Source organism: Zootoca vivipara, chromosome 7, assembly GCF_963506605.1.
Source record: "Zootoca vivipara chromosome 7, rZooViv1.1, whole genome shotgun sequence".
Lineage (NCBI taxonomy): Eukaryota > Metazoa > Chordata > Lepidosauria > Squamata > Lacertidae > Zootoca > Zootoca vivipara.
In genome coordinates, this window is record NC_083282.1 from 82,190,712 (window position 1) to 82,333,109 (window position 142,398).

At 45.5% G+C, this 142,398-nt stretch overlaps 1 protein-coding gene across 2 annotated transcripts; it reads right to left on the reverse strand.

Moving 5' to 3' along the window:
- Positions 1–42,228: 42,228 nt before the first annotated feature.
- BMP7 (bone morphogenetic protein 7) lies at positions 42,229–118,298 on the reverse strand. 2 transcript variants are annotated; one of them, XM_035122480.2, is made up of 7 exons: positions 117,499–118,298; positions 61,553–61,745; positions 54,433–54,581; positions 49,698–49,898; positions 48,326–48,402; positions 46,378–46,488; positions 42,229–43,563 (listed from the first exon to the last, which is right to left on the reverse strand). In XM_035122480.2, the coding sequence occupies exons 1-7, from the start codon at positions 117,947–117,949 to the stop codon at positions 43,414–43,416; spliced, it is 1,332 nt and encodes a 443-aa protein (XP_034978371.2). In that variant the 5' UTR covers positions 117,950–118,298; the 3' UTR covers positions 42,229–43,413. The 2 variants fall into 2 exon arrangements, with proteins under 2 accessions (XP_034978371.2, XP_060133302.1); XM_060277319.1 differs by having other exon boundaries at positions 49,683–49,898.
- Positions 118,299–142,398: the final 24,100 nt, after the last annotated feature.

The following is a 142,398-nucleotide window of genomic DNA, read 5'->3' on the forward strand; positions in this document are numbered from 1 at the left end:
GAATGTGTGTGTGTGTGTGTGTGTTTTCCCCCATACATAAGTTTTGTTTTGTTTTTATAATATTGAAACTTATCAGCATGCAATGCAATAAAAAGCAAACTAATATAAATGAAAAAATACAAAAGGAAACAGAAGAAGGAGAAAAGGAGAAGAAGAAATACAAAGCACTCTATCAGAGGTAGAACTTAACCCCTGTTGTCTCCCATGAAAGGCGATGGACCCTCCCTGCTCTCACCTGGGAGACTTCCCTGCCTCTCACACAGAGTCTTCCACCAGCCAGCCATCACCTTTCTGTGTGTACCCTCATCAACCCAGAATAGAGGACATCAAAAAACAAAACAAAACATAAGCAAGAGGAAAGTGAATAGAAAAAGAGGAAACACAGGAAATAAAGATCATACAAAGACCCCTCGCTCCAAAGGAGGATTGCCTGTAGTCGTTTTTAACTTCTTCTTCTTCTTCTTCTTCTTCTTCTTCTTCTTCTTCTTCTTCTTCTTCTTCTTCTTCTTCTTCTTCTTCTTCTTCTCTGATAATGTTATCTTTTTGTGTACCACTTTGAGGCTTTATTGCAACCAAGCTGTATATAAATCTTGTGGGACAAATAATGTCATGTGTATTCCACTTCACACACCAGCAGTGGGAGCCTGTTGGATCCGGAGTAAATTGTAATGTGTGTGCATCGTTGAGGTAGCCAACCCAACACGGCCTTCCTTGCTTTTGTCGAAACCCTCTGCAAAGAGAGGCCTCAGAGACTCATTACTGTTCATCGTTTATCACTTTCTATGATCCTCAGATAAGAGATGATTGCTGAGTTGTTTGCACAGGCTTGTAACAAGGCACAGAGGAACCCATAATTTTAAATGCAAATAAGCAACTGCATAGAGCTCTTCAATATCCGTCCGTGCTCCAGTATGGTGTGAAGCAAAAAACTGGCCAAAGCTAGGAGCAACTTGCTCTTCCATCTCCATTTTGTAGAATAAATCCTCTTGAGAAGTCTGTAGGGGAAACCACCCCCCTTTTCCATCCCAATCATTGTGCTCCCCGCTGCCGTGAGCAAGCCCTGCAGGTGGAGAAGCAGAAAGATTCGGCACTGATTTGAACCGACATGTTAGCCTTGGAACATGTGCTGGCAGGCTGAGCCCGGGATAACAATCAGAGGCAAGGCTCAATAGCTGGCTCTGCTTAGGACCCCAAGAAGGCATGTGGAAGAGTCACAGAGATTGCAGTCAATTGCTTGGGAGCAGCAAGATTTGGAGGGGTGTTGTAGGTGACCCTAGAGACGTGCACAAGGTCTAAGAAGGCTGTGTCAAGGATGGGCAAATCAGCATATTTCTGGTTCATGTAGCTTTGCATGTGTTCACCCATAATAAGTCCTATCTCTACAATCTTTGATTGTTTATTTTTAAGTCTGCATAAAGATTTGCATTTAAAACATGCTACTCCAAATTATACTTTTTTGACCTGAGAGCTGTGCTGAAACATGTGGGAAATCCAAAAGCTGGCATATAATCAGATCCTACTCATATTAGGGACACAACGAATAAGGTGATAACAAGGCTTTCGAGTTTTACCACTGCGTATGACAGAGTATGTCATATTCTGCATATGACAGGGATGCGGGTGGCACTGTGGGTTAAACCACAGAGCCTAGGGCTTGCTGATCAGAAGGTCAGCTGTTCGAATCCCCGCAACGGGGTGAGCTCTCGTTGCTCAGTCCCAGTTCCTGCCCACCTAGCAGTTCGAAAGCACGTCAAAGTGAAAGTAGATAAATAGGTACCGCTCCGGCAGGAAGGTAAACGGCATTTCCATGCACTGCTCTGGTTCGCCAGAAATGGCTTAGTCATGCTGGCCACATGTACGCCGGCTCCCTCGGCCAGGAAAGCGAGATGAGTGCCACAACCCCAGAGTCGTCCACGACTGGACCTAATGGTCAGGGGTCCCTTTACTGGCATATTAAATCCAGGGGGTGTGGATCAGATCAATTTGTATTGTGAATTCATGAGGACTGCATTCATCAAAGATTAAAGTTATGTTCCCAACATCCCCTGTGAGTGATTTAAGCTGCACTGTTCTGATCATCTGCTGTAACCGCTTGTGGAAGCAGAAGCTCTGGGGTCAGCCCTCCACAGCTGAGTGAGGTGGTTCTTGGGACCTGCCTGCAGCTGCTGCCCACCGGGGGACCTCCATCTCCCCACACCTGCCGGACCTGTGGCCTCTACTGGACCTCCAGACCAGGACTTGCCTGCAGCTGTGCAAATAGGGCAGGGACCAGGACCCTGGGCAGGCAAGTAGCATTGGAAATACCTGCTGCCCCATCTATGCATGCACCAGTTGCTGGGGCAGCTCTATAAAGTCTCCCTGCCCTGGGGTTGAGGCTGCCCCCAAATGGGAAACCCCAAAGCGGATCATCCTTTTCGGGGTGGCACTTCTCCTCCCTTGTGCTAAATTTTTAGTTTTAATGGAGATAGAGTTTTAACTTGTGGGGGTGTTGTTTTACATTGTAATTTGTATTTTGTATTAGTTTTTTTTTTTGCTTTATACGGCTGATTAATATTCTACAGACTATTAAATGTGTTTGTGGGAGGGATGTGTTACTGTATGGTTGTTTTATTTACTGGTATTTTTACCATGTATTTTTATCCTCTGGATTTGTATATAAATATCATCATTATCATCATCTCTATATGATGAATAAATTTTAAAAACAATACCAAGGCAAAATCATAGAATCGTAGAGTTGGAAGGGACCCCAAGGGTCATCAAGTCCAACCCCCTGCAATGCAGGAAGCTCATATAAAGCATCCGTGACAGATGGCCATCCAACCTCTGCTTAAAAATCTCCACAACCTCCCAAAGGAGACTGTTCCACTGTTGGAACAGCTCTTACTGTCAAAGTTTTTTCTGATGTTTAGTGTCACGGTCCAGTCGGCGGGCGGTTGAAGCCCTGGCTGAGGACGTCAGGACCAGAGGCAAGATGGTGATGTAGAAGCAGGAACAGGTGCAGGGCTGAGGGTCCAGCAGCAGGCAGTCGCAGGGTCAAGGAGCAAGGCAGAGGCGAAGGTCTGGGAGTCAAGGAGCAAGGCGTCGGCAAGGCAAAGGTCCAAGGGTTGAGGATCAAGGCATCGGCAAAGGCAAGGGTCCAAGGAGCAAGATGTCGGCAAGGCAAGGGTCCAAGGAGCAAGAGGCCAGATGCAACCAGGCAGGGATAGTGTTGCTGTGGCAAAGAGCTGAAGGGAAATGCTGAGCTTTTATCCCTCCCAGCTCCTGCCACCAGGTGCAGTGAGGTATCAAGTGGCCTCACCTGAGTGACCACTCCTTGCCTCTCCAGCACAAGCTGAGGTCTTCACCTGAGTGGCCACTCCTTGCTTCTCCAGCACAAGCTGAGGCAGGCCCCAGTTCTTCAAAGCACTACAGGCCCCAGAGCCTGACTCCTGCCCATACTCCTGACATTTAGTCGGAATTTCCTTTATTGTAACTTGAAGCCATTGGTTTTGGGTCCTACCCATCCTATTCATCCAGCTGCAAATGCTTGTCAGAACAAAAAAGTCAGACATTAAATCGTTATAACAAAAGAAAAACGCTATGGAAAATTGCTTAAAATTTTTTTGCTCTCCAGCGCCATCTGGTGTTGCATGTTTATAACACATTCAAAATGCTGGTTTTTTATTAATGTAGCTGAGTCCCCAGTTGACTCTAGTGATTCCAGGATTGGCCGAACACTGAAATACTTGCAAAAGGAAACATATAGCTGATGATCAAAAAACCATGTGCCATGGTGACATTGTGATGTGTAATTTCCTACACCTGCCAATAAATGACATGGAACCAAGCAGTAGAAGCAAATAATGTCATGATGTCATAATGCGGGGTGTTCCTACACCCATTCTGTGATTCATAAGAAGGGCAGGATATAAGTTTAAATAAATCATGGAAGAGGAAGGGGAAACTCAATGCTGCAATGCTGTTTTTGTGTCGGTGGCTTCCATGAGACAGAGGTTAATTGGGAGAGGGGAAGGGAGGAGGGCAGACAGACAGACAGACAGACAGACACACACACACACACACACACACACACCAGTGTCTGTGGTATAATTTGCAGCCAGCTGCTTCTGGGCTGAAGCTTGCAAGCTGCATGCCAAGTCTTTTTCTTTGTTGTTGTTAAAGGGACTCTTCCCCACCTGGAGACTCAAGCTCTCCACTAGCCACCTGGAAAAGGTCAGGCAAACCACTAGGTAAGACCTACAGGTCTGGCAATCCTATCTTCCACACACACACCCCACATACACACCCCCTTGGACCATGTCAGATCCCCTGCCTGGAATGGCTGGTGGGAGAATTGGAAACAACTCATGGGATTATCTGGGTCCTATTCCTGGCCTTCTGAGATGGGCATGCTGGGAAGGGATGATGCTATTCCCTTCTTTCTTGCCCACCTAAAATTATATTTTGCCCCTTCTGTGCACCCCCATAGGTTGTGTCTCCTCCCTCCCCCCCCCCCGTGCCACTGCTGTTTCAAAGGCAGCTTGTATCCTGAATTTAGAATTACACAGTTTCGCTCCGACTTTGGAAATTTATGGTGGTAAACATGTACTTGCTTAGTTGTGAATAGGGTTGCCAGACTCAATAGAGGACAGGACTTCTGTGCCTTTAATTGCCCTGCTCTCTTTTGAGTCTGGAAACCTTAAAGAGAAACCAGCAGACCCGTTGCTTGGAAATTAAACAAAGGGTCTGCTGGTTTCTCTTTAAGGTTTCCAGACTCAAAAGAGAGCAGGGCAATTAAAGGCACAGAAGTCCTGTCCTCTATTGAGTCTGGCAACCCTAGTTGTGAATGTATGCATAGCGTGAGGTTAATATTGCATGTTATCTTTAGCAGGGCACGCCATTGGTGTCCAGAGAAACGGCTCTCTCTGTGACTCCCTCATGGATGAACCTGCGTAGTTTCTGTTGTCGCCCCCAGGGACACAAAAGTGGCTACTTCCCTGCAATGTGATGCCATGCCTTGTGGGAGGCCTCATTATGGATGGGGGGGAGGGCTGTACGGAGTCAAAAAACAAGGAATTGATTCCAGATCTCCAGCTATATTTACTAAACCAACAAACAAGCAAACAAAGGCTTTCCCCTTCGTGATACATTTCTTAAATTATAGGTTTACTGCTTCCTGGCAGGCTAATAAAGTCTAGATGAATGATGAGAGAGTCTGCTGTGAGAATGAGTAAACATCTCCTACTGTCTGGGGAATGTAAGATGACTACTGTCTTATCCTTTGTTACAGGTTGTTAAGATAAAATTGCCCTATATATCACCGCTGCTGTCAATGAAATTAGAAAGAGCAAGCTACCTCCCAGCTCCCAGTGCTCTCCCTCTCTTTCTCTCTTTCTCTCTTTCTCTCTTTCTCTCTTTCTCTCTCTCTCTCTCTCTCTCTCCAGTACAAAGGAAAAACAAGGTATGCACTTAGACACAAAACATCAACATGATTGTCTTAGGCCTTGTTCTCCCAAGCCGCCAACAATGTAGTAAAATGCACTGGCCATGAATCTGACCTTACAGAGGACAGTTGTCTATCTGGTGGTGCTCAGTTTGAAGGGCTGCCTGGTCCAAGTCCATTTAAAGAGGAAGAATTTAAAGAGGACAGGACTGCAGAGGCATTTAAGTTGCTCATCAGTATCAATCAGGACAACAGACTGACTCAGCAGGCACACATAATTTTACCCACCACTTATTTCTAACTTCTGCAGATAAGAATTAGCACAAGAATATAGTATGTAAATATATTACCTTCTTTGGGGTGGGGCATTTCCTCCTTTTTGCCAATGCACAAGTAGCTATATCCTATAGTAAACTCATTTCTCACCCATCTCGCTTTAAAATGCACTTGGGGACTCCTGTATTGGAATGCTTCCACATGCAAAATAAAAATCTTTTCACAATCTTGTTAGGAAGAGCCAAGATCTAAACTCCATCTGCATGTATACTCAATGCCCAAACAAACATAGAGGCAGAATCAATTGTAAGTCATATTATAGCAATGATTTGCTTACTTTTGGTTGGATGTACAACAGCAGGGATTATTTGGTTAGTAACCTAAGGGTTAATAATTCTGTTGACAGACAGCCAATGAAGGGGTGAAGTGTTTTCTAGCAACCTGTCAGAATTGCATGAGCCTTGCTGAGGTAACATGTGCTCTGGTTGTCTGCGTTGTCTGAAGGAGTTTTCCTCTGCATGTGTCTTCTTGCCATGTACGAGGCCTGACTACTAAGAAAGTGAAAGCTTCTCTTGTTTATTTCTCCTCTTATTATATCATCAGGATTTCTTTCCTTTTTGCACTCCATCTGTTATTTAAGTGACTTTGCTAACAACTTTCACTGCATTTTTCAGTGGATGATACATGATTGTTCAAGTGCAGCTACAAAGTACATTTGGGAATCCTTCCTGGCAAAAAGAATCAGAGCTTGAGAGACAAACTAGGTAAGACGTTGGAGTTTCGTGATTTGTTGTCCAAAAGTGAGCCAAAGGCAAGCATGATTACGGTCAAACTATTTACCCGCACATCAGTTCCTTCTCACACACTTACACTGAACTTGCTATTAGCTGGGGGGAGCAGGAGGGCAGGGGAGAGTAGTCCCCATATTGGGCCTGTTTGCTGTCTCCTCCACAGCTAATAGCAATTTTCAGGGGGTGATTTTCATTGGAGAATCATTTGTGAGGGACAGGTCTGATGTCAGCATACAGGAAACTTAGGCTCCCCCTGGGCTCCCCCTGTAAACAATGCCTGAGTCCAGGAGCTGCCATTTTAATTTTCTGCAATGTTCCCAACATTGCACTACCCCAGGGCATTGTGGGAAATGTTTAAATGCCAGCTCCCTGACCAAGCTAACTTGCCAATGTTATCCACTGAATGCCACCACCATTAAACAACCAGAAGGGGCCCACTGGCATAGGAAGGAGCCCACAAGAGGACACTTTGCCAAGGACTTCACTTTATCCTAGAGCCTGTCCTGGCAAAGCAAAAGAGCTAAGCTCCATTCACATCCTATAGCTCCAAACCAAATAGTGCCTCCAGCATTCCATGACATGTTTCAGTCATGGAGAGGGGCGTAGGAAGATAGGGGCAGTGGGGGCTGATTGCGCCAAGCAGCGCGATCCCAGGGGCACCATCGCCGCTTGGGGCGGCACCCCTGCAGGTGGCGCACCCCGCCCCAAAAGGCGCACCACGTCACTGCGCACGGCGTGCCACACCCCAAAACGTGTGCCACGTCACTGCGCACGGCGCGCCCTGCCCCCAAAACGCGCATCACGCCCCGGCCCCAGAATGTGCGCCACGTCACTGGGGGCAGCGCACCTGCTCTCCGCCCCCCGTGGCGGAGCATGGAGCTCCGCCGCTGGTCATGGAACTCTTACGTCACATTCAAGATTTGCTTGTTTCCATCTTCCTGATTCATTTTTATTATTATTTTTTTATAATCTATTTTTATTAATTTTCCAATTAAAAACAATTATATCTCATTCATTACAGTGGAACCTCGGTTTATGAACACCTCGGTTTATGAATTTTCGGTTTATGAACGCCACGGACCCATCTGGAACGGATTAATTCATTTTCCATTACTTTCAATGGGAAAGTTTGCTTCAGTTTATGAACGCTTCAGTTTATGAACAGACTTCCGGAACCAATTAGACCCATGCTTCAGTTTATGAACACTTCAGTTTAAGTACTCCGCGGACCCGTCTGGAACGGATTAATCCACTTTCCATTACTTTCAATGGGAAAGTTTGCTTCAGTTTATGAACGCTTACTCCGCGGACCGTCTGGAACGGATTAATTCACTTTCCATTACTTTCAATGGGAAAGTTCGCTTCAGTTTATGAACGCTTCAGTTTATGAACAGACTTCCGGAACCAATTGTGTTCATAAACCGAGGTACCACTGTATTTCAAATTATACAAATACATATCAATCAAACCGAATGTTATGCCAAATCATCTAAGAATTTTTCGGGGTTCCCATGCTTCAAGAAATTGGGGATTCCTCGCAGCTGCTCACTGCCGTCTTTTTCTAAAGTCCAAATCATCACTCAAAGTCTATTATAGTCCCGATCTTTCCCTTACAGTCACAAAGATGTTTTCCTCTCATCTGATTTTTCCCCAGCTGCTGAGATAAGTATCAAACGAGATTTCACATATGTTCTTTCTCCTGTGTGAGTTAATCAGTCCAGCCTCCCCATAAATCTTCTTGGTCTGGAGCGTCCCTGTTGCGTCGGACTCTCAACACGAAGCAGCGCCATCTTAGAAAACTCAGATCACTTTCGTTTTCTTCCCATAACTATGTAGATTAACGATCTTTATAAAATTTACAGCTTTTCCAGGCAGAAGATCCAGCTGTCACATTATGCATAGACTCTTGATAAATTAGTGGCTCTCCTTGCCCTATAGCTGAACTTAGCTTCAGGTCGCTGTTCAAATTCAAAGTGCGTCACACCCCATAAATCCTCCGAACGCTTTCCAGGCACTCCTTATCCAGTTAGAGGGGGGCTTCTCTCATCAGCAATTTTACATCTTCAAAAAATATACTCAGTATCAACAGTTTATAAAGTTCAACTCACACAGATGTCTTTTATTTCTCGTTCGTTCCAAACAAACCAGAACATCACGTCCGGGAAGGTATGAAGGTAACTCATAGAGTATATGCAAAAAATAAAAAAGACTCGCTTCCCTTGTCGTTCCGTCCCCATCAATCCTTCTTCAAGATAAAATACAGCCTTTGACTCCTCACCCTCAGCAGCGCAAATTCCTCGGCAGTAAACAGAGCTTCTGCCCCTCCTTCTGAAGCATGTCCATGAATTTAAAACCTAATTATCTTCTTTAATCATGGAGATCCCCGCTGTGCAGTTTGGCGTCTGGGAGTTCCGACATTCCTCATGAGTGCTTTCAGCCCAAGCCTCCCCCCACTCCTTAAACAATCGGAGTGGGTTTGGTGGCATCGCGGGCCAGTGGCCCCTCTCCGTAGCCCCCGGAGAGGTAGGGGGGTTGCCATTTACTCCCCTAGCAACCGCCAAATTCCTCATGAAGGTCGGAGGGATGGAAAACAGGTCAGCCATTCCTGCAGGCGGAAACCGGAACCTCCATCTTCCTGATTCATATTGTGTCAGATTATATGCCATTGTTTTAAATTGTCACTACCTTGTTAAAAAGATAAGGTAAAAGGTAAAAGGACCCCTGGACGGTTAAGTCCAGTCAAAGGCGATTATGGGGTTGTGGCGCTCATCTCACTTTCTGGCCAAGGGAGCTGGCGTTTGTTCACAGACAGCTTTCCAGGTCATGTGGCCAACATAACTAAACCACTTCTGGCACAACGGGACACTGTGATGAAAACCAGAGCACACAGAAATACCATTTACCTTCCCGCCTCGGCAGTATCTATTTATCTACTTGCACTGGTGTGCTTTCAAACTGCTAGGTTGACAGAAGCTGGGACAGAGCAACGGGAGCTCACTCCATCATGCTGATTCGAACCGTCAACCTTCTGATCGGCAAGCCCAAGAGGCTCAGTGGTTTATACCTTGGTAAAAAGGTAAGGTAAAGGACCCCTGAGCAGTTAAGTCCAATGGAATTCGACTATGGGATGTGGCACTCATCTCCACTATCAGGCCAAGGGAGCCGGCGTTTGTCTGCAGACATCTTTCTGGTGGCCAGCATGACTAAACCATTTCTGGCGCATGAGATACCATGACAAGTGCCAGAACGCACGGAAATGCCGTTTACCTTCCCGCCGCAGTGGTACTTATTTATTTACTCACGGTACCTATTTATCTACTATTTATCCACTCAACACCTTGACTGCCCTAGCAAAAATGCAACATATAAATGTACCAAAATAAAGAGTAACCCTGTATCAAGAAGGCTCCCAGGCACTTCTTCCATATGCTCGGCCTCAATGTGGCTGGAAAAAAACAACATTTCAGAATATATATTGTTTTAAAGCAGAACATTTCTTTTAAGCCCAAGAAGTATTCCGAATATTTCCACAATACCTCGAGTCAGAGTAAACACATGGCATTTGTTTTTGAAAAGTGAGGTTAGCAACATTCCCGAGCACTTTTAATTACACTCCCGAGCCAAAAGGTCTCCGCTCACAGTGACCCAAGAGGTGTTTGTGCTTCTCTCAGAACTTTTCAGTTGATCAGCCAAGAATATAACGCCAACAAAGTTAATGTGTTACTGTTTCTATAGACGAGCTATTCACTGGCAGGGACGGGACAACAGCGTGAAAATAAGGAGAAGGAACTGATCTAAGAGGCTTATTTGGCAGACAGCTGTAAATTAAAAAAAATCAAAGATGTTTCCATCTCTGCAGAACTCACTTAATTTTTCAAAATCTGAAGGCATGACTTACAACCTCATAAACTAATTTAGATCCAAATTTGGTAAATGAATGCCAGTCTAGTAGTCACAGAGAACATCAGTTTACATGCATACTGACTTAGGCCCCAAATATCTGAGAGACTGGCTCCTTCTCTAGGGACTCTCTATCAGTAGAGAGGGCCCTCTTGGTAGATCCACAGCCCTCAAACTTTGAGGAGGGTGGCCTGGAAGAGGCCATTCTCCATAGCAGCCCCTAAATTGTGGAGTTCCTTCCCAACAAAAGCTGAAGACCTGCCACTTTAACCTCCCCTTTGACACCTGAAATATGTGTTTTCAGGACCCAGCCTATTTCTGTGATTGCAATTTGCTTTAATTGTTTTTAATACTGAATTTTAAACTGTTATAACTCAGCCTGCAACCTGCTGATGAAGGGCAGGTAATAAATTTAACAGCAACAACAAACCAGGGGCTCAGCAAACCATGGTGGTGGAAGAGTGATATGAGCATTTATTTTTTCCCACATCCGAAGATTATGGGCCTCTCTCCATACTAAGTTCTTTTTTGTTCATTCTACTAGCAGTGCACTAAGAGCACAATTCATCTGCACTTCTTCACTTCCCCAAATCAGTGTAATGTACCAAACCACCCACTGACATTGGGAGAATCTGGTTGTGAGCCAAGGGGCTTGTTTGCCAACCTCGAAGGGGGTGATGAAATAAGAAAGGCATAAAAAAATTAGAGAACACTTCACACATGCATAAAGAATAACACCATCACAATCATTATCCAACAAAATCTGCTCCTGAAAGAGACCTGCCCAAGCTTGACTTGCGAATGCTTCAATATACGTATGTTTTAAAAGATTTAGTGGTTTGATATTGTATTTTATGTGACATTTATATTTTAAATGCACTTCATTAGGAGTTGTGATGGAACTGTACTAGTGCTAGGTTCATTACTTTGGGAATTCTAGGAAGGAAGGAAGGAAGGAAGGAAGGAAGGAAGGAAGGAAGGAAGGAAGGAAGGAAGGAAGGAAGGAAGGAAGGAAGGAAGGAAGGATTATGAAAACTTGATTTCTACAAACTCCAACTTCTTCCAAAAGTTCAGGCTAGAGGATGTGAGGGCGATCTGGCTGTGACATCTGTCACCCCATTGATCGCCAGGGTTGATTCGGCTGATCTGGCTGGCTAGGCGGGTGTCCCCTTCCTCCCTCACCGCTCCATGTGCGTCCCTCCCGAAGCTGTGCGCTTGGTGGAAGAGGACGACCATCCCAGATAGAAGGAGTGTACCGTTCTTCGCTCAAGGGTATACGATAGCTGCGCTCCCCTGCTAGAACCTCCAAACAAAAGTTCAGGCTAGAGAGTCTGTCTGCCTGCCTCTCCATCTTACACAGAAACTCTCTCACACACTGCAAGTCAAATCTGGTCAAGAAACAAATGGAAAAGTGCGACCTGACCACAAAAAGTTTTTTCTCATAAGCAAGACCCTTTCATAGAATGTAATTGGATACACATTTTTATTCAGTTTGTGGAATGTTAAAAACTAGCAGATCCAAATTGACTGACCAGCTTTCTGTTGCTTGGGGGCTATTCAGTGCAGCTGTATCTGTGCATGTGTGTGTGTGTGTGTGTGTGTGTGTGTGTGTCCCTCCCTCCACCCTGAATTTGATTTTATGTACAGTATGTTTAATAGTTCCATGTCACTCACATGCACAATCCATCAAGAAGAAGAAGAAGAAGAAAATTTATGGTTTCTCCTACTTCAGAATCAGCCTGTCCTGAGGAACAAGCACAGGCTCAGAAGTGCAAAACGACTTGAACCAGTTTGCAACTACTCTTGTGGCCAACTTGGTGGGACTCTTCAGGACTGGGCAAAGTCATTTTGCTGCCAAGAAGCAAAGGGCAAGATGGAACATCCTACCATTCTCACTCTACTCCCAATAACATCTGCTGCCTGAGGCAGCTGCCTCACTGTGCCTAACAATAGGGCTGGCCCTGGCAACTTAGCTTGTTGCTCCCCAAGCCATGCTGAGGAGTTTGCCTGAATATGCAATTTTTAGAAGTTGGGGCAGGGGCAGGGGCAAGATATACAACCACACCTCCATCCCAATGTCCCTGTTCTCATCCATCCCTGAGCACACTGGCCCTTGCTTTCCATGGTGAATGGGAAAGGTCTGCAGGGGACTTTCATGCACATTCACTTGAATAATAATGTCTATAATGACTGGTAGAAAAAGAAGAGATTGGATTTGATATCCTGCTTTATCACTACCCGAAGGAGTCTCAAAGCGGCTAACATTCTCCTTTCCCTTCCTCCCCCACAACAGACACCCTGTGAGGTGGGTGGGGCTGAGAGACTTCAGAGAAGTGTGACTAGCCCAAGGTCACCCAGCAGCTGCATGTGGAGGAGCGGAGATGCGAACCCAGTTCCCCAGATTACGAGTCCACCGCTCTTAACCACTACACCACACTGACTCCCACACTGGTGGAAGCTCTCCAGAGCTTCTGACATGATTTCCTCCTCACCCTACCCAGAGATGCAGGGAATTGAACCTGAGACCTTCTTTCTGCATTCAAAGCAGATGCTCCACCACTGAGCTGTGACCTTTCGCTAGAATCAGGGACCTGCTAGCTGCTATTTGCACTGGGAGAGTCTGACTCACCTCCTTCCCAAGAGGATTGCCTAGTAAAAGCATGGGACCTTGCACGGTCGGAACTCCTGACACACGGAGAGTCCTTAACGGTTCATCAAAAACAGACCACTTTTATTCGACTTGGTATCAGATCCTAGAACAATAGGCAGGTAGGATCCTAGAAGGCAGCAACTTGATTGGTCTGCAGGAACCGCCCAATCCGGCTCCTGGAGGAAGTGAATCAGCAACCTGATTGGCCTGCAGGAGCAATCAGGCTCCAGGAGGGGAGTTGAATCAGCCAATCACGCGGGACCCATTGTGTAAATAATGTAGCCAGATAAATAAAATAGCCAGAGGTTTTGGGGGAAAACTCACTCACTGTTGACCATGAGCTGAAATAAAGAGCATGGAATCAACACTCAACTCTGAGTATATTTCATACGCACAGCCCACTAAACCCCCTGCTCCACACATAAATATATGGAAAGACTTTACTGAGAACTAAATTGTCTCACTCTTTTCTTCTTACTGTATATGTGATAATTGTATGGGGGATTGCACTCTCAGTTGTCTCCTAGCTTCCCTCTCCCCTTCCATTTTTATTTGTTACACTCATCATTCTTTCTGCATTTTATGTGTGCTCGTGTCAATAACCATTCTGTGTGAAAAATGGCAATTAAAACATAAAGCCTTTAAGATAGAAATACTGTACAGTGGTACCTTGGTTGTTGAACGGCTTGGCTCCCGAACAAATCAGCTCCCGAATGTCACAAACCCGGAAGTGAGTGTTCCAGTTTGCGAACATTTTTCGGAAGCCGAAGGTCCTCTGTGGCTTCCGACTGAGTGCAGGAAGCTCCTGCAGCCAATTGGAAGCCGCGCCTTGGTTTTCGAATGCTACTGGGAGTCAGGCGGACTCCCGGAATGGATTAAGCTCAACAACCAAGGTACCACTGTAGAAGTATTTGGGGTCTCTGCTTGTGGTGGGGAACTCGTGGCTCCCCAAATTACTGGCAGGCTTCAATTTCCTACAAACTGCAAGTAGCATAGCCAATGGACGGGGAAGGGAGGGATGAAGGGTTGCAGGGACCCAACATTGGCCTGAACTGTTCAAGGCTTTGTGTGTAACAAGCAGCTTCTTGGATCATACCCAGAAGGGAACAGGCAGCCAGTGCTGAAACTGGCTCCCCACCCCCACCCCCACTGTGTGTTCCTTTTAGGCAAACACTCAACAGCTTGGTAATACATAATTCCTCTACGAAGGGCTGCAACTCAGTGCTCAGGAAAGAAATAATAATTTTATTTGTTGAATAGCGTCCATTCTTGTGATGATGCATGGCCTGCAAACAGACTCCTATCAAATGGGGTAGGTCATTTTTCATTACCCCGCAGAGGACGTGGCTCAAAGCAGTAGATTATAGGAACTCATTTCCTTTGTTTAGGGGAGGGGGGAGAATATAACTTAATGTTCAATAAACCCAAGAGCTATGACGCAGTGTGACCCTCCAAATGTTCCAAGCGTAGCTGTTAATAGTTTCCTCTCCCAGGACGCAGCTTTACCCCCCCATTCGCCTATCGACTTTGATACATTAGCGAACGAAAACCTCGGACCCTCATAATTCTCGAAAATGATACAATACATCATTGGGAAAGCAACCCCGGATCAACACATTGTTAGCCGTTTGATCTCTCAAGTCAAAACTCATGAAAGGTGTTTTGTGTGCCCATGCACAAGTGCACGCACGCACATGCACAACACATGCACGTGCGAGCACACACTCGCACACACGCACAAATGTTAAAAGCCTGAGTTAACTAAAGACATCCATACAACATCAGGGTTGAATTGCGGGTGATTTCCTGCAATGCAGCTGTTATAAGTTTATCAAGCTGCGGGTGGCTGTAAGCCGTAATCATAACCAGATTGCAGAAGAGATGTAGAGGGTGGGGGGAGCAGGGGGAGAACAGATCTTTAAATAGAAGGGGGGGAAATAACTGACTAGCTGAAAGCAAGAAAAGCAGGTCACATGTTAAGAGTTTGCAGCAGGATCGGCTATTACTCAGTAAGGGTGGAAGATGCCAGATTTTGGCATGTGTTTACAGGCATGGGATGGATCTGTAGATTTGACTGCTGATCCGTGGTGGAACTTGATTTCCCAGAGCAGTTCTGCTTCACAGCAGTTGTGTTTTCAAAAGAGCTCGTCTCCCATCAAGGTGAAAAAAGATAAGGCACAAGGCCTACTTGGGAAGCATCCAGATTCCCCCTACTGTGGCCAGATTTTTCAAGGGCAGGAGGTGAGGCTGCTTGGGTTTGGGTTGTTGTTGTTGTTGTTGTTTTCCAGGCCCTTCCATCCTTTGAATTCTACTGTTGTGGGACGTGCAACAAAATGTTGTATTGTGGAGTGCTGCTGTTCCGGGTTCCAGTCCCTCCGTCCCTCCTCCCACTGCCTGTTTTCCTTCCTTCCCCCCCACAGCATTTCACACTCAGAGAGCATGAAAAGCTATCCAAGTGGATGGCCATCACTACCTCTTGTGAGAACAAATTCCAGAGTTTAACTACCGGTATGCACTGGGTGAAGAAGTAAAGATTCACCTGTTGACATTCCTGCCATCCTGCCCTTGTGGCTCGATGGAAGTAGAAACTGCTTCACATGTACTACTACGTTGTCGTTTTCATGAGGATATACGTTTGACTTTTATTACACCTGTTTTGCAAAAGTCCATGAAAGAATCCGAACACCATAGTTTAAAACTACTGCTAGAGGACAAGAATCCCAAGACTACATTAAATGTAGCCAAATTCTGTGTGTCTGCAATCAGTCGCAGGAAGCAAGTGGTATCCCATAAAGATCAAACCCCTAAATGTTAACTACAGGGGGTACACTAATAATTAATTTTAATTTTTATATTTAAATCCTTGTTATATTCATACTGTCCTTTGTATTTTTGATATGTTTTATGATCTGTGATATTGTGCGTGTTGATGCTGGTCTGCGACCGTATTAATAAATTCATTCATTCATTCCTGCCATCAAACATCTTATTCCTTTTGTGTGAGACTCCTGATCCAGACCCTCCAGGTGTCCCTATTTTTCAGGGACAGTCCCAGATTTACAGAAGCTGTCCCGGTTTCTGATTTGATCTTGGAGCAGCTCACTTTTCCTCGGGACGTCCCTATTTTCATCGGAGAAATGCTGGAGCGTATGCTGGTTTACTTTTGGACCCTAGTATACAGTGCCTTGTAACATGGACAATTGCTCCCATCACCCCTTGCTGGCAGGGGCTGATGGGAGTTAGTGTCCAACGGCTTCTCAAGGGGCACAGCTTCTGTACCCACCTGACCTAAAGAGTCCATTCAGTCCTCCTCTGAAGGATAGGGTAGAAATTCAATTCAGTTTGCACTTAAAGGCAAACCTACCTGATCCACGCTTTCCAAAACAATAATGGAACCGAAACACAACCATCCTTTGAAATTTGCTCTCCAACAAATTTTGTGATGTGGTTGTCCTGTCAATTAAATGTGTACAAAAATGCATATACAGTCATACCTCTGGTTACGTTCGCTGCGGGTTGCGTACATCACGGGATACGAACGCACCGAACCCAGAAGTACCAGAATGGGTTACTTCCGGGTTCGGCCATTCGCGCATGCGCAGAAGCGCTAAATGATGTCATGCGCATGCACAGAAGCAACAAATCGCAGGGTGAGCATGCGCAGATTCAGCAATTCAGGTTGCGCACTGCTCAGGTTGCAAAGAGGGCTCCGGAACGGATCCCATTCGCATCCAGAGGTACCACTGTACTGAGATAAAGTGTGGATTAAATGCACATACCCGTATAAGTGAAAATAACTCACAAAAATGCATTATATGGTGGGAAATGGCATTACCTGCATAACCTCCAACATTTATTTGATGAAAATAGGGACGTCCCATTCCATAATGATAATTTTACTATTTATACCCCCACACCTCTGGGCAATTTCCAACATATATAAAAACATAATAAAACATTTTAAAAAAACCTTCCCTCTATAGGATTGCCTTCAGATGGCTCGGGGGTTGATAACTCCATACCATCCAACATTTCTCTGATGAAAATAGGGACATCCTAAGGAAAAGCTGGACATTCTGGGATCAAATCAGAAACTGAGACGGCTTCTCTAAATCAGGGATGTCCATGGAAAATAGGGACACTTGAAGGCTCTGTACCTGCCCTACACCTAACATCACAGGTGCAAGGCAGGTGGGCATGGCTTGAGGGAAACAACCTCACCTGACCAATTTAGCCTGGCCTTAATTTAGCCTGGAGGCCAGAGGTTCCCCACCACTGAATTAGAACTAAAAGAACTAATCTACAGAGGTGCATTAGCATATGCAAATACATGTCCTCTTTTGGGTGGTGTGGAAGTGGCCACCGGAAGTGCCAAGACATAGAGACATAGGAAGATGGGTCAAACCATTGGTTCCTTTAGCTTGGTACTGCCTGCACTTACTGGCAGCAGCTCTCCAGGATTCAAAGAGGGTTGTCTCCCAGTCCTACCTGGAGATTGTCAGGGATTGAACCTGAGACCTTCTGGATGGAAAACAGATGTTCTACCACTGTGCTAGGGTCCTTTTCAGTCATGCCTCTTCAGTCATGGGGTAGAATCGTATCTTTAGGGAGGAGAAGTGATTGAAATAGCCATCAACAAATTGCTCCAAACATCTAAACAGAAAGACTTCAGAGCAGCCCAACTGCCCCCTTCACAGTCAGTCCACTAGATTTTAAGACAAGCTGAATTGCTTCCGTCCACAGTTAATCCAACCACTGGAAACATTTATTTGCTTTGCTATAACCTCTAATTTCCGCTCTCCCCCCACCCCACCCTGAACTCTGTGTGGGCAGCAACAGCAAGCACTAATAAACTTCCCCATCCCCAAAATGGAATTAGAGAAAACAAGTTGAGTTTTCTAGGCATTATTTTGCTTTCAGGGCCAGGCGGTGTCTGATGTTAAACTATACTGTGTAGGATGAGAGAATGAGTTGCAATAATGCACTAGGGGTGGCAGTGGCATGGAGGTTGGGAAGCCCTCAGAGGTGATCCCAGGCTGGCACGCTTAGCCCCACCACCTGAGTTCCAGAGATGCCAGGGATTGACTATGGGGCAATAACTAAGAACACCTTTTTAGAGAGAGTCTCTCTGGCTAACTGCTCCTGAGAAAATGTTTTCAGGATCAGTGCATGGGAGTTATATTTGCTGCAACTGCAAATATCTGGAAACAACACTACAGTAGTTTGGCCACACAGGTGCAACAGCTGAACATGCTGTATAGAAAAATATGGTGCTTGAGAGTCAAGCTACATGTTATACTCACCACATGAAAATTTGGCTGGCTTTGGCTGTTCAAAATCCCATAGGAAAGGGAAGGAGATGCCATGAATTTTCCATATGTCTTATTTCTCTAGTTATCTTGCTCAACTAACCCCTGCTGCTCTACTCTTTCCGGGGGGATATTCACTGTGGAAGATAGCTGAAGGAGAAAGCCCTGCCGGCTTACAATAGATTCTTCTTTTGCAATATAGGACTTCCCTGAGAGTTAAAAGGGAGACTTCGGGATTCTAAATGGCCAGTTCGCATTTGGGTGATGTGAAACATCTATCTGTGGTGGCCTCATTCACCCATGCAAGTCCTCACTTGATAGTCTAGTCAATGAATGATACACACGACAGTATGAGTAGGCCCTGAGTCTTTTTTTTGTACTTTCGAACAAAAAGTGCAAATAGAATCCTTGATCTCTGAACTGAAGCCCATTTTTCAGCAAAAGGATGCCTAGCGATATAGGCTGTGAGGAAAGCACCACTCCTACGCAACTCCTTCCTGCTATGTCACATGCACTAATTCCACCCTAACAATGCTGTTGCACACCACCCCAATCTCTGAGCGGTGCAAGATTCCTGGAGTTCCAGGCACCTACCCAGGGTTCGTGGGTAGGCACAACGGAGACTGTGGTGTCTTTGTGATATAGGGTTTATTTACACATATATTTACACATATATACAACCTTAGCCTATAAAGGCCAACAGCATAATCACCCCAAGTGGGACTTGTTTCTCCCATAGCCACAGCCTTCGATTCAAACAGAAATCAAGCATTGCTCTCAAACATTGCTTTGACTTTCTCTCCAGCTTGCTGCTTTACTTCTAAGTCACATCACTGAAAATCTCCGCTCCAAACTCTGGCTCTGTCTGTTGAGGGAGGGCCCCCCCACCCATTTGTCCTCTCGCACCAAGCACCTTATTCCCTCACCCCCTCACCAGGAAGCTAATTTAACTCAATTAAAAAAATTCCTTCAGTAGCACCTTAAAGACCAACTAAGTTTTTATTTTGGTATGAGCTTTCGTGTGCATGCACACTTCTTCAGATACACTTGAAACAGAAGTCAGACCCTTATCTATATACAGAGGATGGGGGGGTGGGAATGGGTGATGGGCTGATGGGAGTGGTACACCTGTAGATGGATTTTTTTTTATTTTGCTTCGACTCAGACCAACACGGCTACCTACCTTTAACTCAATTAGTTTTTAACACTTGCTGGATCCAGGGATTAGAAGGGTCTGGCATACAGCTTCACACCCAAAACTCATAACAATGGATTATTATTTGCACATTGTTACTGAAATTTCTGACCCATACCCAACCTCTGGAAACTATGGGTCTCCAGATACTTGTTGAACTCCAACTCCCATCAGCCCAACCAGCATTGTGAGTAGGATGGTGGGAGTTGTAGTCTAGAGAGTCACAGGTTCCCCACTCATCTAAATCTTCCTTCCACTTGGGGCAAAGTCCACTGGGCGTTTCTCCAGCACAAGTGCCATTGGAATGACAGGAGCTGAGCAATTGGATTGCTCTGTGCCCTTTGCAGGGCTCCCACACACTTGCACTGGAGAGGTTCACGAGAGATTGCGCTCTTGGATACCATGCTCCGCAACCCACAACTGGAAACGATGCTAATTATTATTACTATTGCAGTTTCGACATCTGGAAAATATTGTAGCCATCAGCAAACCAAAGAGAAATCCATTCTGCAACAAGATACGGACGCAGCAGGATATCTAGTGAACAACTCATTAAGCAGCTCGGCACCAGGATACCACTAGCATCAGGCTGCTCCACCAGATCATCATCAAGTGCAGAACTCCAAAATGTGGAACCCAGATGCAAAAATAACAAGGACCACATCAAAGTTCCCCTAAGGGTACAAGCTGCAGATTTAGGAAAGCAGGAGGAAGCGTGTGGTAAAGAAATAGGTGAAAGCTAAAGTTGCCATCTTTTTTTGCGGAAAGAATTGAAAGAAAGAGCTTGAGGGATAACTGCTGTAGGCAAGTGTCCAAGTATGCTTAATTTAATGTATACGTCATCCTCTCTACCCAAGTGAAGCTGAAATGAACTTACAAGTGTTAGGGAACAGGGATGTAAGGAGGCATCATTTTTTGTTCTGCCCTGTGTTTGTCCCACACAGCGCTGTTCCTGTTTCACTGCAATTTGCTTTCTGCAAAAAAAAAAAAAGCTATTTGTCTTGCTGTCCGCTGTGGTGAAATTATGTGTCTTACATCATTAATTATGAAATTACACCATCGCTACATTATTCCACCCTATTCATTTCAAGGCAGAGGAAACACAATACAAATTGGGGCAGGGGCATGTAGTGCCATGTGTAGCCAGTGTGGTGTAATGGTTAGAGTGTTGGACTATGACCTCGGAGAGCAGGGTTCAAATCCTCACTGGGTCACAACCTCCCTGGGTGACCCTCGGCCACTCACTGTCTCTCAGCCTAACCAACCTCACACAGTGGTTGTGAGGATACACTACTTTGCGCTAGTTGGAGGAAAAGGTGGTATATACAGCTAATACATACATTGTAGAACTATTGTTTCTTTCTAGCATGTATTTAACCAAACATCACCTTTTAGATGTTTAAATCAGTGGAAGGCAGACAGAGTCAACATCCAAAATGCTGCTGCTAACATCCAAAATGAGGACCGATGAAGGGATGGTGCAAAAGAGGTTATGTGAATCTGACCAAAAGCACTGGGGGGCTGGAGTGCTGTGATCTCCTGGCTAAACCAGGCATCTGTAGCAGTTTCAGCAGGCAACTGACACGCTCGGCTGGACTTGCATCTGGTGCCAGGAGGGGCAAACGGTGAAAATGTAAAGCACTGGGGAGCTCAGCAATTGCTCAGCACTTCTCTAGAGCAGCTCTTCTGAGAGCTGAAGTAGATGGGAGATAAGCTCCCTTGCCTGAGGCCACCATTGTAACACACAATAGGAAGAGTTTACAACGAATAATACATTGCCAGGACAGCTGTTCTGCCGACATTTTTATACAGGGAAAAGCAAAGAATCTTGGGTGATTATCTGAGCCTTCTGACCTTAGAAAGACGGGTTCTTGCTCGCCATAGAATGACCTAGGTCAGGACTTCTCAAGCAGAGCAATGCTGTGGGGTCTTTACAGTTTATGTGCCCCCCCCCACAAGGTGCTGTAATTACATAGCTGTGCATCCAAGGAGACCCTGGCTGAGAAGAAAACTAACCTAGGGGTCCCCTAAGTCCACCTTGAACATGCCAGGTGTTCGCCTGGTTAGTGATGCTAATAGTTTCCCACACAAAATCTTGGAAAATAGTGTCCTCGGTCTGAAACTCTGAAGACCTGCTGCTCTTCAATGTAGGCAATACTGAGCTTAATGGACTAAAGTATAAGGCAGCTTCCTGTGTTTTAAAACAGTGTTTCCCAAACTTGGGTCTCCACCATCCCTGACCACTGGTCCTGCTAGGTAGGGGTGATGGTAGTTGTGGTCCAAAAACACCTGAAGACCCAAGTTTGGGAAACACATGAAACATTTTAGAAAAGGCCTTTCGAGAAATAAAATAATGTCAGAGCCAGGCAAGCTTCCATGGGGAGAACGTTCCACAAGCAGGGAGCTGCCATCGACAAGGCCTGTTCTCTCTCTGATACCCTCTGGACTTCTGCTGGACGGGGAGTGCAAAGAAGGGCCTCAGGCAGTGAGCTCCATGGTTTGGGTGGGGGTCATATGGGGGGAAAGGCACTTATGAGACACTTAACAGGATGGAGAAGCTTGTTTATGTCCCTCTTGTGCCTTCCACCCATTAGATATCCTTTAATCCAGTTCCTTTTGCCCTGTCTTTAGATGTTGTCTTGGTGTTTACTTTGTTGGCTTGCTCCTTACTCATTACTCACCAGGAGGCAGTGATTTTATTTTTTTGGATTTTATTTTATTTTTAATCCTAGTGACTTCCAACTGCTCTGTTGTGGGCACTATAAAATTTACTGGAAGACTCTTCCTCCCGTCCTTTCATCTCATAGGAAGAAACCCGCAGCAGCTGCAAATGTCATGTCTGTGAGAGATAAGGCAGTGTGCTCGGAGGCCATCGGTCGTTGGAACATTGTGCAAGGGGGTGTATTGTGAATGCATTACAAAAACGAAGCAGTGTAGAAACGCAGGGTTGGATTAAGGGGAGAGAGAGCCTTATACTTATCCTCTGGCCATGCACATTTCTGACCCATGAGAAATATGCCTCTGTTAATAAACACACTGCAAAAGACACAGAGAGAAGCAACAAAGTTATGGGTTTTTTGGGGGGGGTAGTTATGACACTGCTCTCAGCCTTGCATTCTCCTCCTCAGCTGTGCTTCATAGTTGTTGTGAAGGTTTTATCTCCACCACCACTGGTGAAAGACAGGGGTAGAAGGATGCCTGACTGAGGAGAGACAACTGCAGTGGTTTGGTGGCTCAGGAATGGGGAGGAGAAGGGAAATTCACCACCAGGACTCTTCTTTCCAAAGCAGCAGTAACGATGTAATTTGCCAGAGCACCGAGGTAATGGATTGGCCCTCCTTGTTCTGCCAAACGAATAAGGTGATAACAAGGCTTTCGAGTTTTACCACTGCGTATGACAGAATATGTCATATTCTGCGTATGACAGGGATGCGGGTGGTGCTGTGGGTTAAACCACAGAGCCTAGGGCTTGCCGATCAGAAGGTTGGCAGTTTGAATCCCCGCGACGGGGTGAGCTCCCGTTGCTCGGTCCCAGCTCCTGCCAACCTAGCGGTTCGAAAGCACCTCAAAGTGCAAGTAGATAAATAGGTACTGCTACAGCGGGAAGGTAAACGGCATTTCCGTGTGCTGCTCTGGTTCGCCAGAAGCGGCTTTGTCATGCTGGCCACATGACCTGGAAGCTGTACGCCGCCTCCCTCGGCCAATAATGCAAGATGAGCGCCGCAACCCCAGAGTCGGTCACGACTGGACCTAATGGTCAGGGGTCCCTTTACCTTTACCTTTTATGACAGAATAGCCTAGAAAGAGTCAGAGAATGGGGGAAATGATCCAGCAGGGGCTGGGTATTTTGACAGGGTTACGATTTTATGCTAGCGGTTTAAGTGGTAACACTTCTTTGCAAGATCCTCTGCCATTCTAATTTACAGCTAAGGGCTGCTTTTCAGCTGACTGGAGACCTTTGGGAAAAGCTTGGTGCGTTTAACAACAATCAGAAGTTACTCCACTCACTTTAGTGGAGCTTACTCCCAGGTAGCTGTGCACAGGTTTGCACAACTACACGACTCAGTGGATCAGGGGTGTGAACTCAGGTCTCTCTAGCAGAGGAGAGCATTAAGGCCAGAGAGTTGCCCTTTCAAGGCTCTGAAACTTTCTCAATCAGGTGGTGCTTGGAGGTGGAAGTCTGGAGACAGAGGCACAAAGGCCTCAGTCTGGTACCAATCTTTGTTGGAGCAAGAGGCTCACCTGTATCTGTCCATGGTCCAGGAGTCTTGCCATTTCCCCCGTGGGTTCTGGCATCAGCTCAGAACACAAGAGGGCTTCTCCAAGGCTGTCCTCATCGGCTGTCCTCTGTGCCTTTTCCAAAAAAAATTTGTGAGGTTGGAATGTGTCCTTGAAATATGGCAATGCCTCTTGCTTGCCTGGATGGAGGTCCATGTAAACCACGAAGGTCTACCAGGCTTGCATGTTGAGCACACTGCTTCATGGGAGTGAGTCATGGGCAACTTACACCTGCTACAAGTAACATCTCAATGTCTCCCACATGTGCTGCACCAGGAAGATTCTGGGCATCACATGGCAGGACAGAGATGTGCTCTCCCAAACCCACATTCCCGGCATGTGCACATTCCTGTCTCAGCAACATCTTCTCTGGCTTGGTCATGTCCACAGAAGGAAAGACGGGGAGCTGGCTTCAGGCACCAGGCCCATTGGCAGACCAACTCTGTGCTACAAAGTTGTCTGGAAATGAGACATGAAGGCTGGCAACATCAACCCTGCCGTATGAGAAGCCTTTGCAGGCAACCACAGTGCCTGGAGACAGACAGCCAGGTTGTGCATCCACAGCAGTGACCAGAGCAAAGAAATATCATGGTACATTTGCAGCAACACAACTGGACTGGGCCTTCATCTGCCCCAGCTGCAACAAAACATGTCTCTCCCATAACGCTTTCTACAGCCACAGCAGGCGCTGTAACTCCCCAACACTGTGACTTCAACCCTGAAGGTGCACTCCTCCATTGTCTCCTGAGACAGATAGATGCCAACAATCTATCCTATTGTACAAAGGTAAGAGCCACATCTCTTGCCTTGCCCAGTATCAGCTCAGTCCCCACCCATGCAACCCCTGGACCATATCAGACTGCCATAAGTCTCCAGATTCAGTGACTGACACTCCATTTCCAGAGCTGATCCTTACCAGCACCATTTAAAATGTTTTTGCGTGATTACAGTGGATTTGTCAGTCCCACTGCTAGAGCACACCATAGAGTGTCTTGGATGTTTCTTCTGCAGCTAGCAATTTTGGAAATGACAGTAATTCATACCATCTACCGGTATCTCAGTGGCATTGTGGTTGACAGAAGTAAAGTAGTTCATTTGGTTGTTCAGCAATGCCTATATATAGCTCTGCGGCTCTTGAAATTACACTCTCATCACCATATTCTGATGCCATTCCCCCCCCCCTTTTAACATGAAGATGCTCAAGTAACTGGATTAAGAAGATTGAAAGATAAGTTTCAGAGGAAATTGCAGGAATGTAACCTGGTATTTATTCATGGAGGGAGAGAAGCCCTGCCATTTCAGAGGCTAACAAGACAAGACATTGGGAAATGGCTCTCTGAACTCTTTTAATCTCTTTTAAAGGCAGCCACAAGTATGTTTGCTTTAACAGAGTAAACAGCAGTAGGAGGGAGCAATTTGGATCAGGAAAATGGCAGATGGATGGATTTAACCTCTTCCTCCAGCCCTGGGGTTCTGGTCCAGTTCAGGGCTTCCCTACTGTTATGAAAAATGTACCCCAAAATGCGTTGCCTTTTAAGAAGGACAGACGCGGGTCGGAAGCTCCAAAATTTGCACTAAGTTCAGCTCCGCCGGGAAAATGACAGAGACCACAGGATGCTGTCAGGAAAAACAAACTGATCCCTTTATTGCAGAATGCAAAGCTACAGCTGTAGGGTCCCTGCCTCTGGAAAGAAGGAAGGAACCCCGGGAAATGGTGAAGCCCCTTTTTATGCCCTCCTGTCCCTGCGTGAAAATCCCTGGACTGGGAGGGAGGGGAAGGACAAGGAGGATGGGTGGTGATTGGATTAGCTGGGTGGGGAGATGACTTTTTCTTTCAGATGGCGGGGTGTCAATTGCTCTTCTCCTGTCGCTGATGGTGCTCCCTGTTGTTTGGCAGGAGGGGCAATCAGTCGAGATGGGTGCAGAGGTGGGGCAGTTCCTGGCGATTTCCGTGGGGTGGAAGTCCGCCCGGCAGGTGTTTTCCTCCAGGCCATGGAAGGGTGGGCTACGTAGAGGATGGCAATTTATTTGAATAAAGTTGTTCCAGCTAATCCCTCTATTGCCCGTGTGTCCTTGAATGGGTATCGGGTGGTAGTAGGGCAAGGTTCAGGTGGGTTGGGATCATACAGGGTTCATACAGAAAATATACCTGGAAAACATACCTAATACAGGGATTTCTAATTAAAAGGTAGCAGTCCTGACACATACAGTTCTAAGATATAAAACAGCAATTCTAATACAGAGGCAGCGGATAGAGATTTCATGGTATAATAGGCTGTATTATTAACTTGAGTAGAAAAGTGTCACTTTGGATTTGGGTGGCTTCCCCCCCCTTCTTCTGGAAACATTGTTTTGTTCTGGGCGGAGGGGAGGTGGAGAGGGGAAATGTGTGAGTTTATGCTAACTGTTGTGCATATGCAGATCCTTAAGCCTTCCTTCAGGCAGGGTCGCGTCCTAGCGGGAGGGGTGAGGAGACAGGGAAGATGGCATTGAACAGGATGTCAAATTCTGTCACCCCTCTCTGTTCATTAATAATGGTGTCCTGCAAACCCCCCCATATGATTTTATAACAGTACCATTGCTTTCCAAATAAATGAAAAAGAGATGGGAGATCTGATCAGAGTTGAAAGGTTTGCAGATTCTTATACTTAGTGTGCATGTGGGGGGGGGTTATGTCAGCATCATTTGGGTAGGTTCTCTTTCTGTTTGTTTATTATATTTCCTTGGTAGTGAGAGAGGTTGGTTGGTGGGCCCAGGGTATGGTTGGTTGTATTTAGTTGGCTGCAGCGAGATTTGTTTGTTTGGGGAGTGGGAATTGTTGGGTCAAGTAAACCATATTTATTTGTATGCTGTCGGTGGGTTCTTGTTGTTGTCTTGTTGGGCTGTGTATGTGATAAAGGGGAACCATACCGGGGTGAAGGTGTCCTCTTCTCTTTGTCCCCGTGTCTGTTTCAGTCTGTTGGTTAGCTTTTCTAGTAAGGCTGTTTCCTATACTATTTGATACCATTGGTCCATGCTTACTCCTGACAGGTCTCTCCAGTGTCTGGATATGAGGCTTCTGGCTGCTGAGAGTAGGTGGGTTATAAGCTCTTTATAATGTGAGTGGGCATTATGATCTTGGAAAATGTTCAATAGGGCCAGTTCTGGGGTGAGTTCTAATACCTGTTGTTATGTACTGAGCTGAATCCTAGAACAATAGGATTCAGAATCAGCAGTCTGATTGGTCCGCAGGAGCTACCCAATCCAACTCCAGGTGGAAGTGAATCTGCAACCTGATTGGCCTGCAGGAGCAGCCAATCAGGCGGCTGGCAGAAGTGAATGTGCAACCTGATTTGCCAGTAGGAGCAGCCGATCAGGCTGCAGGCAGAAGTCAATCCACAACCTGATTGGCCCACAGGTGTAGCCCTGAAGTAGCCAATCACGCAAGGCCCATTGTGTAAATAATGTATATAAGCAGATGGTTTTGGTAAAAGAGCCATTCTTCTCCTCTTCTCCTTGATGACTATGAGCTGAATAAAGAGCATGAAATTCACTCTCGACTCCGAGTATATTTCACCTGTTTAGTTATTTTGCGTATCTCTTGTAGGACTGCTGTCCAGAAGGGTTGGATTTTGGAGCATTCCAACCACATGTGGAGGTATGTGCCTGTGGAGGTATTGCCTTTCCAACGTTTACCACTTCCCTCCCTCCCTCCCTCCCTCCCTCCCTCCCTCCCCTCTTTTTTCTTCTCCCCCAACCTTATTCTGTATATACAACACTAATGTCTCACATCAGATGTAACTGATATATGGGAAAGACTTTACAACCTGAGAAAAGAGACAATGTACTTACTTTTGTAAACAAAGAGAATCTTTAATAAAAAATATTATTTAAAAAATGGTTTGCGGATTTTATCACAGTGTTTATGGTAGATCAATTACAAGAGTCTAACACGTTGCCTTAGAGCAGTGGTTCTCAGGCTTCACACAAACACTTAAATATTGCTGAGGGTCTTGGCAGACAATTTAATGATTTTGTCTGCCAGTTGTAGCAATTGCAATGTGCTGTGTTAGATGCTATATGATTTTATTTGTATTTTTGCACACATGACATGGACCACCTGTCCTAAATGAAGCTTGCAGATCACTGAAGGTCTATAGACAATGAGCTGGCTGGAGTCAACCAGGTCCTGCTAGTGGAAGCCTGTGCAAGAACTTCTAGCACAATGGGTTTTTCCTTCCCCCCCCTCCCCTATGCCTACCCCCCAAAATTGGCTCAGGGGGTCAGGAGAGCCACCAGAACAGCATGCAGCAGGCGGAAAGAAGAGATTGTTCCACCAGGCAAAGAGAAATGTCTGCACTGATGGAGTGATCTGCTTAGTACTGCTTTGAATTCCTCCCTACAGTTTTGTAACCCCTGGCTAGGATAACCTCAGATGCCAGATCTTGTCTTGGATTAGGAAGACCCCTGGGAACTGGCTAAAGGAGCTTATCTCCACCAGTGAAATAAGACTTCTGCAAGATTCTACAGTCCATTAGAGGCCAGCTAGTAGGCTATAGGACTACAGCCATAATTTGCTAAGGGCTTTACCATTCCCCCCCCTCACAGCTTTGCTTCTAGGTTCAATACAATTTCCCCTGCTTCCCAGGAATTGTGATTGAGAGGGCAGGAGAGCATGAGTCACTGGAAAGATGTGGAGCTTCATCCAAGGTGACAGACCTTCTCCAGGACAAATTGGCTTCCCACAGGAAGGGAGTCTAACTTGGTGGGATCTTCCACAAGTTGGAGAGCCAGTGTGGTGGAGTGGATCACAAAGAACCGAATTCAAGGCAGAGTATGAATGTGGTCACTGAAAGATCCAAATAATTACTCACCAAATCTTCATTCTTAAGTGGCATAGTCCACTGTTCCACATCCCCTCATCCGAAATTCGGCTTATCTCCTCTTTTCTGAAGTTTTGTGTCAGAAATGTTCTGTGCAAACATGTACAAACATGAGACATGTTTCTGCCCCGTTTTCTTGACACACTCTACCAGACAGTGTTTTCCAAAATTGGAAGATACATGTGTGTGAGTGCACAAATGTGTTTACCTAGAAAGTTGGTAGGGCTTGAAGTTTCCTAACCAGCACTTATTCAGATTTGTATCCCTGTTCCTTCAGATTTTCATCCAACCTGTGCTTTGAGTCCTAATTGCATTTATGTGTAGTTCCATGCTTTTGCACATGTACCTTTGAAAGTTGCAACTCCATGTGTTACAGTCCCCCAGCTAAATTTGACATGCTTTGAATTTGTGGTCTAGTGGTGTTAACAGGAAATTCCATACATTTTGGCAGACTCCATTCACTCTGACTCCTAGCTTCCCAGGAGGCTACTATTGGTGGTTTAGTGGGTTTTCCCCCCCAAAGAAAGCTGAAGGTTTCATTTTCCGACTTTTTGGCTAAGTGGTCAAACCACTACATTTTCAGAAAACAGCATGGCATACTATAACCACACCAGCGCTTCAGGGTTGCCGCAGTGTCCGAAGAGGTGGATTATTATTTATTTAATTGTGGTGGGAGAAGATGTACTAAAGCAATGAATAAGTTGATATGAACAGACTATGACTGGAAGTTGACTTTAATTTGGAAATGCACCATAAAAGCTGGGTTCATGCACAAATTGCACAAATTCTCTGTGATGTTCCATGTTATTTCTTCTGATGGGTCAATGTCAGGGGTAACAAATGTAGTTGTTGGCGCACCCGAGAGACAATGAAGTGCACCTTCAGGGGTGAAGTCAAATTGTGTTGTTTTTGCTGAGTTAGCAGCACCAAAGTGATGTCTCCGGGATGCAAGTCTGGGCAGTAAGTCCTGGGCTACCCAGACAACAAGATCCCTCTCAGCCTCGCTGATGTGGTCCAAAGGAAAGCAGAGCAATACATTTGGCACCAGCTTGACTACAGAAGGAGGTGAACAAGCTCTTGGGGACTCCAATCCAAATTTGTGTAGGGTTTACTCATTAGCTGTTTCCTCTCCCAAATGTGTCCCACAAGCAGGGCTTTTCTTCAGCCGGAACTCACCAGAAAGCAGTTCCAGCATCTCTCAGATGGGCCCCATTGCCATTATAAGAGAACAAGGGAGGAGTTCATGGTGAGTTCCAGCACCTCTTTTTCTAGGAAAACAGCACTGCCCACAAGGCAGCAGGGGTCTGTGATCAGAGTTTTCCTTCTCCTAGAGGCGCTACCTTCTCAGGTTGACAAGCCCCATCTTCCCCTCACTTCCCTGAAAACACTGAAGAGATGCGTTTTCAGCATTCGCGAAGAAGCCAGACACACTTCCAAGGGGAGGGTGTTCCGCAACTTAGAAGCTGCCACAGCGAATGCCCTCTCCTGGGACACCATCCCTGAACTTCTGAGGCAGGTGGGACTGTTGTTGTTGTTTAGTCGTTTAGTCGTGTCCGACTCTTCGTGACCCCATGGACCATAGTACGCCAGGCACTCCTGTCTTCCACTGCCTTCCGCAGTTTGGTCAAACTCATGTTCGTAGCTTCAAGAACACTGTCCAACCATCTCGTCCTCTGTCGTCGCTTTCTCCTTCTGCCCTCAATCTTTCCCAACATCAGGGTCTTCCCAGGGAGTCTTCTCTTCTCATGAGGTGGCCAAAGTATTGGAGCCTCAGCTTCATGATCTGTCCTTCCAGTGAGCACTCAGGGCTGATTTCCTTCAGAATGGATAGGTTTGATGTTCTTGCAGTCCATGGGACTCTCAAGAGTTTCCTCCAGCACCAGAATTCAAAAGCATCAATTCTTCGGCGATCAGCCTTCTTTATGGTCTTTATGGTTCTTTATGGTCCTTTATGGTCATAAAGAAGGCAGGTGGGACTACCAAGAGCAAATGTTCTGTGCGCACCACATTACAAACCAGCAGTGGGAGTGTACTGGGAGATGAATAGGCGGCCTGTGTGAGGGAGCGGTGGGCACCATTCGTTGTTCTACCCCAGGAAGCAGATCCATTTGAGCTAGCCCTCATGGCTCCCTTAAGAACCAACACCTGCTTCCTCAAGCCTGCAGCTCTGACATTATGCATGTCTTCCTTAACCATATTTCTGGAGTGTTCTTCAGATTCTTGGCAGTGCTACGGTACCTCTAACAAATTCTGTTATTTTGTGACTTCTTGGCCAGGGATGCTCATTCTTTCATTCCTGCTGTTTGGATTCATGCTATTGGTTCGAGGCAACCCTTGGCCGAGTCCAAGATGTGCAGGGCAAGATGGCTGCCACCGTATGCCTACCCTTGGCTTGTATTTGTGAGCCTTTTAAAGAAGAAAAGAAAATTCCTCCGTTGCCCTACAGTTGTCGTGTTCTGAACAAGAACCATTATCTGCAGGGGTCCTTGGTTTCCTGCTAAGCACAAAATATGTCAATTATTCTTAAAATAAAAATAAAAAATGGAGGTAAACAGTGCTACAGTTACATGATCCACTGAAATTCATAACAGACAAATTGAATCCATCCCGCCCAGCATGCAACACAAACTACAAAAATAAACGCTTGATAGCTAAAACTCAAGCGTTGAGGTCCAAGGGAATCCAATCTCTCTTCCACCACCCTCTTCTCCCCTCCCTTCACAAAATAAAGATATAAATCTCAGAAAATAAGAGTTTCCAATGGCAGTGCTGACAGAAAGTTAACTACAGCTTCTTAAACCCAGATGCCCTAACAGTATTTATCGTTGCACATTCTGCCTATGCTACGTGCGTGTTTTTACCTTGCCCTTGTTACAGCCGACTTCTCAGTAGTAATGTGAAACCAAAATAATGGATGGGTTAACCAAAAAAAGGAGGGGAAACTTGGAACATTCTGTCATCTGCAATGTTACATTTTGTTTTCACTTTTCTTTGTCATGAAAAACTTACTTTGCAAAAACTAACCGAGAGGGGTGGGGGAAAGTGACTCATATAAATATTGAGTCCCAAATCTTTCGGGAGTGCAAGGAATGAGTGTTATTTGTTTATTTAAAAATACCTTGGGCCAGTCAGCATCTCTCAACCTAACCTGCCTCACAGGGATGTTGTGAGGATGAAATGCAAAGGGGGAGGAACCCCAGGTACAACACCTTGAGGGAATGTGAGATGGAAACATAATATATAAATGGGGGAGGGAACCACACAATTTTCCCCGGAGCAATGTAGTTCAAGTCGGTGGGGCAACTTCAGAGAAAGGAGGTATGGAGAACTACGGAGTCAGCCACTCATATAAAAGATTTCTGTTAAGCTGTGTGTGTGTTGTACTGGTTTTATTGTTGGTGTTAATACTGTACACATCTAATAACTGGAGCTGCCTCAACATAATTGCAATAAATTTACTCGCGATTCAATTCCCCCTCCAATGAAGGCATTTATTATTTACTTGGAACAAGCACACGCCATTGACAGCAATGGAACCTGCCCCCACCCCCACCCCAAGCGAATGTGTTTAGGATTAGGGGTAACAGTTAAATAAGATTCCCAAATAGCGGAGGGGGGAAAGTGGTTTCGCTTGCAAGAGAACTGGGAGACAACATAGCTAAACTTTGACCCTTTGTAACTCATTCCAGACTCGGCATCTTTCCACTTTCACATAGTTTATGTGAAGTCATCCAAGGAACTTGACACATCAGTAGCACATTGCATAGGGATAAATCCACCAACTTTGAATAGTTTCCCTCCATTAGCCGGGCCAAAGTTCATATCAGAGCCAGATACATTAACGGCTGGGTTAAGGATGTTGCAGTAAAGAAATCTGACCAAAATATCCCTTTGCCGTCAGCACTGGGCTGAGAATATAGTTGCTCCCTACCCTGTGCTGGGGTCCTTTCAAATACTTTGCTCACGCTTCATCGCTCATCCAGTTACTCCCCCTTAACAGGACTCCTCGTCTGTGAGATCTTTATGGCAGGTAGAAGTTCAATAGGAGCAGCTTTCCCTACCCTTGGTGGGTGAAACTACACCTGTTGAATTTCTTCCTCTCTCCTCGTGCACCTATTCTGTCCCCAAAGTGACCTCTGCTGTGCAAAAGTGCTTGGGGAGAGGGACTAAGGAGAAGTAAATGTTTGGCACGATTATGAAGGTTCATCACCACTTAATCTATCCAATCGCTTTCTTCTCAAAATTGAATCCACGCAATTGGTGTGGGGGGGGGGTCCCATATTTTAACTCACAGAACTGTCTCAGCCTCTAATTCCAACCTCCCTGGCAGCATGAATACTGAAAGAGACTGAGAAATGAGATGGTCAGGAGCTTCAAGAAAAGCCACCAAGGGCAACTGTTTTTCTCCCACCTGATCATCTGAAATGTGCAGTGTGAATGCATCCACAGGCAGCAGGGGTATCCCTGTTGAGACCACAGCATTAGAGACACAAGCAGGATCTGCAACAAAGTGTTGCGGCATGAAGTGCTGCTGCTCAGGATCCCAGTCACTCTGTTCCATGGCTCCTCCGCTCAATCAATTCTCCATTCCCTCTCCTTCGTCACTCAGTCAGAGCTGTATGACCACTCAACGTGCTCAGATTTCACTGGGCTGTTTTGAAGGTTTCCATTCCTTTTGGATGTCAAATATTATAAGTGAGTGAGAGAGATAAGAGAGAACCTTGCAGTTCCCCTGAGTCTGCTGGTATATTGTCTCTTGGGGGTGGGGTGTAGTGCTGCTTTGGCTACAGAAGAAATGGCACTCACATCCTGAACATTGGAAATAGAAGGAAATGTACCTTTTTGGAGTTTGTGGGGTACCTCAGTATGTTCTGTGCAAGGTTCCAGTTCAGTTTCTGGAATAACGGGCAAACATTTGTCTAACAATACAGAGGCATGTCCCCAGTGAATATTCCTGCTGCAAACAAGTGTTTACAAACTTTATGGCTTGTAGTGCTGCGTAACCGTATCATCAGTGCAAGAAGTTCCACTTGCACAACAGGCTTTGCTTCCTCTCCTCCTCCCTGCTCTTCCCAGATCTGCTCCAGAAGGTTGGAGGAACCCCCAAAGCAGATTTAGATGGTATACAGTGGGGAGTCCCACTGTGCAAGCAAAAATCCTTGCGCTGAGACTGTACAAGCCTATTTTTTTATTTTTACTTATTGTTCCATTTCTATCCCGCCCTTCCTCCAAGGATCTCAGGGTGGTGCACGTAGAATAATAGAATTGCAGATCTAGTCTACCCCCCTGCAATGCAGGGATCTCAACACACAGTCTCCCATCCAATTTGAAACCATACTAGACCCTGCTTAGCTTTGCAAATGTGCTAGCTGTTTTATTGCTGTACCACGTGGAGTACATGGTTCTCATTTTGTCCTCCCCACACCCCTGTGAGGTAGGTTAGGCTAAGAGGTGGTTACTGGTCCAAGGTGAGGCTTACGACTGCAGGAAGTTTTGAACCCCGGTTTCCCAGGACCTGGCCTGACACTCTAACCACCACTCTATATGTTGCCTCCGGAGCAAGAACATACTCTCCATGAAGTGGTGTCAGGCTGCCAGGAGAGAATCTTAATGCCGGCGGCATCTTCGGAAATATATCCACTTAAATTGGGCAGTGGGGGAGGGGGAAAGGAGAGAGATTCAACTTCTTGGCTGATGTTTCCTTAGCATTTCTCTCCCCCTGCCTTTCTTGTGCCTCTGCAATTTTACTGGAATGACTAAATCTCTGAACTATGTCAGCAGTAAACAGAATTAATTCACCTCTTGATTCTTTGAAACAGCTGCCGACAGCTGTGCTAGAATCAACTGGGCATCTTTGCAGGGCTGCCAGCAATGGATTTACGTTTTTTTTCCTTGGGGCTCTTATCCCCCACCCCACCCCTACATTTCTGCATTAAGATCTATGTGGTTGCTGTGACTGTTGACAAGTAACCATGGCACAGAATCTAAGCAGTTGGGAATAAAAGCAAATAGGAGGTGGGAATGAATCAAAGCAAGGGGGGCAGGCAGTGATCGAGTTCCCCACTATTAGGTGATCTTGAGTAGCGTGTTCAGACCCAGGAACTTCCTCCCTAAAAAAATTCACACGACTCAAATTTTGGTTTGGTTTTTGGCAGAATTTAGGCCACAACTTTATTGATTACAGCAAGTGAGTGGTTGCATAGGCTCTGGTTCGACTAGCCCCCTGCACCCTTGCAGGTAGCGCTGACACAGGGCACCAGCATAGGTCAGCCTAAGGTGAACACCTGGAGAGGCGGAATGCCAGAAACAGGCTATGTCCACCATCAAGATGTCCCCCTGGACTCTGGCACAGGCACAACCCCCTCACAGGGTTGACCAAACCATTGAGTCCCTGGATTCCTTTAATGGAATACTCTTCACATAGGGATGGGGAGAGTGTCCCCCCATGTCTATCACCTGAACCAGAGCCTATCCGCAACCTTACAAGTTGTGACGATTTGCTATGCGGCAGGTGAAACCCAAATGGCAGCAGCCAATCAGCCAAGTGGGGAAAATTCCTGCCATGCCCCTGTCCCAACGACAGACGACACACAACGGCATAGCAAGGTCAAGCACAACAAGCCCTAAAAGTGGGGAGAGGTGGGCAGGTGTTCCAAATGCACACACCAAAAGAGGAATCTCTGGGTCACGTGCATGTGAATATATAAGTCCCTCAAACTGTTTGGACTGTGCCCATTGGCCAGATTGAACCCCAACATCGAGGGACCTACCAATCAGGTGTTGTGGCTGACCAATCTTACCCACCCACAACACAGGTGGTCGGTCTCCAGGTCTCACCGCAACATGTGCCCTCTTTGAGGGAGGACCAGATATCTAGAAGACTGGCAGGCCTTGTGACTAAGGGGGAAAGAAGGAATGTAACTGCATAGGATGCCGGGATATTATTTTTTACCGAATCAGACCATTGGTCCATTTAGCTCAGGATTGTCTACCATGACTTGCATTGCAGAGGCTCTGTAAGGTGTCAGGCGAGGGAATATTACCAGTCCTAACTGGAGACATTGGGGATTGAACCTGGGACCTTCTCAATATTATATTTTGAGTTGACGATTGACATGCCCACCAACTAGGGTGAAGTGGAGGCACTGGAGGCTCATAGTGATGGAGTTTGGGGAACTTTATATATTTAAAGCACATTATCCCCCACACACAGAGAGAGAATCCTGGGTACTGCAGTTTAGCCTTCACATACTGTAGCTAGAATTCCCAGCACCCATTACAGTTCCCAGGATTCTTTGGGGGAATGTATGGTGTGTAACCAGGGACAGTAAGCGGAGACCATGGGTTGAATCTAACGCAAGCCTGAATAAAGGTTTACTTCTAGCACTATTAGCAAGGATGCCTTGACATATTTCATCATTTCTGTACTGCTAACATGACCAACAAAATTACCATGGCAGACACATTAAATCAGGCATCCTCAAACTTCGGCCCTCCAGATGTTTTGGACTACAATTCCCATCTTCCCTGACCACTGGTCCTGTTAGCTAGGGATCATGGGAGTTGTAGGCCAAAACACCTGGAGGGCCGCAGTTTGGGGATGCCTGTGTTAAATCAATTGCCTATCTCTCGAAAGGATAGATTTTGTCACTCATCTTCGTGTGCGCAGGATGGACGATAAGTACACAGCTGAAATCCTGAGTGTACCTGTTTGGGAGTAAGGCCACTGAGCTTAGTGGGACTTTACTCAAGTTCCGAATAAATGTGCACAGGTCTGCGGTGCAAGCACAGGTGTGGCGAAGATCAGAGGGAAAAAGAGGAATGATCACATCAACACACAAAACTAGGCATTCTTTTTTAAAACATGTAAAACAGCAATGATTTATTTGATTAAATTGTACAAACAACCTTCTAAAAACAACCGCTCTAAAGGGGGGGGGGAGAAGGACCCAAAATGTATGATTTTCTTTTTGCACCAACAGTTGTTAATAAATATCTTTAAATAAGGAAACAAAATGTGCTCAAAGGAGAGATGAATATATATATATATTTCCTGAACGTGATTGGAGGGAGGGGAGAGAGAAATCCAGAAGCTGAAATAAATAATCTTTGTTCTTGCTTTCGTGAAAACTATTTACACAAACATGTACAAACAATGCGGAGTTTACACAGAGATGGGCAGAAAGCCTGCCATTTATTACCCCAGGAAAAACAATATCCCCATAAAACATATCTTAAAAAGAAGAGACTGGAGGGTATACAGTGAAACGGTTTGTGCCACATATAGAACAGCAACCAACAGGGCAACAAGGCACTCATATAATATACGCATACACACTCAGAAGGTGTTTCTTATGTATCATTCGCCTTAAAAGAAGCATCTGAGTTCCCTGAACAAGGCTTATCAAACCCCTAGAAGTAGATAGGTAGGTGGTTGAACTTCTCTATAACAACGCACCGGAGGTCTAGGCACTTCCCCATCCTGGCTTCGCTGGCATGGGCTGCCTGGGCAGGGACTCTTGCAAAGCCAAGTGGGGGAGAAGATAACAAGGCAGGAACAGTTCCAGGTCTTGCGGAGGCCCCTGATGGTCCACAACAGGTAAGCCAGACTTCGCTGCAAGGCCTTGTTTGAAATATTTGTTGCCCCCGACCAATTTTGTGTGGTTATATACCAGCATCTGATTATTTACCTTCTGATCAGAGACAAAACACGGCGAGAAAAAGTTTTAATATACTTTGATCCCAGTGCTGTCCATCAAGATAAAGGAGCTATATATGTATATTCGAGGGTTGCCTAATTCGGAAAGTTTATCGCTAGTTTGGGGTTTCCAAAATCTAATACAGTGGTGCCTCGCTTAACGAATGCCCTGCTTAACGAAATTTCCGCTTAACGAGGATTTTTCGAGCGGAGGTTGCCTCGCTAGACGAATGCGTTTTATGAAAAATTTGTCTAGCGAATCGCGGTTTCCCATAGGAATGCATTGAAATTCAATTAATGCGTTCCCATGGGCAAAAAAAAATTCAAAAAATTTCAATGCATTCCTATGGGATTCGCTAGACGAATTTTTCGCTATAAGAAAAGACCTGTGGAACGAATTAATTTCGTCTAGCGAGGCACCACTGTATTTGGCAATAAATAAGCTTGGGGATATAGTTCTGGATTTGGAATACCAAATCCTCCTCATTTCACTTGTAATTGCATTTTTAATAATGGCAGTCTTGGAGTCGAAGAACCCCATGGGCATTTTCTTAATAAAGAAATTTGTTTTTTGAAAATATTTTGGGGGGGGATAGGAACTGGATTCCTGATCAGAGAGTGAAAGGAAAGACATGCCGAGATGATCGTATAACCACCGCGTAGGACGGTATGGTCATTTAAAGGTTTTCTGGGTGTGGGTGGGCGCACCTCATGCAATACACACACCCTATCTGGGGTCCACTCCTCCTCCCCATGAAGACCAACCCCCCCCACTCCCACGCTGCCAGAGGGAGAAGTGGGTAGGCAAGCAGAGATGTCAACTCCTACTCTTCCTCATGTGGCTTCGCTCCAGAAACAAGTACTGTATGCTACCTTTCCTCTGACTCTGTGAAGGAGGACGAGGAAGTGTCCTCTCTCAGAGGACGTCCTGACCAACCAAGGCCCACATCAGGACCAGCTGGCCCTGCGACGAGCTGAGGTTTCAGATGCTGCCAGAAAGCACCTGTTGCTAGCCCAAGTAGTAGGCTCTGTTTGGAGAATATGCGGCTTTCACCTGGGCCCCAAATTTGCCAGCTTGCTAGAAGCAGCCATAAGAAAAAGGCCATCTCAGCACAGCACGAACCTCACTGCGATAGCAGCACCCTTCTCCCCTCATTGGAGGTTTGCGAAACCCCAAGCGCTGAATGACAACAACGGCTGTGCTGTGGATCTCAAACCTTCTCAGTCGTTCTCTCACGTGAATGCGGCACTTTGGGGTGTTTTAAAGTCATTTTCTCCCCCCTTTTCCACCCAGGTCTCGTTGAAATGTACAATGAGACAGAGGGCTGCTGGTTATTTATGACGCCTGATATTTCTTGCACCAAATCATGTCTGAATTTTGAGGATGTGACTGATGGATGTAAGGAACTTTTTAGAGAAGCCGCTCTTGCTACTTCTGGCAGCAAATACCGTGGTCTGGAAGAGCACAGTTCAGATCCTGGCTTGGACATGAACCCCTCTGGCTATTTATTGGGCAAGTCACTGTGTTCTTAGGCCTAGGTTTGAAGGTTAGCACCCCTGTCTCAGGCCAGCCTCCCCCCAACTTGGTGCCCTCCAGATGTTTTGGGCTATGACTCCTATTAGCCCATCCAACGTGATGGAGGCTAATAGGAGTCATAGCCCAAAACATTTGGTGGGCAAGACAGGGGTTTTATCTATGAATTGTACAGGTCTGTAAAACTTCTTTTGTTCTGCATAATTTAGTCTACATTCTAAAAGTATTAAGCATCGTAAGGGACAATAAGCTATGCAGGGTAATAGAACTCCATGCCCAATTAGTATAAAAGGTATCCAGTCACATCTTCGACAGTGTGGAGTTTTCGGGAGTCCTTGGTAACACCTTAAGGTCCCACCAGCAACAGCCAGAATTTGCTGTGGACACTTTTTTCAGTCCCACAAATTTCCAAGCATGACTTCACCAGCAACACAGGCTTTTGGCCAACCAAGATGCACAAATCCCATCTGCTCCCCACAAAATCAACCAGTCTGATTTGTTCCTAAGATCTCCGTGCTCATTCATTATATTTTTAGAAGGGACTTTGGATGTGCATGTATGGAAAATTGGGATTTAGCTGTAGCACTTAATAGTCCTTGATAGAGCTATCCTCTGTGCTCCAAATGCTTTTTGAAAAGCCATCTTCATCTTGCGGAAAAGAATCCTGCAAGTTAATTGATCCCTTCCCAATGTTCAGAGGCCTGCTTCCTTTAGTCTTCCTTCCTACCGTGTTTCCCCTTTTTTAAGACACCGTCTTATAACTTTTTTTCATAAAAAAAACACAGGGTGGCTTATTTTCAGTGGGATGTCTTATTTTTTTTTATTACTGTTTTTATTACCTTATGGTCTCCTCAGCCAGGCCACGCCGCTGACTCGGGGCGCTGCTGGGCTCTCTGAGCGCTCGGCGCTGCCTGCCTTGCCTGTCTCCCTGTCTGCCCTCCAAAGCTTTCAAAGGATTTCTGTTTAGGGCTTGAGGAGGGTGTCAGTTTTTTTCCACCAGCCCCATCTCTTCCAGATGCTGCGGGAGATGTGCCCGCAGCCGGGCTCTGTGGGCAAGCCAGTTTTGCACGTGTGTGGGTATTTTAATGTGAAACGCAAACACGGTATGTCAGTAATTGCAGAGTCCTTTTATTGAAGGGGGGGGATGCAGGACTGCTGCTGCTGTTCCCCAAAAGCTGGGGGTGGGTGGATGGAGACTCAGATTATAGCTTTGGGTTGCTTTTGAACTGGAGAGCCTTTTCTGGTGCAAAGCATTTGCCCTGCTGCGGGCAGTGCCTGGGTCTATTTCTTGCGTGCTGGGGGCGGGGCAGGGGTAGGCATAGGATTTGGGGGGAGCTGGGAGGGGGTAGGTTATGGGCACCAAGAAATAACAACAGCAACGGCCATCTTTTTGCGCCCGGGGCTTGCACCTGCCTTCCCCCATCCCCTCCAGGCCAAAGGATTTCTAGATGAAAGAATCAGGCTTATTTTAGAAAAAAAAATCTTTAATATATATATATTTTAAAAAGATTTCATTTTTTAAAAAAATGGACATGGGCAAGAAACGTGCCCATTTCGTCTTTCGCTTGTATCCTCCCAAAAAGGTTGTTTCTTCACAAGACCTCAAGCCTAGTTAGGAGCTCTAGTGCAGGTTAAGGCAGCTGGCCTGGGAGCGCTTTGCGCGAGGCGTCTCCTGCCTCCGTGCGATCCTTCCGCGTGATCCTCAAGCCAAGCCTTCCGTTCTAGCTGATCTTCTGGGCGGTCGCAGATCCACTATTTACACCCGGTCGACCCTTTCGTCTCCTGCTCAAGAGCCTTATACCGGTAAATTAAGTCCCGGGGTTGGGGGCAGAGAGCAGCCCGTCAGGTTTTCGCGCAGCCTCCTGGAGAGAGGCGCTGGCGGCAGCCCCCGTCTCCGCGCGCTCCAGCAGCCGGCACTGCGGGGTGCTCCTGAGCGCTCGGTGCTGCGGAGCGCTCCGCGTGCTCCAGCAGCCGGTTTCGGGCGGCGGGGAGGCAGGCCTCCTCGGCTGGGCCAGGCGGATGCCGCTGGCTCAGGGGGTCTGCTCGGCCCGGCAGGGTGCTCCCAAGCGCTCGGCGCTGCAGAGCGTTCTGCACGCTCCACGCTGCAGCTGCCAGTTCTGGGCGGCGGGGAGGCAGGCCTCCTTGGCCGGGCCAGGTGGAAGCCGCTGGCTCAGCTGCTTCGCTCGGCCCGTCAGGGCGCTCCAAGCGCTCGGCGCTGCGGAGCGCTCAGCATACTCCATGCTGCAGCCGCCGGTTCCGGGCGGCGGGGAGGCAGGCCTCCTCGGCTGGGCCAGGTGGAGGCCCGCTGGCTCAGGTGCTCTGCTCGGCCCGGCAGGGCGCTCCCAAGCGCTCGACACTGTGGAGCGCTCAGCACACTCCATGCTGCAGCCGCCGGTCTGGGCGGCGGGGCGGCAGGCCTCCTTGGCCGGGCTGGGCAGAGGCAAGGCCGCTGGCTCGTGCGCTCTGCGCGCTCGCCGCTGCAGCAGCACCCAGCTCCAGGCACCGAGCTGGCAGGCCTCCTGCTGCCGCAGCCGGCGTTCTGGGTCCCACTAGCTGGCTGGGGCGCTCAGTGGTCTCGTTCCACACGGCATGGAGGTATGTCTTATTTTCGGGGTATGTCTTATATTCGCAAATCTTTAAAAATCCTGCCCTGGCTTACTTTATGACTACGTCTTAAAAAAGGGGAAACACGGTATTTACTAATCTTGGTATCTTTCCCCTCAAAACTTTCCCCAGTGTCCCAAGCCTTTTTTTGAAAGTAGTACAAGTAACGAAACACAGTGCTTCAGATACAGACATCTTAAGCTCAGGAGCACAAAAACGAGTTTTGGTTCAGTTCTACCTGTCGGTGCAACCTAAAATGATATTTTCTTAACATCATACTGTTGAGTTGTGTACAAGTTGGTCATCAACTGTAGTGCCTAAATCTTTCTTAAAATCCCTGACGCCTATCCAGTTTCTCAGCAAATGGGTTCTTCTGAATTCAATTCTGTCCCCCAAGTCATACGTATGACCTGTCCTTTACAGCGTTGCAGACCTTCCCAATTTGATAAGGATCCTGCCCATTTCCTCAACCATATCGGTAAGATACAGAACTCTGCCCAGTGTTTATTTATTTACTTAACACAATTCATATGCCACTGGGTGGTAATAAAACCTCCAAGCGGTTTACAAGAAATATTAAAAAATGATCAATAATATTTTTCTGTGGAATGCTATACATGCTATAGTAGCCCCCTGCCATGCCAGAGTTGGGGAGGATTCAAACCAGCACTACAGAACCTTAGAATCAGGGAGAGGATGGTGCTCAGGAAAATAAAATCCGTGTGACAAGCACATCACAAAAGAGGTCCACTGTTTTGGAGGCCTAAGTATTCCTATTGCCTATGGAGTTGGAAGTAAATAAAATGAAAGAAAGTTTAAGGATGCGTAGAATGACAATGATTTTCTGTTCCTAGAGTAAAAACTGCTCATTTGTTGTTGTGGCTAAATGTTATGAAAAGGAACCAGTTTTGCAATTTTTATTGTTGGTTTACAGCAAATTTTTAAAATATAAAAATAGGAGTTCTGTAGTGGCTTAATTGTGCAAGGTGTCACACAATTAAGTCAACTGTTTTGGAGATACATGACAGTGAATCAGATACGTGTGCAGTTTATATGGCTGTCGGTGTGTTAGGATGGGAACATGATGTACAAATAAGCCACAACTATCCTAGATTTCTATTGCTGGCTGTGCTTTTGATTGGGGAACATGTGAATATCTCTCTCTCTCTCTCTCTCTCTCTCTCTCTCTCTCTCTCTCTCTCTCTCTCTCTGACACACACACACACACACACACACACACACACACACACACACCAACAATTGAGATCTGCTTTGCAAGAATTGCAGGACCGCTTTGGTGGTGAAATGTTCCAAACATGTAAAATGTTATGGGAAGATAGAAAAATCCATGAAAATAAAAAGTCAGGATTTACACATCCACAGTCATTTTAACACAAACACTGTTTCATTCAGGCAGCTTAATTCACTCTCATTTCAGTTCAAACAATTCATTCCTCTAAAAGTAACTCTTACAAATCTGTGCCCTCCCCACACACAACAGACACACAATCACACACACAAGCATGTTTCTCACTACAGATGGCTTTTAGTTGTTGTTAAAAAGGTTCATTTCCCCCTTGACAAAGCACTTTTGGACAAGTTTTGCTTGCCTTACAGAAGTACGGACCTGTTTACAAAACCGATCCTCGGTCCTTGTTCTCCTTGTGCATCAATTTGCAGAATGATGCTTATTTGAAAGCCAAAAATTGTTCAAGATGCCGCTTGTGTCTGCGTCTCTTTTCTTTGGCCACTTCAGAAACGGTATTCCTAAGAACTGCGGCATGTTTTCAAAGAAGGGTTTCTTTTCTTTCTAACGACACGTGTTATAAAACAAGGGCACACACAACCTGCACATTCTGCAAGCTGCATGCGGCTTTCCCGATTTGAATGTTTAATGGCAGCCACAGGCTCGTACCACCATGTTCCGGTATTTCTTCAGAATGACGTTGGAGCTGTCGTCAAAATAGAGGACGGAGATGGCGTTGAGCTGCGTCGGGGCACAGCAAGGCTTCGGCACTGTATCTGGGTTTATAAAGTGAACCTGTTGGGACAAAAAAGTTGCAAGACATCAAGGTAGTCACGTCCTTTCTTCTACGGCCGCCATCACAAAATGTTTTGATAGGTGTTAACACAAAGCATTTCCCATAGACTCTTTCCTATTGACCCAAACTTGAGAACCTGGGTGTTTTAACGCAGAGATGGGGAAGGTGTATCTCACCAGATATTGAAACAAAATAAAGAAATTCCTTCCAGCAGCACCTTAGAGACCAACTAAGTTTGTCATTGGTATGAGCTTTCGTGTGCATGTTCGACTACGTCAGACCAACATGGCTACCTACCTGTCACCAGATATTGTTGAACTTTAATGCCCATCAGCCCCTCACAACAAGGCCAACGGCCGAGATGATGGGAAATGCAGTCCAACAATATCTGTTTCCCATTCCTGTTGTAACAAACAGTATCACTGCCATTTTCTTCCATTTTCATATCTTTCACAAGGAGAAAGACAGAAAAAGTCTGCACCACAGCCGTTCCCATTCAAGTGCCAAGTGAGAGACACTGCATCATCACCTAACAAGATATTTGAATTTTGCGTTAGGGTTGCCTCCTGAACACCAGCGAGGAGCAGCTGGGAGGGGAAATGGCCTTTGATGTTGTGCAAAGCATGCAATTATAGTTCCTTCTTCTGCAAGAAGATCTGCTGCAAGAAGATCAAAGCATGGGTAGAAAAGGCTCAGCAGAGAGCTAGATGTGGTCCTTGCAAATATGCAAAAGTGCTCATGCATTTTGCAATTACATGCATGCAATCTGAAGGAAGCAACTGCATTTTGAGCTTGAGGTTTTGAACAGTTATAGGTACGGCTTTGCAGTTCAGCTGTGCATTCTTCCACTGGGATTACGGAGTTCTTTTTGCCTTTTCTCACAATCAGAACATGGTGTTGGAGAGCTCTTATTAAAACAAGCAAACGAACAAAAAACTTCTTTGCGGGGGGGAAAAGGAAAGTGAAACTTGGGGGGAGTTAAATATATGTCTGCGTGTCCATGAGAAACAACTATTTATTTTAATAGTTATTTTAATAAGCTGTTTCTTCTATGCGACCGCTGTACTGTATATGATTAATCTTTTAATGAGATTACACACACACACAAATACTATTATGTTCTCTCTGGCTGATTTTTATAGAGGCTTTTAAGTACTCCATATCCTTTGAAAGTTTTCTTGTGATGAGCAGCTAATAAATCTAGTAGCACCTGCTACTACTAATTCTTCTTGTGCAACGGGTGCACAATGGGTGCAATCAACTGAAAATTAAAAATGGGCTCAGCCACTTGCTGAGTAAAAGGTAAAGACAAAGTTAAAGGACCCCTGGATGGTTAAATCCAGTCAAAGGCAACTATGGGGTTGAGGCGCTCATCTGGCTTTTCAGGCCAAGGGAGCCGGCGTTTGTCCACAGACAGCTTTTTTGGGTCATGTGGCCAGCATGAACACCGTGACAGAAGCCAGAGCACACGGAAACGTCGTTTACCTTCCCGTCGCAGCAGTACCTATTTATCTACCTGCACTGGCGTGCTTTCGAACTGCTAGGTTGGCAGGAACTGGGACAGAGCAATGGGAGCTCACTCCATCGCAGGGATTTGAACCGCCGACCTTCTGATCAGCAAGCCCAAGAGGCTCGGTGAAGTACCACCACTGGGAATGGCCAGTCCAGGCTTCTCCACTTGCAACATCAAGGAACCCAGCGCACTGCTCAACTAGGTCCAGGGCCTTTTCAGTATTAGCCCCAACTTGGTGGAACGCTCTCTCACAGGAGACTAGGGCCCTGCGTGATTTGACATCTTTCCGCAGGGCCTGCAAGACGGAGCTGTTCCGCCTGGCCTTTGGCCTGGACTCAGTCTGACCCCTGTGTTTTCCTCCCTTACGGTTTTTGACTCGGGCCTTTTTAAAAATGAGGTTGCATTTAAAATTTTAAATGTAAATTGTATTTGTTTAAATGTAAATTGTAATTGTTTTTCTTTTTTTCTTTTTCTTTTCTTTCTTTATGTCTTATTGTAATTTTACTGATGTCAGCCGCCCTGAGCCCGGTTTCGACTGGGGAGGGTGGGGTATAAATAAAAATATTATTATTATTATTATTATTATTATTAAGGCTCTGCCCAATCTGTAACCCTGCAGAAGTAACAGAAACAGCCTGACTTGTATATGAAGCTCTATCTCCTGACAGTTATTGGCCCTTGCCCAGGAGAAGGAAGGCAGTGGTACAGTGGTACCTCAGTTTATGAACACAATTGGTTCTGGAAGTCTGTTCATAAACTGAAGCGTTCATAAACTGAAGCGAACTTTCCCATTGAAAGTAATGGAAAGTGGATTAATCCGTTCCAGATGGGTCCGCGGCGTTTGTAAACCGAAAATTCGTAAACCGAGGTGTTTGTAAACCGAGGTTCCACTGTAATGGGAACACTCTGCTGCTGCAGCTGCCGACAACGTTAAATGTTTGAACAGGGAAAGTGAGGTGAGATGAAGCCCTCCTTCTGCCTTTGTAAGCCCACTCCCCTCCCTTTCTCAAAACAGCAAAAAGTTATTTGCACCACCTTCTTCTCCCCGTTGCAGGTTTTCCTCAAAGTGCCCCTACCTAAAGTGAGCGAATCTCAAAACGGGTGCAAATAATACCCAGCGTAATATCTAGAAGTTATTTTACCCTGTTAAAATCCACAATGACTAACACCTCGCGTGATTAAGAAAGAAAGAAAGAAAGAAAGAAAGAAAGAAAGAAAGAAAGAAAGAAAGAAAGAAAGAAAGACAGGTGCTGATCGGATTAAGTCAAGCTGTTCGAAAAGGGCATTAGGGTGAGCTTACCAGTGTTTGTACAATAGCATGGTTTGTTGCATTCATGTAAGAGTTCAATGGAAAGGCACACTCTCCCTCACAGTAATAAGCAGCATAACCTTCTGGAGCAATGATCCAGTCCTGGGTTACATCAGAGAAAGAGAAGATTTCGTAAAACCTCAGTACGTTGGACATTTGCTCAAGAGTAGACGTTCACAGCAGTGGCTTCAGCTGATCCATCCCAACCTGTGGCTACACCATGGAGGCATTTGCACATAATGATAAGCCGTACTTTCCGGTTAATCACGGTTTATCAGGAACAAGCAGTGTGCTAGCCATGGTTTATCAGGAAAGAGCAATGCATCCTGCCTGATCGCTCCTGCCTTCCAACAATCTAAACCCATGGTTTGTGGTTGACAGGATGATTGTGTCTTGTCAGCAAGTAGGAAAACACAATCTTTGATTTGGACGTAACACAAAATCAAGTCTTCTTGATCCTGTTCACAACAGGGGAGAAGCAGAGGAGGAGGAACTGAGTGGCATGCGCCGACGAGGCAGTTTGTACTTTACTATAATTGCCTATAAGAAAGTCTGGTCGGCTGCTACATGCAAGTGCAGCTATTGAAGGATTTTGTGACTATTCTGCTGCACATCAGGGGTGCGGAGCCTCAGACCCAGAGGTCAAATTCAGCCCTACAAGCCTTTGCATCTGATCCTTGGGACTTCCCCCTGCACCATACCCTTGCCCCAGGCCACACTCCTCATTCGGCCCTGCTTCACATCGTATTGCCTGGCTGGTTTTTGCCTTGCTGGAAAGTGTCCTTATAATGGTTCTGACCTGTCTGGATGGAAGATAAGAGAGGAGGGTGCAAAAGCTACCGTGCTGTACAAAGGCAAAATTTACATGGATTGCTCCACCCACTTTCTGCCTTTGGCCCTGCCCCTAAGTGGCATTTGAGCAGCCTGTGGCCCTCCAGCTTATCAAGAACCATTTTTTACTGTATCTCTCACTTTGCAGCTGGGCATTTTTGGTGATACAAGGGAATCAAGTTCCAGCTACTTGGTGAAGGAACCAAATGGCCACATTCTGGAAGCATGGTTCTGCCAATGGCTGTTGAAGCCAAAAACCAGGTGAAGCTTCCATCTTTAGGACTAGTGAATGCCACTTGCTGGTGGCCAACAGGAGAGGCAGACTTAGCTTTTGGGCTCCCTGGCAGGCTTCTGGTGACTGCTGTTTCAATGCTACATCTGCCATCACTCTCAGTAAATCGCTAGCAATGCCCTGAAGTCTTTGAGGACAGCCATGAAGGGGGGGGGTTTGGGGCACCCCACTAAGAGCCCGAATTTGTTAGCCTGCTTCTGAACACACAGGTAATGCCCCACTGGCATTTAGCAACCTCTTCACATTTTGCAAGATTCAGTACGCAGAGCTGATCAAATTATGGCTGATTTTGTGAGGGCATTTGCTCATCATTAAACCAGCAGACTTTTAGATGGGGGCAGCCAAATTAGAGTTCAACAAACTAAGTTGTGAGTATGTTCCTGAGGAGTTGCAAATCTGCAGGACTGATGACCAATCAATAATATCCCCCTCCCCCACCCCTCCGGTTGTTATGACTTTGCAGACATACAGTGGTACCTTGTTTTGCGACCAGGATCCATTCCGGAGCCCCGGTCGCTAGCCGAAAAGGACGCAGGGCAAACCGCAAGCAGCAAACCTGGAAGTAACCCGTTTTGGTACTTCCGGGTTTGCCGCTGATGTTTGCTGGAATGGACGCTAGACAAGGCAGACATTCACGGAGGTATTACCGTACATTAGAAGTTTGTGGCAATTGCCAGGATGGGCTTAGCCACTGCTCTTCTCTAAGGGTCAGAACTTGGAAAACTAGGTCATGGGGTTCACATTACCAGTACGATAGCAACAGAGGACTAAAAATGCACCACAAATCTCTGATTCCAAGCACAGAAATCACATTACCTGCCAGCCAAGATCCCTGAAGCTGACATAGAGCTCATGTTTCTTGCAAGCTTGTCTCTGGTCAGTGCTGCTGTTTTCTGAGTTTGAAAAGTGTTGAGTAGGAAAAGGAGAAGAAAAAATTACCATGTTAGCTAAGATTGACCAGCAGCACACTACACTGCAATTTTAGTGAATGCACAGTCCAGTTAATGGGACTTTCTATCACCCTCACCAGTGACTTACGTGAACATTTTAACATCAGACTTTTATTTGAGTGGGCATATATCAAAATTTGAGTTGGGGGCAGAATCAAAATTCTGCCTCAAACTCTGTGCGAGGAAAAGCTGTTGGTAGTATTGTGAGAGGTGAAACAAGATGACATTCCACTTGATTACTTGTTGTATTATAAACTTCCACAATAGGAAACTTTGTTAATCAACATTTTAAGCAGCCTATTGTTTCCCGTGAAAAATCAAGGAAGTCCCCAGAAATAAATTATTGTTACCTCTGATCCACATATGTATTTGCAAACTCAGCTTTGCCATCTCACTCAAACCAGGGCAAAACCTCAGAAAAGTAAACGATGCTTCTGTGTTTACACAACCCTAAAGGTAAAGGTACCCCTGACTGGTTAGGTCCAGTCGCAGACAACTCTGGGGTTGCACACTCATCTTGCTCTATAGACCGAGGGAGCCAGTGTTTGTCCGCAGACAGCTTCCAGGTCATGTGGCCAGCATGACAAAGCCGCTTCTGGCAAACCAGAGCAGCACACGGAAAATCCATTTCCCTTCCCGCCAGAGCAGTACCTATTTATCTACTTGCACTGCGTGCTTTCGAACTGCTAGGTGGGCAGGAGCTGGGACCGGACAACGGGAGCTCACCGCGTTGCGGGGATTCAAACTGTCGACCTTCTGATCGGCAAGCCCTAGACTCTGTGGTTTAGACCACAGCGCCACCCGCTTGTATTTATTCAAGTGCTTTTGCCTACGGCTACTTGTTCATTAGCCTAACTGGGCAAAGGCAAAACACACTCACACTTTAGCCTCAGTCAGGCTTCTCCTCTCTGGCAGGCGGTTGTAAAACCATACACAACATGCGGTGCCTATTTCTCCATATAGTATGATGCCTGGCTCAGAGTTGGGAACCACGATTATGTTATGGCTTGATGGTTCTGCGGCACACAATACAGCAAACTTGTGGATGGGCAGAAGTGCCATCGGTGGGGTCCCACCCAACCAGTGGAACTCCTGCTCCACTCATCTTCCACCCTGGCTGCTGGCCTGTAATGCCCCAGCCAGCATTCACTCCCTGAAACAGAAATTGTTCCAGCTTTTAAACAGCATTCCCCACCAGCGTTAGCTTTATGGAAAGCACACACCTAATGGCTGCATACCTCCGAGGTTTGACACCCGAAAGGCTTCTTGGTTCTTTGGCGTCTTCGACCGGTTCTGGTTCCGCTGTTTGCCTCCTCCTGCGGAACGGATACTGCGGAGGTGCACCTCGGTGGCTTTGAAGAAAGCCACGGTGAATGGCTGCTTGTTTTGCGGGCCGTGTCTTCCAATAAGACCAGCTAACTTGGGATTGATGCTTTGCCCTAAGGAGATGGGGGGCGGACAGACCATTAGCTCTGAAGCGGAGTGTTACCTGCTTCCCATTTGCACCAGGAGTAGTAGGAAGACAAATAGTCGGGCCTGCAAACCCACACACTCAACTCCCATGGCTTTCCAGGCGCACGTTGAGGCTAACTTAAAAACTTGCCGTTGGCATCCATTTGCCTCAAGAGACGACGGAGTGAGCCTCCAGGGGTGAAGTCAAGCTGCTGGAGAATCCCAGCGCCTGCTGTGGCTGCAGGTAACTCCTAACTGCTGCCCCCTGCACTCTTTTTGCTGCATCTGCAGCACCAAATAACCACCCCAGGGTGCAAGCCTGTGTGTATGGAAGTCCTGGGCTGCCCAGATGACAGGACCACTCTCTCAGCCTCACTAATGTGGTCCCAAGGAAAGCAGAGCAATATGTTTGGCACCATCCTGGCTACAGAGTTGTGAGAAGGTGGAATGCAAGGCACCATCCAACCATCTTAGGGGCTCTACGCTGGATTTGTGTAGGGTTTACTCCTTTGCCCTTTCTTCTCTGAAAGATGTCCCCCACAAGTCAGTGGTTACAGGGTTTTTTCTTAGGGATTTGCTCCCAAAGCCTTTCTCACTAGGTTTAGGATCAAAAACTGGGCCTTGAAATTAATGCAGCTTTTCTCGCAAGCAATGCTTCAGCACAACAAATGTTGTGTTACATGCCACGGTACCCAAACTGAAGCAAATGTTATGTTATGCTAGGTCAACTTCAATATTAGACTTCCCTGGGTTTTTATTATTATTATTTATTTACAGTATTTATTTTGGTTTTTGCTTTTAAGAGAGGTTTCTTTGAGTTCAGCAGCTTAAAAAGGAACCATAAAAACTAGGCTCCGCGGAACACTAAATTCTCACTGGAAGGTTATTGGCTTAAAATAAAAATGTCTCATCTTAAATGAAGTCCAATGCCATTCCGGATAGATTGAGCTTGAGGGCAAGAAATGGCTTTAGTCTTTCCAAGATATTTTGTTTACTGACGCCAACTTTTGTACTTCAGTGTGCAAGCTGGACTATGCCTGGCTATTCAGATCTGTGTACAGTATTCCCACAAGCCAGGGTTGATTGCTCTCGATGCTGCAGCCTAAAGGCAGTGTGGTATAGTGGTTAGTGTGTTGAACCAGGACATGCAAGACCAGGGCATATCACCACTCTGCCATGAAGCTCACTGGGGTGACCGTGAGCCAGTCATTCACCCTCTCAGGGTAGCCTACCTCAAAGAGTTGTTGTGATGATGAAATAGGGAGGGAGAGAACTATGTGTGTCACTTGGAGCTCATTGACGAAAGGTGGGACAGAAGTCTAAACAAATATACGGTGGTAGTCCACTAAGTTTTACTCAAAGCAGATCCATTGAAATTAATGGCCCTAACTTAGCCATGTTCATTCATTTCAATAGGTCGACTTTTAAGTAAGATGCCAGAAGAAAGGGGATCACTGCTCTTTTGACCTGCTCTCGCCTAGGCAAATTCAAAGTATTTACAGCAGGCTGGGTCAATTTAGAATCTTCTTATTGGCTGCCAGTTATGGGAGAACAGGAACCCGAACTAAATATGCTTTGGGGATGATCCTGCATGGCTATTTATAAGCTCAAATGGTTGCGTTATTTAAACAACGACAACCAAACTCCGGTTCTTTAGGACTTAAAAACCGACACTGATGTCCCACAATTAAATGTAAAGAGACAACCCTACAGTGGTGCCTCGCTAGACGAATTTAATTCATTCCACGGGTCTTTTCTTATAACGAAAAATTCGTCTAGCGAATCCCATAGGAATGCATTGAATTATTTTTTTTGAATTATTTTTTGCCCATAGGAACGCATTAATTGAATTTCAATGCATTCCTATGGGAAACCGCAATTCGCTAGATGAATTTTTCATAAAACGAATTCGTCTAGCGAGGCAACCTCCACTAGAAAAACCTTTCGTTAAGCAGAAGTTTCGTTAAGCAGGGCATTTGTTAAGCGAGGCACCACTGTATTCTCAAATCCTTAGGCTTCAGCACCTTGAAGGCTATAATTCGATGCACAGTTCCTTGGGAGCGAGTCCCATTAAACTCAACGAGACTTAGTGCCAAGCAAATGCACAGAGGTTCAGGCTGAAGGACAGCTCTGCTTTCCTTTCCTTTGCAATGAGACAAACAGGATGTAATAGGTAAGAAACCCAAGCAAGCTCCAAGAAGCCAGCTGCCGCTCCAACATATTGTCAGGGAGGAAAGAATTAAGAGTGCTTAGAAGATGACAGAATGCCCCAGGCTAAAAAATTACTTCAGCCTCTCTCGCATTGCTTCACTTTATCCAAACTTTCTAAGAGTAAACAAAGAGCCTTTAAAATCCCCTTTCCTTTCCTATCATTGCTGGATCTCGCTGGCGCTGATACAAAGGAATCGGGATTGCTATTAAATATGAACTAATGTCTTTCATTATCGTTTCAAACAACACTTCAAAACAACTCTGCCTGGGCTGACCAAGGTCTCCATGGGACAACTGGGATAGACACCAAGGGCCGTGTCAATGCCATGCATTCCATCTGTTCCTTGGTTAAGCTACTACCCATATAATGGGTCTCCTTGTTCCTCCTGGTTTCCATCCATGCTTGGTTTGGAAAAAGGGAAGTCTGTTTCTGGTGATTGCATTATGCTCTCTAGAGGGCAGAGACAGGGTGTTCTGAATGTTGCCCCCCAAAAAAACCCCAGAAATGGGTCCAGGGTTTGGGGCCAAGATGTCACCATCACATTGTTCTGTTTCACATTTAAATCAGTAAATGCTAGAGAGGCAATAGGAGCTATGAACCTGTGTCTGGGGGACCACTTTGGAGCTGGTTAGGGTGAATAAACAGAAGTCATCCCTGATAAAATGGTTAAGTTTGTTGGTTGGGAGTTCTGTTGCACCTGGAAGAAACATTCAGCCTGGGGGTGCATTCCCTCTGAGGATTCAAGGATGTTACCACCTGAATCTGGTGCTGGCTTTGAATATACTGTGCTGGGATTGTATAATACCTAAGTGGCTCAGGGGTGAAACCAGGCTTTATTTCACCTGGGCCAAAGACCTAGGTTGGTACCCCCCACATACATTTGCGTACACACACAAAAAACCCTGGGTAGCACCCCTGTAGATACAGCTCTGAATTGGCTTATCTTTTAAAGACATAAAATATTATGGAAATGCCAATTGGTCCAGATCATTGCCCCCAGCTTGTCCATGGGAGGCTCAGTCCAAGGTTAAAGGTAAAGGTAAAGGACCCCTGACAGTTAAGTCCAGTTGCGAACGACTCTGGGGTTGCAGCGCTCATCTCGCTCTACTGGCTGAGGGAGCCAACGTTTGTCTGCAGACAGTTTTTCTGGGTCATGTGGCCAGCATGACTAAGCTGCTTCTAGCGCAACGGAACACCGAAACCAGAGCAGCACACAAAAATGCCGTTTACCTTGCCGCTGGAGTGGTACCTATTTATCTACTTGCACTTTGATGTGCTTTCGAACTGCTAGGTTGGCAGGAGCTGGGACTGAGCAACGGGAGTTCACCCCATTGCAGGGATTCGAACCACCAACCTTCCGATCGGCAAGCCCTAGGCTCAGCGGTTTAGACCACAGCGCCATCCGTGTCCCGAGGGTACCTGTCACTAAACCAACATTCCCATAGAGCTCCCCAGTCTTAAACCCCACCAGGATATGGCACTGCTCAACCTGGTCTCGCTTGACCCTGCTTTGTGCCCACTGAATCTGCTTGCTGCTGGTCCCTTGCAATCAGAACCCTTGTTCTGCTGGGATTATTACCTCCTCCGGGACAGTGGGTAGGAGTCGCCTAACCATCTCCATCAGTAGACACCCTGTGCCAGGGCAATGCTTGAGCAATTGGGTTTCCTCCCCTCTCTTCCACCTGGGCCCGCCTCCCCTGCAAAAAATGGCTCTGGGTGGGTCAGGAGAACCCTAGAACAGTGCGCAGGGAGAAGGTATTGTTCCGTCTGACTAGCCGGAATGTTTGCACAGACGATTGGCAGAGCGTGATGCTGAATTTCACCCAGTGCCTTTGGAAGTATTCCAAGAAGCTGCTGAAGGAAGCATCAAAAGGGAAGGACCATAATGCTGGATGGAAGGGGAAACATATATAAGGATGGTAGGTGTCAAGTGGACACTAGAAGGACAAGAAGTAATAGTCATAGGAAAGCAGCAGAGGCCTATATAAAGCATGGAAAACTACTTCTAAGACTTCAGTAGGCTGGGTCCATCCAAACTCTTATCAGCAATCACGAGGGACAGCATCGTCCTTTTTTCAAAAGCATATGAACACCAAAGTGACAGTCTTTGAAACTATCTGGTTCCTGTGGAGCTGCTCCAGTATTAATCTGGCCCATGTACGGGAGGCAGGAAAGATGAACAAATCAGTGGGCTGCAAGAATGGAGGGTTGGGATATGAAAATGTCACCGTTTCTAAAAAGAACTAGCCATAAGCTGCAGGATGAAGCCGAAATGGAGATTTGTCAGCGATGACCTTTCTGAAACATACCATCTATGCTTTCCACTGATAGCTGCAAGCCGAGGTTGTGTTGTGGGTTGACCACCCAGTGATTGCTAGTTGCTGTAATATCAAACACTAGCCAGCCTTCTTCCGCGGCCCAAATTGTCCGAGTGTCGAGCAAGAACAAATCTGAATCCCTAGAGAGCGATAAAGAAAAAGGAGAGAAAGTCATTAGGGTTTTCGAGGATATTTAAAGACATATTACTACATGTAAGCTTATTACATTTGAACAATACCAAAGTCAATCATGGATAAACCATATAAAGCAGGAATAGCCAACAGGGTGCCCTCTACGACTGTAAGTCCCTGACCACTTGCCATGCTTACTGGGGTTAAGGGGAAGTGGAATCCAACAACATTTGGTAATCTCTAACCTGCAGGGAAGCACCAAAGAGATGGAATGGGCAAATGAAATAAAAAACCAAAAAGCATTTATAACATTTAGCCCTCCAAAAAATCGCAAAGTTTATAATTTATGGGAAGAAACCACACACTTTGGTGTTGACTCCGCTGCTTACAGCCAAGTCTGTCTTTATACTGAGGTAGACTCTGGACCACAACACCTCAGGCAGCAGCAGCCAAACAATACCACACATTGCAATCAGCCAAAAAACCCAGGCAGGCAGCAATCACACCAACTCTCTATCCGGTGCAGACAAAACACACACATACACAGGCTGGCCGAGAGATAATGCATAACATGTACATTTTAAAAGAATACTAAGGCTGCAATTCTTTCTTGGGGTAAAAGGTAAAGGTAAAGGACCCCTGGAAGGTTACGTTCAGTCAAAGGTGACTATGGGGTTGCGGCGCTCATCTTGCTTTACAGGCCAAGGGAGCCGGTGTTTGTCCAGAGACAGTTTTTCCAGGTCATGTGGCCAGCTTGACTAAGCCACTTCTAGCGCAACGGAAAACCAAAACCAGAGCAGCACACGAAAATGCCGTTTACCTTCCCGCCAGAGCGGTACCTATTTATCTACTTGCACTTTTGGCATGCTTTCGAACTGCTAGGTTGGCAGGAGCTGGGACAAAGCAACGGGAGCTCACCCCTTGCACGGATTTGAACCACCAACCTTCCAATCAGCAAGCCCAAGAGGCTCAGTGGTTTAGACCACAGCCCCACCCACATCAGTGGCAAAGCATCTGTTTCTCATGTGCACAAGGTGCCAGGTTCAATCCCTACCCATCTGAAACTTGGAGTGCAGCTGCCTGTCAGTGAAAACAACGTGGAGCTAGGTGGGCCAATTGAGTCGATATAAGCTGCCTTTATCTGTTCTTGGGGTAAGTCCCAGTGAACACAAGAGGGCTTACTTCTGAACAGATATATACAGTGGTGGTACCTCAGGTTACAGATGCTTCAGGTTACAGACTCTGCTAACCCGGAAGTAGTACCTCGGGTTAAGAACTTTGCTTCAGGATGAGAACAGAAATTGTGCGGCGGCGGCGCAACAGCAGCGGGAGGCCCCATTAGCTAAAGTGGTACCTCAGGTTAAGAACAGTTTCAGGTTAAGAACGGACCTCCAGAACGAATTAAGTTCTTAACCCAAGGTACCACTGTATAGGATAGCACTGTAATTAAACAAATTATATAGAACTAAAGCAAACGCAGAGCTTTACTTAAAAATTATTTTTACTGGGACACTTGTAAATATTTTAAGACACGATAGCCTTAAGCATACAGCTTAGATTTTAAGTGAGCAGGGTGGAGAGAGAAGGTACTGAGAACTTGCAAAGACAAGTAATTGTAGGATGGCATAAGAGGAGTAACGTCACCCCCTGCTAGTAATATGAGCATCTCAGGGGCTGAACAGGAGAGGCAGAGCAGCCATGCAACCTGTGAACACACAACCACATGCACTTACTTTCAGATGTCTGGTCCAACTATAAAAGGTTCCATATAAATATACTGCTCTTAGAGCGAATATATGCCAACCTTGCACAAACAACCAAAACATCTATGTTTATACTACTAGCATAGATATTGTGGCTGTTTATGCAAGCTTGGTAATTGGATATGCAAACACAGCACCTTCAATTTCGGTCTGTTTTTGCTGACTCTCGTGTATCATCTTGCCAAACATCTTGTGCACACTTTGCATAGATATTTGTGTAACTAATTACTTTGCGATCATTCCAACAGAGGCAAGGATGAGACCAGCTGTGTGCTCATGAGACAGCCTTAGGAACCAACCCAGGAAGTTGTTGGACCACTGACTAGCAGCAGCTCCCCAGGTTTTCAGACCCGGGTCTCTCCCAGCCCTACCTGGAAGTGCTGGAGTTTGAGCCTGGGACCTTCTACATGCAAAGCAGATGCTCTGCCAACAGGCCATTGGAGGGTGGCACTCCCTGTCTTTCTGGGATAACATTGTGGCAAGGGGGAGCCCCTCATCCTGTCCCCATGGCTTGCTTCCATGCCCACTGGCAGAAATAACTCTGCTCCAAATACCAGTTGCTAGGGGACACTCTGGCCCCATGCACCAGCCAAAGAAACAAGACCTCACTAATAATAATATTTATCCTGCCCATCTGGCCAGGCCTCCTCAGCCACTCTGGGCGGCTCCCAACAGAATATTAAAAACACGATAAAACATCAAATATTAAAAACTTCCCTAAACATGGCAGCCTTCAGACATTTTCTAAACGTCAGGTAGTCGTTTATTTCCTTGACATCTGATGGGAGGGTGTTCCACAGAGCGGGTGCCACTACTGAGAAGGCCCTCTGCCTGGTTCCCTGCAACCTCACTTCTCGCAGTGAGGGGAACCTCCAGAAGGCCCTTGGAGCTGGACCTCAGTGTCCGGGCTGAATGATGGGGGTGGAAATGCTCCTTCAGGTATACTGGACCGATTTTACCCTTTCCTGAATCATGGGACCAACTGCTACTCAGGCAAGAACAACCCACAAGGGGAGATCAGCCCGACTGAATATACCATAGATGTTTGTAGCTCATCACTTTGTTCCAGCTTCAAAGAGCCGAATTGCCCTCCTCTACCTTTCTCCTGACTTTCCTCTTCCACTGTGGATTTTGCCTGTTTAGTTTGTAAACCTGGTGGCAGGACTCTTTGTCATTATTGATACAGCTTCTTTCGTATGCTGAAGATGCACCTCTTTGCCCTGGCTTTTGTCAAGAGGTGTCTATCATAAGACCCATCTTATTTTTGTGGCTGTTAAGTTGTTTTGAACTGTTTTTGCTATTGTGTTTTAATATTATGTTACCCACCCTGGGACCTTTGGGTGAAGGGCTGGTAAATAGTAGTAATAGTAGTAGTAGCAGTAGTAGTAGTAGTAGTAAATGTGGTGAGCCACTTGGGGAGACAATAATTATCTGAAAAGAGTTATAAATGTATAAGGTAAAGGGACCCCTGACCATTTGGTCCAGTCGTGACCAACTCTGGGGTTGCGGCGCTCATCTCGCGTTATTGGCTGAGGAAGCCGGCGTACAGCTTCCAGGTCATGTGGCCAGCATAACAAAGCTGCTTCTGGCGAACCAGAGCAGCACACGGAAACACCGTTTACCTTCCCGCTGTAGCGGTACCTCTTTACAGCAGCGTTTCTCAACCACTGTTCCGTGGCACACTAGTGTGCCACGAGACGCTGGCTGGTGTGCCGCGACGTGCGGCGACGAGAAGGGCGATTTGCATTGTCACGTGCCTGGCAGCCGCCAATGTACAGCGCTGACCCACTGGAAAGCAATATTTCTCCTCCTTTTTCCCAAAGCTCAGTGCAAACGAGCCTGGCGGCCGCCAATACACAACACTGACCCACCGGACGGCTTGTGAAGCCTTATTACAGGAGATTGCAACCAACACAGCAATTGGCAAGTGTTTCTTACAGTCATAATTATAGTCAATATAGGGCGGCACAGAGTTAATTTTTTTAACTTTTTAAATGGTGGTATGCCTCGTGATTTTTTTCACGGAACAAGTGTGCCGTGGCCCAAAAAAGGTTGAGAAACACTGCTTTACAGTGGTGCCTCGCAAGACAAATTTAATTCGTTCCGCGAGTCAATTTGTTTTGCGAAAAAATTGTCTTGCAAATCACGGTTCCCCATAGGAATGCATTGGGAAAAAAATTTGCCCATAGGAATGCATTAATTAAATTTCAATGCATTCCTATGGGAAAACGTGATTTGCAAGACGAATTTTTCGCAAAATGAATTCGTCTTGCGAGTCACCATCAGCTCGCAAGACGCATTCGTCTTGCACAAAATTCGTCTTGCAGGGCATTCGTTTTGCGAGGTACCACTGTACATATTTTAGGACCAATAGCAAACTGCATGGGGGGTCAGCATTGCTTCAGGAAGGAGCACCAGGAAGGAGAGGGGTAAGGTTAGCATGGTGCACACACTGTTAGGAGCCCTGGATTTACTCCCCTGACCGTGTTTGCACTGTGCCAGTCTCCTTACCCTCCTCGCCTTCACTTTCTCAGTAATCAGCAGGAGCAACATGGCTGTGAGGAGGTCAAGTGAGCATTGCTGACACACCGTTGCCATCCGCTACTGTTGAGGGCGCATTGTGCACTTTTAACTTTTTTAATATTATATTTCGAAACTGTTGCTCACCCCAACACCCTGGAACCTTATGGTAAAGGCCAGGCAGGCAACAAATAAATGAATGAATACAATCGTTAAATAAATAATCACATCAAAGGGGAATGGGATTGTGTTAGCACCACACATATTTGCATGATCCTTTCCATCATTTTCCACAAGTTGCAGGATGATTGCATGGAGCAGGGATATCCCCCTGCACTTGTGGAGGTTCCCTGCACGCTCTAGAATCCTAGAAAAATCACATTGACGTGGCATCAGAACACCTACAGAGGGCTTTAAAAATTAAACTGAAAGAGGTGGAGGTGAAGCAGAATTAGAAATCAGCAAGCTGAAATGCACAAAATGAAATAAATGAGTTTTAGAGCATTTGAGAGAAAGAAACGGAATAACATGAACAAAAAATAATTGGCAGAGTCCCATCAAGTGGCAGAAGATTTTAAAAAAGCATGAAAATGCAAGGGAGAAAGAAAGCGATATGGTGCCGAACCGGCAATGAACAAACCGAAGAATATAAAGGCCCACAGAAGGATACAGAGGAGGAGAGCAGTCCTAGAATCTTAGAATGGTAGAGCTGGAAGGGACCCTAAGGATCATCTAGCCCAACCCCCTGCAATGTGGGAATATGCAACTGTCCCATATGGGGATCAAACCTGCACCCTTGATGTTATCAGTACCGTCATCTAACCAACTGAGCTATGCAGAGCAGAGGAATAGTTAGTTGGTGGTCTCTAATTACAATTCTTATGTGCTTTTGTTATATATATAGATACTGCTGCAAATGGCTTTTGAGTTTTTTTACGATAAAGGTTTATGTATAAATATTTTTATAAATAAAATATAATGGTTGATGGGAAAGACTTGCCAGAGATCCTGGGGCTAATAAGGTTCAAGAGTAGATAGCATTGGGCTAGTTGGAAAAACAGCTTGACTCGCTTCTATAAGGCACCTTTTGAGGTTGCTTGTGACACACTTTGTAAGTCCAGGCCGCAGACTTCCCTTTTCCCCTTATAAAAGGCCAGCCTGGGAAACAGACAATGCTTTTGAGGCCTCCCTCTACTGGTTTGCATCAAGGAGACCACACAACTTGTTAGCCAGGTTTCTGCCACTGAAATGCATCCTGGGGCTTTCAAGTCATAACCAACATCTGACCGAAGGACTCCCACAGGAAGCAGGGATGAGAAAGCATTGCTCTTGGACTCAAACCCCAGCATCTGATGTGGAATTTCCAGAGGTGAAAGGCTTTCATGCTTCCTTTACTGCTTGACTCATCTCCTTCACCCACAAACCACGATTCACGAAAGTTTAAAAGGAGGGGAGGGGGAAACGGGGAGAAAAAGCAACCACTTCTTGAAGCGACTGCTTTTATTATTTAAATTGCACAGGGGGGGGGAATTGCAGCCTTTAAGAAAGAAAAGCTCCCATGCCGACATGAGGCATGTCACCCTACGCCGTGAGTCAGCCTGGGAAATTGTATAATGTGTTTGTTTTCCTGTAGTTAGTTATAGTACTGGGCAAATAGCAGGCCTGGAGGGGGAAAACCCTCAGCAAGAGAGATCAAAGGGAGTCCTCCTTACCATATGCACACACTTTTGGAACTTTCCTACCCTGGTGACCAATAATTTTACTCTACAGCAATAATGGATTAGCGCTCCCTCCCTGCTCTAGCCTCCAAAGAGTGGGACCGAGTGCTGGAAGACGAGCATCCGCGATCACGAAACTCCTTCCAAGCTAAACAACTCACTTCTTCCATCATCGCTTTTAGTCAAGAAAAACACCAACCAAACAAAAGCACCGGCTCAATTTGTTATTCATTCGGTTTCCTAAATGCAGAAGGCACAACGCGAAATAAAATCAAAGGGCATGCCAATCAATCAGTTGCGCCATACGAAAGTCACATTAAGTCACAGGGGAAGGAAGGTTCCACGTCCCGTTTTGCAGCAAGCACTGAGCAGCGCTGGGCAACTGGCAAGATTGGAGTCAGGATCCAGCTCATGCTTTCCGAGCCTCCAACCAAGCCTGGTGCAAATATGTGTATGGAAAGGCTTTGGGTGAACTAGGCCTCTCTTGCATTGCCTGTGGCCCTCAGTTGTTTATTAATGTCCTGGTTGGGTTTTTTTTGTTTGTTTGTTTTTTGCATAGGCTAGCCCAGGAATTCCTCTGCATGTTATATTTCTCTCTTCACGTTTCAAACAATCAAAATCTTTCTATTCTAATCTTTCTGCCTGGTCCACAAACTGGCACAACGAAGATCGAAATATGTCAATCCTCGATTCTTGGACCAAGGCTGAGTTCACCCTGTGTATGCTTCTTAGCTGCTACGTTAAGGGATAGCTTGCATGTGTGAAACAGCCATTGTGGATCAACAACCATCACTGAGCTTTCATATTGCTTCGTATCTTCTCAACCACCGACAGTCTGAAAAGGATGAGTTTGCACATTCACATATGAGCACTATGGGATGAGATGCCACGCAGTTGTTCCGGCCACTCACACAATTATTGGCTCTTGCCTTTTCACACACCCCCAGCTCAGGCTGGGGTCTTTCCTCAGTCACTCACCTTCCTGGGTGTTCCTGGAGAACCTGGTAGACACTGATCTGGAATGTTTCATTATCAAAGCGTTCTCGGATATAGTCCTTGTAAATCCGAAACTCAGCAGCAGTCACCGTTTCACCCTCGGGGATTCTGGAGAGGTCAAACCGGAACTCGCGGCGATGGCTGCGCTGGTGATAGAACTCTTTGTCATGCTCCACTGCAAAAACAAAATGCACACTTAATGGCACTCGTGCTTTTTGGAAGAACCATAAAGCATCCTAGTTCTATATGAGCAGAGTGGTATATGCCTGAACTTGGACAAAGACAATGGGGGAGAGGGGATGGCATAGTAGGGGATGGTTGGGTAGGGATTCTACCAACAGTATAGAGACCTGCTACTCTTGCAGAAAAATATGTAAGAGGGTGCACATCTGGTGTACAGACATGCTGGCTGTACAAGGAGTACAATGGTAGCTCGGTTTAAGGACGCAATTTGTTCTGGGGAGCCATTCGCTCCCCGGGCAGTACTTAAATGGAGTGCCGCTTCTGCGCATGCACACACCATGCAGATCGCTTCTGAGCACCCGCGCGCCGCGGAACCCGGAAGTAAACACTTCTGGGTCCGCAGAGTACTCAAACCGCAGTGGACTAAAACCAAGGTATGACTGTATGCACTCCAGCTCTCCAGCAGTGTTAAGAAACTGTGGAGGCTCCCCACGTTATTTAGAACCCTGGAGGGTGATTAGAGGAAGTTGCCCACTTCAAATTTCTCCACCAACCTAGATGGCTTTCAAAGAGGACTGGGCCAATTCATGGAGGAGAGGGCTATCAAAGGCTACTTGATGGCTCTGCTCTGCCCCCACAGTTGTAGGCAGTAATGCTTCTGAATACCAGTTGCAGGAAACCACAGGAGGGTGGAGGGCTCTTGAGCCTGTGTCCAGCTTGTGGGTTTCCTCCTGCATCTGGTGCTGGGCTGAGTGGGTCATTGGCTTAATCCAGCAGACTCTTTTTATGTTCAACTCACTGAGAACAAAGGGCATAGTGACACAGAGGGCAGAGCTCCCCACCTTTTCACGTAAGCAGACACCCAAACAAAGGAATCCAACTTAAGATGTTGCCAAGGCACAGGTATCAATGCTATGTATGACCAGGTTGCTTTTACCCAGGAGGGGGCAGAGCTGGAGCACCAACCAGAGTTGATAAAAAGCACATCTGGGCACAGATGCCCCAGGGCTGCACCTAAACAGCTCTCCCGGGCTGTGAAATTGAGTGCAACCCCGTCACGAACAGGCCAAGCACAGCCTCCGAAGTCAAATGACTCAAGGACCACCAGCACTTCCAACCTGTCTGGACTGAGTTTGCTTGTTAGCTTCATCCACATGTATATTAATGGCTCCAGGTGCATTTGAGTAAGAATTGCTTACTGACATAGACATCCGTCTGCTGTCCAAACACCTTTACAAAGATCATGGGGTTACTGAAGAGGCAAGGAAGGAAGCGCTAGACAGCAGACTGAGGTAAGGAAGCAAGGGCTAAGAACAAACAGAAATATATGCCTAATGTCTTTTAGCAGGGCTACTACGGCCAGCTGCATGACCTCTGTGACTCATGTACCAGGGTCCGTTGCTCCCAATGGCCCTATAATATTTGAGTCACCCATCAGCGGTGGTAATTACAGATCTTAGTAATACCTTTGAATCATCTGATGTTGGCTCTGTGGCTGTCTAGTTCCCATCCTCTGCAAAGGATACTTGCACTGAATAAAAGCTTATCGTGAGCATCAGACTCTAATGAAGAGCTAGATGGACTCATTTATTCAAGGCTAAATTAACCATTATGTAAACATGCCGTAGGATGGCACCAACATCTCTTCGGTTACAACCCTTACAGTTTGCTTCTTATCGTTTCATGGATCCTGTTGTTTCTGCCTCTTGATTGTGCAGTCTGCTCCTGAGAACCTTCATAGGAACATAGGAAGCTGCCTTATACACAGTCAGCCCATTGGTCCATCTAGCTTAGTATTGCCTACACTGACTGGCAGCAGCTCTCTGGGGTTTCAGGCAGGGGTCTCTCCCAGCCCCAGTTGGAAATGTGAGCAATTGAACCTGGGACCTTCTGCATCCGAAGCTGATGCTCTGCCCCTTCCCTCCATATTGCACCCCTATATACAGTAAATATCACTTTCTCCCTCCCATAATAACTGGTTTGCAATTTCACTGTCCCCCACCCCACAAATCACCACCACCTTTTGTTTGCTCTGCATTTGCAAAAAAAAAACCCCAAACATTTTATTTTCTTTATTACAATATTTCTAATCAGCCTTTCCTCTGCAAAAATGGACTGCCCCCTCACCCGTCCTACCAAGGCAGCTAACAGTTAAATCATAAAACCCAACAAAATATCATGCCATTAAACTGAATTAAAAACAGCAGCAAATGCAGAACAGCCTAAAAGGCCGCAATGGCTCGCATGACAAAAACAAAGGGAAAGAAAATGGCCAACATGTGCTTCCTTCATCCATGGATGTGCAAAATTAGACTTAAAAAGCAAAAGGTCAGAGGTCTGTGGCTGCGCCATTCCATGCAATCTTTTCCTGTTAACTGGGTGTACTTGTTACTTGTTTGCTACGGAGAATGCAACTGTTCTTCCTCCAAGCTGTGCTTGATGAAGTTTACACATTCTAACCACAGTGCTTTGTTGCTGGGCTGATATACCTCTCTTCCCATCCACCCCGACACAAACTCGGCCACAGCTGTGGAGCGGTGTCTGAAATGTGGCTGTGAGTCTCTGGCACCACCACTGGGCATCGTCACCGAGATCTCCCATCTTTTAATTGCACATTTCTAGAAGTAGGGCAGGTTTCCATTTGTGACAGTGACTCTGGAATAAGCAACATGAGGTAACAAGATGTGGTCACTAACTTTGAAACCATCTAAGGGGATTAGACAAATCCGTGGGGGATAATGCAATCCATGGCTACCAGTCGCAAGGCCCACATGCTGCCTCCAAGTTCAAAGGCAGCAAGCAAACCAGTGCTACGGTGCAGTCATGCTCCCGCCTCTGGGCAACCTATAGGTTTCTGGTTGGCTAATCCTGCACCAGATAGGCCTTTGGGTTTGATCCAACAGGGCTCTTCTCAAGGGCAAGGATGCAACCTTATCTATGCGGCATCAGATCATCATTAAACAAGGTAATCAAAATGATGCAACCATTTGCATGAACATGCAGATGGCATGAAGAGGAAAAACACGTTAGGCTTCAGAATAGCTGCCTCCCTTCCCCTGCTCAGCTTCCCTCGCCCCATTCTTTAATTTGACTCGGGACGTATTGCTCAAAGAACTTTCAGGATGCAACTCTCGATTGTACCACTCGCATGTACCCACGGGAAAACTTCTTATCGTACTCTCCTGCCAGCTTTCTCGTCTGCTAAAGCAGCAACGCCAATTTACAGGCAGGGCTGGGAAGATTCATTATTAAAGCCTTTGAAGATTAAATGAGCTATGCACAATGCAAGCACATTTTTATTCAAAGTGAAATGGCCTCACCAGTTTCCTCCCAGCTATTCCCAGAAAGCAAATATCCCACAGCTAAATTGACATAGGAAGCTGCCTTTTAGAAGGTCGTAATATTCGTCTGCCTGGCCTGGTACTGTCAACTCTGTCTGGTAGCAGCTCACACTAGGGCAGCCATGTGTCTTCCTTCACAGAGGACTATCCTCTATTTGAAGGCATCCTCTATCTCAGTGATGACGAACCTATGACACGCATGTCAGACGTGACACACAGAGTCCTCACTGCTGGCACATGCCCCATCGGCCCATTCACGCTGTTGTTGTTTCCCCCCCCCCATTTGTTCTCCTGCTCCTCCTACAGCTTGTCTCCGCTGTTAAAACCCGGATCCTTTGTTGTTGTTGTTGCTGCTGGTAGCCAGAGATTGGTTTTTTAACCCATTCTGTGCTGTTTTTCTGGAGCTTTGGCAGACTATGATTGGATGTAACAGCATTCGTTTTTTAAAACCGTTCTGTGCTGGTTTTTTGGGCGCTTTGGCAGACTATGTTGGTGCTGTGTGTTAGTTCCAGCGAAGGTATTATTCGTCATTTATTTCTGTTCTATCCCCCCAAAAAAGCACAGCAGCTTTGGGCTTTGGGGCATCCCCCCCAAAAAAAGCAAAGCAACTTTTGCACCCCCCAAAAAAACCTCCAAAACTTTGGTCCGCAGCTCCCCCCAAAAAGCTCAACAACTCTGGGCACTTTGTGATAAATAAGGGGTTTTTGGTTTGGTTTGGTTAAATAATTAGTTTTTGGATTATGAAATACAGTTATATATTACAATTATACATTTTTGTTATTTAAACTATAAATATCGTGAAATTATGGGTTTTTTTCTCGAAATGACACACCACCCGAGTTATGCTCGGTTTTTTGGCAAATTTTGACACACCAAGCTCCAAAGGTTGCCCATCACTGCTCTTTCTGCTCAGTCCATTTTGCATTTTACCCCCCCCCCCCAAAAAAAGAAAAACCAGAAGGGAGAACAAAGTGCTTTGAACTTGCCCATAAATAGTTAGCAGCTGGGCAGCTGGGCAACTAACTTAGCAGGCAACCAGTCACCTGCTCTGTGACCTGCCCCCCCTGCTGTGGTAAGAACATATAAGAGACCCATGCTGAATCAGGCCAGTGGCCCATCTACACAGTATCCTGTTCTCACAGTAGCCAGCTAGATGCCTGTAGGAAGCCGACAAACAGGATCTGAGTGCAGCAGCATTCTTCCCACCAAGAAACTAGTGTTCAGAGCTTTCGCGTCCGTGAGTTTTGTCCAATCCTCTTTTTAACCCATCCAATTCATGGTAAGATGTGTTGCAATTCTACTTAAACACAAGTTTATGCAAATCTGTCCTCTCTATTTGGGTGATGCATGCTATTTCTTTTTTTTGTCGGATGCAAAAACAGGCTCCAAGTTCCCCTGCCATCCAAAGTAAGGTGGCTGGTGACCAGAGACAGGGTCTTGTCAGTCGTGGCACCCTTCCCAGAGAAATTCACTTAGAGCTTTCTGCTTTCTTTCAAGCGCCAGGGAAAATACCTTCATTTGCCCAGGGATTTTTATCTGCTTGAATTTAGAGAGGTGGTTTTGGACTTATTGCTGCGGACTTCCAAGGCATTTGACCCGGGGGGCCATCAACATCCATGGGCCTGTCTCATTTATGTCATCAGAATGACAACTGCATTGGGATGAATGGTGAGATACTCTGTTCTCAGCTGTGCAAAGAATTTTTTATATATATGGCAAATACTGTTAATTACTTGGCACACAAATTGTAAACAGTTATCCTGGCCTGTCTGCTTATGACACCTTCTTGACATTTAAACAGAACGTTTTAATGTGCAAAGCCCTTTTCGGTTTTGGGTCATGGTCCAATGAGATGATTAATGTGCTCCTATTCATGTGTAACAGCTCAGCTTCCCAGCAGCCCTTCCTCATACTGCACAATGCTGTTTCAATTCAGTGGCATTCGAAACACAGATTATGGCAGAGCGAGGGGGAATCCTCCGCAAGAAATTGTGCTATAAATTCCGTGTACGCCTCTGAATGACAGATCGTCTCTCGCTCATACTTACAACCAACCTGTGAGACAGACTGCTATTATTCCTAGCTGTTGACTTCTGCGTAGCCCTGGCTGAACGTCAAAAATCCATTTTCATAACATATTTTGGTAGTTGCTGGTACGATCCGTCATGAGCAATTATATGTAGGCACAGAAAGTCTAGGCTGCTAATGACTAGAAAGCTTCCTAATTGCAAAACATTTGGAACTGGCTCGTAAATAAGCCCACAATAACCGTTGGCCTGTAAACATTTGCAGGACTTCACCTGTTCTTTCATACCTAGTTCAGTCATTTATTTATTTTAAAGCTACAGTACTTTGCTGGCTACCTGGAGGTGACCTATTTAAGCTACACACATCATTTGCAAACCAGGCCCAGGGGTACTGGGTCATAAAAAAAAACCCACACATTGCTATTCTTGCCAAGCATGTTCCAGCCGGCGCTGCAGTTGTTTACTACAGGTTTGTAAGGTGCCTGAAGCCAGGGGAGAGTTGAACCCAGCGGTCAGGACTCAGACGCCTTAGCTCCTGCACCATGAGCACCCTGCTCCAAATGCAAACCTATCAGATCTTCGCTTCATGGGTGCCATCTAGGCTGTGGTGCCAGCAGGAGAGGCCAGGGTGGTGAGGTGGAGCTGAGGAGTTGCCCCCCCTCCCAGCAACAGCAGCACTGCAAGTTACGTGGATGGGGCGGGACCAGGGTGGCAATGAGGCTGTGCCAGCATGGTGGTGAGGTTGGCACTGGCAGAGCCAAACTAGCACTCTTGTGGGTACAACCTCAACCTCGCTGCTGCCCACCCCATCATTCTCTGTTGGGTGAACATAAAGCTCCTGCTGTCTCCGATGGCTGAATATGACTCTGGGACACAACCGCTGTTGAGTTTTAACTCTCCACCTGCACTGGGGATGGAGGAGAATCCTGTTCAGGAGGACAGAGTTTTCAGCAACCCAGCCTTGCTTGTTTCTCCGTAATTATTCAGATTTCACTCCTGCAAATTTTGTGGTGCAGTTCTTTCTTGGCTCAAAAGATGTACCCAATGCCTTTTAATTTTGAATAAAGTATTACTGGAAATAACTGGCTGGCTGAGGATTAGCTACCTGTGTGGTTGGTGGGAATGCAGAAGAGTGTCTTTTGGATATGGGGACAAATCTCTGAGAGCCTACCATGTTGAGCAAGGGGATGTAGGGGTGCAGTTTCTAACTTAGTTATTTTGTTTAGTTATTAATGATGCCTTTTTGTGGAGTTCATTGCATTTTTGAATTTGATTTTCTTTTTTTATCCATTTCATATTTAAGAGGAAATTTTGTTCTCTGGTTAATTATGCTGCTGTAAATGTGAGCTTTATATTTGACCTTCATCTGAAAAGTTTTAATTTGATTTTGATTTTTTAATGCTTTGTTTGATGCTTAAATTCAGTGATTTTCTTCTGGGGGGGTGCAGGGGTATGCATACCCCTAAACATTTTGTGAATCAATGTACTTTTGTCCATTTACTGCATTTATTTTTCCTGATTTGAACTATAAAATGGTGATTTTCTTGAGTCAAAATGAGAGAACTCCTAAGCATTTTTTTGAAGGGGGAAAAAGCACTGCTTAAATTTAAGGTTGGAAACAGAGAGACATAGAGGTATAGAAAAGATTCTTTTGAAATAATACATACATTAAAATGTGCATTCTGTGACAAAATATTTATCTGATGAAGTGTGCATGCACATGAAAGCTCATACCAAAATAAAAACTTAGTTGGTCTTTAAGGTGCTACTGAAGGAATTTTTTTATTTTGTTTCGACTCAGACCAACACGGCTACCTACCTGTAACTAAAATATTTAAACACAGACTTTTGTGGACATCTTTATTATTAAAAAAACCAAGTTCAGAGATTAATATGGAACCAAGAAACTTGCAAATGAACACAAGCAAAATTGACATGGACTGGATCCGTCCATTCCTAAACTGCATTCTATGGATTCATGGTCGGTTCCTCACGCCCAGCCTTAGGACATGACTGCCTGTAGCCAGAGACTGACTGAAGCCTGTTATGAAAATTTATATGAAATCACAGGATTAGATTATTAAATCCAATGTGGTATAAATTGTGGTAGCCAATCCAGGAATAGGTCACTTTTCTTATTTTGTTTTCCAGCAAGAATCTCCCATGAATCCTCACTTCCCTGGGACATAGTAAAAAGGCACATAGGAGCATCACAGGGGTCAGCAACTACTAATCCACCAATTAATGAGGATGTAAGTGGATATGTAAAACTGTGAAAGAGAAGAAGGGAAAGGAACAGACAATGCAGATAGGTTCAAAATAATTACTTCTGGGAGTAATTATGCAAGTTTTAGGACGGATGGGGAAAAGGAGTCAAAATATGTTTGAATGCAGAGATTAACTTTCCAACATCTTTTGCTACATATCAGAATAGTGGTTTGGGTATGTAATTGAATAATAATAATAAAAAATCCCCCAAGACCCCTCCAGCTAGGGTTTATTAGTTCTCCCGCCCCATATTTCTCCTTGCTCCCTGGATATATTTGCTGACCCAGAAGTAACAAATCCTTTCAGAACTAATTTATGAGAAACATGGACCCTCAATCAGCATCTGCTGGGTGACTGCAGTGCCTCTTATAGCATAGTTAAGTGTTTAAAGAAAAATATGCTACACCACGGGTGTCAAACACAAGGCCCGGGGGCCAAATCCGGCCCGCCAGACCTTGTCATGTGGCCCGCCCTCTAGAAGCAGGGCCGGCGCATCCACTATGGCCAGGACCCCGGCGGAGCGCGCAGCCATGGGCAAGAGGGCGAGAGCGGCGCCCACCACTTGCTCCGGGGCTTTCAGTTCAGCATGTTTCGGAGCGATCCTCCGGCGGCCCGCACCCGCGCCGCCTCCCCACAGCCCCGACGTCAGGCGCTGGGCAACCAATGGCAAGCCAAGGCGCCCGCGGCCGCTCCTCCGGAAAGCAGAAGAGGAGCTCAACAGAGTGCAAAAGGGCCAGAGCCGCCCAGGGTCCAGGCGGAGGGGAAGTCGTGAGCTGGGCAGGCGGTCAGGGCGCCGCGCTCCCAGCCTCATGCCCTGCCGAGCTCGTGGGGATTCCCCTCGGCAGGGAAGGCGCCGGAGCCCGCAGAGCTCGCCAACCGAACAGCAGCAGCAGCAGCCGCCACTGCCGCCAAAGCTGAGGCAGGAGCAGCAGCTGCGCGAGGTCTCGCGTTCTCTCAGAGCCTTGCACTGCTTCTCGCGTTCTCCCTCCCCCTGGGTGTGGGGCTGGCTCCCTCTCTCTGGATGGATGGAGTATGCAGCTGCCTCTCGTGTGTGTGTTTTTAGAAAGATTCAGATTTTTTTTTTAGGGAAAAAATGCGTGTCCACTCCACCCTTTTGGGTGGAGTGGGGTGGCAGCCGCTCTTTAGGTTGTGTTCCTAAAGTTGTGTTCCTCTAAGCCAGGGAGGGGCTGCGAGTTTCTTCCCACCGCCACCAGTACTCTCCCCCCCCCCACAAAAAAGTGTGGTGGGGTCAATCTAGCAACGTTCCCTCGCCCCCAATGCTGCAGCCTCCCCGCTTGCCAGCCTTCTCCCGAGCAAGGAGTCTTGCTCGCAGAGCAGGATATTATTAGGATTCGCAGTGAAGCATCCTCCTTGATGTCAGGTCTTTGCTCTCCTCTCTCGCTCTCTTTCTCTCTCCCCCCCCACCTCCACCCTCGCGCCACAACCAGTCTAGCAAACGGGAGAGGGGAAAACAAAAGCGTCATGTCAAATTGGTTGCGCCACAGCAGCTTTTTGGCTAGTACTCCAAAAGGAGCAGGGGGGGGGCTTCTCAGAAGGAGGACAGGAAGGACTGCAAGAGCCCTTTAAAAAGGTGCTTTGAAGCGTTAGCACGGGGGGAGGGAGGGGTATGTGTGCAAATCTCAGACTTGGGCCGTGGTTTTAAGAGTTTGGTCAAAGTGTGCGCGTTTCAGACTCCCTCTCCTCCTCTCTCTCCCTGCGCCTCTCCCTCTCCGGAGGTTTAGTATGCTGGCTGACAGGTACGCTCCGAACTTTCCCCCTTCTGTTTGTAGGTCCGATCTTTCCCCCTTCTGTCTCCTCCCCCCTGCTTTGATGTCTCTTACCAAAAATCATTTTTCAATAAATTGTACAATAATTGTACATTTGAATATCTACTTGCCATTATTCTGACTATGTTTCTGCTTTCAGAGCTAGTTATTACTTACATTCTTACAAAAACCAGTAATAATTGAATGCAGTGACAATAATTTATGATAATAAAGAGTGGACACATAGTCCTACATATACAACCGGCCCTTTGAGGGTGACCAAACTGCTGATGCGGCCCCCAATGAATTTGAGTTTGACACCCCTGTGCTACACCATCAAGAAAGAGCCCAATGGGACCTACAAAAGTATTATGGAGGCTTAAACTGCCCTGAATTCATACTGCTTTAGTTCTAGCATTTGGGGGGTGGGGGAAAGGCAACAGTGCCCTGGTTCGCACATCATGTTAAAATATAGTTTAACCAGTGCATTTTTCTAGAAAAATGGGTGCTGATACACACCATGAAGTTGTTACAGTAAGTGCCACACTTTTTAACAACCGAAAAAAGAGGTGCCGGTATGGCATACCCTTGAGTATGGGGGGGAAAGCACTAACCAGGGCCGTCTTAAACGCCCCTGCCGCTGTGGTGCGCCGGATCTCTCCGGCGCCCTCCCGCCCCATTTCCCAGCGCGGTGGGCGGGTGGGCACAGCGCGGCTCCCACAGGCGCAGCTGCGCGGCGGACCAGCGGATCGGCCGACCAGCGGGCGGGCGCAGCTCGCGGCGCCTTTCTGGCGGGCCTGCGCCATGGTGCCCTGCGCCACCGGGGGTCTACCTAGAGCCGGGCCTGGCACTAACTATGGTTTAGCAGGCAGAAGCAGTGTATTGGTCCCTGCAGCTCAGAAGTCCCCACTTTCCTTCTCATGCTGGGAGCAGCAAACCACAAGACTTGGTTCGTTGTGTCATCAGAACCAGGGGCTGTGATTTCGTTCCCTCCAAATAAACCAGGAACAGTAACCAAGGTTTGTTTTTTTGCTCACTGGTCATGGTTTACTTGATGGGAGGTGCAAGGCAGGTACTTTTGAGCAATGTGCACCAGCATGCTGCTAATTCACATTAAACCACAGTAGGTTCAATTATGCGCAAACACAGCTGGTTATATGTACGATCACACACTCTTGTGAGTTCTGCAAACCCGTAATAAATCAGTTTGTTGCCCTGCACAGTCCCTATCTTTAGTAGTTCTTAAAGTTGTTTATGTAAACTAAAGCAAGGAAACCCTTCATAACAAGTCATATGGTTTAGAGCAGGGTCCCCAAACTAAGGCCCGGGGGCCGGATGCGCCCCAATCGCCTTCTAAATCCGGCCCGCGGACGGTCCAGGAATCAGCATGTTTTTACATGAGTAGAATGTGTTCTTTTATTTAAAATGCATCTCTGGGTTATTTGTGGGGCCTGCTGGTGTTATTACATGAGTGGAATGTCTCCTTTTATTTAAAATGCATCTCTGAGTTATTTGTGGGGCATAGGAATTCATTCATATATTTTTTTCAAAATATAGTCCGGCCCCCCACAAGGTCTGAGGGACAGTGGACCGGCCCCCTGCTGAAAAAGTTTGCTGACCCCTGGGAGCATATTCAAATGAAATAAATGCGTTTGTCACCCAATTAAAGAAATCTTAATTCCTTTTTTTTCTAACTTGGCCACAGTTATTTTAACTTTTGTACATCTTAAATTATAGTTGTTTTTCTTAGTGATCATTTTATTATCTTACCCTTTTTTATGCAAACCTCTTTGATGTTTTTGACAATCAAGCAGTGTAGTAATGTAACTTTTTGTATGTTGTAAGCCACCTCGAGCATGGTTTTAACTCTGGAAAGGAGGCATACTGATAAAATGAATGACTGATTACAACGGAGAGGCCTTTTGTAAGTAACCCAATAATCACCCATTCACGGCTGAAATGGGTACCTTTCTCTCTCCCACCCCATGTGTTTGTTTGGCTTTGGGCTTGTATCCTCCTTGATCCCACTTGGACTTCCTGTGCTACCCGATTAACAAGCAACCCTAGGAAGCAACACGTGCATTATTTACAAATCCCTACTTGACCTTCCTGTTTGATTACTTAAACCTTAAACAACCACAATGGTGCATTCCATTTCAGAGAGTCCGTTCAACTCAGGGGAGTGTTTTTATCTGAATTTTCTCCATCCTAACACACCCTGGTGTAAGCTGCTGCATAGAGGAAGGGCCATATCGCCAAGAAATGAAGAGAGGCACTTGCTAGCAATCACAGGTATCACGACAGAGATAAAACAAAATGATTCTTTGCAACTATGTTGGAGATTGCTGCTTAAGTGTGATAAACGTACTGTACGCTCTCCACAAAGCCACACACGGCCCAGATAACCAGATAATTGTGAACAGTCAGCAATAAAGAAACATATGTAGACAGCCCCCAGATTCTGAGACATTTTACATACCAGCCTGTCGGCATCCTCCACTTTTTCAGTGCAAGCACAGTAACTGGACACTACATTTTAGGGAGTTTCTGCATTCTAATGGTTAGAGTGTCAGGCTCGGACTGAGGATAACTGAGTCTAACTATGTTAGTGAGCTATGAGGCTCACTGGGGGACTATGGACCAGTCACTCCTTCCAAACTCTATGATTCAGCCTAACCTACTCACAGGGTGGTTTTGAGGATAACATGGGAGGGGGAGGGCCAGGTATACCACCTTATGTTTGCTAGATATGAAGGTAGGATATAATAGAAGGATCGATATTTAATGGGACACTAGCACCGGCCAAGGCATGCTGGAGAACAGCAGCAATTGACAAAAGACAGACATAATATATTACAAGGACAGGAAGAAACCTTATGGGCACACAGGAAGGAAAGAGTTTGAATGCTTCATCTGTAGGTGCAGAAATCATTCAATGTGTCAATACGAATGGAAGTCGTTGAAACTGCAGCTGCGATATAAGGGACTGGTATCTGGACTGGAGCGTAATTGAAATTTTTAAGACTTTGGAACACAGAAACAAAGAAAATCATCAAACTATTAATTCTAGCACGTGGGGGGGCCACCTGTATAATTTGGCATCTCAATGATTGGCACTTTAATTGTATTATGGAATTGTTATAATGCGGCTATTATTGGATTGTGTAATTGAAAAGTAATAAAAATTATTATCAAACAAACAAACAAAATAATTATATTTAAAACACACACACACACACACACACACACACACACACACACACAAGTCCTTAAAGTTAGCTTCTCCAATATCTTGACCATCATCCTGTTTTGCAGGAAATGCTGATACAACTTTTTGAAACACTATTTCTATTTCTTTTTTTAATTTATTGGGTTGTATCAAAACCATTAGTTTGGGAATAATGCACGATCTTTATTGTTGCTATTCTATTATGTGAGCTGCGTTGGACACAGTTTTTGTGGGAAAGTGGAATATAAAATATTATCGCCATCCACCTTTGGCTCCACAGAGTAATTCAAAGCACTGGAAAAACTACATGGGATTGGTTTCCAACAACCAAGTGGTCAAAATCTCTCCACGAAAGAGTTGCCTGCCACCAACTGCACTAGGCCTACTGTTAAATCTTTTAATAACAGTGTGCTGTTCTGAGCAGCAGTTCATCAAGACCATCAAGGCCTAACCAGTCTGACCGCACCCCAGTAATTGAAATTTTCTCTCACTTCTCATGCCAGCAATGCAACTGCAGTGGGAATTGCAAACAAAAATCTTCCCTCTTTGTGCATGAGCAGCACATGACATGTGGGAACCAGTTTCATTCCCAGGACTGCTGCTTGCTGAGCCAAAACCAAAGTCATTCCACTAGCAGTAAAACTGGGGGTATGACCACTGCCGGCCAACGTGAGACAGACTGCAGCAGGTAGTTGCTCATTAAAAGAGGTAAAGGACCCCTGACCGTTAAGTCCAGTTACAAACAACTCTGGGGTTGCGGCGCTCATCTCACTTTACTGGCCGAGGGAGCCGGCGTTTGTCTGCAGACAGTTTTTCCGGGTCGTGTGGCCAGCATGACTAAGCTGCTTCGGCCGAAACAAGAGCAGCGCACGGAACACCGTTTACCTTCCCACCGGAGGGGTACCTATTTATCTACTTGCACTTTGAGGTGCTTTCGAACTGCTAGGTGGGCAGGAACTGGGACCGAGCAACAGGAGCTCACCCCTCATTAGATCACAGCTAATGCATACTGAATCTCAAGAAAGAGAGTTAGCATTACGGGATGCACAATTAAAAAAACTCCTGAAAACTAGCCTTAGTACACCATTTTTTCTGCTTCTGCTAGAGATCAGTGTGTGTGTTAAAATGATCTTATTGTAATAGTTCCACAGTGTAAATGTTCTGCAAAATTCTAAGCATTCAAACTGTAAGGGAAGAGGATGAAAATATCTGTATTCCTTCTTTAAAATGTATTGTCTTGGATCTGAAGGACAGTTTGCTCCACTGCAAGCCTGTCCCAAGGCAATAAGATCTACAAGCGAGGCTCTCCTCTGTGACCCACTGGTGTAAGAAGTGCCTCTGGTGGGGAGCCAAAAAAGAGGACATTTTTAATGGCTGGACTCACCACCTGGCCTAGGGCGGGGCCTGAGGCCTATAAGAACTGCTGCTGCTACCAGCCAGGAGGACTCCCCTGCTCAGCGCCTGGAGGCCCCAGTCCTGCCACTCACCACCTGGCCCAGGGCGGGGCCTGATGGGCTTTATAAAGGACTGTTGCCGCCGCTGCTGCTGGGCAGAGAGGGCCCCATTTTGTTTTGTTTTTTGTTTACAGTAAATTCCTGTTATTTTTACCTATGTTATTTTAAACTGTATTAAGGATGTATTAGTTTTAGATTTTGATTTATGTCAAAACTGTTTTCCATTCGGTTGTGTATTTTTTTGATGTGGTTTATGTATTGTTTGTGACTTTTGTAATTGTGTTATTGCTGTATTGTTTTGATATTCAATTGGAAGCCGCCCAGAGTGGCTGGGGAGACTCAGCCAGATGGGCGGGGTACAAATAAAAAATTATTATTATTATTATTATTATCTAGATTTTGGTATCTCCTCCCTAGGGAGGTTTGCCTTCCCAAACCCTTTTGATGGCATTCCACTAGTGGCAATAACCAAACTCTTTGCCCAGTGGCCTGTCACCTGGCATATTTTATTGAAGTGCATCCTATGCTGCTTGGAGATATGGCTAGTGCTATCTTTGTTTTCCGGGCTGTTCATTTCTTTGGGGCATTCTTTTTTATGGCGTGCTTGAGTTTTACATTCTGACAAATTCTCTTTCTCATGGTTATTGCCGTATTGTTAAGCCGCCTCCAGCAATTCTCTTTATGTGGAAAAGACGGGGTATGCATATTTGTAGCAAATAAATATAATGAAATGTGGGCTTCTCTTCCCAACACCAGTAAGGTGACCCATACAGAAAGAGTGCAGAGCAATTCTTTCCTTCCACTTAAAATGGTAGTGTGGTGAAGAGAGAGAGAGAGAAAGAAAGAAACAGGCCAACAGGAATGTGCATACAATTTTGAGTATGCACATGCATTTCAATGTCTCTCAGCTTCTTTCCTCCCCAAAAAAGGCCATAAGGGATTTGCGAAGGACTTTTAATCTCTCTGTCCCCACCCCAACCCCCGAGTTCTCGAATTCCTGAAACTAAAAGATAAGCAAAGGGAAAGTAGAGTCTAGAGGACAAAACGGGTATTACATGCACAAATTCCATGCATTGTCATCTCCAGCATAAACGCAATTCAATGTTCACGATATCAATTGATGAAGGGACTCAGACCACATGGAGATGTGGAACCTTCTATTCCTGGCACCCAAGTCAAGTGTCCCCTTTTGACCACGTATCTGATGTCTCTGTGTTCAATTGACCTCATAAAAGGGCTTCTGCACATGTGCAGATATCCACATATCAGGGGTGGGGGTGGCATCCATGCAACTGGAAACCTTGAGCAATCGGGGTTTTCAACATTGTGCAAGCCCCTGCACACAAACAGCCAAACCGGTGAAGGTCAGGGCCATGGTCAGAGTGTCACATTATGGTACATCACTAGCCAGCACGGTTCTGCTCTTCACAAGCAAATCCATTTCTTCAGGGTGAAAGGGACTGGTGTTGCATATGGTGGTACCTCCCAGTGTCATAGAATAACAGAATCACAGAATTGTTGAGTTGGAAGGGACCACCAAGGTCATCTAGTCCAACCCACTGAAATGCAGGGATCTTTTGCCCAGCGTGGGGCTTGAACCCATGACCCTGAGATTAAGAGTCTCATCTAATGGAAGATGGCACCTCAAATGAAGGGGAGGGAGGCAGACGGTGATGTGCAGAAGGATTACATTTATTTGCACAGGTACAGCTAGGAGTGGTAATACATAGGGGCCAACGTTTCCGCAAATTTTCCTCCCCAAATTAAAAGTGGAGAAGCATGTGACACCCTTATAGGATTGTGTTCAGAATGCATGGGAGTAAGAATTACCCTCTTTTTCACTGAGTCAAGGCAGTGAGTGTGCCTCCTCACAGGGAGGAGGTTAATCCGGCAGCAATGCTCATGCACAGAGACAACAAGGGTACAAATGGAGCGTGTCCACTGGACTTCCAGCAAAACACTGCAGCCATAACCCTCACTCTATTCACAACTGTTTAGTTTTCAGTTGTTTGCTACAATTTCTGTATCACCAGGATTAAGAAAAAAATCATACTGGCAGCAAACAGCATAACATCCACAGAGTAAAGGACAGGCAATACTACTCTGCAGTTCAGAAGCTGCTAGTTATCTACAGTGGAACCTCGGTTTATGAACACCTCGGTTTATGAATTTTCGGTTTATGAACGCCACAGACCCATCTGGAACGGATTAATTCACTTTCCATTACTTTTAATGGGAAAATTCGCTTCAGTTTATGAACGCTTCAGTTTATGAACAGACTTCTGGAACCAATTACACCCATGTTTCAGTTTATGAACGCTTCAGTTTAAGTACTTCACGGACCTGTCTGGAACGGATTAATCCACTTTCCATTACTTTCAATGGAAAAGTTCAGTTCAGTTTATGAACGGTTACTCCGCGGACCGTCTGGAACGGATTAATCCACTTTCCATTACTTTCAATGAGAAAGTTCGCTTCAGTTTATGAACGCTTCAGTTTATGAACAGACTTCCGGAACCAATTGTGTTCATAAACCGAGGTACCACTGTACTACATTGGCTGCAGGCTTTCAGATGCTCCACTTTTTAAAACTCTTGGGATGATATTTAACTAAATCCTTGCATCCCAATCTCTGCCCCAGAGGGTTGGGGGAACCCCAGAACAGATTGAGTAGTACACCGGAGAAGGTAAGGGGGAGAACATTCCAATGTACCAGGAGAAACCCTTGTGCTATGTTGTGCTATTCATTTTGGTGCTATGTTGAATACAACCCTTGCTGTTTAACACATCACAGAACCTAATGGGAGTTCCCAGTTTCAGATGCCACAACCAGGGCAGCATTTGGATCACAGAACACATGGCAAAATCCACACCTTTGCAGGGGCATCTTGTCTACTGCTGGGACCTCCCAGCCCTGAGATCCCCTCCTCCTAACCATTGTCCAACCTCTCCGAGCATGAAAGCAGTGGAAGAATGAGAAGACGGTGCAACATCCTCTGCGTGCCTTGAGTTCTCCCTCTGTGAGGTTGTGCATGTTAGCAAAGCCACTTACATAAAACATGACCGAGGAAAATGAAAGAAACAGAGAGGTTTGGTTTTTCTTACTTTTGGCCTTGTACGTAGCAGGGTGACATTCAACCCAATGTACCAGAAGTTTTCAACCTTTTGGAGTCCACGGCTCTCTTGACCAGGCATCCCCAAACTGCAGCCCTCCAGTTGTTTTGGCCTACAACTCCCATGACCCCTAGCTAACAGGACCAGTGGTCAGGGATGATGGGAATTGTAGTCCAAAACATCTGGAGGGCCAAAGTTTGGGGATGCCTGCTCTTGACCAATTACATTCTTTCTGTGGGGCTCAGGAGCCGTTATGCCACCCCTTGCGTGGCGAATTGGCAGCCTCTCACCCCTTTTTCAAACACCCTCCCTTGTGAAGTGTTCCCTCAGCCTCCTCTCCCCTCTCCTTGGGAGTGCTCTGGGCAGCCGCATCTGCTGCCCCTGTCTCTAAGCTGCCCCTGCTGCCCCAAAGAGAGGTGCCTCCTCACACTGCCCCACAGGGGCCTGGGAAGAAGATGCCCCAGCCAGCCTTAGTGGCCCAACAGAGACTGGACGAAGCTGAATGGGAGGCCAGCACCTTACTTTGGAAGGCAGCAGCGGGCGCTGCCAGGCAGAAAGGCTCCCCTTTGGCACCAGGCACTCAGCTCCCAGGCAAGCCTTGCACACATCCAGCACAAGAAAGGCCAGAGTGGCACCTGCCTGCCTGCCCAGCCTCCCACTTGTCTGTCCATTCCCAACAGCAAGGGTTGGTGGACTGGCTTGGCTGGGCTTTAATTTTGAATTTAATTTTTTAATTCGTATCCCACCCATCTGGCTGGGTTTCCCCAGCCACTCTGGGCGACTTACAACATACAATGGTACCTCTACTTACAAATTTAATGCGTTCCGAATGAACATTCATAAGTAGAAAAAAAATTGTAAGTCGAATCCCATAGGAATGCATTGAGAGAAAAAATTCGTAAGTCGAAGCAACCCTATCTCGTAAGTAGAAAAAATCCTATCTAAACCGCATCCAAGATGGCAGACGGAGCTCCATTCGTAAGCAGAAACATTCGTAAGTAGAGTTATTTGTAAGTAGAGGTACCACTATATATAAAAACACAACAAAACATCAAAAATTTAAAAACAAAATATCCTATACAAGCAACAAACAATAAATCAAGAACAACAATATTGAACAGTTTACAGTTATACCCAAATTAAAACAACCACCAACCCCAAACTAAACATTTAACCAACACCAACCCGACAAAAATGAAACAGAGGAACCAAAATTGGAAACATTTTAAGACGTTTTCAGCCAGTTGCTGCAAACCAAGAGGTGTTGGTTGCTTACTCCGAAGCCGCCTCAGCTCCTGGCTGACCAGCCCCACTGACCAGCCCCAGAGAAGACAGGGCTGCTGCAACGAACAGCTGTGCAAGCCTTTGGGAGGCAGAGACGCAAGAGGGCATCAGAGCAGGGAGGGGAAGAAAGAGGGACAGAGGCTAGTGTTGCCCTCAGCACCCCTGACCATCATTCAAGGCACCCCAGGGTGCCACAGCACACTGGCTGAAAACCACTGGAATATACAGATGAGAAACGCCCTCAGAACGACAGCGACACAGCCGTGAAGATCATGCCACTCTGCCAGGTTGCTGAGCAACACCTCAATCCACCCTTCCTCCTTGGCTAGTTGACTTTAACACTAACAGAATTAACCCTCGAGTTGCAAACAGAATGACCTCTACTGCTGCGCTTCCAACAGTGCGGAGTGGGCCTAGTGGAAGTGGGGAAGTGAATTCGCAGTGATGACAGTGGCAATGAGGAAGTCGTCCCACTCAAAGAGCCACTTTAAACATGGAGCTGGCATTGGCACCCCTTATCTCTGAAATTCTGGCGTGCCACCCCAAATTATGGCATTCAAAATAGTACATGTATGGGCCCGCAAGCTCTCCAAAGATGACAACCTCCATCAGCCCCAACCAGCTACCCAACGGCCAGGAATGGTGCGAGTTGTAGCTCAAAGCAGCTGGACAGCACCAAGATGGAGCAGGCTGCTATACCGAAATAATTTCCAGAAGGGTAGCTGTGTTACTCTGTTGTAGCAAAAAGAAAAGTCCGGTGGCATCTTCAAGACTAACCAATTTATTAGGGCAAGATTCATAATGACCACAGTCAACTCTCCTATTAACAATGTTATGGGCCGGAATGTCTATCTATCTCCACTTGCTGCTTGACGTAAGTTATGAGGGTTGTTGCAAATAAAACAAAAAGTAGACAATGATTAAGGCAAAGTTACACAAGTTCGTCTTCATTTACCCCAGCCCCCTTGACAAAGAGATTTACATGCTTGGACCACAGAGCTGAATCAGCACTTTAAAAAAAATAAGAATCCACAAATAAGGGTTATGGAAGCAGAGTGCAGAAAATGCTGCACACTGTGTATCAAACATGAAAATGTTTCTTTAAAACAGTATTAGCATGACACTGTCAAAAATTATGGGCACCAGCACAAGAGGCTTTGTGCTAGGAAATCAACACACTGCTTTCATAGTCTCCAGTAAATTAATCTGATAATCGGTTCACTGCTGCAGCCCATGTGCCTGTTTTGAAAACACAGGCTTCCTCGAGTATTATCACTGGCATCCCAGTAGCACCATGGTGTGCAAAACACAACAGTACACTATCTTGCAAAGCAGGCCTTAGTTCTGCTGACCGTAGCCCAAATGTGACTTGTACCGTCAAGCAAAACCAAGCAACGTTGCTCAAGGGCCAATTGCTAGTTGCCAACCATCATGGCTTTGTGCTGGTGGAAATTATTTCTGCTTCTATCACTGCAGGACATTGGATTTCTGCCAATCCCCTGAATTGCTGCAGCTCCCTTCCCCTACCCCACCCCCCAGGAAAACTGTTCCTGTAGGATGGTGGACCTTCCAGAACAGTATATGCAGAGGACTACAGTAAATATAGGGGATATCAGTGAAAATCAAGTGCAAAATTCAAGCAAAAGCACTTCTCACAAGTGTAAAGCTAACACTGGACCCACTCCCTACTGCTGTAAGTTTTCATCACAATAATGTTGTTGAAAACCAAATCATCTGTCCTGAAACAGAGCCGAGACTTTCCTTTTCCTTCCATCACAAATGGACTTCTCGCTTTTTTTAAAAAAAAAAACCCCTCTAATAGCAATGGGGCATATCACATCTGCAGCCAGACTTGAAGTAAGGAACGTCCCTCCTGCTGAATGGAATGGGGGGGGGAGAGACATTTCCCATCTGCAGATGTATAAGCATTAGCTATTACTTTGTCAACAAATCCTCTTAATACAAACCATTTCTTATCATATACAGATGTTGAGGGGGGGAGGGAGAACCTGAATACTGTAGTACAAGATTAAACACTTTAATGTCAACATGTGTGCCATGAAGCCATGAACAATGGTACCATTGTGGAGACACCAAGAAGTCGGAGTTCAGGGAAGATGGATTCAATTATCTCTCAAGCTGTCGCGTGTTTGTCTCAGATGGAATCAAACTCCAGAAAATTAGTCTGTGCGAGCTTGAGGTAGCCATCCCCACACTCACAGCGCTGCATTTGGAAGGCATGCCTTTTTCCAAGCTTACACCCAGAAGGATCTTGTTCCATCACCCAGGAACCAAGAACCTTCCTGAAGCTACAGGAAGGGATGGGATTGCGTAAGGTTGGAAAGGACCACATCCTGCTATTCCATCTGTTACTCAGGAAGTCAGAAACTCTATTAAAAGTTCAAGTTGGATGACATTCGTATGAATAAGAGGAAGGCATCAGATGCTAGATGTTAGGGCAGATGAAGCAAAACGAAAAGAATTGCAAGCACAACAGAAGACGGAACCACGCATACCCAGCTCCAGGTTGTTGCTTTGGCCAAGCTGCAGTGAGTGGCATCCTGCGGCAAAGAGCATCTCTTCCTCCAGGTTTAAGCAGTTCATTTTAAGACAGCAACAAAACAGCGATCAGGCAAGAGAAGAGGAAAAAGACGATAAAGGAATATCATGAGTTCTAGAAAAGCTTCATTTAACTGGAGGTTAGGAAATGCCTTTTAACCAGGCATAGGCAAACTCGGCCCTCCAGATGTTTTGAGACTACAATTCCCATCATCCCTGACCACTGGTCCTGTTAGCTAGGGATGATGGAAGTTGTAGTCCCAAAACATCTGGAGGGCCAAATTTGCCTATGCCTGCTTTTAACTGTAGCAAGAGTCAAGACCAGGCGTCCCCAAACTTCGGCCCTCCAGATGTTTTGGACTACAATTCCCATCACCCCTGACCACTGGTCCTGTTAGCTAGGGATCATGGGAGTTGTAGGCCAAAACATCTGGAGGGCCGCAGTTTGGGGATGCCTGGTCAAGACTGCCTGAGAGAGTTTTACTGCGAGGTGGTCAGGGGAGCAAATGAGGCTTTTCAATAATAGTCTGAAGGATTACTGGCAGTTGCTGCCCACAATGGAGAAGTTTAAGCATTATTTTAATCTGGAAGAGGTAAACACAATCTTGTTTCTGTGTGCACGCATTTTAAGTGTGTGTGTGTGTGTGTGTGTGTGAGTGAGTGTGTGTGTGTGTGTGTGTGTGTGTCTTAAGTGCCTTGGGGTGTAGGTTTTTGGTGTGCAGATTTTTTTTTACTCATTTTCTGCTTGTCGTCGTTGGTGCTGTGTTTGAGGGAATTTGCTATTTCCCTTAAGCCATATTTAGCCGTGTCTGTAAGGGTTCAGATTTAGGAGGCGGGGGTGAGGAGTTTCCAAAGTTAGTTTGTTGTCTTTGTGGTTATGTGGTGTCATTTAATGGTTTTGCTCCTCTCAGGGTTGTCATGTGGACTTAAATTTCTTTAAATTTGTTGTTGCTGCATTGTGCTGCTGTCCTTCAGAAGCAGCAATGCAACTGAATCTAAAGCGGTGTCCTTCAACCGTGGGCTCCCAGATGTTGTTGGACACCAGTTACCATCAGCCCCAGCCAGCTTAGCCAATGGTCAGGGATGATGGAAGTTGTAGTTCAATAATATCTGGGAAGCCAAGGAACACTAGAAAGCACCATCGCCTAACAGAACCAATCTGAGACAGACGGGGAAGAACAGATTTGTCTTGAGGTTGCCAGATCACACAAGAGATGGGGCTCCCTTGCTGTGCCAATGTTACGGGTGAAAAATGAAGACTGTCGGGTGAAAATGTGGAAGACTGTCCACATACCTGTTCAATGCTCCCTTTTATGTAACTTTGCTACATGAAGCTATACTGTATCTAATGTGTCATTTTGGCCAGAAAGAGAAGATGGGGGTATATTAAGTGCAGCTGGGGCCATCGAGCATTTTAACAGGAGATGTTCAACTGAATTCTATGCATCCCTACTCAGAAGAAATCCAATGGAACTTACTCCCCGTTTCACCATGTTGGGTGGCCTTGACTCCTACATTACAGAGTAAAGTCCCCTCTTTGAAGGGCTGTGTCCTGTCCAAGTCTGGTTTAAAGATATTTATAAAACCTAACATTGAAGAACAGGGGCCATGAAATTGCCCATCAACATCTTGACCATAGACCTGGTCACAGTACTCCCCACTAAAGTGAGATCTATTATAGTTTCATTTAAATTTTTAAGAATTATTCCTAAACTTGCACCAATTAGCATATGCCTGTTTTCTGCAAATCTGTGTTCCCCTTTGACCTTGCTTTTTTAAAACAACAACAACACTAGTCACATCCACACCAAGCATTTAAATAACATGGCTTCTCCCAAAGAATTCTGGGAACTGCATTTTATTGAAGGTTTTGAGCATTGTAGCTCTGTGAGGGCTCAGCTACAATTATCAGGGTTCTCTGGGGAAGGCCTTTACAATCAGTGTGCCATAAGTGTGCTTTAAATGTACCGTATGGATGCGACACTGCAAAAGAAACGAGCCGAGCCTGTAAGTGCATAAAAGATTACAGCCTTAAACGGAGAGCTGTGTTGTTGGTGGTTTTTGAGTGCAGGCTTGCCATACATCAGGAAAAACCCTGAAATGTCCTGGTTTTCAGGTGTAAAAATGGCGTTAAAAATCACTATTTTGAGGGGAAATCCCCCCCCCCAAAAAAATCAACAAATTTGAGGGTGTCATTAATTTTACTTTTTGAAATATGGCAACCCTGTTTGAGTGAGCTTGCTTCAATTGCTTTGCAGTACAAAATTAAAACTTAGAATGGTCAGGAAACTGATCGACACTCAAGAAAAGTCCCTCTTCCACATTAAGAACTGCCAGAAATTCATGCACATGAACTATGTGAGAGAAGCTCAAAGGCAATTCAAATGTCACCTATGAAAATTCACTTCCTCTAATTTTTCAAAGGCTTGGAACAAGTCGGACGGCGTGTTCCTTTATTTTTTGTCAAATGCTTCCTTTCACGCTCAATATGATGGGGGAGGGCAGGCAGACTTTTGCTCTTAAGGTGATTGCTTTCAAATTCATGTAAGTTGAAATTTATCTTTCCAGTAGATTTCCCCCCCCCCCTTCTCAAACCTGCCTCCTGTTCTTTATTACTGTTTGCACATTAGAAAGTTAAAGTTACAAATGCAATAGGCTCACAGGCCTTTGCAAAAAAGAAGAAGAAAAAGTCCTGAAGAGCCAACTGGATTGCAGGCTGGTACAGCTGGTTTAAGGTATTTCAGAAGTAAATGAAATCAAATGAGAATTTATAATCCTTCCTGAGGTCTGGATTCCATCAAACTAAACTCATTAGGCATTAAGGTGCAGGTGCAGCTAAATAAAGGATTGTTCTGTTTCCCTTAATACCATAAGATCCACATCTTGAGTTCAGAATAAAAGTCCTTCAAAAGCACAAGCATATAGAGCCCATACATCCATCAACTGGTAACACTTAAAGGAAAGAGATTAGGTGATGGAATCTTCTAATGGCTTATTGCTATCGCTGGAATGTTGACTAGATTGCTGTTGACTAGATGCTTGTCTTGGGAAAACAAAGCTCTTTATCCCGAAAAAGTTCCTCAATATAATTCCCATGCCTTTTCCCTGTCAACCTCTGAAACACCTGCTCTGTTGTTATTTTTCAAGTTCATAGTATTTTTCTGTCTTTGCAGCTTCAAACTATATGTGATGTGAGAAACATATGGTTAATCTCCCAGTTATTTACTTGGAACAGCTTTCATCCACTCTTCAGCCAAAAAAAGGCCCCGGAGAAGCTGATGCACAACCAACTGAAACTAAAGAGTCCCTGCGCCTGAATGCTTACAATCTAAAAGACATGGCATAAAAGGAAGAAGAGCTGAGGAGGGAAGAGGGTTTTAAAAAAACACCAAACACCCCTCAACTGCGCCAACAGAGGTCTGTGAATCTACTGAAGCCCAAGGGAATTAGAACTGTTTTTCTAATCAGAATAATTTATTGCCCAACTGCTTTCTCGGGGGGGGGGGGGATGTGGAGCCTGTGTCTTTCCCCTTGCAGGTAGGAGAGTGATTTTGACTGGTAAAAAGGAACAGATAATAACTTGCACACATGTTCTTCCATTGAATTCAGAACCCTCCATGAATGTATTTGAGTGCAGCAAACACACCCAAGGAGGCTAATCACATGTCTCTTGCATCACACACAATTTGACTTTGTCATCCGAATCCAAAAGCATATGGGAGGCATGCTCAGGATAAGGTGGCAAAACTCAGGTAGGGAGAGGTGAAGCACAAAGGCTGGTATAGAAATTATGCTAAACAGTGGTTCCCTACAAACCATGGTAGGCAAAAATTGGGATGTTGCCATCTTTATCCCTCCAGAGCAAACTTCATATTCCCTAACATCTGCATTTTTAATTATCATTTACACACACCTTCCACAATTTGGTGCCCTCCAGATATTTTGGACCACAGCTCCCAGCAGCTCCAACCAGCCTGACAAAGGGTCAGGAATGATCATACAATTGCAGAGTTGGAATAGATCCTGAGGGTCATCTAGTCCAACCCCCTCCAATGCAGGAATCTCAACTAAATCATACATGACAGGTGGCCATCCAACCTCTGAAGGAGGAGAGTCCACCACCTCTTGTGGGAGTCTGTTCCACTGTCGAACAGCTCTTAGTGTCAGAAAGCTCTTCCTGGTGTTTAGTCAGAATCGCCTGTCTAATACCGGTAACTTGGCGGGAGTTTTTGCCCAACATCATCTGGCAGCTGTATAAATGGCGCACCAGAACCACCAGCCTCCCATATGAAAGATGAAAAGACCTGAATTCAATGCTAGGGATCATTAGGAAAGGGATAGCAGAAATAACTACAAGACCCCTCTACAACTCTACATTGTACCACACTTGGAATATTGGCTTGTATCCAACGTAGTGCTAAGTAAAATAGGGTAAAGGTATAGGACCCCTGGACAGTTAAGTCCAGTCAAAGGCAACTATGGGATTGCGGCCCTCATCTCGCTTTCAGGCCGAGGGAGCCGACATTTGTCCACAGATAGCTTTCCGGGTCATGTGGCCAGCAGGACTAAACCACTTCTGGCGCAACGGGACACCGTGACAGAAACCAGAGTGCACGGAAACGCCGTTTACCTTCCTGCCACAGCAGTACCTATTTATCTACTCGCACTGGTGTGCTTTCAAACTGCTAGGTTGGCAGGAGCTGGGACCGAGCAACGGGAGCTCACTCCGTCGCGGGAATTCGAACCGCCAACCTTCTGATCAGCAAGCCCAAGAGGCTCAGTGGTTTAGACCACAGCGCCACCCGCGTCCCTTTTGTAGTGCTAAGTAACTGTCCCATCACCACAAAGATTTCCACTGGTGCAATGGGAGTTTCCCCACTCTCCTCCCCCCATGGGCCCCCTAAATCTCTTCTGGGGGTTCTCCCAACTTTGCACAGCAAATGTGGGGAGGATACAAGCTGCACAGGAGGAGTCCTGTTCTGCAAGAGGAAATCCTTACACCGACAGGGTAGTTACTTAACACTACATGGAATAAAAGCCACTTTCTCCTGTTCCGGTCACCACACCTCAGAAAGTGCCCCCCCCTAAAGCTGGGGGGGAGCAACCAAAACGAAGGGGCTTGAGCAACTCCCCCATGAGGAAAAGCTTTGGATAAAATGAAGAAAAGGGGGTATCTGATAGAGGTGTGTCAAATTATGCATGCGTGTGAAGCGAGCAGGCAGAGGGCCATTTTTTCTCCTTCTCCCGTAATATTAGAACCCAGGGTCATCCAGTGGAACTGAATTGTGGGAGATTCGGGAGTGAGAAAAGGAAATGCCTCTTTTAAAAGGGGGTTAGGGCAAATTCATGGAAGATAAAGCTGCTAAAGGCTACTAGGCATGACACTCCCAGAACACCCTGAATACTAGGTTCTGAGGAACAGTAGGAGCAAGCTTTTTGTCCTCATTTTCTGCTTGTGGGCTTCCCAAAGGAATCTGTTTGACCATTGCTGGGACAAAATGTTAGATTAGATGGGCCCTTGGTCTGATTCAGCGGTTTTTTCTTCTGTTCTTAAGGTCAAAAGGAGAGGGTTTTGGTGGTCCATATACTACTAGCAAACCACCACAAGTGGTCTGCAATAACCAAGACATTTAAGATTCTTGTCTAGTGCTGTAAGTTAGTTACAGAATGATGCTAAAATGAAAGAAAGAAAAAACGCAAGTTCCCCTCCACTGCAGCTTATTATATGCATGAGGGTAATTAGGGGCCCCAGTGGTAATGTAGTTAAAGCACAAGTGGGTGAATTTATAGTTTCCTCCAAAAGGAAACAGCCAACCACTACTAGGTTAGGTTTTCCCTGCCTCAAATAAACATTTATTACTCCATGTACTTAACAGATCATGGAACTAAAGTTACATTTTTCCACTTTAAAATAACCCCAATCACCCTCCTGAAACAACCCTGCCCCCCCCAACTCATAATCAAAAAGAGGAACTTAAACTCCCATGCAAATATTTATAGGGCCACACTGGGGTCAGAAAAAGTGATGGGCAAAATATATTTTTAACCCTCAAAGTTTCCCTCTGGGCTTATAACTTTATAGTTTAAAACTGCTCAGTACTTTAAAATAAAATGAAAATGTGCAAGAATAAAATTCTCTGAGGTCTATTTTTCGTGAACATGGTGCATTTTTATATATATAAAAAGCAATAACCAGAGTTAATTTTAAACATATTGAGAGGCAGGGGCTTCTCTCTTCACCCCCATACAAACACACACAGTTTTTAAGGATTCAATATTATTATTATTTATTAATCGCCTTCAACACAAATGTCTCAAGGCAATATGCCATCCCACACTACCAATTTCTATTATCCAGCAGAAAATTGTGACTTTTGAGTTTTTATAGAACTTCAGCAATGACCATTCAAAAAACAAAATAAAAACCCCTTAACAGCAGCCACACCCCAGAAAATCACCGTGAGGTGTAAATATTTAAATGTATTACATTTAAATATTTACACCTCACGGTGGTTTACCTTTTCATTGTTTCGCCAACATCACCGTGGTTGTCTCTTTGTTGCTGCTACACCCCAGAAAATGGCTCTGACTGGCTGGCTAAACCCGGTGAGGGTAGCCAATGAGTCTCAAACCCTCTGTGAATTAGCAGCTCATGCAAAGACAGGCTCCAGTGGATTGAATGGACAAGACCCATCGTGGGTCCAAGAGTCAAGAAGGCATTTTCTGCACATGCTGTGGACTCAGGGAAGTTAGGGGCAGATGGGGCTTATCAACCTGGGAAAGTAGCCCATCCTTTTAATTGGAAAACAGGTGAGATATGCATCCTGTTGTTTTCATTGCTATAGTTCAACTGTCCGTGGCCAAGGGCATTTTATATCCATGTTCTCTATCACAAGAAAATGATCAAAGTAAACCAGAAGGTATAGAGATATGTAGAATTAACATGGGAAATCTGCATGGCAATTGACAAATCTGCAAGTAAAAAGGCCACTGTTGGGTACAATGGTTTGAGCCGCCTGGGTGCAGCCAAAATACAGTATCTGCCCTGAACCCTTAGTGTTTTATCTCAGCCAGCTCTTCCTTCTGACCTTGTCATCAATTCACCTCTCCATTTGCACTGTACCACACCTAGAGTCCGGCTTGTTACAGCAGGCAAATTGGGATATGAGCAAGGGAAGAAATGTCTGGACTGGGCAAGGAACAGACAGGAGAGGGTACACCCACTCCAACTCTTGATACATCAGGAAATGTTAAACGACACAAGGTATCTCTGAGCTGCACCAGATGGATCTCTGGGTTGTGACCTGGAAACCCTAGAATTTGGAGGCATTACAAACTGAGCCTAAATTCCCAGATATGTTATTTTCTACCTTGAAATGCAACAACAACAATCTGTAAACGCAAATTTAGTAACTTACTAGAAGTGTAAGACACGGGTGGTGCTGTGGTGTAAACCACAGAGCTTAGGGCTTGCAGATCGGAAGGTCGGCGGTTCGAATCCCTGCGGCGGAGTGAGCTCCCGTTGCTCGGTCCCAGCTCCTGCCAACCTAGCAGTTCGAAAGCACGTCAAAGTGCAAGTAGATAAATAGGTACTGCTCCAGCGGGAAGCTAAACGGCATTTTCGTGTGCTGCTCTGGTTTCGCCAGAAGCAGCTTAGTCATGCTGGCCGCATGACCCTGAAAAAAACTGCCTGCGGACAAACACCGGCTCCCTCGGCCTGTAAAGCCAGAGTCGTCTGTGACTGGACCTAACTGTCAGGGGTCCTTTACTTTTTATGCACAGAACCTCGTTTTAAATTCCAAGCTGGAGGAGAATTTCTGTGGGAATCCAGGCTGAGTTCGTAATACATCCATACAATTTACATTCCAAATCACATAATTACGAACTTGCCGGACAAGAAAGGCCATCCTATCTCTGGCAGTGGAGACACAATGTTCCTTTTTTCTGACTCATACGGCACACAGATAGAAGTACTGCCTACTCAGACTGCAAGGTGAAAATAAGAGGCAAAGGAAAAGGCGGGGGGCGGGGAGAGAAGGATCATTCAGGGACTTCTCTTTATTGCTTTTCAGCATCTTCAACCTCAGCTCTACAAGTGTTGCTACTGTATACATGATTGGATAAAAGCCTCCACAGGGACAAAGAGAAAGGAAACCAGCTGGGCACAGGGAGAAACAAGACTTTTTTTAATGAGCACCTGCATAATTACATAAAACTATCTATTTGAAGATTGTTCTCTCATTAAAGCTTTCCAAGTAAAGGCATGCCAACTTGTGGGGAGGGGAGAAGCGGACAGTGCTTTAAAGGTTTTAAAGAGTTTCCTGTCATAATAAAACTAAGAGGATTTTCCATTCCAAAAAGCCAGCTTAGCTTCCCAAGTCAAACAGACTTGATACTACAAGGTTGTGCACTAAAGGAGAAAAATTCATTCCCACCCCTCAGGCCCTTTAGCTGTTAAGAGTGTTCCAGACACATTGACTCAACCCTGCCAGGTCGGACACAATGAAGGGTGGTGGTGGTTGCTCTAACCGCAGACTCAGCACGATCTTTGTCTGTTAAGAGTTGCAAAATTACCTTTTCCTTTTCCTTTTCTTTTTTTAACTGCTCTGAAGAACCTTGTTTTGGTCTTTCTCCTATTCTTATCAACAGAATTCCCATCACTGCAACACTGCAACAGTTTTATATTCTTATCAAAGTATTAAAAGTATCTCCTCCTACACACACACACACACCGCTGACGGACGCAGCATAAGGCTGAAATCAACCGGCCAACAAACTCACTTGGAAGCTACTGCAAGAAGATAAAGAAGATTTCATAGAGCAACAGAAACTTAAAACTCTGCAGGCAGATTTCTCTCTTTTCCCCCTTCCACGTCTCCAGCCCCCAACTCTGCCACACACACACCCCACCTCCACCCCAAAAAGAGTTTGGAAATATTTGAAGGCAATTTACTAGAAGCCTTGAGTGACAAAGCTCATTACTTAAAGTGCTTTTCCTTTGCCAGACACTTTCTGCATTCTTTCGCTGCTTTGCTCTCGGGAGGCTTTTAAATCCATTGAACCAAAACAGTGCTCTGCTTGCCGGCCAAGGAAGGCATTGGCGCAGATGGCAGACGCTACACCTGTTCCAATAAAACAGGAGATTCAAAACCATTTGGTGTCATTAGCCGCACGAAACCGAAGGCAGCTTGTGCTCTGAAAAGCCTCCTCGAGAGAAGGGCTGGAGTAGGTGAAGTTGCCCTCCTTATGTCAAGCTGCATTTCAAGCAAAAGGAGATACATCAAATCAAAATGCTCTGAATCTTTAAGAGAGATAGCGCACACAACGAAAACTAACCACGAGCTTATACAATTTCCTTATTTTCTTTCACATTATGTCATGGCAAAGCTTGGCCATCTGTACCTTAGCATCCTTCAAGTGTTACTTAGCACAGTCATCGTAAACACAGTTACTAGGGCAAGAGCAGCCAGCCTCTGGTGGTCTGCAGATGTTGTTGAAGTGCAACGCCTATCAGCCCTACCAGATCAGGGATGGTGGGTGCCAGGACACAGTGAGATTTGCCTATAAGTAAACATGTATATGGTCAAAGGCCTGGAAACGATGCCTTATGAGGAACGGCTTAGGGAACTGGGTATGTTTAGCCTGGAGAAGAGAAGGTTAAGGGGTGATATGATAGCCATGTTCAAATATATGAAAGGATGTCATATAGAGGAGGGAGAAAGATTGTTTTCTGCTGCTCCAGAGAAGCGGACACGGAGCAATGGATTCAAACTACAAGAAAGAAGATTCCACCTAAACATTAGGAAGAACTTCCTGACAGTAAGAGCTGTTCGGCAGTGGAATTTGCTACCAAGGAGTGTGGTGGAGTCTCCTTCTTTGGAGGTCTTTAAGCAGAGGCTTGACAGGCATATGTCAAGAATGCTTTGGTGGTGTTTCCTGCTTGGCAGGGGGTTGGACTGGATGGCCCTTGTGGTCTCTCTTCCAACTCTACGATTCTATGATTCTATGTGGGTGGTGCTGTGGTCTAAACCACTGGGCCTCATGGGCTTGCCGATCAGAAGGACGGCAGTTCGAAGGCTACATTTATAGGGACAGGGAACTAGCTAGAAAGGGATACATTTTGGAGGGAACAATATCAGGCAATCACAGTGCTGCCTTTTGGAGGGAACCAATAAGACAGAGGATCCAAATACAGCAGCTTAAATGAACCAATAGTAGCTGTACCCTCTGGAACCAAAAGGCAGTTACTTTATCCTAATGCAAATACAGACAATAATAATACAGATATAAAATCCTTTGACTCAATACACAACACCCTCTTTGTGAGACAACTTTTGAAAAGTTAACTCTCATTTATTTTCTTGCATTTATACCCCCCTTTTCTTCCATCATGGAACACAAGGTGCAAAAGATGGGAGTTTCCCAGGAGGTCTTTCATTCAGGTATTGATAAGACCGAGACCTGCTTGGCTTCAGCAAGTTGGTGGTCTAATGTGGCTTCAGACTGCACCCTGGGGCCCCTTGTGGTTCAAAGGGCCATAAAGGGGGGGAAAGCAATAATACAGTAGTTGAAAGTCACAACAAAAAGTAAAAGGATCATAGGAGGCAGGAAAAAAAAGTCTAGTAGGAAAATGACTCTAAGGAGGAACGGACACTATTCCCTACATTATTAGCCGGGTCCTAATAGCAGGTTTACATACAAACTTCAGGGGAGGGGATCCGCACATTAATGATGTCATCTGACATCTGAGTAAATGTACAGGGTCACCTGCCTGATAACAGTGGGGAGAGGGAGGGAGAGAAAGATCTGCTTGCATGCCTGAGGGTGACTTCAGAGAGAACCTGTTAGCATACCACAGCAAGTAAAATCAAGTACCTCAAAGCGCTTGGAAGTGTATAGATGTAAAACATGAATTAAAATAATAATGACTTGGTGTTTGTGGGTAGTCATTTGCTTTTAAGGTGGAAGCCCTAAACACCTTTCCTTTTGCAGACAGTGCCACTGAAATCAGGTTGCAAGTAACTGTGGGGAGGGTTTCACTGCCTGAAACGTGTGCAAACAGTAAATCTCTTGCATTTGTCCTTCGTTAAATGAGCTAATCCGGCCCTTTTCATTATTATGATTATTCATTAAAATTGAAAGCATGCTGTACTGCATCTTTCAAAGCAAAGACTTGTAACCAATATTGTAAACACCCCATTCTTGCTTTGCACTTCCAGCACTGGGTACAAAATCTGGCAAGCTCGGCCAAGGAATCTCCCCCAAGTATCATTTAGCGTTGGCAGCCCCGCACTGCAAAGCCATTTACTTAAAGCGATGGTTGGCAGTGCTTGCTCTTCCATGGGAACAAATTAACATTGGCATTCCAAACACAGGAAAGTAAGGAAATTAGAAACACAGCTCAGATTTGGCCGGCACTTTGAAATACTGTACCATGTGCTACTGATGTCAATTAATGAAAAGCAGAGATTTTGCTGAGGGGGTCGGGTTTTGAAACACATTAACACACATTCAGCATGTTTGCACAGGAACCAGATTATAAACATCTTGGTTCCAAAACAATAAGGCAATTACACTGGAACTTGGAGCTTAGAGCACGCAGACCTCATCTACATGTTCAGAAACCGTGCGGGGCAGCAAACTGTAGTTGTGGGGAATCCCGTAACTGAATGGTCTCCATATTAAAACAACAACAACACTGCCTCTGGAAAGCTAGAGTGTTATGGGAAACATGTCTAGCTTTCTGCCTGACGTGCTAACATTTCTAGGTGTGGGGAAGTTTTCATAGAGAAGACTATGGATCAGTGGCAGAGCACATGCTTTTATAAGTCCTGAACTCAATCCTGGGCATCTCCAGTACTGTAAAAGCTATTTCAGGCAGTAAGGCTCTGCCTGAGACTTTGGGCAGCATCTGCTAGCCTTGTGGGTGGGAGACAGATTTCAGGATTACAGAACCTACTTTGCTTTTTGCTAGAACCTCAAAAGCCAACAACCAGACCCAAGTGAAAAACAGTGGCTCAGGAGCCAGATAAAGAACTGGTGCAGGCTACTTTCAAGCACATGGCTCAACCATACAATTTGTTTCTGGTGCTAGAACTGAGCTTCTGCTCTGGAAGGTAGGACTTGAACCAATGGCTTCAAGTTACAGGAAAGGAGGTTCCAACTAAACAGGAATAACTTTATGACGATAAGAGCTGTTCAGCAGTGGAATGGACTCCCATGAGAGGTGGTAGGCTCTCCTTCTTTGGAGGTTTTGAAGCAGAGGGTTGGGTGGCCATCTGTCATGGATGCTTTAGTTGGGATTCCTGTTTTGTGGGAGATTGGACTAGATGACCCTTGGGGTTCCTTCAAACTCTATGATTCCATGACTCCTAGTCTTTGAACAGAAAACTCCACACTTCCCACTCCTGCCCCAGCTTTCTTTGTTTCAAAAGTCTACTTGGGGGGGAAAGTATTTTCTGTTGTTGCTATGGTTCAACAACTGGAAATCAAAAGTCCAGCCGACCAAAAGCAAAACACCCAGAGATCTACCCTAAATTCCCAATCTACCTTCTTCCCACCCCAATGCTAGGCAATACTAGAATAAGGTGGACCTGGTATAAGGGACCTTCCTATCTTCCCTAGGCATTTGAAGCAGCATTCTTAAATGTCCCAGTCCTAAGGAGGACTGTAGACCATGATTGTTCTGAGCGACTAGATAAGCCATTGTTTGGAGGTTTTGCTCCACTTAGCAAGAAGGTACCAAAGGCCAAAAGGAGAATGTGGGGCTCTAATTTGTGTTGGGCACCATAATAGGGATCTGCGGTTATAAGAAGAGAACTACAAGAGCTCAGAACTACCTACAACCAGACCCAGAAGCCCCCTAACCCAAAGCATTTAAGGACTTCTGGTCTGTTCCCCAGATGGAGCGGAAAGCTTCAGCAATGAAGAAGTTCTAACTGGAAGATCATATTAGAGCTGGAGGTTCTACCTCTTCCTGGCTCTCATCCAGGCCCTTCTATGCAGATGGAAGCTCACCCTCCTTTCCCCAGGTAGCCAGGGCACTTCGGTGCAGACCAAAGGCCAATGGAGACTGCAGAGTGAAGGGCCATAGCTCAGGGGTAGAGCATCTGCTCTGCATACAGAAGATCCCCAGGTTCAATCCCCAGTACCTCTAGGTAGAGCCAGAAAAGACCTTTGCCTAAACCCCCAGAGAGCTGCTACCAGTCAGTTCAGGCAATAATGAACGAGACAGAGAAACAGTCTGAATCATTGGAAGGCCGCTTCCTTTGTTCCTATGCCATTATGAAAGAAGGATTGCACTAATATATGTTCTGGGGATTCGGCAACAGGACTGATTTCATGCTGCGTTTATAGCCGACTTCCCTGGGGCAGCTGCAAAGACAATTATTCCACTCTGCCCCAGGGGAAAAGGCTATGCCAGCTGGAATGGCCCTCCTCTTTAAGAACTAACAATTGCAGTTCTGAGTGATATCTGAGTTTCATTTTAGCAAGCATCGTGAGCTACTTAGGCTGCACATGCCTCGCACACATTGGTAAATATATATACCGTATATAACATGCATTTTTATTTAAAAATAAACAAGAAGGTCAAGAAAATATTGCACATAATTATTCACTTCTCTTAAAAACTACAGGCACACCAGCATGTTAAAATACCTAAGAACTATTTTGTCAGACCAACGCAGAGAGAATAGTCGTACATCATCCCTAAATTTACCATTCCGAAACTAATGACTGTCAACCATTCCTTAACACATTGATTTTCATACTTACAATTTTCAAAGGTGCATACACACACACACACACACACACACACACACACATTGTATATAATATCTCAATGCAACAAATAGCTACTATGGCTTGGATCAAGGCTTTGTTCCTGCCGGCAGAATGGCAGGTGACTTTTGCCCATTTCCCCATTTAGATCCCTGCACACTCCAAAAAACTGCTCCAGAAGGTTGGGGGCAGACTGGAACAGTGTGAGAGGTGGCACAGGGGATGCAGCACACCAAATATGAATCAATAAACAAAAGAGGTCCCAGAAGTGAACAGGGGAAACTACTACCATAACACCAAACTACTGAACTGCACAAACATAAAACATCTTTCCTTTGCTCTAGACACCTAAGAAAGAACATCTCACTCGGCCTGAATTTAAAAAAAAAACACACCCAAGGTTGCACTCCTTCACTGGGTACTTAATTTGAGGCCAAACATAACAAGCTACCACATGCTAGCCTTTTCCTTGTGGTGATCTTGGCTGTAGCCTACTCCAGTTGTATTGGGTGAAAATATGGTTCAATTAGAATAATGCAGGATTTATGCTTGTGTAACTAAAGTCAAGATCAGTTTTTGTTCTACTGCTAATGAGCAATGGAGCTTGCTCATTCAGACAGATGCTTACCTAACTTTTAATGAGTTTTCAGACTATAAAGCAACACTGAAGCCAGGAATGTGGCCCTTCAGATTTTGATGGGCTGCAACTCATCCTCAACTACTGGCCATCCTTGCTGGGAGCTGGGAGCCAAAAACATCTGCAGTACCCCACCCTTGCGTTAAAGAATCAGTTCCCGCATCCTGATCCTGGGTTTAGGAGCACTCAGTGTAAACCCATTGAAATGAATGGATGTGACTAACTCAGTCCATTCATTTCAATGGGTCTAGTCTGAGTAAAAATTGCAGTCTCTTGTGCGTATGTTACTCATTAGAAATCCCATAGAATGCATTTTTAAAAATTTATTTCTAAAGCTGTCCCTTAGTTTGTTTCTTGAAAGTCTAAAACGGACACAATTAAGTCAATCCCGGATGAACATTATTGAAATAAGTCAAGTGTGTGACAGGAAGGGTTTAGGAAAAAAGAAAGGGGGGGGGAGATACCATTATTGCCAAATGTGGTGCATTACTGGCTAAAATATTCCACCTGGCCACTGTTAAGCACTCTGCCTTATTCATTCACTCAGCTGATTTCAATCCATCATCTCAGCCACTCTCGGGCATCTTGTGCATTAAGACGCACTGAGCTGTGTAAAAACTAAACATGTTATTGTTTTAGCCACAAATTAACAGTTTCAGTATAAATATTAGCATTTCCTCACTGCGGTTCAAGGAGAGAAGCCATAACAGCTATAACAGCATACTTTATTTTGACTAATTAAAAACAAAGGCCCTTGCAATTTAATATATTGATTCTAGCGGTGGGACTTAACCCCCCTTTTTGTAATAAGTGTACACAGCTGCGCCGCTCACCCCACCCACCCCCTTTTTAATGTAATTCCCACATTCCTCCTGACAGGATCCACACAACTCTGTATTAGCCTTAACCTCACTGACACTGCCAGAATATATTAAACTAAAGCATAACAGTGTCCCGTTTAAAAAGGCATCTGTCAACGGCCCCTGACTAGGCTTTAATAGTTAGAAGCGTTTAAAAAAATTAATCTTTCCAGTTGCATTCATTCTCCACCCTGTACCGTTGCCCCCACAAGATGTCCCAAACTGGATGCAATTTTTATTAACAAAAGGCATAAAGTTCTCTCTCTCCCTGTGTGTGTGTGTGTGTGTGTGTGTGTTTTAAAAGCAGCTGAACAAGCAACAACGGAGAGAACAAAAACGGTCAAATTAGACCTCTGTATGTCTTGGAATAAAACTGCTCCCCAAACTGGTGTAAAACCACTGCAGTGACTAAAAGCAACCTGCTCAGGCTGCCCACACTCTCCAAAGACATCTGGTATGCTTATGCGAGATGGTTGGACAAGATGGTTGGACAGTGTTCTCGAAGCTACGAACATGAGTTTGACCAAACTGCGGGAGGCAGTGGAAGACAGGAGTGCCTGGCGTGCTCTGGTCCATGGGGTTACGAAGAGTCGGACACGACTAAACGACTAAACAACAACAACAACACTTATGCACACAGGGATGTCAAAATGTATGCTGTTCGTCAACAGCAATGGCCGCACCATAAGAACACATGTTATGGGTTTCAAGAGGGGCCTTCCTTTTCGGCTGTACATTGCAAGACTTGCTTCGGGGCTTCTTAAAACCACAGGCCTTGACGAGGGTCTCTGTAGCAGCTCCTTCTCCCAAAGCTCTGTTTTCTGGTGATCTAGCGAAGTCGACAGGTTCACACTTTTTGGAATGCCCTTAGAAAGTACCCTTGGCCAATCTGATTGCCCAACTGCCTCGCAAAATCAAGTATTCAGTGCATGTGGATGCTCAAGAATGAGTTGGTAATGCCTCTCCGTGCTCCAAAGGCATGGACAATGGATCTCCTCCTTGCCACCCTCCATGTAAACAGCAGTGGCACATGCCCTCCTGTTAAAGAACCATAGAACTGTAGGCTTGGAAGGTACCTCAAGGGTTACCTAGCCCAACCCCCTGAAGTTCATGAAACTCTTTTTTTTTTTTTTTTAGCTTTTCAAATTCTTTTAAACAACCGTCAGAACATATACCGGTATCTCATATGCATTGCCTTCCCATCCAGCCTTCCATGGTGTTCGTTTCTTCCCTTATAAAGCTGCTATATTACATATATTTTACCTTTATACATTAAACTTCCACTTCCTATCAGCTGTTATACTTCAAATCTGCAGTGCAGGAATCTCAACTAAAGCATCCATGACAGATGGCCATCCAACCTCTGCTTAAGCACCTCCAAGGAAGGAGAGTCCGCCAGCTTCTGAGGGAGTCCATTCCACTGTCAAACAGCTCTTACCATCAGAAAGTTATTCCTGATGTTAAGCTGGAATCTCCTTTCTTGCAACCTGAAGCCATTGGTTTGGGTCCTACCCTCCAGAACAGGAGAAAACAAACTTACTCAATCTTCCATGTGACAGCCCTTGAGATATTTGAAGATGGCAATCATATCTCCTCTCAGTGTCGTCTTTACCAGGCTAAACACACCCAACTCCCTTAACGATTCCTCAAGGGCTTCCAGACCATTGATCATCTTGGTTGCCCTCCTCTTTATGTTCCAGCTTGGGCTGGAACTGGGCACAGTACTCCAGGTCTGGCCTGACCAAGGCAGAATAGAGTGGTACTATTACTTCCCTTGATAGGACACTATACTTCTGTAGTTGCAGCTTAGAAACCCATGCTGGTTCTTAAGTGCTCACAGACCGACTGTTTAGTTATATGCTCAAGGACCCTTCCTGGTATCAACACCACCTTGTCTGGTTAATAGTTACCTGGGTCTTCTTTTCGCCTTTTTGAAGATGGACCTCACCTGTATTCCAAGTATTCTCAAAGATGATAGACAGAGTCTCTGAGATTACTCAGTAATTCCTTAAGCTTTTTGAAATCAGTCTTCTTAAAGTCCAGAGTGCATGTTCGACTACACTCAGCTTTCCCTTGCCTCTATAGAATGAAACCCAAGAGAACATTATCACTTCCTCACAAGGTTCCCAGTACTTCCACTTCGTCAATCAGTTCCTCTCTGTTAGAGAGGACCAGGTCCAAGAAAGATGCTCCCCTTGTTGCTTCTTCCACCTTCTGGGAAATGAAAGTCCTTTCGGTCTTTCTTCTTCTTCTTCCCCACCTACAGTATAAGGTCCATGCAGCTGCCATTAAGACTATTTCAGCAACTATTCGCACCTCACTTGGAGCTATTAACACCTCATTAACATGTCACAAGCAGTCACTTTTCCTCCAAGGCCTTGAGCTGGGAGAGGCTACAAAAGGGAAATGTGGAGGGAGAGAAATCTCCAAACAGACCATATAGCTTCATTCAAAATGCACTAGAGTCAACTGGCTAGTGGAGCATCAGCCAGGTGCTACATTGCTGGTTACAACCCCAGCACATTAGATAAATACATCAGTGTACTGATTTCTTTGCATGCACGAACAGAAATCTAGACAGGATTTTGCTATTGTTTCTAGCAAATAAGGCTTTTTTTGTCTTACTTTTCAGCTACCTTCCTAAAGATTTCTGCTTACCATGCCCAGCAGCTAAAAAGATAGCAATGATATGCATAACTCATCAAGGTAAAAAGGGCCCTACTCTGCAGAGCTCTTAGCATAACAGTTAACCCAGCCATATACCTGTACTGAGGTTGTGCAAAATGAGTAACAGCCCAGGGTCAAGCATTACTCATTGCCTATATACCGTGTTTCTCCGAAAATAAGACACCGTCTTATATTTATTTTTCCTCAAAAACAAACAAAACACTATGGCTTATTTTAAGGGGATGCCTTTTTCCCCCCTCCTCCTGCCATGGCTGGCATTGCTGCTGCGCTTATCACTATGTCTTATTTTCGGGGTATGGCTTATATTCCTTGAATGCTTAAAAATCCTGCTATGGCTTATTTTATGACTACGTCTTAAAATAGGAGAAACAGGGTAGAGAGGGTTTTATGTAAGCCTCATCTTCTCCTTTAGCATCAAGGAGGAGCAGTCCGTAGCTCATAAGAAAAACCTGAGTTTTACATGCAAAAGAGCCCATGTTCAACGTCTTGCATCTCCGGATAAGGCTAGAAAAGGGCAGTGTCTGAAACCCTGGATAGCAACTGGCAATTAATGTAGCAGTCAATATATGTGAATAAACAAGAGACAGAGCATACAGTTGCAAACATTCAGTCTTTATTTGCAAACCACTACAGTGGGGTCCCCCTCCTGCCAAGGTGCAGAGTTGAGTTTTGGTCTCAGTCACAGGACTGCCTTTCTGCATGAAAGTCCCCATGGACTTCAATTGCTGGCGGAACTCATGCTAGGTTGTCGGGTCATGTGACCAAGATGAACAGGCTAAGGATCCAGCATAAGGCGCACACACATCTCCACTTCATTCCTATCCTCCCCACTCCCCCAGAATTCTTACAATGTGCTGGTCTTGGCTCAGCAGGAGCTTACGCTAGCATTGCCCAGCTGAGGCAGGATTCAGCCATGAGCTCTGGAGCTGCTCATCCCAGCAGATCTGAGCTCAGGATTGCTCCATAACTTAGGTCCATTGGTTTCAAGTAAAACTTAGTTGGCTACTGTGAGGGACAGGGGATACCGGGAGGTCCCTCCCATCTTAAGTACCAGCTCATCGCCAAGCGCTGGGGAAAGCAGGGAGGGTTCCGCCTCAAGCGGAGATTCAGGAAGTGGTGACCGAGGCTCCGGCAAGGTAGCGGAGCCCATGCACAAGGTGGGACAGGAAGGGGGGGAGCAAGGGGGGAAGGCCGATCCCGCTGACCCCGGAATTACGCAAGAAACGTCGTGGGAGGAGATTAGGTCTTCCCAAACTTCTTTGCTGGAAGAAAACGCGCCAACCTCCATTCGTAGGTACTGACACCTGACAGACAACATGTACAGTGGAACCTCAGTTTATGAACACCTCGGTTTATGAATTTTCGGTTTATGAACACCATGGACCCATCTGGAACGGATTAATTCATTTTCCATTACTTTCAATGGGAAAGTTCGCTTCAGTTTATGAACGCTTCAGTTTATGAACAGACTTCCGGAACCAATTACACCCATGCTTCAGTTTATGAACGCTTCAGTTTAAGTACTCTGCGGACCTGTCTGGAACGGATTAATCCACTTTCCATTACTTTCAATGGGAAAGTTCGCTTCAGTTTATGAACGCTTCAGTTTAAGTACTCTGCGGACCGTCTGGAACGGATTAATCCACTTTCCATTACTTTCAATGGAAAAGTTCGCTTCAGTTTATGAACGCTTCAGTTTATGAACAGACTTCCGGAACCAATTGTGTTCATAAACCGAGGTACCACTGTATATAGATCGCTCCGAGCACTGTAAATAATCAGCACTTAATAAAAGCCTAAAAGGACAATGCTGTGAGGAGTCGTTACTCTAGAGTAGCCGCATCTGCATCTCTGACAGCTACACTCTTAACTTTTTAAATTGTTTGTGTCGTGAAGAACATGTAATATGTCACAAATAAATTGCATGGCTTCTGCCCCCACCCCTTGTAACATACCAAAATATTACAGCATCATCTAAAGAACAGATATCAGCATTAATGGCTCAGAAAGGTGGGGGTGTCTTTCAGTGGAGAGGTTCAGCTCTGGAACCCTCATTCCTAAATACAACTGTTAACCGAACACTTTGATATTCAGAATGAAGGATATCCTAAGAAGAATCCAACTGAATTGCAGTCTTTGCTTTGGATTTTCCCTGATTAGGGAACTATTTTTTTTAAAAAAGGAACTAAATAAAACATCCTGCCAATCATAACATAACATACATGTGCTAGAGGACCTGTTCTGAATCTCTCGTGCATAGCGATGATATCCTAAAGCAGGCTTACAAGCCTGAAAACAACTCCCTCTGCAATATTCCTCCTGAGGCCTATGCACTTAACCACTTGTCCTGGTACTTTAATTACAAGTCCATGCACATATGCAGCTCCCTTTTTTTAAAAAAAAAAAGTCAAGTAGTTTGAATGCTTCCCAACCCAAAGAGGTTTTCAAAGCCTCCTGATGCGAAATGCTAGAGAGAAATGAGATATTTCAGGAACGTAACTAAAAGCATGCAGACCCCCACCTGCAACACACACATACACAGACCACTCTCGATCTGGATTTTGGAACATACGTTTTCCATTTCCCCTTTATCCTTTGTATTGCTATAAATAATCACCCTTGCACCTTGCTGAACAACATCACACCACCTGATATTTTTATTTGACACACATGCTATAGAACCCATCAGCCCAGGCCATGTCCCACGTCAATTTCTATGGTCCATTCAATGCTTGGCAGTGCTGCCTATACATCAGATTAAAATGTTGGGGGGGACAGAGCAGGGGGAGAGGGCGCCTCTCAATGGTTGCTCCCTAGTTCTAGAACATCTAGAGGTTGTAAAGCACAAGCATCTTCAAAGAAAACTTTGCAGCTTTTTTTTTTAGCAAACTTTTAATGAGAGATGATTTGACAGGCAATTTTGAACACTTTTCTACATTCACATACAGAAGTACCTTTTTGCATATCCTTATTAAGATTGCTGTTGTAGGAGCTATTCTCAAAGGTCCCTAAGGAACACTGGTGTTGCTTTGCTTTGCGCCTTTGGGCCGGTTTATAAATCTCACCATAAAATGACCCAATGCACACGGTTCTCAAAAGAGCCAGAGAGACGTTTAAAAAAGGAGGGAGAAAGAGAGAGCGAAGTGTATTTACCCTGATGTATGGACCACATCATGTGATCCTCGACAGGCCTTCCCAGGGCCAAGATTTAATCTGCTTTGTTTCAAGTGGGAAATACGTGAAGATCAAATAAGTTCAAATGCAGGTCAAATATCCCTTCAGAAATTCTTTTCATTTATACAAGCCGGGAAATGAAGTTTAAGAAGTGTGATTATGAAAGGGTTACTACAAACACAGCTGTGCACATACTCTTATATCTGAAGCTCTCCGAAGTGGGGGGTTGGGGCGGGGAGGGAGAAACTTTGCGACATCTATATTAACCTTTGGCTGCACACCAAGGAAGGCCTGTAGTGAGATGGAATGCAAAGCAGCCTTTCCAATTTTTAACACAAGCCAGGTTACAGCTGCAAATGCCTGCCCCCTGCATTCACTTCACAAAGCAATTCCCAACGGAGGATTCTGTACACGCCCCCCCCAAAACCTCTTTAAACTGCTTCAGAATGAAAAAGCGCTAATGCCCTACAGTGCTAAAAGCCTGCTATTCTAGGGGGGCAACGGGATGCATATTCTGGTGCCAAATACTTGTCGGGAGGGGTGGGAATTGAGGGGGGGGAGAGAACACCACCAGGTGGTATGAAGTAAACTGAAACTTGAGGTCTCCTCAGCATCTTCGCTTACATGAACCCAACCCCCTGCAATGCAGGAATCTTTTGTGCGACTTGGGGCTCGAACCCGCAACCCTGAGATTAAGAGTCCCATGCTCTACCAACTGAGCTATCCCAGTGCACATTCAGTGTATAACGAAGTACATCCTGTAAGCCTGAAGTCAGCACACCTCAATGTCAATTACAGGGCTACCTGAGCGGTGGAAGGGAGAAACTGCTTCCATGCTGATGCACTTTTGATTCACACAAAAAAAAGAATTTTCTGAAAAGAAAACAATATTACAGCAAAGCCTGCTAAAATCATGTTCAGAATGAAATGCACTGCAAATGTGCCCAGCCTATGATTTTATTCCTGCTTCATCACCAAAACCACAACTGGAAGAGTTCATGGCCTTGTATTATTGTTTTTATTTATAAAATTTATGAGTCACAGTTTCCAGCTCCATTGCCTGAGCTTAAAAAGCAATGCATAAAAGATAAAATCAGTTGGCCACCTTTGAGTTAAATCTGTACTTCTCACTACTGAAAGACCCAGCTGCGTTTCCAAGGATCACACAGAACCCTGTTGAGAAGCAGCACGGACTCCTTGGTAGCCTAGAGAGGTACTTTTCAAACCTTGTTGCAAGGAATCCTGAAGGGATTTAATCAATGAGATAAATAATAATGGACAAACATCTCAGAAATACAGCTGGATTCCTGATTTCCTGTGATCAGGGTGGAAGGGGTGCCTCTCAGTTCACATGAGGTAACAGTCCCCAACAGCCTGGACCACTGTTTCCTATGAGCTCAGCACATACCTTAAAATACAGCGGTACCTCTACTCACGAATAACTCTACCGGTACTTACGAATGTTTCTACTTACGAACAGAGCTCCGTCCGCCATCTTGGATGCGGTTTAGATAGGATTTTTTCTACTTACGAATTTTTAGATAGGGTTGCTTCGACTTACGAATTTTTTCTCCCAATGCATTCTTATGGGATTTGACTTAAAAAAAATTCCGACTTACGAATGTGCATTCGGAATGCATTAAATTCGTAAGTAGAGGTACCACTGTACTCTGAAACCTATAAAGCATTTGTAGCAGGTCCACAGAGAATTCAATATGGAAACAGTTCTCTAAAACCTGAAATATATCCAATTTGGGTATCACCATTCTGGAATCATGGAGAATTCTAAAAAAAACAATTGCAGTTAAAAATACCAGAAACAGTTATCATCAAGACATTCTAAAAACAGTTAAAAGCATTCTCTCATCTCGTGGTCTCAGGGTTGTCAGGAACAGTATCCAAGTTCAGCCATCAAATGCCTATAAACAGGAAAGTTTTCAAACTGCTTCTGAAAGCAAGATACACCTCACCAGAGAGGGAGGGCATTCCACAAAAAGGGAGCCACCACCAGAAAGGGCCTGTCACAGGTCAACACCAGCCAAGCAGCCCCTGGTGGCATCACCACCAACAAGGCCTCGTCTGCCAATCATAGTGTCCAAGATGGCCGATACCGGGGCATGTGCTCTTTCAATTACCTGGTTCCCAAGCCATTTATGACTTTAGATGCCCAAATAACAAGTGCAAACAAAGCATATTTCCTAATAACACCACTATAAACAGAGAAGGGGCTGGGGCATATGCAAAGCCAACCATAGCCTGGGAAAATGTACATAGGAAGCTACTTTATAATCAAGTCGGACCATTAGTCTATTGAGATCAGTACAGTCAACGCTGACTGCCAGTGGCCAGCTATAATTTCAGACAGGAGTCCCTCCCAGCTCTTGCAAGAGAGGCCAGGGAGATGCTGAGGTGCACTGAGCTACCTACAGCACTTCCTTGCTACTTGGCTATGCCCTATCCTTCCTGCATCTTATGTCCCCAGGCACAAAACAGTCTCCATCGGTCAGTGTGGGGCAGGTATAAGGATTGCTCAAGTGTCGCTCCCAGTTGCTGAGTGCCACAAGTGTTGTTGCGTTCAGGTCCTGCTTGCGGGCTCCCCACAGCACTGTGAGAACCGGATGCTGAACTAGACCAGGTCAGAGCCTTATCCAGTCCGGCAACCCAGATTCCCCCAGCAGCCAACTAGGCACCCTGCTAAGTAGGACTTGAAATCAACAACACTCTGAAGGCGTTCCCCAGTGGCTCACTGATCCTGGAGATAGCATATATCATGACTGGTAAACAGGAGCCATTCACAGCCTAATCCCCTTCTAAATCCATCCTAAAGCTTAATACTTTTTTTAAAAAAAACACACAACAGCAACAACAACAACAACAACAACCTGCCTTTTGATTCTCAGTAGCAGCAGCCAAGATTTACTCTTCATTTTAAAGGGTGAGGTCCTTCCTCAATTTGCAACAGAAAGACAATGAGTTTCACCCTGGGGTGGCTATGTTTCAAATGCAATCCTAAAGCAGAAGGCAAGTATCTCCACACACACCCCTCAGGTTATTTTGCATGTCTGAGAGAGGTGGGGTGGTATTGTTCTCTCCTTGAATACTGGGGTTTCACTTACCTATTGATCTGGGAAAACCATCAATCTTAAAAGTTGGCCTGGGGGCCCTATTCTGAGGGAGGGAGTCCTTTGGTGGTAGATGGGCAACTGCCAAGCCCTTGCCTGCTGCTTTTAACTAAGCCAGAAGGAAGAGAAAATAAAAAAAAAAATCCTTCCAGTAGCACCTTAGAGATCAACTAAGTTTGTCATATGTATGAGCTTTCGTGTGCATGCACACTTCTTCGGATACCAAGTGTGCATGCACACAAAAGCTCATACCAATGACAAACTTAGTTGGTCTCTAAGGTGCTACTGGAAGGATTTTTTTTTGAGAGAGTCCCATGGACTGCAAGAAGATCAAACCTATCCATTCTTAAGGAAATCAGCCCTGAGTGCTCCCTGGAAGGACAGATCGTGAAGCTGAGGCTCCAATACTTTGGCCACCTCATGAGAAGAGAAGAATCCTTGGAAAAGACCCTGATGTTGGGAAAGATTGAGGGCACTAGGAGAAGGGGACGTCAGAGGACAAGATGGTTGGACAGTGTTCTCGAAGCTACGAACATGAGTTTGACCAAACTGTGGGAGGCAGTGCAAGACAGGAGTGCCTGGCGTGCTATGGTCCATGGGGTCACGAAGAGTCGGACACGACTAAACGACTAAACAACAACAACAACAACCATCTCTGGGGCTAAGCTACTGTGATGAGAGTTTAGGAAGGAGTCATCTCCAGGGTGCTGTGGTGTTGGCAGTCTGGCTGGAAGGTGAGCCAGTTGGAAAGGAAGGGATGGAGCAAGAAGACCTCCCTGAGGATGCAGCACTGCTCAGCCCAGCACAGGACAACAATGGGGTGTGGGTCTCAGCCACCAAGAAGAGAGCCAGAGGAAAGGAAGGGAGCCGGAATGCAGGAGGACAGCTCCACGCTACACATTTAAAGCATATTCTATGCATGTTTAAAGGGCATAAAGGTAAAGTAAAGGGACCCCTGACCATTAGGTCCAGTTGTGACCAACTCTGGGGTTGCGGCACTCATCTCGCGTTATTGGCCGAGGGAGCCAGCGTACAGCTTCCAGGTCATGTGGCCAGCATGACAAAGCCACTTCAGGCGAACCAGAGCAGCACATGGAAACGGCGTTTACCTTCCCACTGGAGTAGTACCTATTTATCTACTTGCACTTTGACGTGCTTTCGAACTGCTAGGTTGGCAGGAGCTGGGACCGAGCAACTCACCCTGTCGCAGGGATTCGAACCGCCGACCTTCTGATTGGCAAGCCCTAAGCTCTGTAGTTTAACCCACAGCGCCACCCGCTGCTTCCCCCAAAGGCTGCTGGGAACTGTAGTTTTTAAAGAGTTCTGGAAATGGTAGCTCTGTCAGGGGATTCTGTCTATAGGATTCTTTTGGGGAAGCAATGTGCTTTAAATGCGTATTGGAATATGCTTTATCTGCCCATATGCGAGTGTGAAAAAGAGAAGGGACAACAACAAGCAGAGAGCCAGATAGGAAAAACCAAGGAAAAGGAACAAGAGAAGAGAGGAAGATACCGGCTGAAGCAGGAATAAGGGCCAAAATTGTAACACTAAGAGCATATTGCACCACAAACTTAAAACTGATTTAACCGTCAGGGGTAAGGCATCTGCTTTGCACACAGAAGGTTCCAAGTTCAATCCCTGCCATCTTCAAGTAGGGGTGGGAAGAGCTGCTGCCAATCCATATAAACAAGAGAGAGAGACAGACAGACAGACAGACAGACCGACCGACCTCTGGTCTGATCAATATAAGGCGGCTTCCCCTGCTCTATGTCCCAGCTGCCCTCTGGACTCCAGACCAATTGGTGCCTCTAACAGCCCCTCTCCTTGCCAACATTTTCATCATGAACAAGGAAATGTTGACTTCATACCTGCTTGCAAGCTTCTCAAAGGCATTTGATGGGCTTATGTAAAAAGAATATTCAGCAAGGTGGAAACTTGCCCAGGGCTACAAACAGTGTAACAGATGGGATCTCAACTTCAAATATCAACAACTCCCCTGCCCGAAAAAAGAATCCGTTCCCCCTTCAGTTAATGTACCCTCCCTCCTAAAGGATCAGTGTCTTGACAGTGGTGGTTCCACACCTTTGGAAAGCCTTCCTCTGCGTGGTTTGTCAAATCACTGCTGTTTTTCAATTCCACATCTGTTTAAGGGGCTGGAAAAAGAGCTGTTAGCTGCTGCAGGCATGTGGCGCTCTGATGTTACTGGCAGAGCAGGCAGGGTCAATACTCCCATAAACCCAACTTGCACTGTTTTGCTGGCACGCTAGTGCTAGAGACTTGCACCCGTAACTGCCATATTAGGGACAACCCCTCCTTGGATAAGAATAGCAAAGATCAATGCACACCGGTATTTCCCGTTTCCTTTGCCCTTATGATGGCAGTTTGATGAACTGTGCACACTAAACAATGATCTGCAGATTATGGGAACTGTCACTCAGTAGGACAGGATTTCTTAAAAGTGAAGTTTCAATACCTACATCAAGTTAAAAGCCCAGGTTCTCCAGTGTGAGTCATGACAAGTAAACTGTTGTGGTTTCCATAACCAAAGTTTGTTTTCAAGGTGGCTTTGCACATTGCAAGGAAGCATATGACCATTGCACTTCCTCTCTCTGCAATTCCAGTGTAACCAATGGAGGGGAAAGTCATGCATCACCTCTGGGGCTGTCTATGCATCAGAGGACACACAGCTCCTCACACATTCCCCAACTACACTTGACTGTATTGAGCACAAAAAGAAAAGAGTAAGTGTCGTTTGCTGGTTCTCCATCTTTCGGTGCTTCCTTGCAACTTACAAAGCCACTCTGTCTTCTCATAAAGGATCATTTGTTCCAAATGCAAAATCTTTTAGATCTTTCGCCATCCTTGCAAAGCTTGCCCACCTAGCACCTCCTTGAAAAACTCCTTCTCCGAATGACCAGACACGCAATGGGGTAGGTAGAAAACTGCTAGGAAGTCAGTTAATGTGTACCAATATGTTGCAGTTATTGAGGGATGCATTTATTTTATTTATGTTCTGTACTTAACTTACTTTTAAAAAAAAGGAAAAGGAACTGCAAAGGCTTCCATAGTGCTATGACACTTCTCTGCTGCAATGCACATTCTGGCATTATGGCACTTGCTGCACTAGTTTGACGTATGTAACAAAACCCTGCCTGGGAAATACAATGCCCACAAGAGTATCTCTTACAAAACCAAGGCACACAGTTTAATACAGACTGCAATTTTAAAAGATCGCTATAGAAACCGTTCAGTTTAAAAGGGGGGGGACGCCACCTCACAAAAGATCTTCTAATTTCCACTGTCAATAGAAATCTGTATGTCTGAAACCAGGTGCTGTGCTTCGCTATATAGGCTGGCTAGCAACTAGTCTAATTCATTAAGAAGCCTATAAACAAGCTGGCCTTTGTCCCATGGAGATGAAAGAACTGAGGCTACAATGGGATGAAAGGTGTGCACAAGGATGAAGAAAGCTATTATGGATCTATGTCCTTTCTTAAACTCGTCCTGGCATGCACTGTTGACAGGGGAACAAAACCATACAGACAAAACTCTCAGAAGTGCCTTGTTCCACCTGTCTATGTTAAAACGATTGGATCTTGCCTATCATCTTACTAATGACAGACCATGCTAACAGAAGGCAAACACAACAGAACTATAGCAGCACCATGATTTCTTGAAGAGCATCTCCTGCAGTATAGCATTAGACTGGTCTCTACAATCGGCGGGCAGCAGGGGAGCGACTGGGTGCTCTCCCATAAAGCAAACTGCCTACACACCATAGAAAATTAGCACATCAAGAGGAAAAGTTGAGCCTATCCTTCTCCCTGATGTGGTATTTTTTCAACACAAAGGTAGCCTCAGGTGCACAGCCCCCTTCATCTAACCTTAAGTAGCTGGGGGGGGGGCAGAGAAACCCAGTTGATTGTATATATGCTGGCCCTAGGAAGGGGTTGGGTTTGGACCCAATATAATACATGCAATTTTCTTAACTTTGTCCCATCAACCTGCACAGTGTAGAAGCATGTTGTCTGCTTTTATGGACACTGTGATTTTTTCCTAAACAGGACCTGACAAAGAAGAGCTTTCGGTTCAGCATTTCAAATGAAGCTTTACACTTTTCTCTGGGCTACAATTTTTCTGATATCGCTTAAACTCTCAAATGAAATGGTTTGTTAAAATATTTCAAACTATAACACAAGACTCCTGTAGCTTTTGTTTACATAGAGATCATGGATGAGGATTCTAAGACATTTGTGGAAAGTCAGCTAGCTTTTTAGGAAACAAATAATGCATGCTGTTTCTCTGGAACTGCCACCTGTGTTTATCTACTTCTACTGCTGGAGAGTTTTAGAAAGTGAACTCTCTCTCTCTCCCCCCCCCCACCCCAAGGACTGGCACCGGTATTAGGACCTGTGCTTTTTAACTTGTTCATAAATGATCTAAAGTTAAGGGGTGAGCAGAGAGGTAGCAAAGTTTGCTGTTGATACCAATTTATTCAGAGTAGTTTAAAAGAAAGGTGGATTGCAATGAGCTCCAAAATGATATTTCCAAACTGTGTGGATAGGCAGTAAAAGGACAAATTTCACGTTAAGGGTTATTGGGAAAGGGATTGAAAACAAAACTGTCATTAATGCTGTTAATAAAAATCTAAGGTTCAGCCAGCCTTGAAATACTGTGTACAGTTTTAGTCACTTCACCTCAAAAAAGGCATTCTGGAGAAGGGTGGGGGGGAATCAGAAAAGTGTGACCAAAATGATACAGTGGCTTGGCCAATTCTGTTCTGAGAAAGCATCACAGCATGAGTAAAACAGGGCATGATAAAGGTGCATAAGTTTATGCATGGTATGAGAACCCAGGATCTCCAATGAAGCAGAATGTTGGAAGATTCAAGGCTGACAAAAGAATTTCTTAACAAAGCACAAAATTAAACAAAGAATCTGCCACCATAAGAACCTGTTGCACTCAGGTTCTGCTGGAATCTGGTTCGCCATTGTGAAAACAGGACGCTCAACCAGATGGGCTTTTCGTCTGATCCAGCAAAGCTCTCCTTATGTTCCTACTATTATATAACTTTTATCTAAGCTACATCCCCTCTCCTCAAGCTGCACACTTAACTGTTGGGATAGCTCAGTCAGTAGAGCAGACATAGGGAACCTTGGCTCTCCATATGTTTTGGAACTACAACTCCCATAATCCCTAGCTAACAGGGCCAGTGGTCAGGGATCATGGGAGTTGTAGTTCCAAAACATCTGGAGAGTCAAGGTTGTCTATGCCTGCAGTAGAGCATGAGACTCTTATATCTCAGGGTCGTGGGTTTGAGCCCAGCGTTGGGCAAAAGATTCCTGCATTGCAGAGAGTTGGAGATGACCCTCATGGGCCCTTCCAACTCTACAATTCTATGGTTCACACCTCATTGTTCCTGCCCTGAAACTGCCTCAAGTGATCCTCCTAGAATGGGATGTGTACTTGAACTGCAGTAATGCCTCTGCTTGCCTAGGTGTACGACCAAGAATTGAGGAGATGGGGGGGGTGTATGTGCATGCAGAAATCTCTGACTTTTGCATGCTGGAAAATAGCCTACTATTACAAAGGTAAGAGTCAAACCTGTTGTTATGCCCACATTGCCTCTGGCCATGCCCACCACTGGTACGTGGCCCCTGAAAGGCTGCCCGCAATGGAATATGCCTCTTGGGCTGAAAGAGGTTCCCCACCCCGGAGATAAACAATGGAAAATGTGAGCTATTTCATTCATTCATGTGCATCTCTTGATTGCTCACTATTTGATGCAGCTGAGCAGTTCCATGGAAAGGCAAGGCATTGATTGAATGGAATACTACAGCTCTATATGTGGTGTTCAACCTGATGGTTTCATCACACAAACAGGTCATTGCTTGACGCTGCTGCAGCCACCAAGGGATGGATGTGTATATGCAAAGCAGCTCCAAGTCTTGCAATCCTTTGCTCACTTATGTGGGGACCACGTTCCTCTGAACACAGCAGTGTTTACCGGTAGTTCAGAGTAAGCCTGCACAGAGTAAGCTCCTGCCAACCTAGCAGTTTGAAAGCACATCAAAGTGAAAGTAGATAAATAGGTACCGCTGCAGCGGGAAGGTAAACGGCGTTTCCATGTGCTGCTCTGGTTCACCACAAGCGGCTTTGTCATGCAGGCCACATGACCCGGAAGCTGTACGCCGGCTCCCTCGGCCAATAACGCAAGATGAGCACCGCAACTCCAGAGTCGGTCACAACTGGACCTAGTGGTCAGGTGTCCCTTTACCTTTTAAGCCTGCACAGGATTGGGTTGAGATTAAAGTCACGTGCTCTGCAGACTGAGCTATCCTATGATTCTATGAATTGAGTTTCATTCTTTATAAGTTCATCCTGGTTTTCCTGGAATTAGATAGTGTGCCTGAACATTTTGGCTCTCTCTGTGTTTATGCGCATGTATCTACATACATACATACACACCATGTTTATAAACAACTGTGTGCAGGTTCACGTGGTTGCCAGTGTGTGTGCACCCAGTTGCCATGATCCTTCTGCATCAAAGAGGGGGTGGAACAATTACAAGGATCAGATGTATATCACCCGATGCACAAACGATGACATACATAAAACAGCAAGCTGCTGGCAATTCTCTTTTAGAGAATGAATGTAGAGCAGGCACCCCCAAACTTCGGCCCTCCAGATGTTTTGGACTACAATTCCCATCATCCCTGACCACTGGTCCTGTTAGCTAGGGATCATGGGAGTTGTAGGCCAAAACATCTGGAGGGCCGCAGTTTGGGGGTGCCTGCTGTAGAGAGAAGAATAAGCTTGGTTCAAACGCTCAGCTCAGTATGGGGTTTTTCCTTACCAAACCCAAGTCTTACAGGTACAAAGGATTCCCAACAATGGAGTTCCATACAGGTTCAACGACAATGTCTAAAGCAGAGGTGCAGAACTCTTGTCAGCCCAAGAGCCACATACTATCTTAGGCAACCTTCTGGGGACCAGAGTCAAAAGTGGGTATGCCTCTAACTTTTGTATAGTGCATAGACCCACACCTATCTCGCTGCCATCGATCCAAGCCAGCATCATCGCAGTTAAAGGAAATATTCTACCCAGGCAATACAGAGCAGATTCACTGAAGGATCTGGCCTGGAGATAAGAGGTGTGGCCTCAGAAAAGTCCTGATGGACAGGTGAAGAGGCCTGGGGGTGGTGATTTGACACCCCCAACCCAGGTCTCCTTAGAAGTGGCACCTCTTTAGCCAGGGGTCAGCAAACTTTTTCAGCAGGGGGGCCAGTTCACTGTCCCTCAGACCTTGTGGGGGGCCGGACTATATGGGGGGGGTAAACGAATTCCTATGCCCCACAAATAACCCAGAGATGCATTTTAAATAAAAGAATGCATTCTACTCATGTAAAAACATGCTGATTCCCGGACCGTCCGCGGGCCAGATTTAGAAGGCGATTGGGCCAGATCCGGCCCCCGGATCTTAGTTTGTCTACCCATGTCTTTAGCCTTTTATCTCCCAGCAACCGCACCTTGCAGACTATTCATAAGTTTCTTCCAAAACCAGAATTTTATCATTGGTGCTCATCTGGACAATCATGAAATCTTAGGCAAAAGAACCCATATACACAACAACAAAGATGAGTCAGATTACCATTTCATATTCAAAGGGTGTGTGTGTCCCTTCAAATTCCCGGTGAGTCCCTTCTTGTTTAGAGTTGCAGAGTAGAGAGCAGTGGGGGGAGCCTGGGGCTGCGTTTAAAGCTCTTCGCTGTTCTGAACTTCTGTTTGGATTTGGTCTGGATTCACAGAGTTGCAATCTGTACATGCGGTGGTTTCACAGATGCATGTGACACAGGCTAAAAACAGATACAGCAAAACTGGTGCCTATAATTATATATTTTAAATAGACAGCTTGCCCCTGAGAGTGTTCGACTCAAATCCAGCCAGTTTATTCTGACCCATAACACACAAAGAGAAAACCCCATTGGAGGACCACATCCCATTAAAAAGGCTCAGCCAACCGCAAGCCGAAAAGTGACAACTTCCATTTAATTTGCATAAACCCATCCACATGTGCTCACCAAAAGAGCACAGGCTGGCAACCCAGGCTAGCTCATTAGAAAGAACAGCAAATGAGGATTTACTAGAGAACCTTTCTTGGGGTCATTAAGATCACAACCCACTTACTGCAGAGTTCTCCCACTGGTCTAAATACGATCCCTCTAAAGTAAAGGGTTTGGGGACTGCAGCCTGAAGAAGAAATGAAACCCCACAAGCAATCCTATGAAAGCTGGCTCTTTGGAGAAGCTTAAATACTGCCTCTGTGTATCTCCTTTTCCACCAGGATCTCTCCATTTACAGCAGCTCCAGCAATGTTGCAGGTGGTTTAAGCCCCTTCATCTGTTATGTGTTGCAGCCTGTGGCCTGCTGTAGTTCAGGTTCCCAAGTCAGAACTAGCCTCACGGCAAAATGCAGGCAAACACCGCTAAAGCAAAGAAATAAGGATGGACATCATGGCATTCCTCTTTAGGCAGTATCAAAGACAACAAAACAAGATTGGGAGGTGAAGCAAGGAGTTCTAAGTCGCCACAGCAAATATCTCTGAGCCAGCTCCCGAGTGCATTTACAAGATGACACTAATTGAGATTAATTAATCCACAATTAACAACACCACATGATCAATCATCACAGTTGCAACCACAACTGAGAACCACCTTTTTATAGCTGGCTCTCAAGTCTTCTTGATAAAGAGCTGTTTTCCATAAGAACACTTTATCCATACTTCCATGGTAAAAGAAAAGAAATTATTACTCTTTCAGCACATGCATATGGAATTATTCTCACAATCCTAAATTAGTCACGAAGGTCTTTATTCTAGGTTAAATTACCCCATAGCAGCACCATACCCCTCCCTGTTTTACTTGATTTTTAAAGAGCTAAGCAAGTACCCCACCCCTACTGTGAACTGGGTACCAAAACATGTACATTAAAGTATAATTAGGGGCCCATACACAAGATTCTGTAACCTCCAGGCTCCAAGCACTCGTACACAGTAAAATGATGCAATTTCCTCATCTTTTAAAAATCCATACTCATTGGTGAAGCTTTCAGTTGATGCTTGCAATGCACACTGACTGTTGCAAGCATGGAACCCAAAGGGCTCTATTTGCTACTCAGTGGTTAATCTGCCTTTTGAACATGCCATGGTTTGCCATGCATCTTGGTCCTATGCATTCAAGCACCACTCACTCCCAAGTTAGTGTGCATCTGATTGCAGCCTTAAAGTGAATCTATGAATGCTCTCTTTGCAGGGAAAGGACTGAAGACAGCTGGTGGCACAAACCTTTGGCTTTGGAATAGTATTTCAGGTGGCTATCCTAGAAACACTCAAAAAGCACATATCTGAAGATCACTCAGCACTGACAGGTTACATGTTAAATTAATGGCTCTCGTACTGTGGGACACCACCACCCTTGTTGAGTAGTATGGATCACCTAGTCCTAGAAGGAGGGATATAAAGGTATAAGGAGGGCAGGATCCTGAGGCGGGTGGACCCACCCTTCTCTCAGCATTCAAGACACACTGGTAGGGTGGATGTCCCTTAGAAGAGGATCATAACTGATTCACATTGGATTTGTGAGGATAGCAGTTCCTCCACTTGCTCCATCCATCCAACCAGATTAGCAAAGACCCACTAATTTCGATGTTTCCCTGCTTGCAGATTTGAGAGGCATCATAAATCTGCTTTTCAAACACCATCGCCTTTTCAAATGCCAGGTAAGAACCCCAATCAACAGGTCTTTAACAGCATCAGGCACACAAGAATGGCACACCAAGGATTTGCTGTCCTGGTGGTTGGTGCAAGGATGGGGGAGCCCGGAAATTAAAATAAACTTTTTGGAAGGTGGAGATCAAAACACTTCAGAAGTGCTGCCCTTCCTTTAACAGCTGCCTCATACATGTAACCAGAGGGTTGTTCCTCAAAAGGTGCTTAAGTGGAGCGTTAATATTTTTAAAGCCCAGTCTAATACTTCTGGGTGTTGTGTGTTTTTTTATTTAAAAAAATAGCTCCATGTTTGAAGAGATGTCTGGCAAAGTGTCCTCTCATGGGGGGCCACCCCACTGGGTCACTGCAATTTCCCACAATGCCATAGAGTACCACTATTGGGGGAGGATTGGGGAAAATGGCTCCTGGCTGCTGCTAGAGAAGCCCTCAGCAGGTGTCTGCCCAAACAGGCCCTACAGGGTGGCGCATGGATGCCACAGGAACTGCCCAGGATGCCAGGCCTGGGCTGCTATGCCCTTGCATTGCCGGTGCCAGCCACTCGGCCTCAGCATCCCACAGGTTCCTCCTGGCTTCCCCGAGGCCACGAGGAAGTGTCCGTCTCCAAAGTGTTCCCCAAGCACCTTCTCCCTCTCCCTGCAAGCCAAGAGACTCACCCATGTTGACGAAGCTCATGACCATGTCGGCCTCGGTGAGGAAGTTGCTGTCCTGCAGGCTGGCCAGGGGCGGCCCCTGGGTGCTGAAGATGGGCTTGTAAGGGTACGAGTAGCCCTCTCCGCCGTCGCTGCCTCCGGCGCCCTCCTCCTCCACCGACATGGCATTGTAGAGGTCCAGCATGAACATGGGTGCCGAGTTGTGCTTGCCGTGCAGATGGGGCCTCGGCCGGTGGGGCAAGCCCAGGATGGAGAGGATCTCCCGCTGCATCTCCCGGCGCTCCTGGCTACGGAGCCTCCGGTGGATGAAGCTCGAGTGCACCTCGTTCTCCAGCGTGAAGTCGGCCAGGGCGCAGCGCAGCTCCACAGCCCAGGCGCCCAAGAGGAGCCACACGAGCAGCCGGGCGGCAGCCGCCTCCGCCGCCCGCCGCTTGAACCACCCCGCCGCGCGCATCTCCGTCACGGGGGGCAGAGCCAGGGAGCCGGCGGGCTGAGCGGCGGCGGCGGCGGGAGAGGCGACCGGCCGAAAGAGCCGCGCATTAAAAAGGAAGGGGCAGCCGAGCGCCCCGCGGAGGGACAGATCACTTGGCCGGCGAGCTGCCCTGGAGAGCCCACCGAGAGGCGCGCATGATAGCCCGGGCGATCCCGGGAAGGAGGGAGGAGCGAGCGCGCTTAGTTGCCGAGAGCCATAGGCGGAGAGAGGGGAGGAGAGCGGCCCGGCGACCCCGGGCTCCGACCTGACCGCTTCCCTCGGGGATGTGCTAGCTCGCTCGCTCGCCCGTCCGCCTCACCACCAAGCGCAAGTCTTCTGAGCGGCGGCTTCGCAGAGCAGGCGGCAGCAGGAGTTCGCGCGAAGGGGCGGAGCTCGGCGCGTTGCACTCCCTCGCCCAACTGGTATAAGTGTCCCGAAGTGAAGCCACAAGAAAAGCCAGCCTCGCCGCCTGCCTGGGTCCGCCGTTTGCTGCCCCCGCCGATTCAGGCTCTGTGTCCCCAACAACGCACGGACCCTTGGAGTGGGGGGGTGGGCGGTTGGGAAATAAAGGTTTTTACGCACGCGGCGTGCGGATCGGCCTTCCACATCTGGCACCGGGAAAGCGAGGCACTTGTTTTACGCAGGCACGCGGCGCGTTTCCGCGGGAGCGACCCCTCCCCACTTTGCTCGACGGGGTTTGCTCCCCCAGGTAGGATCTCACGTGGGGGCGGCCTCGAACGAGCCCCAAAGCGGGCGGCTGCGGTGAAGTTGTTGCAGTTCCGGCAACAGCAACGCCCCACCAAAGTTCTGGGATGGGGGAATTAAACCGCAGCGTTTATTTCTAAAGTGTAGTAGCTGCTAACCACATTTTGGAGGGGGCGGGATTGTGAAGTGGGAACTATACTTCTGGTATACTGTTCTCCTTGACTAGGAGCTGCGCAGTTTTAAAGCAAGCACAGCAAGCAGGTAAAAACAAAATAAAGCTCGATACTGCTTCCTTTCGATCTCCGTAGCTTTATGCTACAGTACTACGTAAGTAAGTAAGGGCGTTTCTAGGTCTTTAAAAGGATTCTCGGAACAGGCTCATGATGCAAATTTGCGTAGACTTTGCAAATGCTAATATGTATGAATGGATGCAAATTTAGATCTCTGAACAAATTAAGACGGCGAGTGGCTCGCACTTTGCAGCATGCTCACTGCCTTGAATGCCAAGTTGTTGTTTTCAAAAACCTTTTTCATGTTTAAGAAAGGGTGGCCAGGAAATCTAGGGCCCAGTGCAAAGGACTTAAAATATTTGAACCTATCCTTATTAACCCCCGTCCCCATACTTTGCAGGGCACCTCCACGTTTCCTCTTTGGGGGGGGGGGTCATTTTTCCTTCACAATACACATCAGTTTGAAAGATTCACAACAATTCATACAAAAATGTTGAAAACCAGTTACCAAATAAAGCAGAAAGCCAAACAAAGTTCAGATTATAGATAAGGGGGGGGGAACCCAGCCCATCAGTAGCAGATAACAGGAAGTCCAGGTAACTGGACTTCCATTAGACAGCAGCTTTGTGGGGAATTACATGACTGAATGCTCCTCCACTTTAAAAATAATACCCCAAAACAGAAATTTAAAAGTCAAGAAGATGGTTTCTAGTGTATGTTTGTGTTTAAACTTTGATTATCTCTTCCCCATTCCCATGGAGGAATAGTCAAGCACACAATATCCCATCTGCAGTCCAGAAATAATTTCGCTACATTATTTCTTTATTTGTCCAGCCAATATCAATTGATAGTAATCACTGAGACTTTCAGAAAGTGACATTTGACTACAGCCTTTGTTGGAGCTAGAAAAAAAAGGATGATTCACACACTTGTTTCTACATAGTGATGACTGTTTGATGGAGCAGTTGTGAGCTATTATTTTTCTCATAGCAACTGGTCTTCTGAATGCCCACTAAGTCACTGTGGTTCACCACGTCCTGGAGAATGTTCAGCATACAAGTCAGGGTGAACACATGAAACTGCCTTATACCGAGTCAGACAATTGATCCACTGCCTACTCTGCCAGAGACTCTTCAAGGACTCAGTCTGCACTATACAATTGAAACAGTGTCATAGCACTGTCATATACTTCCCTGAACAGGGTTGCCTTCAGATGTCTTCTAAATGTCAGGTGGTTGTTTATCTCTTTTACATCTGATGGGAGGGTGTTCCACAAGGCGGGCACCACTGCCAAGAAGGCCCTCTGCCTGGTTCCCTGTAACTTTGCTTCTCGCAGTGAGGGAACCGCCAGAAGGCCCTCGGCGCTGGACCTCAGCGTCCGGGCAGAACGATGGGGGTGGAGACGCTCCTTCAGGTATATTGGGCTGAGGCCGTTTAGGGCTTTAAAGGTCAGCACCAACACTTTGAATTGTGCTCGGAAACATACTGGGAGCCAATGTAGGTCTTTCAGGACCAGTGTTATGTAGTCTCGGCAGCTGCCCCCAGTCACCAGTCTAGTTGTAGTTTCCGGGTCACCTTCAAAGGTAGCCCCATGTAGAGCACAAGCGAGAGATAAACTAAAGCATGCACCACTCTGGTGAGACAGTCTGGAGGCAGGTAGGGTCTCAGCCTGCATACCAGATGGAGCTGGCAGACAGCTGTCCTGACACAGAACTGACCTGCACTTCCATGGACAGTACTTCTGTCTTGTCAGGATTCAACCTCAATCCCATTAGCCACCATCCATCCTCCAACCGGCTCCAGGCACTCACACAGGACCTTCACACATGGCTTCCCCAAAAGTATCCTGGAAACTGTGGTTTGTTAAGGGAACTAACAGCTGTTGGGGGACCTCTATTCCGCACATGGAGCAACAATTATCAGAGAATTGGCTCTGTGAGGATAGTAGTCGGTGACGTTGAGCTTGGGAGATTGGTGTCACTCAGGCAGACCGCTTCTCTGACAGTTCACTAGGGAATGGGAGGCGGGCATATTCACACCTGCTCAATGATCTTGTGGATGGGTGTGTCACCACTTTCTCTTTCATTCACCTGCATCATGTGCAGGGAGGAAAAGGTGCAAGTAACCTTTTCAAATTGTATCGAGTAACTACACTCACCCTTGTGGGTGGCAGGATCTAGAATCACTCTAGATCCGTGGTTCCCAATGTGGGGCACACGCCCCACAGGGAGGCAATTTTATTTTTGATGGGGGCAATTCGAGGATGAGTTATTAACAGTGAGCGGCCTTTTAGGCTTCCTCCGTGTGAATAGGAGTTCACTTTTTGAATAAAAATTATATGTCACAGGGGGTGGGGGGGCGGGCATCAGTTTTACAGATGCTTAGGTGGGGCATGGCCAAAAAAAGGTTGGGAACCTCTGCTCCAGATTGAAAGGAGCATGTTGAGGACGTGCATGAATGATTGTATATTGAGAAACACTTTCTAATACTACAAACAGGTTAGCATGGATGTGGGCTAAGACAGCCAAAGATCACTTTTCCCCAATGGAAAAGGGGAAAGGAAAGTTGCCATGAAAATGTTTAAGCAGAGCAGCTTGTGGTTTGATAAGACAAAGAAATAAGCTTGATACTGTCAGTGTTAGCTTATGTTGCAGCATGATCTTAACAGTTCTTGATCCAGGCCTCCCCACCCACATGCACGTGTTGTGTCTTGTCTTCAGTTTTAGCATAGACAAAACTGATGATCCAACTTCCTTATCATATATAATCTTTGCCTCACAGCAACACCTGATTCTGACTTGGGCGTTGAGGGATGCCACAGTGCATTTAAAAAAAAAACACCATTCTCTGCTTACAGGGGTGAGAGGCTGTGTTACCAGGTCAAGCAACTGCTGTGCCATGATTACATAAAACAGGCGCTGCTGGTCCTCTTGATGTGATAGGTGCTTACGTTGCTCTTCTATGGTGCAGAGATAGAGCAGGAGCAAAATCTGGGAAAGCCAACTTTTCCTTTAAGAATCTTTCAGAGATTTTAGCTGCCCTCGCCCCCATTGACATGAGGTAGAATTCAGCTCCTCAACCAGAGGTTTTCAACCTTTTTGCTGCACCCCTGTGGGGCTCAGGAGCCCACTTATGTCACCCCATGCCTGCAGAGCTGGCAGCCTCTCACCCTTTTTCGAACACCCTCCTTTGTGGAAGCCTCCCCTCCCCTCCCCTTGGGAGTCCTGTCCTTGGTCTCTGAGCTGCCCCCCTCCCCAAAGAGAGAGGCACCATTCACCTGCGGAGCTTGTAGCCAAGGCTGCTGCAACAAAACGCCCTGCAAGCCTTTGGGAGGCAGAGACACAAGAGGGCATCAGAGGAGGGAGGGAGGGAAGGAAAGAGGGACAGAGGCCAGGGGTGCCTGCAGCACCCCTGACCATCATTCAAGACACCCCACAGCACACTGGTTGAAAACCACTGTCCTACACTATAGAGCAGTGATGGCGAACCTATAACACGCGTGTCAGACGTGACACGCAGAGCTCTCACTGCTGGCACACGCCCCATCTGCCCATTCGCGCTACAGCTTGTCTCCGCTGTTAAAACCCGGATCCTTTTTTGTTGTTGTTGTTGCTGGTAGCCAGAGATTGGTTTTTAACCCTTTCTGTGCCGTTTTTCTGGCGCTTTGGCAGACGATGATTGGGTGTAACAGCATTCGTTTTTTAACCCGTTCTGTGCTGGGTTTTTTGGTGCTTTGGCAGACTATGTCGGTGCTGCGTGTTAGTTCCAACGAAGGTATTATTCGTCATTTATTTCTGTTCTTCCCCCCCCCCCAAAAAAAGCACAGAGCTTTGGGGCATCCCCACCAAAAAGCAAAGCAACTTTTGCATCCCCCCAAAAAACCTCCAAAACTTTGGTCAGCAGCTCCCCCCAAAAAGCTCAACAACTCTGGGCACTTTGTGATAAATAATGGGTTTTTGGTTTGGTTTGGTTAAATAATTAGTTTTTGGTTTATTAAAAACAGTTATATATTACAATTATACATTTTTGTTATTTAAACTATAAATATCGCGAAAGTATTATTTTTTCTCCACACCACCCGAGTTATGCTCGCTTTTTTGGCGAATTTTGACACCAAGCTCAAAAAGTTGCCCATCACTGCTATAGAGAGAATGGCACTACCTGCTGGTTGGAGTATCTGTCCCATGATTAATTTCACTTGTGTCTGTTAAAATGCTTATGATGCCCCCTCCAAGTTCATGATTTTAAAAAAGCAGGTAAATCCTACAAAATGTCATTGGCACAATAATAGTACACCAGTGGTGGATTTATGCTGGACCATCCACTCATTTTTCTGCTTTATTAGTAGTTCTGTGATGCTTCCTCAATGTTACTGGATTATTACTGTCTAAAGGGGCACCCTTACACCACAGTGCAACAAAACTGGGGGGGGGGGGGACAGCAACAGAACATTTGTGGCATGAAAAGGATTTCAGCAGGGAGCTACAGGACATGGACTGTTTGAAGCAAAACAGCGTGACTGCCCCAGATCTTTTGCAGGCACAAACAGTATTGAAAGCAGGATCATGTATAACTGCCCCAACACCATCATGAGCACAAATAATTAGTAATTTACAATACAAAAGACATCTGGAGAGGCAATGAGCATCACCATTTGTATGGATGCAGTTCTTGAAATGCTTATCTGCAGAATTTGTTTTAGTTCACCATGCAGGAAGGTGGGGCTACAATTACATTCCAACTGCCTACTTCCTATATAAAGAGCATTTTTAATCCTCTGCCTACCTCTTTTTCCATACAGTCATACACATTTGAGAGCGTCTCTTTTTCCACTTTCCCTCTCAACCCCTATATGGAAGTCTCTCTTTGGTCATAATTATTGGATGCAAGTGTGGCTCCCTTACTCCTCCTTTTCTGCAACAGGGTTTCTGAGACAGGGCCATTTCCTTTACTGTTTCCCTTCTCTGTACTCAGGTGAAGCTGACAAAACTGGAGAAAAGCCTTGTCAGGTGGTTGCTTTTTTTTAAAAAAAGCAAGTATTTCATTGCACACCAGTGCTGGTCTTTGGAAGGGGAAACTAGTTGCATAGAGTTTCTGCACCATCTTGTCAGCTCTACCACAAATTGGAGCCTGACTTCAGGGAATTTGACAAGGGTTTCACCGCATATGATGTATGTAGCCTGAATGGGAAAGCAATTTGGGGCATCATGTTGATGTTATTGTGTGGACACTGCTTAGAATATGCATGCATGAACAGCACCGACTTCTCAAGAAACTGCTAGCTAGAAGCTAGCTAAAACTGCACTGAATACAGTGAGACTTCCATGTAAACACGCTTAAACTGTTCACTGATTAGGTTGAGGTTGCCATTTAACAGCCTAATCCTGATTGTGTTTATGCAGAACTGCTCTTTATATAATGGGATTCCGTGGCCCCCCACCACCGCCCCAACACGGTTTTGAATCTGCTCATTCCCTAATGTTTCCCATTTGGATTAGTGGGATAGATCTTGCTTATTTTCCCAGAAAGCTTGTGTGCTGGACTTTGCTCATTGGCTAAAACATGGTTTTTCTCACTGCAACCTTCCAAGATTCTTCTTAAGCTGCAATTCGAAAGCTCAGAATCAGGTCACAGGTGGTGGAAGCTGAAAAGTTGATCTGGCATAACAAGCTCCCTTATGAAAGTGGATTAATAGAATCATGGGTACGCAATACCTAATTCTTTTGTCCTCAAAAAGTTGTGTTACTTTATTAAGCAATGTTTGTATCCAAAGGTCTGCACTACTGGTGCACTGACTAAGCATCTAATTCTAAGACCTAGAGCAGGGATAGCCAACAGGTAGATCGTGATTGCGAGGTAGATTGCGAGGTAGATTGCGAGGTAGCTGTGGTTGTTGTTTTTTAGTCGTTTAGTCGTGTCCGACTCTTCGTGACCCCATGGACCATACCGTAGCACGCCAGGCACTCCTGTCTTGCACTGCCTCCCGCAGTTTGGTCAAACTCATGTTCGTAGCTTCGAGAACACTGTCCGACCATCTCGTCCTCTGTCGTCCCCTTCTCCTAGTGCCCTCAATCTTTCCCAACATCAGGGTCTTTTCCTGATGCTGTGGTAGATCGCGGTAGATCTTGGGACCCCCCCAAAAAGCCAACAACTTTGACCTCCCAATGAAAACCTCAACAACATTTATGTCCTAAAAAAAGCTCAACAACTTTGGTTAATCCAGTGGGTAGATCACTGCCAGCTTTTTTTATAGTAGGAGTAGATTGCAGTCTCTTGGAAGTTGGACAAGCCTAACCTATAGTCTAGGGGCCTCTACAGACATCTTTCTTATGTGTATTTATGATTATTTGTGCTCATGATGCTACTGGAGCAGTCATACACAATCCAATTTTCAATATTGTTCATGTCTGCAAAAGTTTGGGGGAGGTTGTATGGCTTCGTTTCCCACCAGTGCATATCCTATAACTTCCTGTTGAAATCCCATAACTTTTCATAACACAAAAGTAGTGTCATACCTTGGATCCCAAACGCCTTGCGAGTCTAACGTTTTGGCTCCGGAACACTGCAAACCTGGAAGTGAGTGTTCCAGTTTGCGAATCTTCCTTGGAACTCGAACGTCGGATGGGGCTTCCGATTGGCTGCAGCTTCCTACAGCCAATTGGAAGCTGCACCTTACTTTCCAAACATTTTGGAAGTTGAACGGACTTCCGGAGTGGATTCCGTTCAGCTTCCGAGGTACCACTGTACTGAGATTTTTTTGAGGGGAGGATTCTTACTTTTGCTGTGCTATACCTTTTCCGGGCACCAATAATAATGGTAGCATGGGGAAAGCTGAGAAGAACAATGAATAATGCAGAATGATGGATGGATGGTCTACCGGTAGTATAAATCCACCACTAATGTATTACTTTTGTGCCATGAACATGTTTCAGAATACCCAGCAACAAAAGATAAAAACAGTCCGGAGTGGCCCTCCAGAGTAAAAAGCTGGCAAATAGGTCTCCATCACAGTATAAAAGTTGCTGTTAATTTTATAGTCAGTACCCATTTTTAGCAGTTCTCATACTGTTTTTCCCTAAGCCAAGGATACACCCATTGACAGTTTGCCTTTATTCAGGGTTCATCTGTTGGCTCATGTCCCAGGCTTTGAAGCAAATCTACTTTGTATTCCATATTGCCCTTTGCAGCCATTAGGTGATGGTGACGCAGCCAAAACACACCTGTGATTCGCTGGCAGGTCATGACTAGGCTGAAAGCGGTTTCCTGGCAGGGCTCCCCTGTGCTTAAACAAGGTTGTAGGCAGGTGTTTCCTGACCCTTCGGGTATGTTTCTTCCCTTTGTCTTCAGGATTCATTTCTCAAAAGTCTCCAATTCTTGCCTTCCTATGTACAACCAGTCCTGTAGGTGGCACTGGCTGTCAGCTTCCCCCTCCTCAGTCTGTGTTCTCCTTTGCTATGGCTGCACCTGTCCTTGGCTCTGTCTCCACCTATTGTTGGCCTCCTGCCTTACACCCAACCAGCCCCAATGGACACCAGCCACCACTGAGAGTAGGTATTAAATGAGCCAGTGGTATGATCTGGTATGATCTGGTCCATGGGTAGGCAAACTAAGGCCTGGGGGCCGGATCTGGCCCAATCGCCTTCTAAATCCGGCCCGCGGACAGTCCAGGAATCAGCGTGTTTTTACATGAGTAGAATGTGTCCTTTTATTTAAAATGCATCTCTGGGTTATTTGTGGGGCCTGCCTGGTGTTTTTACATGAGTAGAATGTGTGCTTTTATTTAAAATGCATCTCTGGGTTATTTGTGGGGCATAGGAATTGGTTCATTATTTTATTTTTTTCAAAATATAGGCTGGCCCCCCACAAGGTCTGAGGGACAGTGGACTGGCCCCCTGCTGAAAAAGTTTGCTGACCCCTGCTGGTCTATGACACTTTCTCTGTTCCTGTTTCCAGAGTTTATGCCAATGACAAAATGCACTGGAATGATTGATAACCGGTTGTCAATAAGGTTTAATTTTATAATCACATTGGGCTACTTGCATTCAATCTTGTTGGTTTCCATTGACTTGCAACGTTCAACATACCGGTACTATTCGTCCCACTCCCAAATTTCTGGTTAACAACTGCAGGCGTAGGAAGATAGGGGCGCTGGGGGCGGTGCGCCCCGAGTGACGTGATCCCAGGGGCGCCATCGCCGCTGACCACCCCGCCCCCAAACGCAAGCCACGTCACTGCACACGGCGCGCCCCGCCCCCAAACGCACACCACATCATTGCACGCGCCGCCCTCCGCCCCCAGAACGTGTGCCACATCACTGGGGGCAGTGCGCCTGCTCTCTTCCCCCGGTGGTGGAGCATGAAGCTCTGCCGCTGAGTGTGGAATCCGCAATAATATATATTTTTTCCATAGAGATGCACAGATGTGAAGAGTTTAACCTATTCATTTTTGTTGCCCATTTTGCAGGTATGACAAAAGCCATCCAAGGAAAAAAGAAGTCAGGAGCCCTAGTCATGACCAATCATTTGGAAATATTACTACTGAACTGCCACTCATGTAGCAGTGTATGACCATTGAAAGGGAATTTGATAACCATAGTTTATTACAGTACCCAGAAAGTACTAATAAGGGAGGCGTTGCAGTAAATCACATGCTTTTTCTGGTGGAAGATCCTAAGTTTGCCCCCTGGCATCTCCAGAAAAGGAGCCTTGTTTGTTTGTTTGCTTGCTTGTTTGTTTTAATAATAATTTTTATTTTAAAAGGAGCCCTGTTTAAAGCCTAAGAGAGTTGCCAAAAGCAGATAATACTGAACTAGGCTGACCAATGGTCTCGCTCGGTACTCCACACCACACAATACTTTTAGTTACAGACACTGTGCATTACATCTCAAGAAAGATTTTAAAAAAGAAAATATAAGGTCAAACAACTATAAAGCTATTACAATAGCCCTGTTAAACTTTTCAGAATTGACACATCATATTCTTCGAATCATTTTTAAGTAATATAGAATGGTCACATTCACATTAATGTATAACCAAGAGAAGGTGTGTGAAAGTATTACCTGTGCACCCCCCCCTCCTCGAGGCTTATGTTTATTCATATATTTATTTTTAATTTGCATCTTTCCCAGGTTGTTTGCAACCTTGCATGAACACATCCACGTTTGTTAATAACCCATGTGGGAAATGCACCATGCTCCTAAGCTCCCATGTAATAAAAACAGTTTGCTGGGAATATTAAAGATCCATGATCTCATCCCAGAGCAGCATAAAGAAACCAGTTTTTCTGCTTTCCTGCCTTCCTTTTGGCCCTCTCTCCTCTCCTCCAGGATGAAGCAACCTGTGTGTGCTGGCAGCTGTTTCTTCAGATTCTTCCATGAGATAAACATCCAACCCAGGGTGCCTCTTTCCCGCAGAATTCCACTTAGGTCATATGACAAGATCAGCAACTTTTGCTGTTGTGTCTTCCAGAGTCTCATTATCTCCTTGTTTTTTTTCATATATTTCGTAAGGTTTGCTTCTACTTCTTTCTTTCTTTCTTTTTTAATTGTTGTTGCACTTTGAGCAGGAGAAGCCCAGTCCTCTCCCCCCACACACAGAAAAAAGAAGCTTCCTAAAAGCAAGTTGCCTAAAAGTTGCCTAAAAGTTCCTAAAAGCCAGTTGCCCATCCCCATGGGGTGAGTTGCCATGCATACTATGTATGCAAATTGAGGAAGCGCATGCCAGAGGCTCATTAAGGTCATCTGCATACAAAATTAACTCCAAAGGCAGTAAATGGATCTGGGGATTAGGCAAAAAATGGGACGGGGGGGGGGGGCACTTTATCAAAGGACGCCACAAATGGATCAGTGTTCTGAAGCTTCTAGCAGGGGCTGTGGAGCTCAACCAACCCCACGCTGTGCCAAAGAAGTTAAATTCCAATGCCAATGTAAAGGGTCAGTCTAAAGAAGAGCTCAGTGCTCAGAGATTGATGCTACACAGGCCTGCAGCCCAAGCCAAACAAATAAAGGAGTGGGTATGAATAACTGAAGGAGCAAAACCTAAATACAAACAGTCTTACATATGTAAAGGAAACTTAATTTACCAAATTGGGGGGGGGGGATGGAGCATAGGTTCAAGGTTCTTGCACCAGCCTCGGTGTGGCTCCTAGCATCTCTATACAGGGAGTGGCTGTTGTTAGAAGCAATTAAATAGGGCTATAAACTAGCTCTGCAGATCTTTTATCCTTTGGTATGCATAGGGATGAGCCAAATGTGATGGCAACAGTTCTGTGTGTTCTAAGCACGGAGCCACCCCAATTGCATAGAGATTTAAGAAGTTGCCTTGCATGTCATCTGTCTGTCAAGCATAGTATTGCCTGGCAGCAACTCTCCAGAAGCTCTGGCAAGGTCTTTCCAACCTGACCAAATGTTACTTGACCATTTAACTGGAGGTGCTGAGGATTAAACTTTGAACCTTCTGTATGCAGAACCACTAGGCCAAGGATGGGTCGCGATCTACTGGTCGATCGTGGGGCGTTTGTGGTCTATCGCTTGATCCTGGTGTATTTTTTCCCTCCCTCCCCCCCCAAAAAAGGGGGGGGGAGCTCAACAACTTTGGGTCTGACTCCCTCAAAAAAGCTCAACAACTTTGGTCAATCCAGCGGGTAGATCACTGCCGGTGTTTTTATAGTGGGAGTAGATCGCAGTCTCTTGGACATCCCTGCTCTAGGCTGTTCTTCAAAGGAAGATGTAGAGAATCTGGTTTTAAAAAGAAAAGCAGCATAAGGGAGAGCAGTTAAAAAACAATCTTAGCCAGCATCACTTTTAAGTCCCAGATGGTGTGGAGGTGAGGAATGCCAGGCTAGAGCAAGATTATTTATGGCAGGGAAAGGGTTCCCCACTCCTCACCTGCCTGACCTTTTTGCTTTCAAAATCAGACTCCTGCCCTTCCCTCTCTTTCTCCTTAACTAAAGCAGTTATGTGCCACAATATCTAATTTGGCTCCTAAAGGAGACTTAAAGGTAAAGGGGCCCCTGACCATTAGGTCCAGTCGTGACCGACTCTGGGGTTGCGGTGCTCATCTCACTCTATAGGCCGAGGGAGCCGGCGTTTGTCCACAGACAGCTTCCGAATCATGTGGCCAGCATGACAAAGCTGCTTCTGGCGAACCAGAGCAGCGCACGGAAACACCGTTTACCTTCCCACCGGAGCGGTCCCCCCGTTGCAGGGATTCGAACCGCCAACCTTCTGATCAGCAAGCCCTAGACTCTATGGTTTAACCCACAGCGCCACCTGGATCCCTTAAAAAAGGGGAGTTGTTGGCCTGTATTAAGCATATTGATATGGTTATTTTGAAGGACAAAGGAGTAACAGCAACAAATGCCCTCAAAATGCTTTTCTACTTTAAATTTAATCTGAAAGCACATCTGAGATCAGGCCTTGCCTCCTGGCAGCTGAATTCACCTTGATCCATTATGGAGGCAAGTAAACTTGCACAACTTGGTCAGATAAGCCTCTTCTTGATTTTATATTTTTGGATATGAGGCCGCCCAACTCTTCTTACTTACTCCTTTCCCAAATGAAACTGAAACTCCACTTTTACCCTTGGGCTGGTTCCTACATTACAGTTATCAGATGGTTTGTTTTTCACTGTCAACCTCAACCATGTAGGAAATAATCTGCATGGGTCTTACGTCTTCTATGACAATTAAGAGATTTGTGGTAACGACATAATTATTTTAAGCAGGTTTGTTACACACCCGCAACTCATTACAGAACAGTACTTGTAACTCTCAGTACTGTGGGAAAATTTACCATGGGTAAGGTTGCCAACTGACCTGAAAAAACCTGACGCCAGTCACACTCTGCAGCCATTAGTGATCTGTAGAAATCAGTGAGTAAAGGTGTCACAGCATGAGATTACTACTTTCCTGTGCTAATGCCTGCATGCCAAGGTGCTGTTAAACTAGCAGGGGCTAATTTTTTTTTTAAAAAATGTTGGAAACCCTAGATAGGACTGCCATCTTTGTTTTAATTTTTACGCCTTTGAGGCTCCTGTGCCTCTCTTAAGTAGCACATCTGAAATAAATACAAACAAATAATACTTGAAGCTTTTCTTGGCATGCAAGTAAAAAAAAATGGGGGAAAGGTGATAAATTTCTATGAGTCAAACTCCTGCTGGGCACAGGAGCAGAACCAGGGGAAAGGTAGAAATCAAAATTGGCATTAAATGAAACTACAAATTCTCCACATAGAATCATAGAGTTGGAAGAGACCACAAGGGCCATCCAGTCCAACCCCCTGCCAAGCAGCAAACACCATCAAAGCATTCCTGACAGATGGCTGTCAAGCCTCCGCTTAAAGACCTCCAAAGAAGGAGACTCCACCACACTTCTTGGCAGCAAATTCCACTGTCGAACAGCTCTTACTGTCAGGAAGTTCTTCCTAATGTTTAGGTGGAATCTTCTTTTTTGTAGCTTGAATCCATTGCTCTGTGTCCGCTTCTCTGGAGCAGCAGAAAACAACCTTTCACCCTCTTCCATATGACATCCTTTTACAGTATATATTTAAACATGGCTATCATATCACCCCTTAATCTTCTCATCTCCAGGCTAAACATACCCACCTCTGTAGCGTTTTGTATTTCTAGGCAAGACATGTCCCAAGATGAACTTCACTGCAGTGCAAAGCACAGGAAGGCAGATCACTGAAACGTGTTCCTGTAATAGCATAAATGATGTTGAGGAACATCCCACACATATACACAAACATAGACCGATGAGCATCTGAAGCCAAGAAATAGTGACTTGCTCCAAACTGTTTAGGTAAGGACACAGCTCAGCTACTTTGCACAGAGTGAGAGGGTAGATTCTGAATTGCATTTTTCAAATTCTTCCTAACAGAAAAACTCATTCTCAGTATGTAGGAAACTAGAACATCAGGAGGAAAGATTTAGGCTTGGGCTTCTCAAGCTGCAGAATAAGGCGGTATAATGCCGAAATGGGAGTGTTAACTTGTCCAATCAAACTGCATGTGGGAGGTATCATATTTTTGAATGTTCTGTGGTTAAAAAGACAACAACCCTGCGGGTAGAAAACTAGCACCGTAGGCAAAGAGCTTGGAGAGAACCATTCCAACTAATGTGCTACTTTTTTCCTCTTCATGCAGTTTATTATTTGGTGGGAGCATTCAGGGCCAGCCCATCCATTAGGCAAAGTGAGCCCCTTGCCCCAAGTGGTCATTTGGAAGAGGCTTCAGTGCCCGTGCCTCTGACCTATGGGCTCCACTCACCTGTAGAGCTGCCTGTCACCATGGACCTAGGAGCATTCAAAAGTGTTTTTGCACATTAGAGCAGGAAGAGGAATGCTCATTCTTTTCACCCCAGGACCCTTCTCTTTTTCTGCCCCATGTGTAGGATCAACCTGGCTCTCATCCTGATTCACTAGTTTGCTACATAAAGAGTAGCATGCAATCTCTATACGCAGTGCGTGGGCAGGGTGCAGGAGGAATAAAATTAATTAATTATTGTGCTTTTGACTAGCAAGGGAAATCTTCCATATCCTGTGTAATTATTTGGCAGGGATCAAGCATTGATGAATTTGTATTCCATTATTAATTACATAAGGGACCCAGGTGGCACTGTGGGTTAAACCACTGAGCCTAGGGCTTGCTGATCAGAAGGTCAGCGGTTCGAATCCCTGTGATGGGGTGAGCTCCCGTTGCTCGGTCCCAGCTCCTGCCAACCTAGCAGTTCGAAAGCACATCAAAATGCAAGTAGATAAATAGGAACCGCTACAGCGGGAAGGTAAACGGCGTTTCCATGTGCTGCTCTGGTTTGCCAGAAGCGGCTTTGTCATGCTGGCCACATGACCTGGAAGCTATACGCCGGCTCCCTCGGCCAATAATGCGAGATGAGCGCGCAACCCCAGAGTCGGTCACGACTGGACCTAATGGTCAGGGGTCCCTTTACCTTTACCTTATTAATTACATAATTACCCCAAACTTCCAAAACCACGGTTCAGTCTTTTCCCTGTCACCCACAACTATGTTGCTGTACTATATTTTCAGAACAAAATTTTAACAATTCCTTCCAGTAGCACCTTAGAGACCAACTAAGTTTGTCATTGGTATGAGCTTTCGTGTGCATGCAAACTTAGTTGTTCTCTAAGATGCTACTGAAAGGAATTTTTTTATTTCGTTTCGACTACGTCAGACCAACACGGCTACCTACCTGTAACTATATTTTCAGTGACTGAGAGGTTACCTAGATGTGTCTGCCCATCTTCTCTGCTTAGTCAATCATAAAAACCAGCGAATCTCACTCCTGTCTCTAGGGAGCAATCTTGTACATAGCTATCAAGGAGCTGAGTAACGTACAGTTACTGCAGTATATATTTTATTACTTGTGCATTTCATACAATTTATACACCACTTGAATGGGGCCCAGAATTTGCTAAGTGCTACACACAGAATTAAAAAGGTTGTCCCTGCAATCTAAAAGGCACCACACAAAAGGAAAGGGAGGTGGAGAGGGAGAATATTTCTCCCTGATGTACTAGTTTTTTAACTTGCATAGAGTTGTTGTTAATATGGGCACATTAGAAAATGTCTTCCTCCATGTGCAGCTTAGAATGGAGCAATCCACTCTCCTCCTTCAGAATTCATGTTGAAACCAGACAATGAATCTGCCTAGTTTTGTGGAATTCATTGTAATTAGGTAGTAAGACTGGAGTGTGCTATGCCAGACCCATCCACTGGAACCTTGGTTCTCGAACGGCTTAGTTGACGAAGAAATTGGCTCCCAAATGCTGAAAACCCAGAAGTAAGTGTTCCAGTTTTTTAACGTTTTTCGGAAGCCAAACGTCTAATGCGGCTGCCGGCTATTGTTTCCGGGGCGCCTGCACCAACTGGAAGCCCCGCCTTGGTTTTTGACCATTTCAGAAGTCGAACGGACTTCCGGAACGGATTAAGTTCGAGAACCAAGCTTCCACTGTATTTGAAAACTGTGTTGTGTGAAAGGTAAAGGTAAAGGGAGCCCTGACCATTAGGTCCAGTCGTGACCGACTCTGGGGTTGCACGCTCATCTCGCATTATTGGCCGAGGGAGCCGGCGTACAGCTTCCAGGTCATGTGGCCAGCATGACAAAGCCACTTCTGGCGAACCAGAGCAGCACATGGAAACACTGTTTACCTTCCCGCTGTAGCAGTTCCTATTTATCTACTTGCATTTTGACGTGCTTTCGAACTGCTAGGTTGGCAGGAGCTGGGACCGAGCAACGGGAGCTCACCCCGTCACAGGGATTTGAACTGCTGACCTTTTGATCAGCAAGCCCTAGGCTCAGTGGTTTAACCCACAGCGCCACCTGGGTCCCTTGTGTTGTGTGAAAACATCCCTGCAAATGTATATAACATTTTAAGCTGGGGAATATGTGGCCCCAGCAGCTTAAAAAACCTCAACACACCAGTGGCAAAGATTTAGCACAGCATTTACCTTAACATGCAAGTTTACTTCATGCAAGGCAAGGAGCTTTTTATGTGAGGGATTATTATTAACAATCATAATGCACAACCCCACATAGCTGTCAAGTTCTCCCTTTTTATAAGGGAAATTCCCTTATGCTGAATAGGCTTCCTCACGAGAAAAGGGAAAACTTGACAGCTATGCAACCCCAATATATAATCCTGACTGCAAAGCTCAAATTGATTTTTAGCATGATATACATTAAAACTGTATTCCCTATATGGCAGAGCTCTCCAGCATAAATTATCCCCCCTTTCAGCAGTCAATGGGAACCCCACCCCCCCTTTATGGTTTTCTGAACCCTGTAGGCAAATATATATTGTTGGACAATTAAGATGATTTTTTTCAGTTAAGACATCAAATTGCAAGGAGGACAATGGAAACAAAAAGTCTTTTGTTCAGGCTAAACTGTTCCTAATGATCCCCTGTATCAACAGCGGCACCAGTGGAGGTATCAACAAGGCCCTGTATTGAGACCCCTTTCAAAAGGCTAAGCAGAGCAGAACGTGAAGTAGAAACTCACAGAGAGTTGCTGGCTCTTCGCACCACCTTGGTGGTCTGACTGCAGAAAAGGGATAGGAGAAAACAAGAGCAAAAATAGATAGAAACCTGACATATCATCCTACAAATAGCAAGGCATGCTTGAAATTTGCTCTGGGGCTTCATTTCATTTTCAAATAAGAGACTGCAAGTGAGGACCTGTGAAATTTCATGGAAGTGTGTGCAAGAGAGAAGGGGTGGGGTGAATGAACCCTCCGAAACTTTAAGGGTTGCCCACTTATGTGTCACAGAAAAGGAGAAAAGAAAAAATAAAGTGGACACAGATTTGCATCTGCTAATTTATATGTACAGGTGCAAGTACATATAAATTTACTAGGAATATAAATAATTCCTATGAGTTAAAATAGAAATATATTTCACGGTAGTAGTGAAGACTGTGACCAGGTGACCTGTATGTATGCCTTCTGCAAATTGCTGATGGACTGCTTCAAGGCAGGGAAGTAATAGTACCATTCTATTCTGCCTTGGTCAGGCCACACCTGGAATACTGTGTCCTGTTCCGTGCACCACAAATTAAGAAGGATATTGACAAGCTGGAACATTTGCAGAGGAGGGCAACCAAGAAAATCAAGAGACTGGAAACCAAGCTTTATGAGGAAAGGTTGAAGGAGCTGGGTATGTTTAGCCTTGGAAAGAGGAGACTGAGAGGAGATGTGACAGCCATCTTCAAATATCTCAAGGGCTGTCACATGGGAGATGGAGCAAGCTTGTTTTCTCCTGCTCTGGAGCATGGGACTTGAACTAATGGCTTTATGTTACAAGAAAGGAGATTAAACTTCAGGAAGAACTTTCTGACTAAGAGCTATTCAAAAGTGGAACAAATTCTCTTGGGAGGTTGTGGGCTCTCCTTCCTTAGAGGTTTTTAAGCAGAGTTTCGATGGCCACCTGTCATGGATGCTTTAGTTGAGAGTTCTGCATTGCAGGGGGTTGGACTAGTTGACCCTTAGAGTCCCTTCCAACTCTCCAATTCTAGGAACCCTGAAAAGCCACTACCACTGAATATAGAAAATACTGAGCTCCATGGAGCAATGATCTGAATCAGTATAACACAGATTCCTATGTTCCCTACTATCATTAATGTGCATAGGCTTGCATTCTTACAGGCCTATAGCCAGTGTGATTTAGTGGTTAACATAACGTTCAGTGGAGGACCTTATCGTTGTACATCCACTTGTCTCTTTGGGCCAATTTTTTTCTTTGTGAATTAGATTGTTGTTGTTGTTTAGTCATTTAGTCATGTCCGACTCTTCGTGACCCCATGGACCAGAGCATGCCAGGCTCTCCTGTCTTTCCACTGCCTCCTGCAGTTTTGTCAGACTCATGTTCGTAGCTTCGAGAACACTGTCCAACCATCTCGTCCTCTGTCATCCCCTTCTCCTTGTGCCCTCCATCTTTCCCAACATCAGGGTCTTTTCCAGGGAGTCTTCTCTTCTCATGAGGTGGCCAAAGTATTGGAGCCTCAGTTTCAGGATCTGTCCTTCCAGTGAGCACTCAGGGCTGATTTCCTTCAGAATGGATAAGTTTGATCTTCTTGCAGTCCATGGGACTCTCAAGAGTCTCCTCCAGCACCATAATTCAAAAGCATCAATTCTTCAGTGATCAGCCTTCTTTATGGTCCAGCTCTCACTTCCATACATCACTACTGGGAAAACCATAGCTTTAACTATACGGACCTTTGTAGGCAAGGTGATGTCTCTGCTTTTTAAGATGCTGTCTAGGTTTGTCATTGCTTTTCTCCCAAGAAGCAGGCGTCTTTTAATTTCGTGACTGCTGTCACCATCTGCAGTGATCATGGAACCCAAGAAAGTAAAATCTCTTTCTTGAATTAGATATAATAGCACAAATCCAGATTTTATTCATGCATACTACGTGATGATGTAGGCTGTGCAAACAGAAATATTTATGGAAACCATTTATTACATTGTTATCCTGTGTATCTCAGGTCAGTCTACATGGTTTCCTCTTGCCACTTTGTCCTCACAATAAGCCTGAAAAGTAGATTAGACTCAGAGAAAGCAACAGAGTCAGGTTACCTAGTAACCTGCATGGTTTCCGTGGGATTTGAACCCAGGTCCCTCTACTATCTTCAATATGGTGCCTTGTAAACCACACTAGCTCTTAAGAGTCTAGGAACATGATGGGAAATGAGACACACAGCTGGTGTACTTGGGGAAAACATGGCCTTAAAGAATTACAGGAAGGGAAAAACTGCAGCACAACTTGTAACCTTAAGCTATTTAGCTCCTGTAAAAATCCAAAGCTTCACAGTGGCCTGCAAGTTAAATGCCTGTCCGAAGATGTTGTGTACTTCTCCGCAGCTGTCAGAAAAGTGTCTCTTTATACAACTGGGGGTTAATGAGGTTATGAATAATTTCCTGCTTTAGTCCCCTTGTTTTATTTTATGCCCAAAATGTTTCTGAACAATGTGAAAGGCAACCTTCCGCCAAAATCCAACCGGAAAGAAAATGCACGCATTGAATTCCTTGCCTCTTTCCCCATAATTAGGAGGTGGTGATTGGTCTGATAATAGGACCCCTTCATGTGGATGGTTTTTGGACTGACATTGATTTAAATCTGCCAAGCCTTTTCAGAAAGGGGTCAGGAGCTTTGTGAACTGTTGTGATCCAGTTCCCGACAGTTGTTTGGTGAGGGCTAAGTTTATATTAGAACACACAACCTGACTAACTCCAATTCTTTCTACCTAGAAATGAACATCATGAGGAGACTAGCTCCTTCAACCAAGGCCTGGTCTTTGTGAAGCACAGTTTCTCCCGTCAAAGCAAAACAAAGTTATGCTTCAGTGACCAGGGCTGCATATACACCACACATTTCCAACACATTATGCCACCTACTCCTGATTCTGGGAACTGTAGTTCACTCCCCACAAAGCTACAATTCCCAGCACCCTTAAACTCCCCGGACTCTTTGGGGGAAATAATGTGCTTTAAAGTTTAAAGGGTTGTTCAACAGTAGAACAGACTCCCACAAGAGGGGGTAGACCAGGCATCCCCAAACTTCGGCCCTCCTGATGTTTAGGACTACAATTCCCATCTTCCCCAACCACTGGTCCTGTTAGCTAGGGATCATTGGGGGTGCCTGGGGTAGACTCTCCTTTGAAGGTTTCTTTGGATGACCATCTGCATTGCACGGGGTTGGACTAGATGACCCTTAGGGTCCCTTTCATTTAACCACCCCAATACCATTGTAAGCACAAATTACTGGGAATGCAGAATAAAAAGAATGTCTTGAGGGGCCCAAGGTGTGTAATAGAGGGAAGGTGTCACTCAAGATTAGTGGTTTTTGATGGCACTGGATGGAAAGATCTTAATGATCAGGTTGTTTGTTTATCAGATTTCTTACCCCAAGGCCCCAGAGCAGGTTACAATATTAAAATCCCATAAAAAAGATTTAAAACAAAGAATTTACATCAGACAATGGAACTGGTCTCACAAAAATCAAAGGCCAGGGTAAAGAAGCAAGTCTTTAGCAAATGATGAAAACTATATAATTATGCTTCTGTCCTGTCAGCTGTCTGTCCTTAATGTGTGCTGCCTAATATAAAACTGATAATAATAATAATAATAATAATAATAATAATAATAATAATAATACCTACAAGGATTTCTTCTGTGTGCAAACATATTCATATATGCTTGTAAGGTATTTGGGGTCTAGGTTGCAAGACAAAATGTACCAAAGAATGTATCACACTTTAGAGTTTTATACCATTAAACTATGCCACATGTTGTCTCTGTTACTTGAAAAGTTTCTACTCAAAAGGCAGCAATGTACTTATGAGTCTTTCTGATAAACGGTTGACTACAACTGACTGCAGTCTGCTGGCTGCAGCTTCAAAGGCTTCATGGTTTGGAAATTCCAGACAGATAAAAAATTGTTGAAAACACCTTACCTTATTTTCTGAAACCCTCCCCAGAAGAGCTCCCCCAGAAGAGGAATTTTTAATTTATCCAGGGCAAAATGAGCAATTAGGTTGTTTTTTTTACTGTCATCATTTTATTTTCTGTCATCATTTTATTTTCTTCCCTTTTAAATTGCCTTTAATCTGTTTTTTAAAAGAGGTGTGACCTGCACACATCAGAGGAGAGACTATTCAATCACTTGCCTCAGTCACTTGCCTCTTGGGTATTATTATTATGGAAAACTTTACTTGATCCTATGCATCATCTTCGGTGTGTGTGTGTGGCTGCTCTTCCAGCCTTATCACTGGAGGCCCAGGTGACCTTGGTGACTAGGAACCAGCTTCAGCTAATATGACAGCTGCAACCGTTCCTAATCCAGGATAGCTTGATGAAAGTAGGTAGTCCAGGCATGGGTAACTGTGATCCACTCTATGTAAGTCTTCCCTTGCAGTTGGTAACAGAAACTGGTTAGTGCAGAATGCTGCAGCCAGATTGCCGACAGCCCATTATACCTATGCATTGACTATATGCCTCTGATACCCTCCCCAGTGACATTTTGTTGTTTTTGCAGACTCTTCCCCCAACTTACTTTTCACCGACTGTGGTTGCTGGCACCAGGTATGGGGTCCCCAAAGTGTGGGGGGGTGGAAGCCTCACCCCTATTCACCCACCCGCCATTGAGGGATGGCACAACACGACCCATTTACACTGTCTGTCAGCTCCACAACCCTAGAATATAGTTCAGGGATATATGGACTGCCTTGAACAATAAAAGGGATTTGATACCTAAACCAATTTATCACACTGGTTTATGGATTTCATAGCATCATAGGATTGTTGAGTTGGAAGGGATGCCAAGGTCATCTAGTCTAAACCCCCGCAATGCAGAAATATCAACTAGATCACACATGACCATTGGCCATCCACCTCCTTTCATGGCAGTCTGTTCCTCTGTCAAATAGCACTTACTGTCAGAATCTTCCTTACTATAGGAAATCCTTACAATCTTCCCAGACAGATAAATTGCTTAAAACACACCGTGTTATTCTCTAAATGCTACTCAGGGCAGCTCACAAGAGTTTGTGAGAAAGGAAACTCCTCTCTTCGTTGTTTTCTTATACTTTTGCTTGGAATGAAAACCTACAAGTGTTGCCAGTTTCAGAGTTGTAATGAACTCAAAAGCTGCCTTTCTAAATCATGCTGTTTGAAAATGTGGCATTTCCCCTTTCTTTTTACAGAGACCCCCAGCTACAGGGGGTTGGTTATTTGACCTGAAATGACCACATAGAGCACCTCTTTTTATTTTTACATATGATCAAATAAAGCTATGGCCTTCTTAACCATAATTCATTGCATTTAACTCTCTCCCCCTTTCATTCTCCTATGGTGCAACCAGTGGTTTGACATTCCAGCCAAACCGCTTCAAAGAGGACTATGAAGTTTTAGTGTTTGAATTTTATTATTCCTTTCTTCCAGTATCTCTTGCATTGGAAAGATAAGACCTTCTTTATGCCAAAGGCATGAAGTTGTACAAAGCATCCATGTAAACCTGGTTGGGTAACAGAAAGAAAGAAAGAAAGAAAGAAAGAAAGAAAGAAAGAAAGAAAGAAAGAAAGAAAGAAAGAAAGAAAGAAAGAAAGAAAGATCTCTCTGGAAAGCAGTTTTTAAATTCTATGTGCACATTTGGCCACAATATAATTTCCTATGGTAATGCCTCTCACACACTTTCCCAGACTTTTACCAGCACCAATGAAGCCTGCAGGACCTCATTGTAATGTTAATTAATCATCTTAATGGACTGTTTGAACAGAAACATTCATCACCTTTTGTACCACAATGATTTTTTAAAATATTAAAACAACCTTAAATGGTTAAGTGGGCAATTAATGCCTATCAGACCAACCACTGTGGGCTAGTAATCTATAACTATAAATCACGGGTAGATCATAATTGTCCTGTTTAATTAACACCTTCAGGGATTTCATCATTAGCTAGCCTTTAAGGGGTCGTTCATGTTCACTCTAAGGAAAAGTGTCTTTATGTGAAAAGCACTAATTTTAGTGACTTACATCAAGTAAGAGGGGGAGAAGGCATAGCCCTTTTTCAAAGGAAATGGCATTCATTGGTGCTGTACTGTATTTTAGAATCTTTGTTCACCATTATGAGCTTCATGCATTAAGAACATTAAGTAGAGCCTGCTAAATTAGACCAATGGGCCCATCTCATCTAGCATCCTGTCAGGGCCGGCTCTAGGTAGAGTCCCGGTGGCGCGGGGCGCCAGGGCAGGGGCGCCGGAGCGATTTCCGCCCCTCAGCGCCAGGGCGCGCGACCTGCTCAAGACTGCCCTGCATCCTGTTCTCATAGTGGCCAAATGATATGTAGCCATCAGAAAGGTGCCCATGAGGGAATGTACTTCTTGGGGTGAAAAGGTTTCTTTACCCATGGTGCAGACAATACTCAGCTGAAAGGATAAATGTATTCCTATGTATTTTTTTACTCCAACATTTATTGAGGATTTCCTCCTCTGCATAGAGATCCCAGGAGTGAATATTTGCATGCAAAATGTGCTCTGCCACTGAGCTAAGATCCTAATAATTAGGCTATGCACTCTGCCCCTCTAGCACATATAAGCAGTAGGATAAAGGAATGGGAGAAGGGAGCATGCATGCACTGAAGCACACACATCCTGAAGAACACCTAAAACAAGCAATCTCCATACATATTGAATATGGAACGTGCCTATTTTTGTCAGACAAATGTTGGAGGGTATGAAGAGGTCATATTTCCAACTATTAAGTCCATATACTGAAATGAACAAGACAAAAAATGAAATAGTTATAAAGTAGTTTGCCTAAGAGAATATAACCTAATAAAATTACATTTATGATTCTAGATGGATAAGGTAATGTTACTGTAAATGATATTTCTCGCTTCTAAAACTTGCAAATATGATCTCTCTAATCAGGGTCATGTTCTGCCATTAATTTTTAAACAAAATGGATCCAGCAGCATAGTCTGCATAAAAGCTGGTTCAAAAGTTCATAAGTGGGGGCTCATAAGATGAAATAAAGAATTCACCACCTTCAAACTTAATATGAGCCAAGTCCAAATGTCATTGACATTTGGGCATGGCTGAATTTGAACTCACCCCAGCACCATCATGCCACACAACTGATCTATCCTCCCCCTCACCCCACACCTTACCTGATGGTACCAGAAATATATAATTTTTCTAGAATGCCTGAGTATTTTGTAGAGATATAAAGCATGCCAGAAAAGTAAATAAAGTAAATATATATGCTCCTGAGAATCTCTTCTGCATGCTCATCTCAGTACCCAAAATACAGAAAGCCTTAGGATGCTATGGGTTGTGTCAACTACAGTAGTTCAAAAACAGAGTAGGCGCCCATTGAAATTACAGTGGTACCTCAGGTTAAGTACTTAATTGGTTCCGGAATCCGTAAATAACCTGAAGCGTACTTAACCTGAAGCGAACTTTCCCATTGAAAGTAATGGAAA

What these genes read in the sequence shown, in the direction of transcription:
- BMP7 (XM_060277319.1), bottom strand. Translation starts at nt 117,949, where the DNA reads ATGCGCGCGGCGGGGTGGTTCAAGCGGCGGGCGGCGGAGGCGGCTGCC. An exon ending in CATGAGCTTCGTCAACATGG is followed by an intron (nt 61,746 to 117,498) that starts GTGAGTCTCTTG and finishes TTGTTTTTGCAG; the next exon opens with TGGAGCATGACAAAGAGTTC. An exon ending in CGGAGGTATGCAGCCATTAG is followed by an intron (nt 48,403 to 49,682) that starts GTGTGTGCTTTC and finishes TTTCAAACTCAG; the next exon opens with AAAACAGCAGCACTGACCAG.